Source organism: Diplotaxodon limnothrissa, linkage group LG23, assembly GCF_057381915.1.
Source record: "Diplotaxodon limnothrissa isolate DT_005_m linkage group LG23, D_limnothrissa_male_GT1.1, whole genome shotgun sequence".
Lineage (NCBI taxonomy): Eukaryota > Metazoa > Chordata > Actinopteri > Cichliformes > Cichlidae > Diplotaxodon > Diplotaxodon limnothrissa.
Genome location: NC_140617.1, coordinates 33,095,683 through 33,239,861, shown reverse-complemented (window position 1 = coordinate 33,239,861; position 144,179 = coordinate 33,095,683).

The window sequence follows — 144,179 nt, the reverse complement described above, 5'->3', positions numbered from 1 at the left end:
TAATCAAGTGACCTCTATACGCCGGAGCAAAAAAGCTTGAAGGCTATGTAGATGTGGGAGTTTCAGTCTCGTTCAATGTTGCACCAGGTAATTGATTGCAATCATTAGTGCTGCGTAGAGTGACCTTGCTTACGGGAAAGAATGGGGTTGGGGGGGTTGGGGTGACTTTGCAGGAAGACAGAAAAACAAAGGCAGCACACGAGTGATTTAATAGACTGTAATGTGTGTCTTCATTGTATTGGAGGTGTAAGAGATGAGCTCAGAGGGCAGACACATCTGAAGGTAAATAAATCATATTCCCAGCGCTGGGCTGACATCTTACACTCCTGCTGCCTGCTCCCATATTACAGATTTAATGACTGACAGAGGGAAAAACAGCAAGCAGCTTCTACCACTGGCTGCTTTCATGACTGCTGATTTAAGCAATGCTGTCAAAACATTTACTTCTTTACATCGTAGCATTATGATGTGGAAATACCATTTGAAAGCGAGGCATGACCTGTAAATATAGCTCAACGCGAATGAACAATGAAGTGGAAAACACACTTGCCACTCTGCATTGCTTAAACCAAGGCTGGTTTAAGCAGTACAGGCTGGTTTTGCATTATGGTGGTACTGCTTTTTAATATTTAATGATTTAATATTATTCCTGCTGAATGTGTGAATGTGTCTCCTGTTCATGTCATGATAGAAAAAGACATAGCAAGAAGGAGCAAGCCAGATGGATGAGTGAATAAGTATGAAGTGGATATTAAAACCACAGACTGTGTTTAAAAGATGAATGTAGTCATGGCGATGTCACTTGGTGGGTTTGGACAAGCTGCAGGTTTAGGGGTGCAATGAACAGATACGCATATCTGCTAATTGGTTAATGAGTTAATTAGTGCTTTCACTACCCAAAACAGAAGTAGGAATTTCTTGGATTTCTCAGAAAATTCCATCAAAAATGCTCCAAAAGACACCAAACGCACACAAACAAACCTATGCCCCTCAACCTCAGATCCAGACAGATTAGATAAAAATATTCCTCCGTTGTATATATTTTGCTACAGGAGCTGTAAACATGCTTCTAATGCTGTAAAGTCAGCATTTTAACATGGGAGTCTATAGGGATTGACTCACTTTTGGAGCCATCCTCAAGTGGCTGTGCTGTTCTGTTTGTGCAGTAAATTTCAGGGACTTGGGCAGACGTTATAATCGTGGCTTTAATCTGCAAATTTAAACGATCTCAAATGCACATACACATTTCTCTCACTGATGCTGAAATGGGCTGTCCACAGCACATAACTCAACACCTTATCTCACGCTCCTGCTGTTCACTATGTGATAAGCTCAACAGGAGGTTTATAATTGTCAGTCACAAAAAAAGAAAAGCTATCTTCTGTTTAATGTTTGATCCTCTTTTCCTCCAATCTTCTGCCAAGTCTAAAATCCATTATGTCAGCTTCAAACATTCAAAAGAGGAATTAATGTGGGAAGAATTTAACAGCAATGGCCAAATTGGTTTGCATCCCACCTAATATGAAAGAGACGCAATTAAAATGTCAGGGCTGGAAGACTCCCAGTGTGGCACCAGCTCCGCTTTTGTTTCCTGGATAATAAAGGAGTCAATGATTGTTGAGGAGCAGCACAACCAGACATATAGTCAGTATTACAGTCCACAGGCTGGACATTGTGGGCTTAGTGGAAAGCCTCTGAATGCAAAGTAGCTTAGTAGTGCCAGAGGAAATGGGATATCAATAGCGGCCAACAGATTTGGCCGCTGTTCAGAAGCCTGATGCTCCACTTCAGTGCTGACTTGAGCCCAAACTGTGCTGGGGCATATCAGTTTATAGACAAGCAGTGTTTGCAGAAAATTCTCAGCATTTGTTTTAAGGTACCTGGAGAATTAATGTCTGCCTCAGAGGACGTTCTAACACTTAGTTTCCCAAACTGCCTGAAATGTAGCAGATAATCTTTTGTGGTGCGCGGTGAACTCTGACTCCCACCCATCTTGGGGACTTATTTGCTAAAGTGACGTTTCTGCTGGATGACAAGGCGAGAAAAAACATGGAGTCTGGTTCCAAAACACAGCTGCATCTTAATCATGACAGTGTTGAGAAAAAAAATAGCTACTACAGTAGACAAGGTGAGTTGTTTTTTTTTATTTTATTATTATTATTTTGCAGTGCTGGGTATTGGAGGAGGCTTTTACTCCAAATAGATTCACTGTGCTCCCCACACCAGCCAGACCTGTGCTCTGAATGCTAAGCTCTCTCATAAATTGTAAATGACAACTTGATTCATGCAGGTAATACATTTTACTGTCCGACTGGGTGACATTGCGGTTATACATTATTGAAGATCTGGGACGATGCGGAGGGAGGACGTTGGAATTATGGTAATACCACTGAGGCATACTCAGCAACAAAAATTAAACATTACGACACCAGCTGGTGAGGACAAATGCTTGACTAGCAAGGACAAGGCTAGACACAGTGCTGCCCCCTTCCTGATTCTTTAGTGTTTTTGTTTTGGGGGTTTTTTGCATATTTTTCATACTTACATAGAGGAATTTTAAAATTAGCTTTTAAAACTCAGCTTTTAAATTTATGGAGGGGGAAAAAATCTATCAAAAAGGACCAGAGAGATGGTGACTGTGAATCTAGGGCCCTCTTGCTATAAGACCAAACCACTGGGCCATGCTGCTCGTGGACTGATGATCTCAAACATGTAAGCATGACATCAGAAAAGGGGCAAATACTTTTTCACCATGTATCACCATGCTGCAGGGGAGCAAAGGTGAAACTGGTGTAGGACTGACATTGGATAGTAAGATGGGAATAACCTTCAGAGATCTCCTGAAGATGACAGACTTTTATAGTATTGATGGAATATTTCAGCTGTAGTCACTAGAGAGCCCAGTGGCAAGGCCTTTATCCGGGTGCACATACTCTCTGCACTTCAGCAGTGGCCTGCCTCACATCTCTATACCCACAGTGCAAGCACAATTTTCCACCTACAGGCACCTGGCATCTGCAGTGAAGTGGAAGTGCCAGATTCAGGGGCAAGTTATATTTGAATCTTTGTTTATTGATGTGAAAGTGCCGCAGAGCTGTTGACCACACATCACACCACTGACACCATGTTCGATGAGCAATAAAGTGTATACTTTATCACCTAGAGCAACATAAGAAAGTATTAGTCGGTAAAAAAATACAATAAATAAGACAACTTCTGCAATGCCTTGGCAAGGTCAATGTAATTCATCAATCCAACAAATGAAGAGAAACCTCTGTGAAAGAAGGAATCGATACTACCGCAACAAGTAGTGGACGTAAAGACACACCTGGTATCATCATCCTCACATAGCCATTTCTTTGGCTGTCGTTTAAACACCTCTTCTTTCTATGCAATCTCCCTCCCCCTTTCATTCAAACAATGACCTTAAACCTGTGAGTGTCTACAAGCAGAAGCAGCAGTGGTGAGTCTCTGATGAACTTGTAAATTCTCTGCTATTGATCCAGTTCTGCAGGGTCTGTTGGAGTGATTGGCTATAATTTTATTTTCCCTCAGTTACATCCATCAGCCAGGCAATTAATCAGACTTAATATTATATAATATTGTTAATATAATATTGTGTAAGTACAGTATCTTGGAATGGAAACTTCTATTAAAAGCACCAAATCCATACTACTGTGTAAAATTATAAGATAACACAGCCTGACAGACATAAATGAGTACTTTTGCACCAACAAGATTCCCAAAGAGCTATTAGCCAAAAACTGGTATATGTCAACAGGCTGTGCAGTGTGCCCTAAAAAATACTTGAGGAACCAGGAGAATGGAAATCCAAAGGAGAAGCAGATCAAGAAAAAAATATATACACTAGAAGAACAATATCAGAACGCAAGCAAGAGTAATAGGAATACTTCCAGCAAAGACCTGACACAGCACTTGAGACATGGATTTGGCCTTTCTGTTGATTCATTCACTGTTTGCTAAAGCCTCATCAGAAATGGTCTCGATGGAAGGAAGCCGTTCTTCATGATGGGACACAGAGAATGGAATAAAAGGCAGCAGCATCCAAAGAAGAGCATCTTCTTTCTTTCAGGAAGCCTGTAGAATTATTCTGAAGAAGGAAAGAAAGCTAGCATTCAGCCTTAAGTTAAAATCAGAGCTTCCCAAAGTGTGGGGCCTGCCCCCCTAGGGGGGGCGCAGAGCCATTGCAGGGGGGTATGAAAGGGAAAAAAAATAAAAAATGCTTCGACGCTGCTAGCACGGGGCTCCCACACAAACGCAAAGCAGGAGATGAAGCATCACAGAATATGTTTCCAAACCAACTTCCTTCCAAGCCAAAGACTAGAAAATATGGTGAAGCATATCTTACCTTTGGTTTCACCTGCACAAGTGCCGAGGTAGGTCTGCCCTACATAATTGGTTTTCCCTTCCTCGGGAGCAGCGCTGGGCTCTCCAAATCACGGACAAACAGTTTTCCACATTCTTGATTTTTAGTTCACAAACACTTGTTGTAATGACTAACTACTCCTGACATTTTGGAGATGTTAGCTCTTTATACAGTAAAGTTACAGTGGGATACAAATAATATCAGGCTGATCCTGCCACGATTTGTTCCCCCGGTTCAAATCACGGACAAACATTATCCTACAGTTGTTTATGTTTTTGAACCCATTTTGCACAGAGAGGCATTTTTTGAAAAATGTATTAATAGCAATGTTGACTATTATTACACAGGAAAAAAACAACTACACGCAAAATAATTACACCGTGACACCTCTGCCTTTCCAAATGGAGGGACAGTAACTGCCATTCTGCAATGCATCTCATGTAAAAAATAACGTGGCACACAGCATGACGTGAAAAAAGGCATATACCTTTGACGTTGTGTGACGAGCTCTAGTCCTCGTCCACACGTAAACGCAAAAAAGGAGTTGTAAAAAATCTGTTTACGTGTGGACTAAAGGTCCAAACACATAGAAACACCTGCTTTTTTAAAAATACTCGTGTAGGTGTGGACATAGCGTAAAAGAGTTACGAGTTAGAGTACTTGTATTTGCTTAATTGTTTACTAAAAGTTTGAGGTGTGAAATAATCCCCAATGGAGCAAAATATGGGTGTGTGTGGTTGGAGGATGTGTTTGTGCGTGCGTTGGGGGGGGGGGGGGGGGGGGGGGGTCGCGAACATTTTCCTTGTAAAACAAAGGGGGGCCTAGCAAAAAAAGTTTGGGAACCACTGAGTTAAAATAAAGAAAAATAAATGTGGTCATACAAAATATTTATTTTCAAGCTCATTAGACTCTGTTTTTGTCTCATATATCATATTTGTGTAGGGCTGCCACAAACGATTATTTTGATAGTCGACTAGTCACCGATTATTTTTGCGATTAGTCGACTAATCAGATCATACATCCATTGTACGTAAAACATACAGCTTATTGCACCAGCATGCATCTGCTCTTATATAACTATCATTAGCTTATAGCTTTAAGTGTTTAAGGTATGTGCTAACTAAAAATAAAGACAAGATGATAGTTTATTAAATTTCTATGAAATTTGCAGATTGTTTCGGTGGAGTTTAATAAACTCAGCCGTCTGCTTCTTGCTATCTAAATTATAACAGGACACCGGAGTATATTTTCGAGCATCTCACACTTCTGATAATCAGTTGTCTGCTTGACGTTTATTCAGCTGTGTAAAAACTATAACTTTAATCTCAGCCAAACCGATTTACTCAGGAACAAAGAAAATACTGAAAAATAATATTTTTAAGTTATCTAAGTGACTTATATATCATGTTTAACCTGAGTAGCGAAAGACGGCGGTGGGTTTGAAAATGATTTGCCGGGAGTCCGGTGTTCTCACCGGCTCTAGTGAGCCTTGAACCCCGGCTAGCTAGAGCTGGTGGGTAACAGACGTCTCCGAAAATGTCGGAGCACTTTTGAAAATATGTGGTGTCTTGATAAACTGAGCAGATATTTGAGGTTTACACAGCTACAATCTTGTCTGAAAATATGTTAAACGTTTATTTTATGACCCAGAAAGAATAATAAGAGTAATATTAAAACTAGCTGCCGCCATTGTTGGAAACTGAGCAGGGCCGCACTTTGAATTCTGGGGTAGGTTGGGCCACAAAGTATACACCGGACCCATCCTTCAAATCTGGGGAAATGAAGGGCGCAGTCTTCGTCGTGACGCTGTAACGTAATCGGCCTTACAAATGCAGGCATAGGAGGATGCGGCCCCTGAATTTGGACACAGCTACGATACTGGACACTGCTACTGCTTCTTCGGGGTTTAACGGCAGCTGAAATCCTTGTACATGCAGTGCTGCCATCTTCTGTTTCAGTCCGTTATTACACTCTTAAATCCTACTACTTATTCCCACATCTTTTGGGATCTTACAAAGCTTCAAACGACGGTCGACTATTAAATTAGTCGTCGATGATTTTGATAGTCGACGTAATCGTGACTAGTTGACTAATCATGGCAGCCCTATATTTGGGCACATTTCAATAAATTGAGTTGCCATTTCAATATGGCAAAAGAAATTGGGGGCACTAAGACTTGTGCACAGTATTGCATTTATAACTGAAATCACCACTAAAATTACCATTGTACCATTGATCACATTTGTTCTACCATGCTCCTCTGACCACATGGCAGCTTTGAGTGCAAAAAGATCAAAGATTCGGTATATGAATTACATTACTCAGATGAAGCATTCACTCCAAAAATGAGCACCTATCAATTTAAAAAAGTGCCACTTGAGCACACGATGGGCAGTGCACATATTAATTTAAATAATATTCCATTGTGCACACAAATCGGCAATTTAGCACTTAGGTGATGAAATTACTTTGCTTTTAAGTTCACAATCTTTTCTGCTACATCTCTTCTACAATGAATGGTGATTAGAGGTAAGCATTAAATCAGCCAAAGTGAAGTGGAAGCATCCTTTAGCGCTTTTTTTGTTTTTCTATGAGCATATCTATGAGTATTTTCGATACTGACCAGATTTTCACTAAACTGAAACAAATGACAGGAAGGTCTGTGGACTGAGACATTTTTCTAGATGAGTTTTTAAGTGCTTTGCAGAGCAGGGAAAAATGTCTTTTCCTTTCAAATGAATTGAGGATCATAATTTAGTAAGTATTTCTTGATGGTGTAAAGGGTAGGAGAGGAAATATTTTGGTAACAAAGCCAATATGTCTTTGTATGAATGCATGTAGTTTCTTGTTCCTGCAGAGCTGCTGCAAACTTTCAATTAATCATGACCAGTGTAGGGACTAACGTTATTAAGTAACGCGTAACAGTAACTACGTTATTATTGTGGTAACGAGCACGGTAACTAGTTATTATGCCAAAATCAGGAACACGTTAATCGTTACTGGGATTTAGATTGGGTAATTTTTCGTTACTTCGCGTGTTGTGTTTGCTTACCTCGGAAATCGGAACACGGACCTGGGAATAATGTCACACTTGAGTAAACGGAGTTCTGGTTAGCCTCGTCAGAGAAGTCGGGATTCCAATACGGCAATGCCCGCGAAAAGGTTTGTTTTGCTAGCCCTCTACAAAAAGAAATTACTACTAAAGACATATGCAGCCATAGCTGGACTCTTTTTTTCCCGTTACAGTATAAAACAATGAAAGGTGGTGGATTGGCCAGATGCTGGCAGATGTGTAAAAATAACTCAATTGTTTGGTGGTGGCTATGGCGGCACTTCCACAGATTCAGTAACATTAGCAAGTGGTGGTTGAGGGAAAGGTGAGGCAGAAGGAGGAGAGACCCGAGGCGAGTATTTTGACAGATGCATGAAACTATATCTTTTTGGATATAAGTTGTAACGGCCGCCATTTTCTTTGTCAGTATTTATTACATGCCATGCTGAGGGAAAAAACTGTTCCGACATTTGAGTCTAAGGTTTTTTTTGAGTACCTGCCGGCTCTTTTTTGCATCTCATCCGTAGAGACAGCTCAGTAGGTAGAGTGTTCACCCCATGACTGGAAGGTCTGGGGTTAAATCCACTGAAGTTCTACCCTGAGGTACCCCTGAGCAAAGTATCGTCTCTACACACTGCTCCCCAGGTGCTGTGTTGGTGGCTGCCCACTGCTTCACTGAGTGAACCTTTATATAACCTTAAGCAGACCAGTGCTAATCAAATTTTATTTGTTTATTCATCAGGGAGAATTCATTCTATGGAACAGCTCCCTTGCTCCAATTTCTAGTTTAAATACTGGTAGCCTTCCTGTCTTCTACTTTCCAACTGGCAGGCTGAATGTCATTATTGTGACAGTCCTCAATAACCCTCACCCTCCTTTGAAAGCCTCCTGTCTCCCAACTGAATAGACTCCAACTCCACCTTGACTGTAATTTGTTCTTGACTGTAACTCTTTGTTTTCTGAGAGCTTGCAGCAGATCTGCAGAGTGTGTAGCAGGGGGAGAAATGGTTTTTGAACCACAGAGAAATGAAAGAAGCAGCCAGGCACCCATGGTTTATTGGAATACATATGCATCAAATAAAAAAATTAAATGGTTTTCGATCAATAACTAATTGTTATATTATTATTATTATATTCTATAATAAGAGTGTTTAATTAAACCAACCACACTAAATGTTGAATATAGACACATTACCACACTAAAACGTGCGTTTGCCTCAGTAGTGTGACTCTAACATTAAAAGTCCATTTGTTTACCAGAGGGACTTTATGGGCATCAAATACTACTGACACAAATCATCACACAGACAAAAAGACTCCAGTTTTTGGTCGAAAAGCTGCCATGTTTAATTTCATGCAGCTAATTAATGTCTAGGTGTCAGAATAACCACATTTCTTCTTCATATTAACTAACTTACCTATTTAAACATGTGGGAAACGCTAATGTGGACATAGATAAGAACATGAATGCAATGCTGCTGTCCACTGCTGTCTTTCACTGTGTTTCACCCAGCTGCAGAGTCACAGCCTCTATCAGGGGGGTTGAGAATTATCGGGAACACCATCTCAGACCTAGCAGACAAGTACAGCATGGAACAGACTGAACACATCCCATTATACAGCAGGGTGCAGACAACCGCACCTGCCTAGGTAACACTCCAGTGATGCCGGGGGAGAACACACACACACACACACACACACACACACACACACACACACACACACACACGCATACCCGTTTTTACTACCTGGTGGGACCACCTGACTGGGAGGGTGCTGGTGGGATCCACCTTTTCTACATGGTTTAGAAAATTGATTTTAATTGCTAAATTCATGTAAATTTTTTGTGAAGGGGAAAATCACTTGATATATTAAAAACACTCACATGAAAAAAATGACCTGAATTTTGCTATTTCTGTGGGGACCCTCCTATATTAAATGAGCAATTTTACTTTTTACCACAAATAATTAACATTTCCTACCATGTTAAACAGAACAGCTACAATACTACAGCAGCTATGGTGATAGTGTACCTCAAACACACTTAAATTTCTCAATCAAAACATTTTTTTTGTGTTTAAGCTCTTTATTTAAAACACAAGATATTTTGCATGGTAGCAAAATGTCATGCCATATATCCCATAACCTAATAAACAAAACAAAAACAAAAAACTGCAAATGGAACAGTGATTGTTTATTTCTAAACAAAAAAATCCCAAGTATTCCATTTATCCAAATGTTTTATAATGTAAAAACAGCAATTCACATTATTATTTTGTCTTGTACTGACCTTCCTACAATCCATAATGAAATGAAAAGTGCCATTGTGCACAAATATGTAAAGTACTCAATTTAGTTTACACTGGGCCAGCCGTGGTTAAACTAAATATGAGCTTCAACATGAAACATGAAAAAACAGCACTCTGAAATGTGCAACTATGTGTTTTAAACCAAAACCAAAAGTCTTTTAGCACTCTGGTGCCTCAGTGCTCCAATTCTGTTTGTGACATAGACCTTAACTGCTTTCCACGTCCTTTGTTCAAGTTCTTTTGGTGAAGTTTCAATACACGCAATCCACCTTACCAGGAACTTTGCCACCTTCTAGGAACCTTTTCTCTTTTTTTCTACAGCAAGAGTCTCTGCTGCAGACCAGCCTCTCTTCTGTGAAGCTCCTGAGAACAAACAAAAGTATTAATAGTAATAATTAATTTTAATTGAAGGGGCCTGTGAGGTGAAGTGATATTTCTGATGCTAGTGATTTCGAGAGCATAGTGGTGAAACTAGTGTGAGGGACAGACAAGAAAATAGGAAACCGAACAAGTAAAATACAACATGTGAACAAGTGAAATAAAAAGTAGCCCCCATTTATTTTTGCCATTTCAGGGGAGATATTGTACTGCATGTACATATCTCAAAACTGACAAACTTCCCTGTATGGCAGGGGTGTCAAACTCCAGTCCTCGAGGGCTAGTATCCTGCTTGTTTTTGAGATATCCCTGCCCTACCTGCTGCCGATTACCTGGATCAGGTGTGCTTTGCCAATAAGAAGCTACAAGGGCAGGTTAGTTGGAAAACAAGCAGGACAGCGGCCCTCGAGGCCTGGAGTTCGACACCTGTGCTGTATGGTGTTATACAAATGCTGTAATAACTCAAACATACTTCCAGAGCTAAATAAAAACCTGTACAGTACCATAACAATCTTTTAACTGTGTTCAACAAATTCATCAACTGAAGATAAAATTGTTTCAGGCAACAGGGAACAATGAAATAATTAAACCGTCGCCTGCAAAAGAATTTGGACAGTTAGGCCAAGTTCTTTGTTTTTGAGTCACATGAAGAGGTTTAATTTTCTTTGCTGTGGACTTTTGGTTTGACTTCAAAAGCTGAATATCAGACAGCAGATTTAAATAAAATGTAAATAAAATATCACCCTAGCTCTTGAGGTGTACATTTGTTGTAACAATACCTTTCAAAGGAGTATCACCCTCTGACTCGGTCCACCATGTTGTTGTGATCAAAGGGCCTGTTTAAACAAAACAAAACATTAAATTCAAATGCATAAATCTGGTCATTTCAGAAGTGAAGTGTTTATTAAGTGTGTCATAAATTAACAAGGAGATGGAGTCAGGCCTAATACCAAGATGGCGGCCCGTGCATCACACTAGGTACAGTGTCTCTTCACATTTTACAAGTTTGCTGTATTATTCCTGCTTATTTTGGGTCTGTTCTTGTAGAACAGCTTCGCTTTTACATATTACACCCGACTAGAGGTTTTGGATTTAGGATTACACAACTTCGACTGTTTTATCAGCAACCTTTGACTCATCCCGGAAATAAGAAGAACACCGATGCTTTTGCAGGCTGCTCGGCCAGCCGGAAGTGCTCGAAGACGGCACAGAGACTGTAAACAAAGGCAAGGGAAACACAGAGGGCTAACAGTTAATCTAAGGCTAACACCTGGTGAATAAAATGAATGAGTTATGACTGTGGATCACTAACAACAGGACACTAATGGATTGTAATGTCATGATAATAATGGAAACACAACTCTATCGAGCTAGTTGGACGCCACACTCTCCGGCGACTTCAGCTCAGCATTCAGTACAGTTATTCCCTCCAAACTCCATCATCAAGTCTGCAGATGATACTACGGTGATTGTCTCATCAGTGACAACGACGAGTCTGACTACAGGGAAGAAGTAAAGCACCTAGCTGTGTGCTGCTGACAATAACCTGCTTCTGAATACCAGCAAAACCAAAGAGCTCATTGTGGACTTCAGGAGGGAGAAAACAGACACCCATGTCCCCATCTACATAAATGGAACAGCTCTTGAACGGGCCTCCAGCTTCAAGCTCTTGGGGACCCACATCTGAGAATCTGTCCTGGTCAACTAACACCTCCAGCCTGGTCAAGAAGGCCCATCAGCGCCTCTTTTTGTTGAGGACACTGAAGAAGAATCACCTGTCTGCTGACATACTGCGTAACTTCCACCGCTGTGCGATAGAGAGCATCCTGACCAACTGTGTAACTGGTATAAGAATTGCGCTGTTGCTGACCGCAAGGTACTGCAGCGGGTAGTGAAAATGCATTACAGGAACTCCACCTCCTGCCACTGAGGATGTCCAAGAGAAGAGATGTCTATGTCAAGCACGCATCGTTCTCAGGGACTCCTCTCATCCTGCCAATAATAATAATAATAATAAATATCATAATGTTAGGCAATGATAAGAAAATGAAATATCGCGATAGAAAATGGGTAAAACGCGTTTTGTTGTTTTCATATGCATATGGCGGAAAAAGCATGGCGGCGACGGAGAATGAGAAGGGAGAAAGCGGATGGCTGAATGAATCAGATGAACCAGAATTGGTTTGTAAAAATGGTGCAATTTCAGTGGTGTGGAACTGGTTTGGCTTTCGTCCGTCAGATACACACCAGAGCACATTTTTTGGTAGAGCATGCAAATTGGCCGTCGTTATTACCGAACCAATTTTATGTCGTACATGGCGCTCAAAAATCTGTCAAAAATGTTTTAGTACGACTTTGCTAAGCTACAGAGTCGCACCGCTTGATGGATTGTCAGAGCATTACGGCTACCGTCGTCAGGAGCCTCGTAACACGTACTGTGCTTCAACATAATATTACCACATTTTGTGTATAACCTCTTTTTAAGTTTTGTGGTTACTATACATGGTTGTGCTGAGTATATGTCGGCCAATTTCCACTGGAAATTAGTGATGGGATTTCCGGCTCTTTTTAGAGATCCGGCTCTTTCGGTTTGGCTCACTAAAAAGAGCCGGCTCTTTCGGCTCCGAACCGGCTCTTCAGGTTGTTTTGTTGCTTTAATTAATTTATTATTAACAATAATATAAAATTATGCACAAAAGGAATTACTAACGTAAAAAAAAGGGGTTTTATTTGTATATGTTTATATATAAATATATGCGGTGGCCCCTAGAGACAAAACACGTACAAACTCCAAAACACATTTCTAGCATGAACGGAACTTCCAAAGCAGAGCTACTAGATCACTTAAATTACACAATTGAAAGCATATGTGTATTGTTTGTGTATTTATACACAGGCACTCATATATATTCAAATAATTTAAAAAAAAAGTTCATTTACCTGTTACTACCACACACCAAATCCGGTCGTTGGTACTTGCTGGCTTGTGTAGCCACTAGGTAACAAAAGCTCAACACTACGCCCAGCATCCTGGAGCACTTCTGTTGTCTTTTGTATGTGTTTTGAGTTTTTATGTGCTTCTGAGTTTTTTGTACGTGTTTTGGAGTTTTTACGTGTTTTGGAGTTTGTACGTGTTTTTACGTGTTTTGGAGTTTGTAATGTGCTTCAGAGTTCGTACGTGATTTGAAGTTTGTATGTGCTTTGTCTGTAGGGGCCACTGTAAATATACTTTTATTTTTTCACTCCACATAAAATGTAATAAATAAATCATATAATACAAAAATCAACTATTCACATTTCAACTTTTAACTATTTAAATTTTCAGCTTTTTCCTTTTACAAATTTAAAGTGAAAACAACACAAAACACTGCAAACCACAACACAATTAAATATAAATTATAATATGAAAACAAAAAGAAGATGCATATTCTCTGTCATATGGGCCTGCATGAATAAACTTTATGAATCCTTTATCATCTGCAACCGAAAATAGTTGTGGATGATTACTATACCTTTCTAATGTGACGTTGTTGTCCCTGGCTCTCTTTCTAGTTCATATGTTGATTAATGGTTTTCTTTCGTTTTTGATCTACTGCAGAATATTTTTATAAAATCCCAGGCCAGGAAAATCGCCTTCATGTTTTTCTGTGTTTTATCCTCATTTACTTTGACACAAAGGCATCTGATGTGATGCTCACACCTTTGATAAAGTCAAGTGTCAGCTTTCATGATCTGAATTATGATATTTCTGACTATCTGAGTCAAAATTTCCCCAATTCAAATCAAATTGAATCGAAAATAATTGACGCGGGACCTTGTGAATCGGAATCAAATCGATTCTAGAAATCAGTGACGATACCCAGCCCTACTGTTTTACCTCTATGGCCTCAAATTGTGGTCATAAAGTTTTTGTACCAGGATTTGTTTGTGCAAAAAGAATCTCTGTGTACGTAAAAAAGATTTGTGTGTGGACATAGCCAAAAAATCTCTGCACTCAAGTTTCAACTTACAAGTACGAATTTTGACCCTATTTTTCTTCCTTTCAGCTGATTGGTCAATGTCATGTCAATCACAAATGGAACTATCCAATCAGAGAACAGATTGGCTGTCGGAGGGAAGCTTTTTTGAACTGCAGGTCCTTGAAGGGTAATACAGTTGAAGCTGGAGGATCTTTATATAAATATCCCATAATACTCATAAGGTCCTTTAACTTTTGGTAGCTGTTGAAAGTATACAGTTGTGGTATACCAGTCTTCAGAAACACCATTATTACTTTAGTATTACTTTAACACAAAATTTAGGGTTGACCCAGGACCACTGCTATGAGTCACACTATGCAGCATAAAGGCAGTTTCACATCGGACGCAACATGCGCTGTGCTCACCGCTAACTAAGAGCGAAGGATCCAGAATTTGTTGCGCTGGCTGCTGAGCTCTGCTTGTATATTGTTTTTTAGCGACTGCTTTAGGTGTACTAAATGCGCCTGATCCTTGTCGTTTCAAAACATGTACCTCTCTGACTTTATCTCCTCTACGAGAGTTTATGTTGTATTATGTTCAAATGTTTAATAAAGACAATGCAGCTCTGCAGAAGGAAGAGCTGCAAACAGGGTCTGCAGCTGCATGAAAAACCCATGGTTCTGTCCATGTCACACGCCAGGCATGGAGAGCAGAAGCATCTATTTTGTTTCAATAAAATTGCTGAGATGACAGTAGGTTGACCAGACTCCATGTTTCTACACAAATATAATTTTACTGGGCCTCATGCACGTGACCGTGGTCTACAGGCGCGTGTCCACCGTGTAACATTAAAAAGCTATATGGATTTAAAACAAACATGAACTCATCAGAATAATTTAGAAGATAAACTGCCCAGAATCACTGCAATGGAATATGAAACATGCTAACAAGGTTAATGCGTGTTCGTATTCTGATCTTCAATCCCCCTTCACCACCTCCACCACTGCATACTTGAGCATTTCAATAAGACTTCAGGCTTTTAAAGTTAGTACAAATGTAATATAGGTCAAATTAAGCTACCATGAATAAACAACCAAACCAGTGTCATCCCTCAGTAAGCCTCCAGGCCACAGAGCTAATCAATATTAGCTAACCACACACCATGTATGAAAAATATTGCAGTTAAAAACTCATAAAAAGCTAAAATATATCTCTGAAACGTCTCTGCATCTATTGAGAGCAGTAATATTAAAGTTTTGAGAGGACTTACCTGGTTTCCATCATGTAATCAGTCTCTGCAGAAATTAAAATTGCTTTGCTCCATCCAACATGGCTCCTCGTGCTGAGTGTCTGTGGGGGAGGGGATAAACTGATAGGTAACGTGGGGACCGCAAAATTCAGGAAGTGTGTAACCTTTGCAAACAAGATTCTTTCCTCCTGCTGAGGCACACACTTTATGGGGGGATGGGCATGGTCATCATGGGGACCAGAAAAGTCTGGAAATGTCAGCTTACTCTCATCTGCACACATTTGTTTCATGTAGGCTTGCTTTTGTTACACTGTTGATTGTTTTTGTGTATTTTTCATATTTCTTGTTGATCAAAAATATATTATTAAAAAAAATCCAAATAAGGAAAATGGATCACTTATTTATAAAACAGCAGTTTAAGCACAGGCATATGTACTTCTTCAGCAATCACCGGGCTTTTTAGATGCTAATCTAAATAGTGACAGATTTCAGTCTGGGTTTAAACCACATCATAGTACTAAAACGGCTCTGCTGAGAGTTGTTAATGACCTTTTAATTGCAGATTTATGGAGCCCTGAGTTCTTGGTTTTACTGAATTTGTCTTCAGCCTTTGATGTGGTGGACCACAGCATTCTGCTAACAAGACTAGAATATTTAGTAGGCATTAAAAGAAGCGCCCCTGAATGGTTTAAATTGTACCTTTTGGATAGGTCCTTTTGTCATGGTCCTGGGTCCAAATGCGAGACTCAGACCCTAAATTTAAACTCAGAACGTCAGCTTTATTGCTGGAGAAAACAAAATGGGAACTGAACAAAGAATACTGGTGACAGAGAACAGAGACACACAGGAATAATCTGATGATACGGACACGGAGCAAGGGCAAACACAGGGCTAATATACACAGGTAGGAAGTAGGAAGTAATCAGGGAATGGAAGACAGGAGGGAGACACAGCTGGGAGAGATCAGGGCTAACGAGACAGAGGGAGCGAAGCTAGACACACTAACATAAGACACAGACCTTCACAACAAAACAGGAAACAAGAAACCACACTTTACTAAGACACGGATTAGACAGAGAGACGGACTTGACACTGAACAAAACCTACTAATATAATGATAAACACAGTATCACAAAGTAAACAGCATATAAATCCTAATCCCGAGAAATACCAAAAACATAAGAACTAATCCCTTAAAAAGAATAACCGAAACATAGCTTATAATAATAATCAATAAAGCACCAGAGAAAGAAGACAGTCCATCATTCAAAAATAAACCAAAACATAAGAACTCAAAATGCTGGGTCGAACCAACCCAGAACCATGACAGTACGTGTTTCCTGTTTTACTTTGAAGGTCCCTGTCTGATGTCAGTGCGTTCTGTTTACGTTTCCCCTGCCTCATCAGCTGTGATGTCTCCCAGGTGTGTTCCCCTCCTGTTTCCCATCCCCTGATTCCTGGTGTGTGTATTTATACTGTGTGTTACCTCGTCCTCGTTGCTGATTCGTCTGCGTTTTTCCCCTCCGTCGTTCAGAGTGGTTTTCGCCACATCTCCCTGCATCTTCTTTTGTGTCTCTAGGTTTCAGGTTTGTTTTCTATGCTTAGTTTTCCCAGTTTACTCGGTTCTGTTTTTCGCCACTCTCACCTTTTGTTGTATGAGCACGCTCCACCAATAAAGCTTCCTCACGTCAGGTGTGCCACATCTTGGGTCCTTAATATTTTCATACGGCTCACCTCGCGAACCGTGACACCTTTTCTGTTACGATGAGGAGCTACTCTTCTTCTGTTACCCCTTTTCGTTGTGGTGTGCCCCAGTAATCTGTTCTGTACAATTTTCTCATTGTACATGCTACCCTTGGTCTCTATATTTGAGAAATATAACGTTTCTTTTCATTTTTATGCTGGTGATATTGAAATCTATTTTTGTCTGACTGACAATACTTCACTACACTGCTTTCTTGATTGTATGAGGGAGGTCAAAGGCTGGTTATCGAGTAACTCCCTAACTAAAAAGATAACGGAAATTATTGTCTTTGTTAGCCACATGCCGCGGGGACAATTAGCTGATATATTTGGGCCCTTTGCTACCTCCCTCTCTGATACAGTATGTAACATAGGTGTTCTTTTGGACAGTTTCTTTAAACTTGTTAAACAAGTGTCCTCTGTAGTACAGTCTAGCTTTTACCAACTACGACAAATCTCTAAGGCTAAGCATTGCATACCGCAAATGGATCTTGAAAAACGTATCCATGCCTTTGTTACTTAAAGATTAGACTACCGCAACTCCCTTTACCTGGGCCTCCAATCTGCCCTTCTTCCTAAACTACAACTTGTCCAAAATGCAGCGGCACGCCTTTTAACTGGTACTAGAAATGGCTGACTTTAATGGCTGCCCATTAAATATTGGATTGATTTTAAGATTTTATTGCTTATATTCAAAATCATAAATAATATTGCGCCTTGCTATTTAACTGAACTTCTCAGCCTGTATACTTCTAGGAGAGCACTTCAATCATCGAGTCAAATGCTCTTGGCGCAACCTATGTCCTGGCTAAAAAAACAGAGGTGATCGTGCCTTTGACATTGCTGCACCTAATATCTGGAACAGTCTTCCAGCTGATATTCGCGTGTCGGAATCTATTCAGTCTTTTAAAACACGGTTGAAAACGTATTTATTTGATCTTGCATTTTCGGTTAGTGATTTATCGGATGTACACTTTGTACTTTTATTGCATCTGTATCTAATTTCAACCTATTGTCTTACTAGTTTTTTTTACACTAGGAGTGAAATATTTCTTTTAACATAGTATTCCCAGGTTAATTACTGCTTTGTTTTTTTTCGGGAAGTGTATACTCTGCTATCATACCCAATTAATTTTATTTCATATTTTACTATTTAGAAGCACTATGGTGTACCTCTGGTCTTTAATTGTGCTATATAAATAAAGTATTGATTGATTGATATAAAATTTTTTTTAAATGAAATACCCCACAGTCCACTTTTGAATGCAAGCTTGAGTTTCTCCCCCCTTACTTTTAAAGATATTACCTCTTTAACTTTATCTTTATAGTATTAACAAGCTAAAGACAGTAAACATATAAAGGAAAATTACTTCTAAGTAGGGCTGGGCGATATGGCCGAAAATCCATATTGCGGTATAATTCGAAGCATGAGCGGTAACCATATATATAGATATATTCTTTTCTTCTGTATAATGTATTTTTCACACTATAAAGCACACTTAAAATCCTTTAATTTTCTCAAAAATCAACAGTGTGCCTTATGTATGAATTCTGGTTGTGCTTACTGACCTCGAAACGATTTTATTTGGTACATAGTGCTCAAAAATCTGTCAAATTTTTTTTAATAACACTTATGTCTTGAAGAGGGTGATTTGGCGATGAAGTGACCCGATTTCTGACCCTCTACGCCTCTCCTGTGACTCACAGCATGACCGCAAAGTTAGTAGAAAAGGCAATACAAATGTATAGGGGATTTTGAAAGTACATTTTGGGGGGCCTAATCGCGTAGGAGTGGCGTATCAGAATGCAAACACTTAAGTCTTGAAGAGGGTGATTTGGCGATGAAGTGACCCGATTTCTGACCCTCTACGCCCCTCCTGTGACTCACAGCATGACCGCAAAGTTAGGAGAAAAGGCAATGCAATTGCATAGGGAAGTTTGAAAGTACATTTTGGGGGGCCTAATTGCGTAGGAGTGGCGTATCAGAATGCAAACACTTATGTCTTGAAGAGGGTGATTTGGCGATGAAGTGACCCGATTTCTGACCCTCTACGCCCCTCCTGTGACTCACAGCATGACCGCAAAGTTTGTGGAAAAGGCAATACAAATGTATAGGGGATTTTGAAAGTACATTTTGGGGGGCCTAATATGCGTAGGAGTGACGTATCAGAATGCAAACACTTAAGTCTTGAAGAGGGTGATTTGGCGATGAAGTGACCCGATTTCTGACCCTCTACGCCCCTCCTGTGACTCACAGCATGACCGCAAAGTTAGGAGAAAAGGCAATGCAATTGCATAGGGAAGTTTGAAAGTACATTTTGGGGGGCCTAATCGCGTAGGAGTGGCGTATCAGAATGCAAACACTTATGTCTTGAAGAGGGTGATTTGGCGATGAAGTGACCCGATTTCTGACCCTCTACGCCCCTCCTGTGACTCACAGCATGACCGCAAAGTTAGTGGAAAAGGCAATACAAATGTATAGGGGATTTTGAAAGTACATTTTGGGGGGCCTAATCGCGTACGAGTGACGTATCAGAATGCAAACACTTATGTCTTGAAGAGGGTGATTTGGCGATGAAGTGACCCGATTTCTGACCCTCTACGCCCCTCCTGTGACTCACAGCATGACCGCAAAGTTAGGAGAAAAGGCAATGCAATTGCATAGGGAAGTTTGAAAGTACATTTTGGGGGGCCTAATCGCGTAGGAGTGGCGTATCAGAATGCAAACACTTATGTCTTGAAGAGGGTGATTTGGCGATGAAGTGACCCGATTTCTGACCCTCTACGCCCCTCCTGTGACTCACAGCATGACCGCAAAGTTAGTGGAAAAGGCAATACAAATGTATAGGGGATTTTGAAAGTACATTTTGGGGGGCCTAATCGCGTACGAGTGACGTATCAGAATGCAAACACTTATGTCTTGAAGAGGGTGATTTGGCGATGAAGTGACCCGATTTCTGACCCTCTACGCCCCTCCTGTGACTCACAGCATGACCGCAAAGTTAGGAGAAAAGGCAATGCAATTGCATAGGGAAGTTTGAAAGTACATTTTGGGGGGCCTATTCGCGTAGGAGTGACATATCAGAATGCTCAACCCTTCAAAACTGCACCCAGATCATTAAGAAATGCTTTTGATGTAAATGCATTCATAAAATATAAAGTTATACTTAGTTTAAAAGTTTACACTTTGTCAGGAAAATGGCCCCACCGGTCCAATTTTACACACTTGCAATACCACATTTCAACAGTAGGGCGTCAAGTCGACACACACATTTACACACGTTGTCAGGAAAAGTCACTTCCAGGGGACCAATTTTACTTTTCAAAAAAAATCGCACTAGGCATATCAGGAGGCTGTTTTCTATCCATTGCAATGCTTGTGCCTGTGGGGACCGGCGCTCGGTCCCCACCGGAAAAATTGGACCCCACGAGGTGAGTGAAATCTCAGGTTGTGGATCCCACCAGGTAGTAAATACGAGAACACACACACACACACACACACACACACACACACAAGGCTGATAAATGCAGACAAATATACTAGTGGGGTTGTTTTTATCTTTTCTTTTTTTTTATTGAACTTGTGCCTATGCACAGATGCCTTCCTGTTTCTCTTCATGTAAAAAAAAGGCTATGGGCTTCATTTTTTTAAGCTCTTGTGCACACACTGGTGCCTACTCACACATCTCCACTGCAAGTTCAGCTGACAGAGCTCCTCTTTGTTGCTCTGTTGAACTTGAGGGGTGAGTGGAAGCCAGATGAAGGGTCCTGTGGTAATTACCTTGTCTCGCAGCCTGTCTACCACACGCACACACACACACACACACACATACACGGTTGCACACAAAAACGTCCGTGCCACTGCTGATGGCAGCACAGGCTGAGGACATGCAACTTCAGCACTCCTTCCGCTAAATAACACTACTCCTACTGAGGGGCACTAAGAACACCACGTGCACACACACGCGCACATACACGGGTACTCTCTCCAGAGATGAAGTCTAAATTATCTTCCAACAGTGTATAAATCCAACAGTTGCTTCGTAGAGACCGCTCTTAACCCTGCGACAGATCACTGACCTGTCCAGGGCGTACCCTGCCTCTTGCCCTGTGACTGCTGTGATAGGCCCGATGGAAAACACAGAGATTTTAGTACTATTCAATTCAATTCAATTTAATTTAATTTATATAGCACCAAATCACAACAACAGTTGCCTCAAGGCGCTTTGTATTATAAGGTAGACCCTACAATAATACATACAGAGAAAAAAACAAAAATCATATGAGCCCCTATGAGCAAGCACTTTGGCGACAGTGGGAAGGAAAAACTCCCTTTTAACAGGAAGAAACCTCCGGCAGAACCAGGCTCAGGGAGGGGCGGGGCTATCTGCTGTGACCGGTTGGGGTGAGAGAAGGAAGACAGGATAAAGACATGCTGTGGAAGAGAGCCAGAGATTAATAACAAGTATGATTCAGTGCAGAGAGGTCTGTTAACACATAGTGAGTGAAAAAGGTGACTGACGAAGAAATACTCAATGCATTATGGGAATCCCCCGGCAGCCTACGTCTATTGCAGCATAACTAAGTGAGGATTCAGCGTTACCTGGTCCAGCCCTAACTATATGCTTTAGCAAAAAGGCAAGTTTTAAACCTAATCTTAAAAGTAGAGATAGTGTCTGTCTTCTCAATCCAAACTGGAAGCTGGTTCCACATAAGGGGGGCCTGAAAAGTGAAGGCTCTGGCTCCCATTCTACTTTTAAATACAACAAGTAAGCCTGCAGTGTGAGAGCGAAGTGCTCTGATGGGGTGATATGGTACTATAAGGTCATTAAGACTACTTTGCTATATATATTAGTACAACAGAGAAGATAAATGATGTGGCATATCATCATAATATTTCATCATAATATATCATCGTATATAAGTAGAGAGAGAGCAAAATAGAGATAGTAATGCTCATTATATTACTGCTGATAGTGTGCAATTATAACAAACTTCCTTTCCTATCATGAGTAAAATAAAAAAAGATGATAAAGAAAATTATTGTTTTATTTTTCTTTCACACAGAGAAAAACATACATATTTTTCTATTTTGTCTGCATTCATATTCATTACATTCATTCTGTTAATCTCTGAGCTGTAACAGACGGGTATTTATGTAAAACGTTTAATAAAAATTTATACTGATATTACTAAACTATTAAATTGATACTATTAAAAGTCGTCACAGTTTTAAAAGGTTGGTGAGGATTAGAAGTGTCCTTAACTCCTGAATTGTGTTTGTTAGGAGACCAGTCTCATATTCCAAGAATTCATAATAATATTTTTACGGTTGTTATGGGTGGACTGGTAATTGCATCGAGGATTATCCTTTGGCACTGGAAGACCATAGTACGTCCTGAGCTGAAAGACTGGATCAGAGTAATGGCAGAGACTGCTTCCTATGAGTCCATGCTGAATAAACTTAAAAATGATGCAGAAGAAGAAGATAAACATTGGGACTACTCTTGGAGCTATCTGAAGCAAACAGGAAATCATGACCATAATATCATAATCTGAAGGATTATTAACTGTGACCACCGGTCCAAATGTTACTTTACTCTCAATTTAATTTGCTCGTTTCTGTGTTTCTTCTCTTGGAACCCACTGTTAGTTTCTCTTTCCTTTTCTTAGACTTTTATAGGGGGGGTGCACACCAGCAGTTTTCTTGTGTTTTTTGTGTATTTTTCCCCCCTCTTATACAGGTTTAAGTATATGTTTTCAAAAAACTTGCAAAATCAATAAAAACTTAAATGCCAAAATTGATACTGTAACATGTACATATAACAGACATAAAACAGAGTATCTGTACGCTACCTAATATTGGTATTTTAGACTGTTATTTGTACAAGGCATTTTGGTTAATTTCTTAGTGAGACAAGTTTACTAGTTAGATCAGTGGCTGTCTCCAAGTACACCTATAAACCCAACTCCACAAAATTTCTACTGCGTGTAAATTGCAAATAAAAACAGAAAGCAATGATTTGCAAATCTTATAAACCAATATTCAAATGTTTAAACTGACTCATTTTAAATGTAATGGCACCAACACAAAACCCTGTCCAACTCAAAAAAAAATCAAATAAAAATGGGCCAAGGCCACTATTTTCCACTTTACATTAACTAACTTTCCTGTTATTTGTCTATTAGATATTGTTACTTTTCAATAATCATGTGTGTAAGGAGTGTCCAAAGACATCCTTCTTTGCAGGAAATGACCAAACAGTCATTTAAAAGCTTCATTGGGAATAAGTACCAAACAAATCCAATTTCAAGGGTGGTGGGTGGGGTTTAAATGCTTCTTGATGCCCATGTTTACCTGTGTGTGCACAGTTTGATATTTAATTTTAATGTCATCATCCAGCACAATATGACAGTTTGTTCAGTGGGACCCCCGAGTAACTCACTTGAACCCAGCAAACCATCTTTGCGATGTGGTAGAACAGCAACCCAAAGAAGAACTTCAAAATGTTTTGGAAACCAAGAATGATAGGACTGTAAATACAGGTCCTATCACATGGTACATGGGCGATCGTGGCTCAAAGAGTTGACAGTTTGTCTTGTAACCGGAAGGTTGCCGGTTCGAGCCCCGGCTCGGACAGTCTTGGTCATTGTGTCCTTGGGCAAGACACTTCACCTACTGGTGATGGCCAGAGGGGCCGATGGCGCGATATGGCAGCCTCGCTTCTGTCAGTCTGCCCCAGGGCGGCTGTGGCTACAACTATAGCTTGCCTCCACCAGTGTATGAATGTAAGAGTGACTGAATAGTGGAATTGTAAATGCAATCCATTATTATTATTATTATTAGCATGGTGTTCCTGATAAAGAGCTTGGTAAAGAAAAATCCACTATGGAATAAAAAAACATTTAATATAAACTGCACTCACCTACAACTCAAAATGATTCACTTGAGCTTAAATATAATAATCCGCTTATATTGGCTGTGAAGGCCACAGCTGGAAAGGGCAGTCTAATTAATGTTGACACCTGCAACTACAAGCTGAAAATTAAATGTTAATTAAACATACAGGTATCTGACTACACTGTTGCAGTGCTTACATTAACTCTGCACCTACTAAGTACCTTGCTTCTGCTGGTTTACAATTATAAAGTCTATAAAGCTTCCAAGTTTAAAATATGAATATGACTTCCTGAAACTTTAATTGAGTGTCTTCTTAAATGTAGGTGATACCAACTGTTTTTTTTTTTTTTTTTGTATAGTGCATTGGATGTGTCAATTTGGTGCTTTCTTCCCCCTTATGCATGACACAAAACTGAACAGGCTTTTCCATAGTAATGTTGCTCAGACAACATTTGCAGGCTCACATTAAATATTTTACATTACCATAAAGGGGTGTTTTTTCCTTTTCCTTTTAATAGATTATATTACATTGAGTAAAGATAATAGTTTGCCTAGTTCACCAGTACCAGCCTAAAAGAATATTCTCATCTATATGTTTTCTGAAATAAAATGTTCTTTCTCCAAAAAATGTAGAAAAATTTGAGTAAAAGTTCAAAACACTGGACTTACTGTGGCCTACATAGTTAGTCTGTATGAATTCTTGTTTAAGTTAGTAAAATTTAGGTCAATTGTGCCATTGCTACAGGTCTGTGATGTACACTCAGATTCTGAATGATTAGAAACTTAATTTCTAAGATTACTCCTTACACACATATGTGGTATTTAGATTTTTTTGAACAGACTTGAAGACATGAAGTTAAAGAATTCAGTGTTGGTAGTAAATATATTTTTACTTATCGTGCCAAAAGAAGAAAACATAAGAGACCTTTAAACAGCCTTTTTCACAAACGAGCCCACTATGAAGCTAAAAGATACCATATTTTCCGCACTATAAGGCACACTTAAAATCCTTCAGTTTTCTCAAAAATAGACAGTGCACTTTATAATCTGGTGCGCCTTATGTATGAATTCTGGTTGTGCTTACTTATCTCGAACCAATTTTATGTGGTACACGATGCTCAAATCTGTCAAAAATGTTTTAGTACAACTTTGGTAAGTATGAAGCCGCACTGCTGGTTGGATTGCTACCGTAGTCAGAAGCCTCGCAGAGTAATCTGGCTCCAAAACTCCGTCCACTTCAGGTCCCAAAGTAATACGAACACTGTGGCATCACAGCCTTATAATCCAGTGTGCCTTATGGTCCGAAAAATATGCTAATGAACTCCAATTCGTTATAGTCAAAAATTATAAAACAGACTTCGTTTTTTATTCAATAGGATCCAAAACATGTTACTGAGCCCAAAAAACTCCAAAAAGATTTCATCCTCTTAACCCTTTAAAGCCGGTCAGAGCAGGCACGCTCTGTTTTGCATAACTATTTTTAAATACCTGTAGAACTGGAACCACGTAAGCTAGCGCAATAATTTTTTTTGCATATGAAACCGTAGGAGTTGTACTTACATCTTATGCCATCAGCTTGTCCTCGGTCACGGTTTCCTTCCACATATAGCTTTGCAAAAATTGCATGAAAAGCGCTTGCAGCAACAAAAACATAATATTCCAGAAACAGGCTTTGTCGATCCGATCAGCTGTTCGTAACACTTCCTACATTGGAATAGACGTCAGCGTGAACTATCGCATGTCTGCCATTAGTTGGATTGCATCGCGGAACAGCTCACTGCAGTTGTGAGTTCTCAGAATCGGCTGTTTGGGCAAAAGAATGAAAACACCAGCAAGTTTGATACCATCATCGGGAAGCTCGCGGTTCTCCAACAGGAGATTGAGAGACCAGTGTCGGAGTGTTAAAGAACAGCTTTGAAATTCTCATGAGTTGTCGCAAAGAAAAATTACCATCATAATCCGGCTACCCCTTCGGTGCCAGCTGTGGGTTCAAGGCCGGAGCTCAAGGCTGGAACAAAAACTCCCTAATAACGACTGTGTTGAGTCTGTTCCTTCCCATTCCATGCAAGGCCACCTGGGTTGGCTGGAAGACTGTTTACTTAGCCTGGCAGGGCGAAGGTCACTGTCTCAGCTGAACTATGGACACGCACACACATACATATACTGATACTGATAAGCACTCACTGATGCATCACCCTCCCTACCCCGGATCCAACGCTACCTCCAACGCTTACCTCCCCTCTGATGTGGACACCGGGTCAGTGGAGGCGCAGTCGAAAGATTGCAGCGGTCCCAGATCAGATGTACACACTGTAACTCTTTCCCATGTTTCCCATGTTCCTATGGTGTGTTGATATCTGTGCATTCCTGTATTATCCTTCTGTGTTACACATTTCGATGTTTTTTTCCTCGCTACCTAGCCTGACCTGTCTCCCCAATGTGATGTTTGTGTATTGTATGTACAGTCGGCAAGGTCTGTCATCTCGGTTGTGGGCAAAAGACCTGCAACTGACAAATAAAGGTTATCTCATCATCATCTCATTAGCTGCCCGAGACCGGAAGTGACGTCATTTTCACGTAAATGTAGTTTTTTTTTTCAACTTCAGGGCCTCATAAACCTATACTGGTGTTTTTAAAAGTTATCTTTGACTTTATGACTTTCTGTATCATTGCTGGCATGCTTAGAACTCAAATTACACTGCTGGAAATAGTTTATTTTGATGCACATGCTGTTTTTTTTTGCAAATTTCCATTACAATATTTATTTTCGTTTTTCCTGCAGTATATAAGAATTTATGTATTTCAAAAATAAAACTATGAAGACACTCAAAATAAAGATCCTGTGGTGGGAAACTATTTTGTGCAACTTCTTTGTATTTACAGTTTTGAGGGATAAGCCTCTTAAATTTCTCTAACTAGAAATATATGTTAAAAAAACAAAAACTATTTTTAATTTTTTTGTAGTTTATTGCACTTTTTTGCAATTTATGTAGTTACTATGCACTTAATGCATACATATTATTAAAATTTGGGTTATAATGGTTGTATTATTGTATAGCAACTTGAAATTCTCCCAAAAATGGCACTACAGCATGTAAAAATATAATATAAGGTCTGGCGGACTTGGTTCTATGGTAGGTCTTAAAGGGTTAAAAGGGACTTTTTTTCTCCCCATTGTCACCAAGTGCTTTCTTATACAGGGCATTATGGTTTGGCGTTCTTTCTAATATTGCAGGGTATTTACCATAAGGCAACTGTTATTGTGAATTGGTGCTCTATAAATAAAACTGAACTGAATTGAACAACAACAAAAAAACAGCAGGTGCTCGAACCACTATGATGTTGTGTGCCTCCCTCTGTGTGTGTATGCAGAAGGCACAATAACCTTTTGACCAGCTGCCCACAGCTGTCACAGGCTCTCCGAGGTGAGGCTGCCATCTCTAGCCAACAAGAGAGCTGGTGAGAGGCCATGCTGTTCAGTATGCACCCCAGTAAATAAATGATTTCACCTGTCACAGCTGCTAAATTCAGCTTCACAAGGGTGAAAGCATGTCTTTGAGTTAATTTTATTTATTTGGGCTTATGTGTATGTGTGTGTGTGTGTGAGAGAAAGAAGAGCATGATGAGCAACAGAAGGCAGAGTGTGGATACTTTTACTGGAGTTTGACATAAATCCTGACAGAAGTACACAGGCTACTTTCCATTGTTCTGTCAACCTGTCAGACACAATTTGGCTTTAAAAACCTCACATATATCAGCATACAGAGATGTGCACACTCACACTGTGCAGCCCTCTAAACTTCTAACCTCATAACGCATCGGTGCTGGCTGAAGGTGTATTCAGAAAATTATATTAACCTGTGCTTTTGTGTGTGTCAGAGCAGCCCGAAGGAAATGCTATGAGATCAGAGGGATTATGTACAGTGTTTTGAGTGTGAATGGCTGTGTGGAGCGTGTACTTATTTGTGGATTTATTTATTTATTTATTTTAACAATATGAATGAAGAGCCATGATGTTAAAATGAACCCAGTGACATTTTGGGGCAGTGAGCAGGGAGGGATGGATATAATTTTGAAAGCATCTGTGCACTTCTGAAAGAAAAAGGGACACTGATTGTAAATGATACCAGCAAGAGGCCTGCTGAAAGATTAGGTTCCTTTGTGAAGAGGTAAACAGGGTTAACTGGTATGGATACTGGCTCAATGTACCTCCAGCTGCGTGTCTGGATCTTTGAATGCCACTTTAATGAGAGCTTTTCAAACGCTTCCACCTCTGGGCCAGACTTTGACAGATTAGCCTTTGTTACACAGAGGGAGGGCAGTAAAGGTAAAGGGAGGACAGTGAAAAAGAAATCGGTAGAAGCCATAAAATATCTGCAGCGGCTTTAATGGGATTGTTGATCAATACCAGTGACTCATAGACTATTCTGCCACCCTCTGTGGCTTCAAGTTTCAAGCCTTGTAAATAAAACACCCATTAGATGACTTAACACCCCTTTAAAGAATTTCTCTAATTAGGATTAAGGAGACGTAAAGAGGCTACATTTAAAGTTAAGCATTTGGGAGAGTTAATGTAGTCTGTTGGAGGCTTTAGAGGTTTTCAATAGCCTCCACTAAAGCCTGGGTGGTGGGATCTTCTATGTTGTTAATATTTCCCAAAGTTTGAATAATTTAAATGAATAGAAGGCAGATTTCAGATTATATTGTGACCTGATGTCACAGCTGCAAATGATTAATATCTTAATCATTTACAAAATGAATTTACCCTGACAACGTATATTATAAGCAGCATCTCTAAAACAAATAAACTGTTATTTCAGACACAAAGTGCTCACAGCAAATTATACTGCTGGACACATTTTTCTGGGTTCTGGTGAATTTTTTATTAACAACTGGCGGAAATGTCTTTATTCATCTAAAAACATTAAACAAAATTAAGTTTAATGAAGCAAGCTCAAAGATTGCTGTCAAATATGTATTATCTTGCATTTTACATTTCTGAATTTAATATTAAACTTGTGTTAATGTCATGTCTGTGTGTAGGCAGGCAGGAAGAGAGGACCCAAAATGCAGGACTCACTGAGGCGAAAGTAACTCAAAACACACAGCTTTATTGCTGGTAAGAAGCAGAACAGAAAAACACTAACTAAACTGGAAGAACAGAATAACTAGGCAGGTAGGCTGGCTGGCAAACGGAACACACAGAGGAAGCGAGGGTGAACAGACGTTAACAACGCGACACCGAGTAGGGGAAGACACAGACACTAAATACAAGAGGTGAACGGAGCGAAGAGGAAACAGCTGGGAGACACGGCTGACGCTGATTACACTGACGAGACAGGGAGAGCACAACGCTGAACGCACTGACATAGGACACAGACCTACAAAATAAAACAGGAAGCACACGACAGACAGAGACACAGACTCGTAAACAGGCATAATGACGTCATGGACAGACAGAGGGACATATGGGCAGAGAAGACTAAGCACAGGCAACCTAAACCAAACATGAGGGCAAGATAACAAAACCTAAACCAGAAATCATCATCATCAACATCATCATCATCGGATAACTAAAGAATCAGAATATAATTAAAATCAAAACAGTATCACCAGAGAATAAGAACTAATCCATAATGCAAAAATAAACCAAAACATAAGAAACTCAAAATACTGGGTCGAACCGACCCAGGACCGTGACAATTAATATGCATACACATCATGTCCTCATTTGAGTCTTCACTTAGCTTCTTTAAATGTGCACGTACCACCTGTTCATGTCATGATGAATGAATTCATTCATTTACATTTATTTGCCAACCTGCAGATCTGCACCTCGACAACATGTCACACATTTTTTAATCAGCTTTTATCTCAAAGATGTTATTGGAAATCACATTTAACGGCAATAAGCTGAAGTAATCATTTTCAGCATGACTTTATCAAACATTCTCATTGCTGTAGAGGGAGTTTTGCCCACTTCTCTTTACAATGTGGAGTGGCTGTAGCTCAGGTGGTAGAGCAGGTCACCTACTAACCGGAAGGTTGGTTCGATACCAGTCTGCTCCAGTCTGTGTGCCAAATATCCCACATGTTGCTCTCCGATACATCCATCGGAGTATGAACGTGTGTGTGAATGTTAGGTAGCAAGCACTTATGTGAATGAACATTTCACACCTCAAACACCTCAAACAATTAACTAAATACAAGTAATCTGCAATAAATGACAGGTAGTAAGAAAGAAAATAAACTAACTCTTTTATGCTACGTCCACACCTACACGGGTATTTTTGAAAACGCAGCTGTTTCTATGTGTTTGGACCTTTCGTCCACATGTAAATGGCGTTTCGAATCACCGAAAACTGAGATTTTTTAAAACTCCTTTTTTGCGTTTAGGTGTGGACAATGAATACAGAGTTGGTCACGTAACGTCAGATATGCTTCACCATATTTTCTAGTCTTTGGCTTAGAATGAAGCTGGTTTAGAAACATATTCAGCAATGCTTCATCTCCTGCTTTGCATTTGTGTGGGAGCCCCGTCAAAAACCTGTCCATTATGCAAGCAGTGTCCAAGCGTTTTTTTTTTCCTTTTCGTACAGCGGGCCCCCCCCTTGCAATGGCTCTGCACCCCCCCCTAGGGTGCGGGCCCCACACTTTGGGAAGGTCTGAGTTAATTGAAGATTGTGGTCATTAATTTATGCATGGGTCTCTTAAGGTCCCACCACAGCGTTGGTGGAGGTACAACATTGGAACACAAACACCCATTTTTTGTGGGAACTTTGTTAACCTGAGCCTCCTCCGTTTTTAGAGAAGCAACTTCCTGCTGGCAACTCAACCAAACAAGCCTTCTAACTCTCCTGTCTTGAACTTGAACTGTAGAATCTGAGATACAGCTGGGTTTTTTTTCCCAAAGTCTCTGAGGATTGGTAAATGGACTGGTTCTTAGATAGCACTTTTTTTTCCCTCTGAGCACTCAAAGCACTTTATACAACTTGCCTTATTCACCCATTCATTTATGCTCTTTCTATGTAAGTGCTGTCTATTTATCTAACATTCACACACATTAATGTTAGAATGGGGGTTAGTATCCTGCAAGGATATTTAGCATGCAGACTGGAGGGATCGAACCACCAACCTTGCAATTAGCAGATGACCTGCTCTACTATCTGAGCTTCAGCCTCCCCCATTCATCAGGATGTGTTTGCTTCGCAGTGGTTACGCAGATTATGGTACTGCCTTAACAAACACCTGATTGTTCCACATGTGCAAATTGCCTAAAATTCTGGTTTTGTAGAGGTGGTAACATTTGCTGATGATCAGTTAATCAAGTGCATTTCATTAACAGCACCTGGCTGCTACTTATCTTATTGATTCCTATGGAAGTAGTTTTCATAGCAGAAATATTTACCAGGAATATAATTATCAAATGTCATCTCTGTAACACAGACAAATACCCATCCCTCTCTCTTCATTTATACACTAACTTAGCTCTATCTCAGGCTATTTTTTAAGGCTGTAAAGTTTAGACCAGTGTTTATTCAGTGTCATGAGCTGTGGTCTGTGACTGGAGTTTAGCTGCTCTTTTGCAAAGCTCTGACAGGTTGGGTGTTCAGAGGGCAGTGCAGGCCATGTGTCTGAAAATGCTCAATTTGTTTTTGGTGGATTCCAGTCAGTATGGTGAAAAAAGCAATGTGGACAATAGAACAGGATAACTGCTCTGATAGAACACTTTTTCTTCCTGAAAACACATTCTGTGCACTAGGGCTTCTCAAGAATCCTAATTTTTAAGCAGTTAAAAAGCAGTTTGTTGTGATAGTTTGACAATACATTTTTGTTAACAATTTAGTACATATATATTTCAGTTCAAATTAAAGTACTTTGGCCTAACTTTACATCACCTTAAACATATAAATGCAAAAACCTAAACATATGAAGTCATAAAATTGAATTTATGCATTTTCCTTCTAATTATTATTAAATAATCAATGCCTCTCATTTATGCAATATAGCTATGTGGTGGGGTGTGGTCTCTGGCTCAGCTGCAGGGAAAGGGTGGTGCAGCGGGTTGAGGGGCAGTGCCATGGGAAGGCTGGTGGACACAGCTGATGATGGTTATACAACTGTCCCTCCCCTTTTTCAGTAGCGTGCTGAGACCTGGTGAGGAGAGGAGGACAGAGACGGGGCTGCAGCTGTGCAACAAAGCTGGAGCTGTGCTGGCTGTGTATGTGAGGGCAGCTGAAAAGCTATCACTGTTAATAAACGTGCACCAGAAAATCTCTTTGTGTCCTTTGTGCCTTGACTGTGGTCACAGAGAAGTGTTATAAACTATTTCACTTTGTCCTACTCTTTGTTGTTGAAGGATTGTCTTTCTTCCCGTCTTCCTTCTCTCACCCCAACTGGTCGCAGCAGATGGCCCCGCCCCTCCCTGAGCCTGGTTCTGCCGGAGGTTTCTTCCTGTTAAAAGGGAGTTTTTCCTTCCCACTGTCGCCAGAGTGCTTGCTCATAAGGGGTCATATGATTGTTGAGTTTTTTCTCTGTATGTGTTATTGTAGGGTCTACCTTACAATATAAAGCGCCTTGAGGCGACTCTTGTTGTAATTTGGCGCTGTATAAATAAAATTGAATTGAATTGAATTGAATTGAACTGAATTGAAGGATAATATAGCTCTTTATTGTTTGGACAAACTCTGCGTGGTGAGGAGGATTTGAGAAATGTCACTGAAATAACTTATGGAGCAGGATTTTATATTTCCAGTGAACTCATAGTACATGGCATTCCTACCACTGTTATTCTAAAAATAACTTAAAATAAACATGATATGGTGTATTACAGTTACTTAAATAAAAATACTTTTTTTTTCCTGTTCTGTTCAGCTGTGTACCAATCAGAATTGTTGTTTGAAGGCAAAACGTCAAACAGATTTACTTTCACAAGTGGAGCATTACGGCATTACACCTGTGTGGACACTTGTGTGTACACATATGTGTCTAATAGTGGGTGTGGTGATCGTCCTGGGGGAGTGGAATGGGTAAGACCTGGGCCCCAGACATGCAGAGGCCTCCCAGAGCATGAGAGCGCCAGGAGGACCATCACAAGGAGAACCGCGGCCCCCATTCCTAGAAGAGCAAAGGGAAACCCATCCTGAACATCTCTTGACCTGTATAGTGCACTCTATGCAGGATTTTGTTTTTGTAGTAATTGTAGATTGGGGTTTCTAGTTATTTTAAAGGTTTTTAAACATATCTGGGAGCAGAAGTTGTGGTCAAAGCTGACTGACAGAAATCTACTGGAAATCCATCTGGGCCTGAAACCTTTTAATTGGGCATATTTTTTAGGGCTTCCTGGAGTTCAACTGATGTCAGCAGTAAATCCAGTGCTTGCTTGCTTGACTGTCTGATAATTTGAGAAGGGTTAAGTTATCAAAGAATTGATCAATTTTGTCTTTGGGTTTATCTGAGGTGAATATAAAGTATTGTAAGAGTCCCTGAAAGAGTTGTTTATTCTATCAGGATCATATACTGTATTTCCAGTTAAGACTTTAACAGAACATATAGTTGTTTTTTCTTTATTAATCTTTAACTGGTTAGGTAGAAATCTACCTGATTTGTTACTAGGTTCAAAAAGTCTTTGTACTACTAAGAATTGATTTCCTTTTATCAATAATTTCATGTAATTCTAGTTTTGCTTTTGCTCAACATTTGCTGATCCAGCGTGGTCATGTAGGCTTCTTCTAAGGATTTAATGGTTCCCTCTAATTCCTGAATCTCTGAGCAGATGCTGATGTTCCAGGCAGGTCATTTTCATTTTTAAGCAATAATGTTTTAAATCTCCAGTTTTTACTTGATAAAACTTGATAAAATAAGGAATGACCTCCTTATTTACTACAGTTAAAGCCACAGGAGCATGATCGCTGACAGCTATAGGCTGTATCTCAGTGTCTGAAATGTCACTCAACAGTGAGCTGCTGACTAGGAAATAATCCAGACGTGAGAAAGACTGATGGACATGTGAGAAGAAAGTATATTCCCTATGGTTAGGGTGAAGAAAACATCATGCGTCGCAAAGTCCAGTGTTTAACTATATTTGTGGATCGCTTATTGCACTGAGTTCCAGCTGTACTTCATTTAGTCCAAAGTTGAGGTTGCCCCCAAGAACAGGTGAGCAGTCTAGGTGTTCAGGCAGTGCAGTAAAAAGTGTTGAAGAATGAGGGGTCATCAACATTTGGGCCATATATACTGACAGTACATACGTGAGCGCTTCTGAATGAAGCCCTCTCGAATGGGCCTCTTTACTGGCCAAGAACAACTTCTTTCAAGAGAAGTCGCCTGGCAGACTCCCCCAGAACAACATTGCCACCCGGCAAAGACTTTGGCAACAACTCAATCAATAAGCGCTTGTCCATCTTTGACGACCTCGGATTTAGGTTTCTTGCATCAGCTGACCAAAACACTGGAATGTTTGACTGAAGCTTTGCGGCTTCCAATGTTAGGGTGCTGCCTTACTGTGCACATGAGGACAGAATTATGCAGATGCATTTTATTAGTTTTATAAAGGTGGTTTTGAACTGAGCAATCATGCACTAACCTAATTTCATCTCCCAGAGTTCCTATGAAATGGACTCAGACACACCAGGAAACCTCAGTTTGCAATCAAGACTTCTGCCGTTTCCATTACTCAACAGACCAAGTAAGTAGAGCAGTTTAACTGATTGTGTCACATCAACAAGGTTCTGAAGCAGTACAACACCTTTCTTTAATCGTTTGCGATTTAAAGGGCTAACACAAATGCCTCCATGCTCAATAATCAAAGCACCGCCTTTTGAGCTCATCATCTATGATAGCTGATTTTATTCCTGCATTTCATGAATTTATCTCCTGTGTAGCAGCAAAGCACACTGCAAGCACAATCTCCTGCAGGTTAAGCTGGAGTAACCAAGTAGGTTTTGTATTGATCGACCCTGAAACACTGTAAACACACCAAGTGCACTCAGCAACATTAAAACTCCAAAGAAGACCCGTAAAAAGTCGGCAACAATCAAAAAGAAAAACACAGAATTGGCTAGTTCTGTTTCATAAAAACTGCCACTGTCAGACCAAAACAGCTTATTTTCCTAGTTTTAGGGAACTACCACTAGTTTGCGTAAAATCATTTAAGAGCTTCACACAATTATAAGACATAAATCTTATTTAATTAAATGCAAACAAAAATTCTAGAATTTCTATCACTATGAAATTTGACAATAATGAATTTGCTTTGTATAAATATATAAATAAATATTCATTTTTCAATTTAATTCAATTTTATTTATATAGCGCCAAATCACAACAGCAGTCGCCTCAAGGCGCTTTATATTGTACAGTAGATCGTACAATATATATCAGATATCTACATGAGAACGCTGATGTTTTCAAAACTGTTCCGATTAAAGTAATAATGGTTAGAAAGTAAGTAAGATGTAAGAAAATCTTTCATTTTCTTCACTCCAAAATAATTGGATAATTATTATCCGCAAAACCTCGGTATCTGTCAGGATGCTTTAAAATAAATTACACAAATGATACTAAGTTAGTAAGAATGAAATTATTAAGCAAAACATACACTTCCTGATCCCACGGTGGATAGATCGTTTTTTTTTTATGCCAGATGCCCTTTCTTCCAACACTGTCGGGGATTTGTGCCATTAAAATACAACATCCATTATTAATGCAAGTTTATTAAAGAGACATTCCTCTAAAGTCACAAGTGCATATTTAATGGAAAATTAATGATATTTACAGATCAGAACATTAATTCACTGAAAAAGACTATAGATTAGATTGTGTCGATTTCGAAAATAAGCACACTGATGTGATATCATATTTCTTATTCGTATTTATTCTCATTGTCATTTCAGTGACTCCTTGTTTCTCAACCCTCCAGCTGATGGTTATAGATTTAGTGATTGTTTTAAAGAGGGACAGTCTCCCACATCACGAAGTGAAGCCACAGCACACAGTGAATTTTATTTCACTCTGTGCTGCATCTTTGTGTTGCAGTGTATCAGTGACGACAGGAAGTTATCCAGCAGCGGTCTTACTGTTTTTGATGGTTATTAGACAGCAGATCTATCTGTAAGATTACCTGCTGGATTGCTTGGCTTCTTCTGGGAAGGATCAATTTTTGGCTCCACCACCACTCCCATTCCACCCCACCACAAAACGATGGCTGTGCATGTGTGCGAATATGTGCAATTCGCCAACAAAAGTACAGTTTCAGGGAAGTGCATGCCTTCAATTTACTATCTCTCCTCAACTTGCTTTTCTCTCTTACTTTCCCTTCCCCTTTTTTTAGTCCTCTAGTATCTTCTCCCGTCTGTCCTTGACCACATGTAAAACAGCTTCCATCAAAGCAGGATCAGTCAGCTCCTTGTAGAAATCCCTAGGGTTTAGTCTCTACCGAAAACAACCTCTGGTTCATGGACATTCAGCTGCAGGGCAGCCTGACAGTTGAAACCAGGTCCTCTTCTCACAGTATTTCTCATTACCCCATTCCTTTGTGCAATAAGGTTGGCTCTTCAGATTTTGACCGACATGGGGAGTGATGTCTGCATGGTTCTCAGTTTCTTTATCAGACTCCTGCTCAGTCTCATGCTGGCTGTCTCACTGAATGAATGACAAAAACATCTCTGAAGCAGATGGCAACATGAGCCTGATTCAAGTCAATGATATCAGCTAAGAAGGCCTTACAAGAGTGAAGTCCTGAAATTGGACATTTTAGCCACTAAGGAAGTTCTCTCATCTGTCTACATTTATTGACATTTGAGCTTATACCTGCTGCTCTTTTCTTTTCCGTAGTTCTACTTTTCCATATAGTCAAACCTTCACCAGATTCACCAGATTATAAGGTTTGGTTATTAGGGTTTGGTTAAGATGAGTCCTTTCTGAAGCATTATCATCTATTTGAAACACCCAAATGGAAAAACTTACAGCAGTAAAGTCACAACATGAATTGAATACAGCAAAGTGAAAGAAAGAAGAAGGTGTACTTTATTGGTCCCCGTGGGGAAAATCGCTCTCTGCATTTAACCCATTCACTCAGTGAAGCAGTGGGCAGCAGTGTGTAGGGACGGTATCTTGCTCAGGGGTACCTCCGGGTAGCTGTTCAGGGGAATCGAACCCCCGACCTTCCGATCACGGGGCCACCACTCTACCTACTGAGCTATCCCTGTGAAACCTACCCTCTTAACACTGATCAAAATAAAACTGCTCAATGACAAAACAAAGAACCTCTAAATTTTTAAGGAGCTTTGACAGAAAGCTACTGGGCTTCTTTAAGTTTTGTGAAGAAGTTTCACCTCTTATCCAAGATGCTTCTTCAGTTCTAAGAGTGCCAGGTATTTAAACCCCAGTGGGATTGTTCCGTAAGAGTATTAATTATGCACGTAAACACATGAGCCAAGGTGTGAAAAAAGACCTGGATTAATATCGCCAGAGGTTTCGGGTAAAACCATTGTGACATCTTGAGTGGTCATGTGACATCATGTTGACATATTGAGGTCAAAATTGCAATGTAGGTGGCAGACGCCTGGTGTCGTAAGCCACCCCCTCTTTTTAAAAAATGGTGATTCACAGTGGACATAGATGGCCATTCGTGATATTTTATATACTAACTATGCTACATATAGACAACTTTTCATTTAGTTTGTCCATAGCAACTCATATCAACCTTACAAGCACACGTTGGTTGTTTAAAACAACTGGATGAGAACACTTGAAAGAGCTGTTTTTATACAGTTTTCAGCTTTATTAATGTGTAAGCAAGGACTCTTGTTGGCTTTTTGCAAATGCTTTGATTCCACCTACGTCATCTGTATCAGCAGTAGTTCACTTGGGTTTACTTTTTTCCCTCACATTGCCACATCTTTGCTGCCTTTTGTGCATTTGTGTAAGTCTTACCAAACAGGGCTAAATATAAGTGGTCAAATGTTCATATGATCAGAATCAGAATCAGAATACTTTATTGATCCCTGGGGGAAATTATTTTTTGTTACAGTGCTCCATTATAAACCAACATTAAGACAAGACAGACAATCCGCTAACTAAGAATAGTACAATATATACATATATATACATACATACATAAGTCACTCATAAATAAATAGCTGGAAAAGAAACATGTGTAGCTGTAGCATTAACCAGTGTGTTAAGTGGATGCGTTGTACAGGGAGATGGCCACAGGCAGGAAAGATTTCCTGTGTCGTTCAGTGGTGCTTTTCGGTAATCTCAGTCTCTCACTGAACGAGCTCCTGTGACTGACCAGCATGTCATGGAGTGGGTGGGAGGTGTTATCCAACATTGTCTTTATCTTGGACAGCATCCGCCTCTCCGACACCACCTTGAGGGAGTCCAGCTCCATCCCCACAACATTACTGGCCTTACGGATTAGTTTATTAAGTCTGTTGGCATCTGCGACCCTCAGCCTGCTCCCCCAGCATGCAACAGCATAGAGGATCGCACTGGCCACAACAGACTCATAGAAAATCCTCAGCATTTTCTGGCAGATGTTGAAGGACCTCAGTCGCCTCAAAAAATACAGACGACTCTGGCCCTTCCTGTGAAGTGCTGTGGTGTTTTTAGTCCAGTCCAGTTTATTGTCAATGTGTACTCCAAGGTATTTATAGTCCTCCACAATGTCAACACTGACCCCCTGGATTGAAACAGGGGTCAAGTGTTTCCTGGTCTTCCTGAAGTCCACGATCAGTTCCTTGGTCTTTGCCACGTTGAGCTGCAGATGATTCTGCTCACACCACGTGACAAAGGAGTTGACCACAGCCCGGTACTCTGTCTCATCATCCCTGCTGATGCATCCAACCACCGCAGAGTCATCAGAAAACTTCTGAAGATTGATTGATGATGTGCCCTGCTTTCAAATGAAAGGATTTTTCCTATTGCATATGTTTCAGGAACTCTTTTATGGTGTGTATTTCATGCATGTTCATTTCGCAATGAGTGCTATTTATCAAAGTAACACTTATTTTGACAAAGTAAACCATTTTAATCTACATTTCTTTCAAGGCTGCTTTCTGTGTATGTGTAACGTTGGTAGGGTCGGTGTATTCTCTGCAGGACTTTTATCTTATTCTGACAGAACAACACATGATGATGATGCCAAGAGTAACAAAGTTCACAAACGGCGAGCACAAAGGCTTGTTTACCCTTCCCTCCTGAGCTGACGGTCATACATCCTTTTAAATGAAGGTCCTTTTTCACCTTTCACTCAAAAAACAACAAACAATAACAACAAACTCTACACCCACTCAATGCTCTGAAAATGAGTAGTTTAGTGTGTAGTTGTTAGGATGTGTCAATTAAGTTGTAATTGACTGTGTTGTTACCCTCTCATTGATTTCTAAGTATACTTTTTCATTTGCTATGGTTGGATTGACTGTTGTGGCAATGGCTACAATACAGACAACAGAGTTGTTCACCGCCTCTCACTTCTAATACTGCTTTCTGTCTGTCCTTGAAAGGAGCATGTATAAAAGCTGCTGGAATATAACAGCAGAAGCATGGTAAACTAAATGGGTACAACCACAACCAGCCATTCTCTCAGATTGTTTTTTTTTTTGTGCTTGGCCTTTTTTTGCAATAAACTGTTGGGTGGGATTTGGGGAAGCAAACAAAATTACACATTAAAAAACAAAATCTCCCTGTCTCCCTCTGGTTTCATAGATATCTAGATATCACATTTTGCACATTCTTTTGCAAAACTAATTTGAAATCAGTATTGAAATTTGTACTGTACTGTACAAAAATCTCAAACTTTAGCCTAAGAGGATCACAATGATGTGACTAATGCCAGACTGCACTAGAGTACATACATACACACACAAACACGCACACACACACACATTTATCAGAGGTTTGAGTTAGGCGTACCCCCTGAATATTTCTGGCTGCAGGCTTTGGACAATGACTGGCAATAATGGTTATTATTATTCTGGATACTGTAGCTCCTGTGAAAAATAAGGTCTCTAATCAGAAGTACCTGACTCTGTGGTATAATTCTCAAATACGTACCCTAAAGCAGATGACTCGTAATCTGGAGAGGAAATGGCGTGTTACAAATTTAGAGGATCATCATTTAGCCTGGAGAAATAGTTTGCTGCTTTATAAGAAAGCCCTCCGCAAAGCCAGAACATCTTACTATTCATCACTGATTGAAGAAAATAAGAACAACCCCAGGTTTCTCTTCAGCACTGTAGCCAGGCTGACAAAAAGTCAGAGCTCTTTTGAGCCAACAATCCCTTTAACGTTAACTAGTAATGACTTCATGAACTTCTTCACAAATAAAATTTTTATCATTAGAGAAAAAATTACCAGTAATCATCCCACAGATGTAATATTATCTACAGCTACTCTTAGTACCATTGATGTTAAGTTAGACTCTTTTTCTCTAATTGATCTTTCTGAGTTAACTTCAATAATTACTTCCTCCAAACCATCAACGTGTCTTTTAGACCCCATTCCTACAAAACTGCTCAAAGAAGTCCTGCCATTAATTAATTCTTCGATCTTAAATATGATCAACCTATCTCTAATAATCGGCTATGTACCACAGGCCTTCAAGCTAGCTGAAGTTAAACCTTTACTCAAAAAGCCATCTCTAGACCCAGCAGTCTTAGCTAATTATAGGCCAATCTCCAACCTTCCTTTCATATCAAAAATCCTTGAAAGAGTAGTTGTCAAACAGCTAACAGATCATCTGCAGAGGAATGGTTTATTTGAAGAGTTTCAGTCAGGTTTCAGAGCTCATCACAGCACAGAAACAGCTTTAGTGAAGGTTACAAATGATCTTCTTATGGCCTCTGACAGTGGACTCATCTCTGTGCTTGTCCTGCTAGACCTTAGTGCAGCATTCGATACTGTCGACCATAATATCCTATTAGAGCGATTAGAACATGCTGTAGGTATTACAGGTACTGCACTCCAGTGGTTTGTATCATATCTATCTAATAGACTCCAATTTGTTCATGTAAATGGAGAGTCCTCTTCACACACTGAGGTTAATTATGGAGTTCCACAGGGTTCAGTGCTAGGACCAATTCTGTTTACATTATATAGGCAGTATCATTAGAAGACATAGCATACATTTTCACTGCTATGCAGATGACACCCAGCTCTATCTGTCCATGAAGCCAGATAACAGACACCAATTAGTTAAACTGCAGGAATGTCTTAAAGACATAAAGACCTGGATGGCCGCTAACTTTCTGCTTCTTAATTCAGATAAAACTGAGGTTATTGTACTCGGCCCTGAAAAGCCTAGAAATATGGTATCTAACCAGATTCTTACTCTGGATGGCATTACCTTGGCCTCCAGTAACGCTGTGAGGAACCTTGGAGTCATTTTTGACCAGGACATGTCCTTCAATGCACATATTAAACAAATATGTAAGACTGCGTTCTTCCATTTGCGCAACATCTCTAAAATTAGAAATATCCTGTCTCAGAGTGACGCTGAAAAACTAGTTCATGCATTTATTACTTCCAGGCTGGACTACTGTAATTCATTATTATCAGGATGTCCAAAAAACTCACTGAAAAGCCTTCAGCTAATCCAAAATGCTGCAGCAAGAGTACTGACAGGGACTAGAAAGAGAGAACATATTTCTCCTGTTTTGGCTTCCCTTCATTGGCTTCCTGTTAAATCCAGAATTGAATTCAAAATCCTGCTTCTCACATACAAGGTCTTAAATAATCAGGCCCCATCTTATCTTAATGACCTTGTAGTACCATATCACCCTATTAGAGCACTTCGCTCTCGCTCTGCAGGCCTACTTGTTGTTCCTAGAGTATTTAAAAGTAGAATGGGAGGCAGAGCCTTCAGTTTTCAGGCCCCTCTTCTGTGGAACCAGCTTCCAGTTTGGATTCAGGAGACAGACACTATCTCTACTTTCAAGATTAGGCTTAAAACTTTCCTTTTTGCTAAAGCATATAGTTAGGGCTGGACCAGGTGACCCTGAATCCTCCCTTAGTTATGCTGCAATAGACATAGGCTGCCGGGGGATTCCCATGATGCATTGAGTTTTTCCTTTCCAGTCACCTTTCTCGCTCACTATGTATTAACAGACCTCTCTGCATTGAATCATATCTGTTATTAACCTCTGTCTCTCTTCCACAGCATGTCTTTTATCCTGTCTTCCTTCTCTCACCCCAACCGGTCGCAGCAGATGGCCCCGCCCCTCCCTGAGCCTGGTTCTGCCGGAGGTTTCTTCCTGTTAAAAGGGAGTTTTTCCTTCCCACTCTTGCCAAAGTGCTTGCTCATAGGGGGTCATATGATTGTTGGGTTTTTCTCTGTATCTATGAAGCGCCTTGAGGCGACTTATGTTGTGATTTGGCGCTATATAAATAAAATTGAATTGAATTGAATTATTATTATTATTATTAGTTATTTTTGCCTTAACATGCAAAACGCGAACAGTTCTCTACTGCCAGGGGCACAGTGCATAATCGGAAATTATGGACTATGTAATACAACATACATTATAGCATAGAAAATGTTATATGGGATTATACAGACTCAGTATATACTGTACAAGTACATAGACAAACTAAATTAGCTGAGGCTGACATGAAAAAAGGTTATGAAATACGTTACAGTGCGACAAATTTTAGAGTAGACTGTTTCTCCGCACTGTACTCTGACAAGAATTACAGCAGTCAATACGCAATAATATGGAAATGTAATTTTTACCATTCAGTGACCAGGCCTGCATTGCAGCGTGCATTAAATCACCAATTAAAGCACCCATAGTCAGTTTTAAGAGCGTAGCGATCATCTTTCCATTGGTTTAATTAGGCTAATTAATTGCTATTTGAAACATTGCTCATTGTAATTACATTTAATCAAGGGGTGACCTATTAGATGGCGAGAATCATAATGGTTGTGAAGAAGACCTTTCTGCTGGTTACTTAAGCTTGACTGACTCTTGATGAAAAGAAGAGCTGGTATTTTAATTCATATTGTTGATGTAGTTAGACCAGACTAAAATAAAACAAACAAAGACCTACTTCTGAAAAAAAAATCAAAGGAATAGTTCATTATTGCAAAGGCACATTTTTGCAGTCTTTCACAGTCAAAATACGTCTGTGCAAAAATTCATTCACTGAAAATTGGACGTATATCAGAAAACATCAGCTTACATCAGTTTTCATTTATAATGCCCCATCTTTAGACCACTTGAATTACCTAAAACGGAGGGAAGTTCCTTCCATTTAAAGGGGTCATTACTATTTTGTGTTAGATAGTGGATGAACTAAGCTGCACCAAGGCCCAGTATAAGAAGTTGGGGTTAATTTGGTACTCTAATAGAGCCTAAGAAAAAATATGGAGTCGAAAACATAAATAAGATTCCTTTAAAAGATCACAGACCATCATTCTTCTGAGGGAATTTAACCACCCTCTCTGAACATTATGCACCTGATGAGACAGGCAAAACAAAACTGAACATGACGCACACAGGACAAATGACTATCAGAATAAAGCAGGAAACAAACAGAGGCCAGTCACAGGAAAACATGGAAAACACACAGACTCAGACTGACTGAATACAGGGAACGGGAGACAAGACTAGCAAGACAGAATGAGGACAGAGAAACAGAGAAACCAGACAGACAAAAAAAGAACAAAAACTAGACACACCAATGAAGTCGGTGTCAGAAATACACAAATCCATGATGTTGTAAATAAATGTTTTAAGTCATTTCTAATTTTTAATGACTAGTCTCATTTTTGTCCAGAGTGGATGCCCATGAAAACGTTTCCCAGTCCAGACTTCCAGTTTGATACAACACAATAACCAAATATCCCAACTGGGAAGTGTTAAACTTAAAACTTTCAAACAATCTCTTATTTTCATTAGGATGGAAATAATTACGACAAAGAATCTTTCAGACATCAGCCAAATCCACATTTTATACCCAATGATAGCAGACCTCCATATAACATGAGAGAGGAGATTGCTGTGATGAAAATCACTGCAAAATGGTATCTGCAAACCACAAAGTACAAGACCCAGAACCACTGGCTTCACCTGCAGTTGAAGTACTGCAGAGGAAATTTACAAAAAGCCATTCAAGAGCTTCAAGAACAGCTGGGAGAGGCTCGTAGGAGCAGACCCGAGTCTAACACTGAGGAGAACTTCACCCCTGAGGTGACTGAAGCTTCTGTTGAATACAGCAAGACAGCTAACACCACTGCAGAGCTGAGTCTGGAGACCTCAACACAAACAGCAGAAGCTCCACACACAGACTCCACAGAGCTGAAAACAACTAAGAAGCAGCATGAAGAGATCGAACAATTCTCAAAACTCAAAAACATCAGGAAGAGGAAGCTGCAAAACGCAAAGAACAAGAAGAGAGAATCCGCTGTGAGATCGCAGAGCTCAAAGCCAAACTCTGCGCCACTGAGGCCCTGCGTGAAAAAAGGATTTGAAGACACAGAACTTGAAACAAGAGCTGGAAAAGACCAAAGCTTCCTACCTGGAAATTGTAGAGAAGCAAAAATAGGAGAACGCAAACATCACAGAGAAACAGACGTAGAAAAGATCGTACTGCGGGAGACTTTGCAGTCTCTGCAAGAGACAAGGAAAAAACAAGAAACAGAGGCCAGCATTACTGAATTAGAAAATCCTCAGGACCAAAATAAGACAGGACAGGAGCCAATAGCAGAGAAACAAGCAAAAGTGGGGAAGCAAAGAAAAAGAAAAAACCCAAAAAGAAAATGAAGCGCATTGACAAAATGAAGTTTTTCCTCCCCACTGTCACCCAAGTGCTTGCACACAGCTTGTTTTTTTTCTTTTATTCAGTTCAGTTCAATTCATTCAAAAAAATTGGAATTGTGAAGATTGAATTTTGTCTGATTTAAAAAGTATTTAAAATGTCAAATTACCACAACGCAACAGCAGAAATAGTTTTTTGCTCTGTGGATAGTTTCCGCTATATCTGTGCTGTTGATGCCTTTGGGGGCATTTTTTATCAGTTAACCTGTTTTGGTTTTATCTCTACTAGCAAGCCCCCGGGCTCCACGCGGGAGACGGGGAACAAACAAACATATTTACACACCTGTAACCATGACATTCCTTATGAAACAGAAAACTGGACACGTGACAGCAGTGCGAGAACTTTTGTCACTCACATCACTCATACTTCAGTACAGGAAGATGTAGTTCACTGTCAGCTTTTACAGCCACGAGTGAAGGATCTGCTATCTGTTTAAAGTCAACACAGCTACAGTGCACATTTGTATCATCCCCTGTGTTGTGAATTTTATGAGCCATGTATCTGCTGATAAATATGAGAAAGCAGCTTGCAGTGATGTATCTTCCTACTGCCATGCGGGCACGACAAACAGACAAGAAAAAGATATATAACTGTAACAAGACACTGCATTTTTTAAATTATTTATATAAGAGCGTATAAGAAACATTTAGGATTAGATAATGCAAGATATAGATACCTCTGCATTTTACACAGTCACATAGAAGTGAAATCACAGTTCATTCTGATGAGTAAGTGAGAAGAGCAGCAGACACTCAATATCTCTCAGTACAACCAGTCCAATAGCTTCTCGTAAGGACAGGATCAGGTCTCACAGTGGAGGGAGCAACTGTGGATATAAATCCAGCACACACACTGTTTGAGAAATACACACATATATCCAAGGCTAAAGATTTTGGCAGGAATGGGAATGGCATGAATAAAGATTTTCTGTTGTGCATGCTGAGGAATTATTTGTAGTCTCTTGTTTAATTACAAAGCTTCTCATTCATATGTCTCTCTTTACACTGTATTCTCAATTTCCTAAATATCATCTGTTGTTTTTCATCTCCAATTCTCACTGTTTCTATAATACCCAGATGGTGTTATTATGTCATGATAGCAGGTGTTTCATTAAGACTTGTAGTGCTGATACTAAGGATTGAGAAATTTACAGACAGGGACATTTTGATGACCCGGGCTACGCATCGAATGGTACCTCTGAGACAACGCATGATGATGTCTTTTAATTCAGCCTCAATTGGTATCTGGACAGAGTCAGGTCATCACAATCACACACTCCAGCAATCAACATTTGTATACATGCAATAGTGTCGTAATGTATCGAAAGCCTACATTAGCCACACAGATATGGGAAATGTAGATACAATTACAGTGCCTTGTGACGTTGAATATCTGAACACAGTGTTACCCACCACCACTGCTGTAACTGATCACTATGGCCGTTCACAGAAACAACATCAATGTAGCTTTTTTTCTGCTTCAGGGTAGATTATGTTCAAGATCTAAGAAACCACTGATTACTGATCAAACACTTCTCTGGAAATTAGTGTTACAGTCTATCAAAGATCCCAGTTTGTGGATAGTAAGAGGGCATATAGCTGAGCATGAGTGACATCCATCCATCCATTCTCTTCTGGCTATCCCAGCTGTCGGTCGCAGCCGGTCGCCAGTCTGTCGCAGGGCGCATTTCTTTCATATAGTAATTCTACAACAGCAAAGCCATGTCCTTGCTGACCAGAGCCTCCTCAGTTCAAATTCTGTTTTCCTGTTCTTTAATCTCCTCCACTGTGAACAAGAGTTTTGCAGTCACAAGAATAACGCTACTGTCTTAACAATACAGCCAAAGAATTCATTAAATAAATGGATTAGTGTTATACTTTTTTAATACTACTTTTCAATATTTCAATACTTTTTAAATACTTTTTAAATTGTACAATTCATCCATGTAGTGGTGGGGATTTTTAAAACTTGGATTTGTACTGCTCATATATATACAAAAAAGTCCCACTCCCTGGAGGTGGCATGTGTGCTCCTTAAACTCAACCTCGATTAGAGGCCGTGGACTCTGAGGGTTCTGCACAATATCTTAACTGTTCCTAGGACTGCACTCTTGTTACACAGACCTCTGATGTTGTATTGTCTTATGTTCCTGCTCAGGTGGTTGATGTAATGTCTAAGAGGAGTTTCCATGTTGTGGTGAGAGAGGTAATTGCGGTTGGAAAGATCCGTCATGATTACAATTGTTATTCCTTTAGGAATAGAATAGAAGAATAGAATCAAACTTTATTAATGCCTTGGGGAGGTACCCTTAGGGAAATTATGATTAGAGCAAACACCAGTTCATGTTAAATCCAAAAAAAGACAAAAATAGGTACAGTAGATGTAGGTCATGTTTGGTGATGGTGCTGTTCATCTCTTCATTCCAGAGACTGGTTAGATGTCTGCCTTTGTGATGTTGACTGGTTCATGCTCTTCATCTCACTCTCCTAGATGTTTTTCCAGCTTTCCCCAGTTTCAGCTATCTCCTTCTGCTTTTATTCACTTGTAAACCATGGATGGTTCTTCAGAGAACACATTTATTGCCTTGGCTTCTGCCTCTCTGATATTTCTCTTTAGCCCAGTAGCCAGAGCTCTGAGTCTTTGCTTAGCAGTTTCTTGAGCCTCAGTTATGGACATCTCGTTGTACCTCTTTTCCTGTTTCTTATGACGTATTTCTGCACCTGAGTTAGCCTCCAGCATTCTTCCCCATGGGGGTTTTCCTCTGTTGCAGTAGCATATACGAGCTCATTGGTTTCAGTGAGTGAAACTGGCAGTGGGGATATTGCATAGGGCAGTATTCACATCTGCAAGCGTCTCCTCAAATGCTCTTGGTTGGGTGGCTCCTGTCAGCTGGACCACAATTTTCATCCTTAGTCTAGATGCTGGGCATCATGCAGTTCTGGCCTAGCCCGGGAACCCTTAACGGATACATAGAAAAAAAAAATAGGACTTACCGAGTTGATAAAGAACGTTGTGCCACCACTCAGTGTGATTGCTCTTATTAAGTATAGTGAAGACAGATAACAGGACACAGGGTAAGTTGATGTTGCTTCATAGTACAGGCTCCATGGTACAGGATGTGGTTCACCTGTGAAATATTCAAATATCAATTAGGAAAAAGACTGACACAGATCACCCAGTGGTGCTTAAGACCTCTGCATGTCACATTGATGAAAACTGCATAATTTTGTTTCTCTGTGGTTCCCAGTTTCTCAGAGCTGTCTAAGTAATGTTTTAACTGAAAATGTTCACTGCTGTTATTTCCAGTGTTTGCGTTTGATGTTATTAATCGGCATTAAAGCATTGTTCAGTTCATTATGTATCTTTACATTTACTGTTACCTGTTTTTCAGGATTTTCCACTCTTAACTAAAGATGAAATGTTTATGTTAAACAAATCTATGTGATTTGTACAAAGCAGCGTGGGAGAGAAAATGCGATGTTTGCTGTTTAATGTCATATGTATGTTGTATTATTTTACTGTTGGTCAAGGCAGCAACAGCTAAGCCTCAGATACAGACCTTTAAGTCTTAAAGCCAAAAAGCCAAAAAACACGAGCAAAAATAAGTTTATGTTTACAAAGAATAACAGGACTAAAGACAATTTAACGAGAGCGCCTTATTTTCACTACAACAGTCAATAAAATGTCTCTCTTAGTTTAAAAACTTGCCCAAGCTCAAACTCATGGCTGCGCCTTTTAAACCCGCTCTTAATTAGGTAGAAGTTGCCTAGCAACACAGCAGAAATTGTGAATGTGATAAGAAAAAATGTATGATGTTTAAAAGATCAAAACAAGCCATATGTTTAAAGGAAGAACTCATAATGCTTCAGTTCAGGGAAAGTCAGAACCGAGACATTAGTAAGATTTCAATGTCATCTTTCCATTTTATCTGACTCAAGCAGGATAGCATAAAAACTTTCAAGCTGAATTTTATTAAACTTGTTGGTAACGTGTAAAATTAGAGGTCCTAAGTGAAACATCAGATGAAGGATCTCTTAAATCTCTTGAACCCCCCCCTCCCCCCCCCCCCCCCCCCAAAAAAATATGCTATTAGTCAATCAAGTCTTAAAAATGATTAAACTAAACTAATATTGATAATACCACCTAATTTCATGAAATTTGGAGGAGCTACTGCTGCTATTAGACTGGCAGGGGCAGTGTGAAACATGCTGCTTCCCCAGTTTGTTAGTGATTCAGACATCGGCCACTTTATGTGTGAGATTTGACCCTACAATGAATGGAACCTAATGCAGGTTAGTCAGTTGACTATTTTTTGATAGTTACCTTAATATTTGGGTAATTATGGTCTATGGGGACACACCCACCACTTTTTAATCATATCACATAATTATCAAAATATAGTTTATAAACTGTGAGTCTGTGTTTGGATCCCATTTTAATATCTTAGAGGCTTCCTCTCCTTCACCGTTTGCAGTTTTTCCCTCTTATGTTTTCACTGTTTAGGACATTTTCCAAAACAGTCATATCTTTTAGTGAGGTGAGCAACTGAAGGGGCAAAGACATGAGATTGTTCTATTAAAATAGTCATATTCAGTTCATATTTTAATAGGGAAATGAAAAAGAGTGCATGTTAAAAGGGGCTGAAATGGCATTCAGTTTATTGGCCTTTGGCAAATTATTATTACATTTAAAATTCTTTATTTAAAAATGAAATCTCATTGAGATGGGGATTGCTTTGTGAACAGAAAACATACAATCTGAGACTAGACAGACATAAAACAAAACACAAATACATACTGCAGGTATATTGCAAATATAACCTTTAAAATATTCTGATTAAAAAAGAGAGAATGTAGTTTCTATTTTTCATTCAGTTCATTTTATTTGTATAAAGCAGTTTTTTTTTTAACCTAGTTTGGCTAAGTTCAGCGTTATTAAGAGGTGCAACTTGTGCTAAAATGTCCTGTGACCTGACATTGTAAGTACTATATTTAAATGTACCAAGGGAGAAGAGGAAATTGGGCATTCTTTGAAGTAAAACTTTATAAATAAGAATTGTGCACGTTTTTGTTTGATAAGACAAAAAAGATCAAACCTTTTCGTCTAGGATCAAATGGTGAGTGAGAAGTATTTGGACAAGAAAAACATAGTAGTTTACCAGATGTTTTCAGGTCTCGAAAGCTATTAATTCATATGAAATAAAACATGAAGGCAGAGTTTTACTGATGGCTAAGGTCAGATTTTTTCTCTGTTCTGTACTGTAGGTTTAAGGACAGAGAAATAAAGGGTCAAATTCTTAAAACTTCTACCTAACTGATAGGTCAACTAAAATAGACAGAAGAAGACATCTCTCACATAGAGGCCAGAATTTCCATCACTGTGCCCTGATTTCACTGTTCCATCAAGTTTTCAATATAAATGGAGACTGGCTTAAGCTCGCCTGCCGTGTCAGATGGTGCACACAGGGACAACAGGACGAGATGTAGACTGTGATTAACACTTCTGATATCCACCATCATTTCTCAGTTCAGATGGCTTTTTTCTTCTATCCTTCTTGGCCTTTAGATGTAAGATAAGATGAAACTTTAATGATCGCCCTGGAACGGGGTCAATGGAGCCACAAACAGTAACAAGACAGAGCGAAGAAATAGAATACAAAGGCGAGAGCAGGCCATATAAATACATGAAGACAGCGAGTATGAAATAAACTAGAAAAAAATACTCATATAGGCGATAAATGGGTGGAAGTACACAAAATGTAAACAGCATTACTATAATGTATTGAACAAAATTACGTATACAAACATGAAAATGTAGTTCGTTTAAAAACAACAGTAATAAAGCAGTCACTGAAATGACAGCTCTACAAATGTTGTTCTTTAAAATGTCTATAGGGATGATTTAGTTTGAAGTATTCATGAGCTGACAGAGTTTTCCTCAGAACTGCAGGCAGGATGTATCATTGACTGCTAACTCCTCTATTTTTCATCAAAGACTCATCACCAAAGGTTGAACTGGAGACCTCTAGGTATGATATTCGAAAGGAAAAAACACACAAAAAAACAACTCTAGCTGCCGTCTGGGATGGCTTGCATGTTACACCTTCACACAGGCACTTAAACATGAATGTGAAGGCAACAATCAAAACAAACTGAAAAGGTTTTCACACTGTGAAGCGAGGAGAGGCTGGTGGAGAGGGTAAGGCATGTATAGTAACTTACAGTATTCGACTAATATAAATATACGTATATGCTATGTGAAAAAGGCAGTGAATGCTGGTGTTGTGAAAACAGCGGGAAGTTAGTTATTGTTGTTTGGACCGACAATTTACCTCACTGTAGAACTGCCCTTGAAAACCATTAGGGTATTTGACATAAAAAGTTTTACTGATGGTATAAGGTCAAACAGAAAGAGAGTAGTGACACCTCGTGACACCTCGTAAAAAACATTTTTAGATACTTTTCATGGGGGAAAATAAGCAAAAATGGCCACAATCACAGAACTTGAAAAAGTTGATATCTTGGCTGCCATGTGTAAAAGTTCTTCATCATTTTATATTAACTAAAAGGATACCCTTGCTTTGCCTGTGAATTGTTTGTGATTGAGCAATGAGCTTATTTTCTGCCTTGATCTGTAACAAATCAGTGAAAAAAGCTGAGGAGTCATTTATTTCCCCACAGGAGTACTCACCAGGACCCAAATTCAGGTCAAACTGAGTACTGTGTTCAGCGGCACTGGCTAATCACCACATTAGAGCATCTGATTTGCTTTTCAGTGTTTTTGCAAAATGCAAAGCTGAGCTCAAAGTACCACAAAATGACAGACATGGAATAGCTGTTTCTCACTGTGGCAAAACCACTGGAATCCTTAAATGGAGTTTAAAGATCGTTCTGACCTTTGAACTCTTGAAAATGCTTTTCCCCTCAAGCAGGAGCACGCTGCGTGACTGCTGTTAAGAGTTCATAATGTACAGAAGCTGCTGGGATAAAATCTAATTTGGACATTTGTCCCAGACTCTGCACTGCAGCTGCATAATGAATCCAATAAACACAATACACAACTGCCAGGCACTGATGTTAATGGGAACTCCAGAAGTGCTCTAGAAAAGGTGGAGGTCTAGCAGTGTACATTCAGTGGGACTTGTGGTGTAATTGCATTGTACAGTAGATGTTAATGCAGCCGGTCAGTGTAGTTAGGCTGATGGCAGCTAGAGGGCGAGACCGGTGTGTTTCTGTAGAGAATGTTATGTTATGTGGGGCAGAGCAAGAACAAGAAAATAAAGTGTGGTTATGAATCGTACAGTGGACCCGCGTATAATTGAATAACACGACATGGTGTCAGAAGTCCTGTACTGATCCATATAACCTCGACTGAACGAACCTGTGTCTGGCGGAGCTCGACACAGGTTTGGAGTGGTCCAAATGGATACGGAGGTTCGAGAGATTCCGTCTCGCCAGTAATTTGAACGTCAGCTCGGAGGAAAACCAAGTCAACACGTTGATTTACTGCATGGGAGATGAGGCGGACGATGTGCTTCGCGGTCTGAGTTTAACAGCGGAGCAAAGGACAACGTACGAGGGGGTACGTGATGGTTTCCAGGCTTTTTTCATTGTGAAGAAAAATGTGATCTATGAGCGCGCCAAATTCAATATGCGCCGACAGGGAGACAATGAGACAGTGGATGCTTTTGTGACAGCACTGTATGCGCTAGCAGAACATTGCAACTATGGAGTGCTACACGATGAGCTGATACGTGATAGGCTCGTTGTCGGTCTCACGGACAAACGACTGTCAGAACACATGCAGCTTGACCCAGATTTGACTTTGCAGAGGGCTATCAACATGGCGAGGCAAAGTGAAGAGGTAAAGCGACAACAATCCTCCTTGCGAGGTGACTCTAGAGGTGAGGCTAGCGATGCTAAGTCAGTAGATAGAGTGCATAAAATCAGTCGTAAGCCTGTTAGAACCAAACTGCTCCAGACTGATAGTCGTCAAGCTAAAACACGTGGATTCCGAGAAGACGGCAGAAAAGGGCCAACCTGTCAGAAATGTGGTGGCGCTCCATCCCATTCAAAGCAGGATTGTCCAGCGAATGAAGTGAAATGCCATGCATGTGGAAAAAAAGGACATTACAGGCGTGTATGCAGGGCACCAAAAACAGTGCATGAGGTTGAAGAGGATGAACATGGTTTGTTCCTGGGCAGTGTTAAGTGTGAGGGTGAGCCGTGGACTGTCGACTTAAGCATAAACAACAAAAACGTGTCATTTAAAATTGATACAGGAGCCGATGTGACAGTCCTACCCCTTAAGGTGTTTAAGGAGCTCTACAGACACAACCACCTCCCCAGTCTCCACAAATCAACCAAGGCTCTGCTGGGTCCCGGGAGGAGTCGCTTGGATGTCGTTGGTGTCAGTGAGCTTGCACTGAGGAAGGGAGACAAAGAAATACTTGAGGATGTCTTTGTCATCAGACACCTGCACACTGCTTTGCTGGGGAGACCTGCTATTAGCAAGCTGGAGCTTGTGGCTCGTCTGGAGAGCATAACTATAGAGACGCTTAAAAAGTGCTACCCAAAGCTGTGCAGTGGTCTCGGTGAAGTACGTCAGCCGTACGACATCAAACTGAAACCTGGAGCTCAACCTTTTTCCTTGAAGACGCCACGGAGAATCCCGTTGCCTCTGATGGACAAAGTTAAGCAGGAGCTGGCCCGTATGGAAGAACTAGGGGTGATCAGCAGGATTGAGGAGCCAACTGATTGGTGCTCAGGCATGGTGGTGGTACCGAAGAAGACAGAAGATGTACGCATATGTGTCGACCTTACACACCTCAATGAGTCTGTGTGTCGAGAGAAGTACATACTGCCATCGGTGGAGGAAACATTGGGCAGATTGGCTGGTGCCAGCATATTCAGCAAGCTGGACGCTAACATGGGGTTTTGGCAGATACCTCTGACGGAAAACTCAGCCAAATACACCACTTTCATCACACCGTTTGGGCGCTATTACTTCAAGAGACTGCCCTTCGGGATTGCTTCAGCACCGGAGCATTTCCAGAACAGGATGGTCACAGAGGTCACAGATGGTATGGAAGGGGTGGTTTGCCACATGGACGACGTGCTGGTCTGGGGCAGAACGCAGGAGGAGCATGACTCTCGCCTACACGCTGTGCTGGGCAGGATCCAAAAAGCTGGCATCACCCTGAACATTAACAAGTGCGACATCGCGAAACAGCAGGTGACGTTTTTAGGGCATGTTCTCTCAGCCAGCGGTATCAGCCCTGACCCAAGCAAGACCCAGGCTGTGAGGGAGATGAAGGAGCCACAAAGTGTGAGTGAGTTAAGGAGCTTTCTGGGAATGGTTAACCAGCTTGGAAAGTTTATCCCACAGCTCGCAGAGAAGGACAAACCTCTAAGAGACTTACTGTCTAAGAAAAACTGCTGGAGATGGGACATTGACCAGGCTAGAGCATTTCAGAACCTGAAAGATGCGCTCACATCACCGCCAGTGTTGGCCATGTATGACCCAAGCCGTGACTGCAAGGTGTCAGTGGACGCATCATCGTATGGCTTAGGGGGTGTGCTGCTTCAAAGATGGGACGAGGAGTGGAGACCCGTTGCCTACGCGTCACGCTCCCTCACTGCAACAGAACAGAGATACGCTCAGGTTGAAAAGGAGGCTTTAGGTCTGACCTGGGCTTGTGAGCGGTTCCGCAACTTTCTTATTGGCAAACACTTTCAAATGGAGACAGACCATAAGCCGCTGCTAAGTCTGCTGGGGGCACAAACTCTGGATGCGCTCCCTCCCAGAATTCAACGCTTTAGGATGCGCCTCATGCGATATTCCTACTCGATTTCGCATGTACCAGGCAAACACCTGTGGACAGCTGACACGCTCTCACGATCTCCAGTGAAAGCAAAAGAAACACTTCAAGACAAGGAGTTGTTGGAGAGCACAAATATTTACGTGGACATGTTGATGGACAATCTGCCAGCTAGCAACAATTTCTTGGAGCAGCTGAGAGAAGAGCTGAAGAGGGACAGCGTATGTGCTCGCGTGATGCAGCTGTGTGAGGAAGGATGGCCCACACATTTCAACAGCGAACCAGCGCTAAGACTGTACTGGGCAGAACGGGCGTTCCTCACCGCACATGATGGTCTGCTAATCAAAGGGGACAGGTTGGTTATACCTGCAACTATGAGAAATGATGTGCTCACCAGACTGCACGAAGGTCACCAGGGTCACGACAGTCGGTTTGGTGGCCAGGGCTAAGCCAGCAGATAAATGAGCTTGTCCTTAACTGTCGGACATGTTGCCAAGTGAGAGAAAACCACACAGAACCGCTGATGCCATCACAGTATCCGGGGCGGCCGTGGCAAAAGCTAGGAGCCGATCTGTTTATGCTGAGAGGGAAAACCTACCTTCTTGTCGTGGATTATGCCTCAAGATTTGTTGAGATTGCCCCTCTCACACCTTCAAGATCAGAGGACGCGATCCTTCATCTCAAAGGGATTTTTGCACGACATGGGATCCCCGAGCAGCTGGTAACAGATAATGGGCCACAGTTTTCAGGGGCAGCTTTTGAGACATTTGCAAAAGTGTATGGCTTCTGTCACATTACAAGCAGCCCGAAATATCCCCAAAGCAATGGCGAAGCCGAACGAGCAGTTAAGACTGTCAAGAATCTATTGCGGAAAGCTGTTGATCCACACTTGGCTCTGCTCGCTTACAGAGCCACCCCACTGCAGAATGGCTATAGTCCAGCCCAACTCTTGATGGGGAGACGGCTTCGCACCACAGTACCAATACTGCCATCTCTGCTAGACGCCGCACTTCCTGATAGTGTGGCTGTCACCCGGAGGGAAAAGGAGAGGAGGACTAAAGAGGCACAGTCATATAACCTTCGTCATCGCGCACGCAGCCTCGACAGGCTCACTCCAGGCCAAGAAGTGTGGATAACAGACCAGAGAGCCAGCGGCACCGTTATTGGCAGCCACTCCACACCACGATCATATCTCGTGGAGGGACCTCGTGGGACAATTAGGCGGAATCGTCGGCATCTTGTTCCCATGAAACACTCTCCAGACCAAACTGAGAGCAATAATGGGGAGCCAGAATCTGCAGAAGCCGGGGAGCAGTGCTCCACGGACATGCCAGAGACAGTTTCTCCAGAGCTTCCATCTACACCCAGAACCAGATCCGGAAGAGTGGTTGTGAGACCAACCAGATTGGACTTATAACGGATAAGATGGAAAGGACTGTTTTATACAAGAATACCCCTCTTTCGTAGTATTGTTTGCACAATATGGGTAAAAGTGTAAAAGCTAAAAGGTTGTCATTTTCAAATATGCATGTTCAGAAGTTGGGAAATGCAGGGGGTGTGACAAGTTAGCATGTAAGAATTTGTGTTACTTAACGGGTTAATTAGAGTTAAGATTTTCATTATATAGTATTCCTTACAGGTAAGCGCAGGACCAGACCTTCCAGCCACGGAGGCAGAATAACCCTCTAAGGTCTGGTGAGTCAATGGTAGTCTACCCATTGATTCTAGAAAGGGGAGATGTGGTGTAATTGCATTGTACAGTAGATGTTAATGCAGCCGGTCAGTGTAGTTAGGCTGATGGCAGCTAGAGGGCGAGACCGGTGTGTTTCTGTAGAGAATGTTATGTTATGTGGGGCAGAGCAAGAACAAGAAAATAAAGTGTGGTTATGAATCGTACAGTGGACCCGCGTATAATTGAATAACACGACAGGACTTAATGTCTACTGACCAAACTGAGCATCTGAAAAGTTGCTGCTTTTGGTGTGACACGTCACTGACTTTGTGCAGATACAGAACAAGGCTATTATACAAACTGAGAGAGCTTGATGATTTGTGTTTGTCATAACCAACAATTTTCCCTGAATTCAACTTTGATCAGCTGTACAGCAACAAAGATGAATCACAGATTTATTAAGTTTCACAAGCAGATTGATGCAAATTGTGTCTTATTTTTATTCATGTATTTAAATCAGAGTTGGAATCACTGCGGGTGCCAATAATTCCAAACATCCTCTGGTTCTGCCTTCTAAATATGAGGATTCAATACTTTGTTTCTTTTCTTTTTTGTTTCTTTTTGACATTTAAAAAAATGTTTTCTGATATTTCATTAATTACAAATAATTACTAATTATTCTTAAGTAAGAATTATCATTGTCGTAACCCTGTTCTAAATAGTTGTGCTAACATATCTGAAATTCAGCACCCATGAGTCTTTCTGATGGTACACATCACTGCCGTGCAATATGGAGTGCTATTATATAGTACTGTGGAAAGATTTTGAGCCATCCCTCATCTTTTTTATATTTTGCTTCCAAAGAACCAGAATCTCTTGTATTTTTTTATTGGTCTTGAGCTAGCATTTCTCAGGATTTCTGAAGGTCCTTTAAAGTTTTTCTTTGTCTTTTGCTGATTTTCACTCATTTTCAGTCCAGTCCTTGTACCTGATCAACATTACTTAAGGTGTGTGAGATTATCTTGACAAAGAACAGAATAAAAGGCAGCCAGAGTCCAAAGAAGAGCTTTGGATTGTCCATCAAGAAACCTGGAGAACTACTGCTAAAAGCTAAAGGCTTAAGAGAGTGCAGACTGTGTTGAAGAATAAAGGTAGTCATGTCAAATATTGACTTTAAAGCTCTGGACTGACTTTGCACAGCACTCTGTGTCCTAAATTATAATGTGGTTTTTAATTGTGTGTTTTTCTTTTTGTAAATTGTGGCTTGCAAATGACTTGCTATTTGCAAGTCATTTGCAAGAATTATTGCATCAAAGGTGTTCATTACTTACCCTTAGATAACTTATGCAACATGCATAAGGGTCTTAAAAACAAATAAACACTGTAAATATACTGTAATAAACTTTGTATATTTAAAAAAAACAAAAAGGAATACTTGATTCAAATTACACATTTCTCATTAAAAAAAAACTTTGCAAAAGTGAACCATGTCCATTTTAAAAGTATAAGACTGATTTTGGCCTGTTAATGTTATGGTGATCTGTTATTCTTTACATGCATAAAACAATCCGGGCCTCCCTCTGGACCCCCCAGAATCAGCTGTTTTGTACAATACCTTTACTATACTTTATGAAGCTTTGTGAAATTTTACCGTCCATACTATAATGTTAAGGTTTAATCTCTGGCTCATTCAGAGAGCCTAACTCTGGATATTAAAGTGACCCTGGGCAAGATACTAAACCACACGCATCCATTGGTCAGTGAATGTGCATACATTAGATAAATAAAAATGCTTGTAGTTAAAGGACTTTGAGTGACTAGACAGACTAGAAAAGTGATATTTCACATGGTAGTCAGTGTTTACCTTTGAGCCCCACTCCTTACTCCTAGTTTAGTGTATATCCTGTGATGGGTCCTGAGGCCCTAAAGTGCTGTTTATTTTCAGGTCTTCACATTCAATTCACTTAAACCTGAACTGTAGTTGCAGTGGGAAAAATAAAAATAATAAAAAGTAGCAGATCAGTCCTGTGTGAATCTCTCTTTGATTCAAGAGTTGTGGAGTTTGAGTAAGAAAACATTAAAGAAAAAACAAGCAAGCTGATAAAGACTGATTTTTTGTGCATTTGCAAAAAGAATCTATATGTCTTGAAAATGCATTTCTTTTAAAATGCATATATGTACTTTAACACCCTCGTATTGTAGATAACAAGTACACACAATTTTTGCAGGGAAATGTGTGCAGACATAAATATGTTCGCCTTATCACCGACTGCAGGCAGAGGAGTCTTCGCACAGTGACAAAGTGCACAATGCCTGCATTGCGTTGCCCATTCTTCCTATCACCATTGTCATCTGAACGTTATTTATAGATAGAGGTGGCATACATTCAAGATAACATGTCCAGCGGTGTGAAGTCATTCATTCATAAAAGATATCAGCTATTGTTAATCAAAGTAAAGTACCGTGTTCACTCTGTTCTATTTCTTCAAGCACTTTTTCCTGATTCCAAAGGACATGCAAGAATAGCATTCATTGAACAGGAGCCATGTGCATATGTCTTCCTTTTTAATCCAAATATGTTTATAATAAAGCAGCTTAGCACACAAGAGCACTCAAGTATGCAAACGTGAGCGCACACCTGCCTGCACAGAGGCCACAGAAAGAGCTGGAACCGAATATTTCCACTGCTAAAAAAAGGAACGGATGATGATGATGATGATGCGGCCGCACTGGTAATTATGGTTTCTAATGTGGGACCAATTATCAACAACCATAAAGCTTTACTGCTGCCAGCGTGCAATTAGATTTAATTAGATGTTGGAAATTTGACTGTCAGAAAGAAGACCTAAAGAATAAGTGCTTTTCTCCCAAATGTTGTCTGTTCTTTGAAATGTTAAACTTATGCTGATTGATCAGTGAAATAGTCCAAGCAATAAAGCCGGAAGTTTAATGTCATACAAGTACAAATTTAGGCATACGGTATATTTTTGTGGGGTTTTGAGACCAAAGTGTAAAGGCTAATTTGGATGTGAGTGCCACAGGATATTATATCAATAAACATGTGTATGGCTTTACTTTCTCCAGCCATTGATTCTTATGATATTTTCTTCATTTCACAAAAACCTGACTTTAAAAAAAAAAAAGGTCAAACATGGTGAAATGAGAACATAACTTTATTAGGAACACCTGGCTCATTAAATGATAACCCAAATCTGCTCTATGGCTAGAGATGAGATTACTGTGTAGGCCATCCTAGTACAGAGACAAGTGCAACAATCATTTTTATGATTTGAGCTTTATCCTGTTGGAAGCAGCCATCAGAAGATGGGTACACTGTGATCATACAAGCTGTGGAATTTAATGCTCGATTTAATGCTGTTATGTAATATTCTGACCCTACCATCTGAATGTCCCAACATAAATCAAGACTCATTACACTGAACGATGTTTTTACAATGTTTTGTTGCCCAATGTTTGTGAGCTGGTCCAAATTGTAGACTTGGGGTCCGTTCTTCGTACCTCGCTTACTACATCCAAGATCAAATGACACATCCAAGATCAAAGCATCGCGCTAACTTTGAGCTCGCTATTCCGGTTCTCCGAACACACCTGTTCTTGACGATTAGTATACCTGGATGAAGTAATGTGAGATCACTGGGTGGCTTAAAAGGGGCTACGCATCGATAGTAGAAACATTGATCGGCAAACCTTTGATTGGTCGGCGAAAATGTCGAAGGAGCGCGCTCGGTATTTTTCGGCAGCAGAGCAAGAACTCTTGAGTGAGGGATTTCAGGAGTTTCAGAGTTTAATTAAAACGCAAGGAGAGAGGGCTGGCAGAAAGTTGCTGACAAATTAAACTCGTAAGTAATTTAATAATAATAATAATAATAGATTGGATTTATATAGCGCTTTTCAAGGCACCCAAAGCGCTTTACAATACCACTCTTCATTCACTCTCACATTCATACACTGGTGGAAGCAGCTACGGTTGTAGCCACAGCTGCCCTGGGGCAGACTGACAGAAGCCAGCCTGCCATATCGCGCCATCGGCCCCTCTGGCCAACACCAGTAGGCGGTAGGGTAAATTTATTATATTACACTATATTATATTATATTATATTATATTACATTATATCCTCTTTCACATTAGAGCCACGACAGGACCCACTAGAACATGGGAACAAGTGAAAGTGCAATATAAGAATATTCTACAGAATGGTAATATTTATCACTTATATTGCTTTTAGTCTCTTGGAAAAGAACCCCTGAAATAATCTGTTTGTTTGTTTATAACAGCAACCAAGAAAAGGGCAGCGCAAAAAAAGACAGGTGGTGGTCCTGCACCCCCTCGTCAACAAGTTGGTTAAGTAAATAATACCCTCACCGGAAAATCGATATCTCTCAATGAGCACACTGTCGCGCTGAGCTAAAGGATCCTGTCTGTCCCGCAATATACGCTGAGTTCTGAAAACTCTCCTTATCAATCTTGCACCTTCCGCAATGGGTTGGTCGCGTATACGGACAGGATATGACTGCGACAGACTTCCCAAATCCACCTTCGCTTTTATAGCCGTGGTCTCTCATCTTGATTACACGAAGTAATTTACAATTACTACTCTAAAATATGAATTACATCTGTAATAATCAAATACATGTAATAGAATGATTAATAGTACATTTCCCTTTTTTTAGGAAATGACCTGTATGTATCTGTATGGAATCAATGAAAGGTTCAAGTACTGCATTAACTTTAGTTACATTGATAATATTTATTTATGGTAAAACAGTGGTAAAATATCGCTGTTGCTTTCGTATAAATGAAGCGGACATACCTGAGTGGCCGCGATCTAATCCTGTTTACATAAAGTAAGCCTGCTCCCGAGCAGGTTTACGCTTACGGATCTGTTGCTATGACAGCAAGTCCCGGATGAGCTTTGGAGAACCGAACGATCCAAGATCACGCGAAATCGTCAACAATCAAATCCAGCTAACTTACTTAGCGAGGTAGGAAGAACGGACCCCAGGTTTCCTGTTCTTAGCTGACTTGGTTGGCACTCCTGTGGTCTTCTGCTACAGGAGCCCATCTCCTTAAAGGTTTGTGTTGGGAATTTAGAGATGTTCTCTGCATGCCATGGTTATAATGAGTAGTTCTTTGAGTTACTGTTGCCTTTGTATGGGTTTTAAGCAGTCTGGCTATTCTCCCAGGAAAAATCACAGTAGATCAGCAGTTTATGAAATACTCAGATCAGCCCATCTGGCACCCACAAAGATACCACATTCCAAGTCACTTAAATCATCTTTCTGCTCAGTTCTGATGTTTAGTTTGAGACTTACCAGGTTGTTTTGACCATATCCACATGTGCTGAGTTGCTGCCATGTGATTTGGTATTTGTGTTAACGAGGGAAGTATGGTAGGTACTGGGGTTTGGTTAATTGGTGATTCTAAATTGGCCACAGGTGTGAATGTGAGTGCAAATGGTTGTCTGTCTCTATATGTTAGACAGACTGGCAACCTGTCCTGTCCTGGTCCTGAGCCATGTGAGACATGAGGTCAGAGCTCACTTTTGACTGTCCACTTAGTGAGAGCTGTGAATTCTGCTTTATTGCTGCTACTGCAGCAGTGATGAAGTGGGACGTAAAGCAGTTAAACTCTCTGCAGTCACTCAATACCACTCATATTTCTACAAGGATTTCTTCATATTCATACAACTAAGTACATTACAGAGTCTTTAATAGTCAGAAACGTTATGTTGGCTTGAAATACAATATCTCCCTCTTCTGTTACTGCAGCTTGAGGTGGTTCCACAGAAAAGGAGTCTGAAAGATGAAGGTTCTGCCTTCAGTAAGCCTGTAGTCTGAGAGCAAAGTGCTCTGTTGAGGTGGTACTATGAGGTCTTTAAGATACAATGGGGCGTGATTAATCAAGACCTTGTATGTGAGGAAAAGGATTTTAAATTCAAGTTTGAATTTAACAGAGAGTCAATGAAGAAAAGTCAACATGCCTTCTCTTTCTAGTCCCTGTCGGTAATCTTGCTGCAGGATTCTGGATCAACTAAAGGCTTTTCAGGTGTTTATAACAACTGGCTGATAATGAATTACTGTAGTCCAGCCTAGAAGTGGTGCTTTGAGCTTTCTTTAAAGTTCTTCATTTTTCTTCTTTTCATAATTCTAAATACAGTCTAAAAATCTGAAACAGGAATGCGAAGGCTAGTTATTGTGGAAAAGAGAGTCAATTATAGATAATACAGTTATTTTAACTGTATGAATTCTTCCTATGGCAAATATTGGTAGATTTATTTATTCAATGCTGAAAGTCTTCAGGTTACTCTATAGTTTTGAGAAGTCGACTGAAATTAAGATTGATTGACTCTAGGAGACGAGGACAAGGATATCTCATATTGCCAGCATGCAGAGAACAGAAGAGAAAAGGATGATGACACACAGGAAGAACAATGAACTTTAACCAATTAATAGTGCAATCTGAGGTGGTGGTAAACGTGTTTATAAGGTTGGTGGCTGCAGGCAGAGACTACAATAGATCCTGGCTGCAGGTAGAGTAATAAATCATCTGCATCTTATAGTTTATGATTTGGGATTGGATTCAAACAATGTTTATGTTTTGACAGATAGCTGCAATAAGTGGTTCACTGAATATGGCAAATAAAGACAGACAGACTGAGCATCCTGATACAGTAGATTATCATATCAGATCGTATTAAACCGCTTCCAAATGACTTTTACAAAATCACATAGAGCAGAAGGTAAATAAAAAAAAATATGAAAAAAAGGATGCTGCATCATTATTTTAGCCCTTAAGCGGAAGCAATAGTAACTGATTTGTTGTTTATTATGTCAGTCACCTGATTTGGAAAAAAATGTGTGTGATTGTGTTTGTGTGTGTGTTTGTGTGGGTGCTTTTACATATTTAAAGATATATAAATTCATAATTGTCCATATGAATTAGGTTCTCTTAACTCCTTGTCTGATGAGGAATATTATCAGCAGTGTTATTCCACTTTCAGTTGTCAGTGTGCAAACTTCCAAGAAGCATGACTCCAAATGTTCCAGGATTAGTTAATGTTGCAGTCGATGTCACTGAGGATGTGCTTTTTGTTAGCTGTCACCTTGGTTTCTGTACAGGTCTTGTCAAATCTTGTGATCACAGACATCAAAGTTCCAAGTTCTGAGAGATCTAATTTCTTTGCCACAATTTCACCATCTACATCTTGACTGTTTGTAACTTAGTTCATTCTGATTTAAAAGTTTACATATTTTTATCTTAAGAAACCCTTTTTACTGAACAGTATGAACCTGTAAGTACAATTTAAATGCAAGTGAACAGAGACAAACTGCTGGTCACAAACAAATGTGATTGGCGTCACTTTGTTTGGCATGCTGCCTTACTTTGTCAATATTTACTGCTCACAGTTTGATCTTAGCTCCTATTCTAAGTTCGCCTTTCCCTTAATGAGATTTGTTCTGCTGATTCTCCGTCTGCTTCAGCTGACAATAACCAGGAGCCATGCAAAGGCAAGCCAGTCGGGCTTGGATCTGAACTGAGACACCATAATGAGCCCAATTTCACAGCCTCCACCACAGGAGAGCCTAATGCCTAATGTCAGTAACCCACTGTGTAGTAATCACTGTGCACGTCACTCTCTAATGCTACTTCCTCAAACATACACACAAACACAGATATGGAGACACGTACACTCGTATGCAGACAAACAACAGTGTTGTCTGAAAAGAAAAATGTTTCATTATGCTCTTTTACCCCAGATACACTAATGGCCAATTATTTCTGATATTTTCCAGCAGTAAAGCTAGCTAGTGTTTAAACCGCAAATACCCAGCAGACTTTGTCCTGCGAACTATGTTGCTTCATGATAGCTTTGTGTAGAAGAAGAATGCTCGGGCAGCTAGTGAGAGATGGGGTTCATCCACAATCAGCACAGCTTCTCTGCAGCACTGACATTTGTAGGATCTAATAAAGTATATAGCTGTATTTCTCTTTCCATTTAAATAGGAGTTGGCTTTCATCCTGGTTCTTAGCTGGTAGCTCTTCAATATCTCCAGCACATTGTTTCCCACTGAAATTTATTGTAGCACTGAAAATGCCTAGGAAACTAGCTGGACACCACAGCACTAAAACTCTTCACTAAATCTAATACCAGTGAAATTGCTTCAGGTTGACTGCAGGTCAACTTCAGAGCAGAAAGATCTTTGCCTGGTGCTCAGACACATGCGTTTTTCACACTGAAACTAGAATCTACCCAAATTTAAAAGTAAGTGGACCAAACGTCATGACCTCTGTATCGCAGAAATATGATGACTACAACCCGGTTCGATTATTAAGGATTTTATTTTATTTTTTACAAGTTGGATTTGTTTACTTAACACATGAGCTCAGACTCATCAAAGCCACAGACCTGTGCAGTGATCATTGTCAGGTTGAATGTGTGATGTCATGAGTTATAGAAACTGATGGATCAATAAAAGTGTAAAAAGAAAAAAAAGAGAAGGACACAAGTTTTTGTCATTTTCTTATTCCTATTTATAACAATACATTAAAATTTCAACCCAACAATATCAATATTCATGTCTCTTAAAACTGTCATCCTTCCTGTAATCACCGAGTTTGATTTTTACATTGAGCATCAGAAACTTCAGCTAAATGGTTGGGCACAGCTTATGCACCACGCCACCACAGTCTTAACTGTTTTAACCTACTTCCTGAGGCAAGAGGAAGTAGAGAAGCATCACTTGCCAGCCACAGACAGTGAATCTAAAGCTTGTATACTCAAAAATACACATTTATCGGCCATAATAGGCTTAATCAACAAATAAAATGTTAAAGATGTTCAACTGTGTGGAAAAATTCAATGATTTATGATGAGAAGACATTGTTCCATGTAAACTGTCATGGTCAAGGATGGAGCAGAAAGAGAAGAGGACAAAGTGAATCCTATGGACTAGAACACACAGAAAGGCAATGGTGCATTTAAATGTAAACACATTTGCCAAACAAGTGAATGATGCTTTGTTTATTTCTGGGAGGAGACAGAAATCCCTTTGCGGTTTCATCCACCATATCAAACACAGTAGACGGACTGCTTCTAATGTGGCAGTTTTCTACTCTATGTCAGCACTCAAAGCACTTTATACACAGCAAATTCAAAAGTGTTAAATGTTTTGGTGTTAATAGTCTTCTTGCAAAAGTAGAGTTAATTTTACTCTAAGCAGAGTCACATTCTTTTAATGTAACTCTGAGGTGTAAAATGATAGTAGTTAAAATCGAGTGTTAAAAATGAGTGTTTCTCTGTCAAATCTGGAGGTGTTACAATGGAAACATTAACTCTTGACCTCTTAACTCTGAACTCCTAGAGGGGCTATGACACCAATAGAGTGAATTCACAGACTCCGCCCCCAGCACGGCTCCAATCGAAGCTGAAGTGAAGCCGTTTCAGAACATTTTGCTCTACATATTTGAGTTGTTTGCCATGCTTGGTAAGTCATTTTTTCAAAGATTGTTTCAATTATTTCTATTAACTTTTACTTCTGTGGCTCTTTGGAGTTGAGACAAAGCTGTGTGAAAGGCATTAGCCATGTTGCTCGCTGATAGCATAATAGTCTGTTTTAGCTAGCTGAAAGGTATTGTTTGCGGGCAAATATCACAGCCTTGAAAAAAGCTTGCATGTGAATTTTCAGTCAAACTTTTGGTCAAATACACCTAAAACAATGTGTAGAATGTGAAATGTTGGTATAATGGTGCTACTTGAAGCCTGAAAACGATCGCCCATAAAAAAAAACAAAAAACGAGCAAACAGCAGTAGCTGACGTCCTGACTCGATTCTACGTTAGCATAGATCCCTCCAGAGTTTTGTGCACACGGTTTAGGTAAAAATTAAAAAGGTTGAGGTTTTACATTTAGTTCAGTATTACCTGTTGCCTGTGTCCTTGTCTTTTGGGAAAATACTTTACACAAGTAATGGCTCAAAGAGGATTCCTTTTTTTTTACTGTGCTGCAATTGTTTACTGGCTTATTTGTGCCATTAATTAGTATCAACAAATTTTTATTCAATCTCCGCACAGGATATGCTTGTGAAGATGGAATATGGGGGAGAGCAGAAGTGCGTTGAAGTTCCACAAAGGGATGAATGAAGGACATGCATATTGTATTGAAGAAATAAGTGTTGAGAATGCTGTTATTTGCATTTACCATGTCAGACCTTTTGATAAACAAAATTCTAATGAAAGTGAGAACATGTACACTGTTACATCTTTCAGAAAATGTTTTGAAATTGTGGTGCACAGTTCAGAATAAATGTTTTTCAAAAACCATTGCGTCTTTTTAGTAAATGTTTATTTCCAAAAGAAATTTCTAGAAGTTCAGAACAGTAAAATTCCCGCTTTTTAGAATGAATTAGAAGATAACTCTTACGTAGTTAAACTAAAATACTCTTTGAGAGTTAATATATAAACTCTTAACACCAAGTGTTAAATTATCAACTCCAGACAGATTTGGTGTTTAACACTAAATCAGAGTTAACGTACCAACTCTCCAAAAAGAGTTAAATTAACACTCTCTGGTGTGGACCCATATAGACACTTTAATAGTGTTGAAATCAAATCCGACAGTGTTAATTTGGACATGCTGGATTTGCTGTGTACAACGCTCCTCATCCACACATTCATACAGGTATTTTTTTTTCTGTGCTCAAGTGCTTCTATCTGCTATTTGCATACATTCCCACTCTAATAAAAGCATCGGCAAGCAACTTAGTATCTTTCCCAAGGATATTAGTATGGCATGGATACTAGAGCAACCAGGGATCAAACAACCTGCTCTGGTGATCTTTTCTGAGTAATGGGGCAGCTGAAAGTAGCTACCACTCAAAAGTAGAGGATATCTGTCTCCTGAAGTAAACTGGGAGTTGCTTCTACGTCAGAAGAGCATGATAGTTGAAGGCTCTGCCTCCCAATCTAGTTTTGGAAGCTGTAGTGAACCGCAGTGTAGGAAAGTGCTCTACCGGGAATACATGACAGACCCGTTTAATCAGAATATATATATATGTTATAAATAATTACACAAAGAAGAACTAACTGACCAAGTTTTTGACAAACTTGACCACAAAAGTATGTCTCTCCCCAAGTTTAACACATTACACAAAACACTGAAATGATTCTTGGCTCATGTTCTGCTCATTAGCTGCCAAAGAGCTGCACAGAATGTTTGACTTGTCTTTGAACATGCTGCTGTGTTGCAGGTTGGACTAACATTGACATACTGATATCAAAGAGAATACGTGAGAAGCTGAGAGGTACAGCACGTCACACTGAGGTGACAAAGCCTCAAACAAGCACAATGCACAGACAAATCAAAGAGCTGTGTGTGTGTGTGTGTGTGTGTGTGTGTGTGTGTGTGTGTGTGTGTGTGTGTGTGTGTGTGCTGGAGAGCCAAAGTTAAAGGAATGGAAAGAGAGTCTGTGAAGGATTTCTGACATTTGTATATGCTGTTATTTCCGGCTGCCAGTGTTCAGCAGGTTAAGTTTGAATTCTTGTGATTCTGGTATTGCTTTGCCTCAAAAGTTTTGGCGCTTATACTTAAATGAGAAATGTCAGTAGCACCCCTGTGTGCTGTCAAACTTTAAAACAAGCACGAAATGCACAAATAACAGTTTCCACTTTAACAGAATAACAGTAAATTGTACTTGTAGCTCAACACAATTTCCACATCCTCCTGTTTTTCAAACAGCAGGGAGCAGTACAGAGTGAACGGGATTCTGAGGACACACGATGGATTGTAATTATAATATCCCTGATGCTGGTGTCCTGACACAAAATGACAATAGAGAACCAGTTAAAATGTTTCCAGATGCAGCAGCAGTCGCTGACTCCTTGGAGACGTGCGATAAGCATGAGTGCTAAACAAAACTTGTATTTTAAACTGTCAATTGAATCATAAAGGAAACAAGATTGTAGAAGAATTGGGCGATAGAAGAAGGAAATATCACATGAAGAAGCTATGAAGTAAAGCGAAACAACAACTGGATTTGTTTCTGCCGGTGTCACAAGGGACTGAGAGCAGAGGGAGAAGAAAAACACAAGTCTGTGACCTCAGACAATAAAAAATTTGTTTTGTAAACCAAAAAGTCCCCTGCGACTCCCCACTGAGGGGCTTTGTGATCTCGTGTTGCAGAGCAGCAGCATCTTTATTCCCTGCGTGCATGTCAGTGTTGCCTGTTTACCTGTGCATAAAGAGAGAAAACAAAACCGAGCATCACTAAGAGTGATGACTGAGCTCATTTTGTGATTCACCGTATTACTCAAACAAAAGGCATTAACACACAGATTTGTCTTTGCTTTGTCTGTGTAATTTCAACATGTGGGTATTTGCATACATGATGTAGAATTCAAGAATTCATCTCTGGTACAGACCCAAGTACATTTTCACTGCTGACATGAAACTCATGCGAATGCACATAGAACAAGTGAGAGGTGGTTTGTAGGTGTGGGTGTGTGGGTGTTGCATTGTTAAGCATCCAACTGTTCCTATCAGTGTACCAGTGTATGTGACAGTGTGTCTCACCAATTAGTGAGCCACTATTGAACTTCAACAAACTTGAGTTCTTTTTCAGGTTGAAACAATTTGCACTACCGATGGATTCTACATTTTTTCGTCTATCTTAGAAATTAGCAGAATATTTTAAGCTTGTGAGCATGACCTAGAGTTCTTGTTCCAGCACTTGACTAACAAGGCCAAACCCCATGCTTTGGGCGTTTAGAAGTTAAAAAAAAAAAAGACAAGACACAAAAACTTCAAATATTAGCACTGCTTTAGCTAATATTATGAGCTATCTACTATGCAGATGATACTCAAATTTATCCATTAGGAGAGAAATCACACAAACTGACTGTAAAATATTAAAAACTGTTGTATATATCTGTCAAACCACTTAACAAATATCACATTTCTCTCATAAGTTTGAGACAAGACTACAAATCCCACTAGGGTTGTCACAATATTAAAATTTCAAGCTTGATACTCATACCCAGGAAAACAATATTTGACACCATTTTCTATAAGGACAAAGCAATTGTAAACACAAAAATTAGAAAGATTAGAAAAAGACAAACAACAACTGCAAAGAAGGACTCATCCAGGCTGGAAAAATGAATCAGGGAGGCTGGCTCTGTGGTCGGCATGAAGCTGGACATTCTGGTGACAGTGGCAGAGAAAAGGACACTAAAGAAACTGCTGGACATTATGGACAATGCTGGGCATCCTCTGCACACAGTCGTAAATAATCAGAGGAGCCTATTCAGCAATGGGTTGCTTCTCCCAAAGTCAAGAACCAACAGACTTAAAAACTCATTTGTCCCACACGCCATCACACTATTTAACTCCTCATTGGAGGGGAGAGGGAGGGGAAACAGGAGGACAAAGGAGGGCGGGAACAACTGAGCTGTAGTGCTTTTTTTCACTGTGCAATATTTGCAGTATTTTTTCCTTATATTCGACTGTGCAATAATCACTGTGAAATAGACTCACTCAAATGTGCAATGCACTGGTATTCCTTTTTATCCCTATTATATATTCTGTATTTATACATGTGTATTTGTGTATATATGCTATATTTATGCTAATATCCTTACTCTCATTCCCCTTTATTGTATCTGTAACATGCAACTTCTGTCGGTGCTGTGCTACTGGAAACTGAATTTCCCTGAGGAACCCAAATGAGGGATTAATAGATTAACAAGTTTCATCTAATCTAACCTAACAACATCAGTGACACCACTATTTTCAAGATGGCTGAAAATAATATATATGAATATACCTGTTATGTGTATAAATGATAAATGAAATATATTTTTAATTTATAAAGAAAATATTTGGAAATTTGATCAAAATTAGTAATTGGTGTGTTTGTGTTGCACATCAGCTTTTTTACTCTGAGCACCCAATTATTTATTTGGCTCATTCACCCATTCTTACAACTTTTTAATGGTTTTTCTACGCAAGCGCACACACATTCATACTCTGATGGATATGGTACAGTGAACGGGCTTATTGTATAACACGAATTCTGGTTTGTGCTAAATGTTTATGCATTTATATGGTGATAGTTCTATTTGCTTTCAACCAGGCAGTCAGAAAATCACTGACTCTTTGTTTTCTTTTTTTAGCAACTTCGCCTTTCTTATTTTTTCAATATAATTTTGTCTTTTGATTTCAACCATATATCTCTGGCTGCTATCAGTAAAACTGGTAATTTAAAAGGGGTACTAACTTTGAGGAAGGATTTTGATTTTGACTGTTTCAGCCAATTAATGCTACTGGAAAACCGATCCAATGCAGTCGTAAAGTTCTGACAGCCTGGGGTAAACAGAAATACCTAGCTATTTAAGATATTTAATGTTGTGAGTGTGAAGTGGGAGGGTAGGGTGCTGAGCTGTAGAGTCCCATGCATCATCACAAAGTATGGTTGCTTTATTCCAGCTGATTGTCCCATTTGAGATTTTGAAGAATTTGTTGATTGCACTGAAAATTCCTGAAATGAGTTTTGTGGGTATTTTAGATACAATATTAAATTGTCTGCACAGAAACTGATTTTGTGTTGTGAATCATCATCTAGTGTTACTTTATTAGTTTTTATTTTGTCACATTCCTGCACTGAGTTAAAAAATCCTTGTCTGGTTCTCTGCAGAGTAATCTATGATGTGACCAAGTTTGTGGTTATTGCGGCCCTGTTATTAAATAACAAATATTTAAAGATTTTCTTTGGTAGTGCAAAAAGTCACGGTGTAGTGTTGTGCTTGTGGTAACCTATCGACATATTTTTGTCACTGTAGACTGTCTAGCTACTGACAGACTTTCTCAAACAATCCTTAAGTGAAACAGAACAGTTTTTAGACACAAATAATTGTAATATCCTGTTAAATTAACATCATCTATTATTATATCCCAGATGGGCAGGACTGATTATGTTTGCTGCATAGCTCCAACATTAATATTATTGTTTTATTGTTAGGCATAAGCACTAATGCCTTACTTAATGATAACTTAACAGATGGCTGATGTGGCTATCAGGCAAAGGTGCTTTCTCTTGCTCCCTCTGCACAGAGGTTACCACAGCTGATGTTTGATTTAGGAAAGACTTTATGCCAGCTGCTCTTCCTCATATAACTCTTCCAGTTTCCAGGCTTGGCACTAGTACTAGGAGTAGACTATTTTGTGACACCTTCAGGTTCCCTTAATTAGTCATCAGGTAAACATTTATAACCTTAATATTTCAATGTTATTGAAACATGAGTTTTATTGACCTTTTGAAATTCCTCCTAAAGCATTGTTCAGTGTTGTGAACTCTAGTAGTACGTATCCATACTGGTGGTGGAGTACACCAGAAAGAAGTATGCCATTTTTTTTCATTTTTACCAATAAAAATATATTAATTCATAAAGTTTTGTTACTGAATGTGTAACAAGAAAAGAACAGGTTCTTTTTCTACTTAAAGAAATACAATGGTCAAACCCATGCTGTCCAGAAGAGAGAATTAATCAAAGTAAATATTTGCCACCACCTACTTGTTATAAATTCATAGATGGTTATAAATTTAGATGGATACTCATCTAATACACTGAATGTTGTGACAGACAACAGAAAGTTTTTCCTTGGAGGAAGTTTCATTAATTTTCAAATCCTCATCATTGCCTATCTCGTTAAAGGCTTACATGACCCCACGTGTAGAGCACTGTACGTTACACATCCACGAAGTGTGTCCTGCAGAGCCAGCGTTAAATTACACAGGCAGTGAAAGGCAGGTCATTACGCTGTATGGCAGATCGTTTTCCGTTCTACTCAGCGAGCCTTGTTTTACTCCTCCTCTCATTTCATGCACAATAACTCGCTTAGATGGAATGCCTACAGCAGGAATGATACAACGCATGAACTATTACTGAATATTTTATGGCAACTCCATATTAAATTTTTAATTACATTTTAAATGGGATGATATTTAGAGATTTTTTTGTAACCACTTACATCAGAAGATTCTATGATCAGTAATTTGAATTCATTCTAGTTATTTTTGTTCAAATATCATAATCAAAAGCCTTTGGGCAGGTTTGTTGACACAGATGTAAACATGTTTACACTGCTTAAGGCTGTTTGAATTCAAAGATGTGTTAAAGAATTTTTAGTGTTCTGCTGTGGAAACATAACTGAGTTGGTGTTAATCATCCTTATGTATTTAATGGCTTGTCTTAGCCAGGCTTGATATGTTCATGGCTCCAAAATGAAATGTTTTTTCCCCCTGCTTTGTCTGTCTTCTATCACACCTTTTATAGTTATTCTGCAAACATTCCATGTCCAGACCAGTACAGGCAGTATCTGCAGGCCTCCTAGACAGCTGCTGCCCAGACCTGGATCACATATGCACAGCCGAGGTTTAGCTCACCATCTATTCGTCTTCCCTCTCTGCCGTGTATATTTCATAAGTGTTATCGGGGTCAACATGGCATTAAGTCGGCCTGGAATGAAGCGGACTCTTGTTTGAAACCGATTTATTTTCTCATGAAATGGTGTGTCATTACAATTTCTTCATCAAAGTGCAAAAAGAAGGGCAGAGGAGCGAATCGGAGGATGTGCAAAGTGGAAGAGGGAGTAAATGAATTGTTTTATTATCATGTCTGGCCATTTTACATGACTTATTAATCAGCGCTAATCAAAGCCATTCAGATATAGAAACACGCTGGCTTCTACCATCAAAACATGCAGACCTCATGTAGACATAAACTGCGTACACATAATGTCTCAGGAGATATTCTGTAATGGAAGTGAAATATGCACATGCAGCCTCATAAGAAAATAAATAAATATATTGCAATCTTCCGTACTTACATCTAAATATGGAACTTGACGTCTTTTAGCACATGCAAATCATAATGGACTTTTAAACAGAAAGATTTCTTCTGCTCCTGCTGCATTTACCCCTGGCATACTGTATGTGTGTTTTGAGCATTGCTGTTATCAATGACGCACCACTGGCCCACTATCCCAACAACGCCTACATCTACTGTACAGCACTTCTACAGTGTGTCCAAACTTTTGACTGTTACTGTTTGTCTGTGAATATGTTCTGCACGTTATATTATTGTCTCATGCAGGTTATGCAACAATGTATAATAGCATCTCAGTTAACACAACAGAATATCTAAACCAACACAGTTCCTCATGCAGCTCTACTTGGAGCATTTATCATAACCGCTGTAGCACTTGCAATCCTTTTTTAGCACAGACTACAGCACTGACCTTATATTTTGACTGGAAAACAATATCACAATGAAGAGTACAGCATCTTTTTGTTGTATCCCTTCAAAGAATCATGAATTAATTCCAAAATAGCACATAGTTGTATAACTTCTATGAAAAAACTGAGATGAGATCCTGAGGCCTAGCTCGAGTATTTCTAAAAAAGAAAATGTATAGTTGTGGAATGACAGCTGAAAACAAGAAAACAAGCTCTGTATGGAAGCCTCAAGCCAATACGTTACACCCTTGGACGATAAAAAGGGTTTCTACATCATTACTTAACAAGTGGATAGAGGCATTATGGACTGCATGATATGATATGGAGGTGGGCACTTGGAAGCTGAAGGTCAAACACGCATGCATTGATCACCCTCAGGAAAAAATGTGAGGCTTGTCTTTATTTCCTGGCAAAGCCAGACCTGGTGAGTCATTCCTTTAATATCATGAATTGAACTCTGAGCGATATGAAACAGCAATCTAAGTCAAAACCAAAAAAAGAGGGAAAGAAAAAGAAGAGGAAAAGAAGAGAGACAGAAATACAGTGAAACTACAGCACTCTCCTCTGTGCTTTAATACTGAGGTTTGTCCTTGAGCTTGCTGTCAGCGGAGGGTCCCATGGCAACGTTCCACAGGAAACACAAAGCTCATAAACCCACATGAAGCATCCTTTAGCAATACGTTAGAAGAATGACTGTATTACAGCAAGAAGAATTGAAAAGTGTTGGACATGTCCTCAAATTGACTATGTACTGTTACTGTACTCCACACACCCACCTGCTGCAAGTAATCATGCCAGCACACACCGCAAGCCACCCACATATACCACCTTTAACAAGTCAGTCTCTCTGATCTCTCTAATCTCTGGATGTGCATTCAACATCACTCTTTCTCCTGGTTTATATTTATATCGGGGCTGAATGGCAGAGTATTCAACATAACACAAAAGTTTGTACGACAAAAAGTTTTGAGGCTGCTTGTTGTTTCACTATCACCAGAATCGGCCCAGCTGCTGCTTTTGGATGCAGCCCAAAACAAATGTGGGGATTTAGTTGTTTTCGCTGCCCTAATAGTTAGCCACGCACATCCTTTGAAATAATATAAATATGTAAAAAAGGTCTTGGAGGTTGACGATTGTAGCAAATCTCACTTCAAATATGCATAAATTACCAACATTAGCACCGTGGTGCTGAGTGTTGTATTGTTTTTCAAATTATATTGGTGTGTGTGTGTGTGTGTGTGTGTGTGTGTGTGTGTGTGTGTGTGTGTGTGTGTGTGTGTGTGTGTGTGTGTGTGTGTGCGCATGTATGCATGTGCAAAAGCTGCTAAACTGGAAACGCTCCTAAAGGAAAATCTGCCAGCATGTACAAGGCCACTCTCCTTTGTGTACCCTGTCAGGTGGAAACAGTGCTCTTCTAAAATGTCAACTTTTCACAAAGGCAGAATTTTCTCCAGCCTTGAGCACCGTGTAATTTTCACTCAGCCTGTGGGTTCTGAAACATGTTTAAAAAGACTAAGATTATATAAACTCTAACAGTACCAAGCAGCCTTTTAGTTAAGGTTATTTTCTAAGGATTCTTTAGCTTGTCGGGATAGGTTAATTGGATAATCCAAATTGCCACTAGGTGTGAATGTGCGAGTGAATGTGAGTGTGAATGGTTGTCTGTCCTTGTGTGTTAGTCCTGCGACAGACTGGCGACCTGTCCAGGGTGTACCCCGCCTCTCGCACTATGACAGCTGGAATTGGCTCCAGCGCCCCCCGCGACCCTGAAAAGGATAAGCGGAAGCAGATGGATGGATTCTTTAAATATAAAAACATAAAGCTAAATGTGCCTTGGTCTGTTTCATTCATTGGTTTAACTATGGACATAATCGGTATAAACAACTAAGATTACAACATAAATATTCTTTTATGCCTCTGCCTATTATGCCTACCACATGCTGCTCAGGCAAGGTGAATGAGTACCCCAAGGTGAGAAAAACTCTGCATCACCATCCTTCCTCCTCCTCTACAGAGTGGCTCTTCTTATTTCTCTCTGGGCTCTCAGTCCTTCCTGGCAGCTTGGGCTCCAGAGTCCCTTTTGTCATTTCCACTTCAATTGCAGCCACTTTCGCAAGGGAGCCCTGACTGCACTGCACATTTTCAGGTGCCCTGTGAATGACAAAACTTCTCTTCCTGGTGAGAGCATATATGCTAACTTTACAGAGTGATCAAACAGTCCAGCACCTTAATAATCTCTTGCTCCCTGTTTGAATCCGCCACTATCCTCCCGGACAAGCTGTGAGGAATGAGATTGGGGTCCGAGCCAAGCTGTTTGGCTGTGTAATTCCTCTCATAATGCCCTTCACTGGAAAACCAGGGGTTCATAAACAAACACTGGAGCGAGTGGCAGTGTGGCATCACAGACAGCTGGGAGGCAGCAGTGAGGCGGGCAGGTTATAAATTGGTCATGCCTAGGAAATGGGTCGGGGTTATAAGCACTGATGACTGAGAGTGTCACACAGTGCCATGATGTCACTGCTGCAAGTACTTATTATGCCAAAGGTGTAGTAGGTGGAGAAGAAGAGAAGAGGAAAAATAAATGGCAGAGCTGCCTACAGGTTATGTTGACTGCTGGCCCTTGTGATGATAGGAAGGCCCCGTGGGAAGACGGGGCACCTAGAAACAGCTTCCTACTGCAAATGCACTCTTTGTAAGTGTGTGTGTGTACATGTTTAGAGATCTTTGTGAGGACAGAAACTTGGCATGCCACTATACTTGTGGGGACCAAATGCCCATGCCCATGAGTTTGAAGGCATTTTTGAGGCTCAAAATGTGGTTTTATTGCCAGGGTTACAATTAGGTTATAGTTAGGCATTAATTTCTGATAGTTAGGGTTAGGGTAAGTGGCTAGGGAAAGCATTATGTCAATTAGATGTCCTCACTATGATATGAAAACGTGTGTGTGTGTGAGTGTGTGTGTGCATAACTGAATGCGTCTGCCAGGACGTGTTTGTGCCAGTGCTGGTCCGTCAGCTGCACAGCTGCAGGTGTTTCTTTTCCTGTAGCGGTGAGCTCAGCAGCATATTTCAGGTGCATATTTGCAAGTGGCTACAAGGTCAGTGTGGGCCTCATTGCTCAGTGTCAAAATGGAGGACAGGAAAAGGAGGTAGGTGGGAGTGAGAAGGTGGGAGGAGGAGCCATCATTGTCTCTGTGGGTGGCTGAGTGGGTGGGGAAGAGGGAGCTCCAGGGACTTGAGCCCTTGCTGAGTCCTTGAACTCATGTCTTCTGTGGCCACTCACACGCAGAAATAAACGCTTTTCTAAAATACAACTCCACAGAGTCCACTTCTGTTTATAAATCCTAAGTATTTAGCCTAATACATATTATGTATAATTACATTACCTTATCTAATATTATTTTCATTCAGTGATGTGGGTATAACAGTAATAACACACTACACCCCATATTGTCCTTTTGGACATTACATTTGTGTCTTTTGACAATGGCCAGATGAATAAACCATAATAATAAACACATCACAGCTACAGATTAACAGAAAACGATGCTGTGTGACACTCTGCACTTAATATATTTAATTTTACTTGGAATAAAACCGCTTCCAAAAACAGCAGCGGAAAAGCCCGCTATATCCACAATCAGCCTGTTAAAAGGATGCGCAAATCAAGTGCATATTAAATTAACTCCATCCCTGTATGAGACTGAAAGTGTTGGAATCGTTTATGTGATCGCTCCACTGATGCAAAGTTGTGATAGACCCAAGTCATCAATGTTGTGCTGTTTGCATTTTTCCAGATATCAAATTTTAAATGCTGCAATAACCCTTTATTTCTATTGGTATAATGTTACTGGGCATCTGTAACGAGATCATAAATATAATCTCTGCATCATCTAGTCTGTAGCTCTGTATTAAATCATTGCTACTTAAACAAAGCACTCTTTTGTACTGCTTTGTTTAAGTAGCTGAGTGCACCAATGATGTGCACATTCACAAAGTTGAATTGGAGCTTGTTTCTGAGGCCTGATCAAGGAGAAATGCAAATTGGTCAGTAATAACTGACCAGAAGATCATACAGTGCATGTTTAAATGATAAAGTCATCTATCTTTGAAGTCTCATCTCTATCTGTTTACATCTAAATTAGTCAGACAGTAGAGAAAGAGGAAATAAGAGTAGGTCTCACCGTTTTCTACACCTTCTCTTTAACTCTTGTTGTGTCACCCCTGACTCTCATCTCCACCCACACCACCCTAGCTGTGCTCTCTTCTTCAGCTCTTATGTACACTGTTGCTCTGTATGGTTGACCCCAGACATTTAAATGTATGTACCTTCACATTACACCTCTCTCCCTCTCACTGACTTTCATTCCTCTTCTCGCCAGTGCGTACCTCCACTCCTGTAAGTTCTGCTCCATAAGCTCCCTGCTCTCACTACAGACCATAAGGTCATCTGTGAACATCACAGTCCACATAGACTCCTGTCTGACCTCATCGGTTAAACTTTCTATCACCACTGTATACAAGAAGGAGCTCTGAGCTAATTGCTGATGTAATCCCACTGCCAGCTTGGATCCATCTGTCACTCCTACCACACATCTCACCACTGTCTTCATACATGTCCTGAACCACCCTCACGTACTTCTCTACCACTCCGGACGTACCACAGATCCACACTTTGTACCCAATCACATGCTGCATCCACAAAGCCACATTCTGACTCCTACAGACTCTATATTTCTGTGTCAACACTCTCAATACAAACATTGCATCTGTAGTGCTCTTTCTCAACATGAAACCATACTGCTACTCACTAATCAGCCTGTTATCTCAGCCAAGCTTCAACAACCAGAATTATATAATTTAGCTAATCAACTCAAATATATTGCATTTCTTTCAGAATAGTCTCTCATTTTTCTGGTAATTTCAATGAAATAAAGAGAGACAAAATCTGGACAAAATATTACATGAAAGTAAAACATTTTGATTTGCATGTCATCAACTGAAATAAGTATTTGATACACAAGGAAAACGTGACTTAGTTCTTGGTGGAGAAACCATTGTTGGCAAGCACAAGCGGGAAGACATTTGTTCTAGTTTGTCACCAGGTTTGCACACACCTCAGGAGGGATTTTGGTCCACTCTTCTTCCATAAACTCTGTAAATCCCCGAGGTTTCTTAGCTGCTACTTGGCAACTCGAAGCTTCAATTCCCTCCACAGGAGAATTGAGGTCTGGAGACTGGGTAGGCCACTCCAGGGACATTTAGCCATTCCCTTGTTTCCATCCACGACCCATCTTAAGTGTTCTAGCTGAGGGAAGAAAAGTTCTCATGCAAGAAGTTATGGTACATAGCCCTGTCCTTGGCCCTACAATACAGTGTGCACTTAGCAGAAAACAGGCCCAAAGCATGTCTCAATGCGTGACTGCAGTCCAAGGCAGGGGGAGACAGTCGTATTCTGTCAAACTGGTATTTACATTTTCATCTTTTAATTGGAGAAATGTCATACTACATCATTTGTATTATCCATTTATAAAGATAGATTTTGTACTTTTACAAATAACTAACAGACTGTTTCAATTTAACTACTATTTGACTTTTTGCACTGAAATGGATCATTTGAATTTTCAGTGTAGTCTGCAAGTTTCCTTCTTCCTTTTTCTATTTGCTGATTGAATTTAAATTAGTCCAAGAAAAGTGTCACTTCAACTGAAAGTGAGCACGCAGTCTACTGCAGCCCACCACTGTGCCACAGCAGTTCCCCTTTAAACTGAAATTAGACCTAGAATTACTTTTACATAACATACCACCGACACAAAGTACTTAGTATGCTATGCAACCCACTTTGAACCACCAGAGACGGCTACAAAGCCTGCACTCCCACGGATTGGAGTAGAGAGTAAGCGTGTGTGGCAGAGTGCTTACGTCCAGAGAAATAGTTTTGGGCACAACTTTGAAAGTTCAAGTTGTCTTTTTCACTTCAGTGGAAGCAGCAAAACAAAATTGTTCCGAAATGTAAAAGTGTATGTCAACAATGTTTGCCGAGACACTTCAGTGAAACTGAAACTAACAGATGGACACAGTGGGAAAAGTGTGGACAAGAAGATGAACACACTCAATCTAGAGTATACTTGTACTTTTTCCTTTTCTTATTTTAACTAAATTTCACAGAACTTTTTAGTGCCCTATTCTGCTGCTTCCATTTACTTCCTCTCATTTAATTCATCTCACAATACAGGTGGAAAAAATGAAAAATGACCAAGTTCATAAAGGTAGACGTGATATATGGGCATCGAAAGGTCTGCCTTTTGAACCTCGCTTTAATGTTATGCGGCATCAAGACACTATTGTGCCAAAGTCCATTCCTCCACACTGGAGGAATGGCAACATAGCACATAAAAGCCCCCTTATGAAGTGTGCTGTCAGCGCACGGAGGGAGGGCCTATTTGTCTACACAGAGTTTAGCTTTATCAAAGTCATGCATGGTTAAGTGTATGCAATCGCTCATTGAATACACAAAAGACTTAAGGATTTGGGTAAGGAGAAAGCATCGCTGCCCGCGCTCGGCAGCTCATTTCTAACATCAAACATCTCTGTTCAAAGAATGGTGTGTGCGTGCGTGTGTGTGTGTGTGTGTAAAACACCTCCAGGAAATGGAAAGTGTAGCAAGTGTAAGAGAGAGGCAGGGGGTAAATGGTCAAAAGCAGGGTGAGCAAAAGAGATTTACCATAGAAAAGGAGTGAAGAGTGAAAAATGCATTGGCTATACAAGGAAGGTAGCAGCGCCTCTTGGTCTCTTTGGAAAACATTTTCATTTTCAAGTGCTTTCATCTTGATACCTTGCCATCAACAGTCAACCTCAAACACCAGGTTCTCCTCCAGTAAACCACTCACAGGCTTTTTTTAAAGTCTTCAACAGGCTTACAGACAAAGCCTTTAAAATATTTTAAACCAATGAATGAAACAGTCATAAAAAAAAATTAAAAAACAAAGTGCTGTAGAAACCAATGTTTCTTGGACTAAAAATCAGCATTTATGCTAGACTTACCAAACATAAATGCCTCTTTACAACCGATTTAAAACTCTAGGCTAGTAGCCACTTTTTTAAAAATTAAGTACTATAAGAAACTTCATCAACTTTATAAAGCTGTAGCTTCAGAGAAAACTGGAAGGACACCCACCAGTTGGATGCCTGTCAATAAGACCATCCCACTCACCATCGACTGGCACCAACAAGGGAGTTTTGTTACTATATTATACAGTTACATGAACATCTGAACACCTGCCAGTTCACAGCAAACTGTCCTTTATCACATTTCCCACTACAGTAAGTGTCTCTCTTACACACAGACACAGACTCAGAATACCAGCAAATTTAATGCTGCTAGTAATTAGCTGCTTTAGCACTCACAGTCTCTATAGTTAGGGCTTTCTATGACTTTTCCAGGTTTGTCACTATAAAAACCTTGTTAGTATTTATTTATTTATTTATTGTCATTGTCAAGAACAATGAAATTGCGTTTGGGGCTTCCATACAACCCAAAAAAAAGAAGAAAATAATAAATACCCCTTAAAACCCAAGTGTACATATTTAACCCAGTGTGACTCCAATGCAATAAGACAATCCTTAGCAATAATGTTCGTAGAAATTCAGACAAAGACCTGAGAAACGTTGCAATTAAGTCAGTGTTTTTTTTTTATCATAGTAGAAGAAGAGTGATTCATTTCTTTGATCCTAACTTTAGCAGAATTTTAGCTAAAATTGATGCCAAGCTTGCTAGCTTAAACTTTTACCAGCAGCAATACTGTTTACTATAAGTTTTTGATTTTTTTTAAAGAATACTGCAATAATTATTCAAATATTAGGAGAGCAGCACTTTGTTTCTGGGACTTTTCCTTGAAAGGTTTAATTAATAGGACCTCTTTATCACCTCCACTTACCCAGTGAACTGTATGAATTGGGCGTGCTTGACGAGTTGTCAGAAAGTTAAAACAATTTGTTAAAGAGGTGTGTGGGAGGGAGGCGGAGCAGAAAAAGAAGCATTGTGACACCTTTAAGCCTCTGTGGACGAGGGTAAAAATAAACACCTGCTTTTGTGCCTGCTAAAGTGAGAGCAGAACTGCAACGCTCTGGCAAAGCAGAAGCAGTTAAAGCAGCTCGGCCTTGTGACTGACTGTTTACGGTCTGCTCACAAGGACGTGTCGGACAAAAACTTTAAATTAGCAGCAAACTGAAACAAAACTCGGGGGTGGGGTGTCAGTCAACTGATTTAAAAAGAAAAACAGCTTGCGACCTTCACTTAAGATGAAACTGTAATTTGTCAAGAAATTTTCTGACTGGCACTGAAGGCGTGCATTATCACATGTTGAAAAACCAAAATGATCCACATAAAATGAACTGCTCTTCATAGCACTAAGCCAGGTTCAGCCAGCACTGCTGGTACAATTTCTTCTCCTCTTACAGATATTAACCCTGCAAACTAGAGGTGACCATAGTTGGACTGCCAGGGGAAATCGTAAGGTGCATCCAGCCTTTAGACATAGCCATGGCTTTGTGGTAAAAGGTTAAACGCTGGAGTTATAGGGCCTGGAAGCTGAGGTACACACCGCCATCACAGAGCTGGGGTAAGTGCAGACTCATAGATCGATCTCATTGATATTTCTAAGGCCTGCTTTAGATCTGTTTAACCGGCTCAGAGTGAGATAAGTGTAGATCAACAAAGTGTTCAAAGCAGCCTGAAGGAAAGCAAAGCCACGTCAGTATGCACACAACTGTAGCCAGAGAAAGGAAAATACAATCTTCTTCTTTATATACAAGTAGCATACGATAATTAATAGGAATGTGGAACAAAAAAAAATTTATCCTTCAGTCTTGTTCTCTGTGCTGGATCTAAGGTGTCTAAAGAGCGCTTACTGAAATGAAGAACTGTATTATTTATTTTTCCGCACTGACACGAGCCACATATTAGTTTCCCCCCAGCTGACATAAATTTATGACACAGTCCAACAATGTCAGTGCTGTAATTTGATTGGTGCAGCATCTGTGTAGGTGGCCAGTAAAAATAGTTTGTAATATCATTTCAATTTCAACACCCACACAGGCTATTATTTTCGAGCTTGGAGGCCACAGCTTTGTCTCAGCTGTGATTTTCACATTCACTGCTTTACTCCCTGAGTCCCACTGGACCCATGAATCAGGGCTAGTGTTAGCTTGGTTTCCTACATTTTATTTAAAAAAAAAAAAAAAGATGAACAGAGCAATAATCCACAAGTGGCCTATATCATGAAATATAATAAAGGCAATAATTAGAAGGAATCTCTAATACTGCTGGCAGGGCTTTTATCCTCCAAGTGGAAGCTTTTCAGGTTTATTTAAGCTCACTTTTAGGCACACCCTATTAGTACTAGGCTGTAGCGCTTTTTGCATTCAGAACTGACACACATTCAACAAGATATTAGAAACTTTCTTGAGATTTTAGTCCATATTGACATGCTAGCATCACACAGCTGCTCCAGACTTGTCAGCTGCACATCTCCTACTCCACCAAATCCCAAAGGTGCTCTACTAGATTGAGATGTTTGTTTAAGAAACCAGTTTGAGTTGATTTTAACTTCTTAAACAGCCATCACAACACACTTTCAGTACATTGCAGTCATAGTTTGATGAACATGGTCATTGCATTACTCTGTGCTACTGAAATTTAAACCATTGTACCACCAGCAGCAGCCTGAGGCATTAATACAAGGGAGGATAGAGCAATCCTTTCTTGGTGTTTATGCCAAATTCTGATCATACAATCTGAATGTTGCAGGAGAAATCAAAATTCATCAGCCCATCCAAACATGCTTCATCCATACTATAGTAATACTCAGACCAGCCAGTCAAATGTCAATCACTTCAATTCCCTTTCATCCACATTTCGCTCAGTTTGCACTTCAGGATGTCATCTTTACCATGCCTAAATGCACTGAATTGCTGCCGTCTGCCGATTGGCTGATAAGATTTTTGTAATCCATAAGCAACTAAACAGGTAGATCTGACAGAATTAGAATAAAAAGATTTACGATGGGGCCAGTTTTTATTTCATTATGCTGTTAAGAAAATGTGTCCTACTTTTACTATTTTGTTATGTTTGTGAGCTTCATCTAAACATGTTAAATTGTTGTACTTTCAGTGCTTTGACCTACTATTTCCTTATGTTAACTCAGTCTGCCTTGGAGTCTGCATTTGGGGCCTAATTCATAGTATGTGATAATAAAAAATTGCACAAAAAAGCAAATTAGTGCTTAAACATGTTCAAATAGTGGGAATAAAATATTACAAAGTGGCTACAATGAAATACATTCATTGATCTAAATGAAAAAGTTTAATGGTGAACAATCCTGAAATAGCGCTGATAGTAATGTGGTTAGTTTCATGGTTAATTTACGAAGTTGAGCTTTTTTTCTAAACGCAGGTGCAGCCACTTCATTTCAATATAAGGGCCCAATCTGCCAAGAGCTGCGCAATTTAGAGCAAGGTCGCAAAGTTAGAGATCATATTCAGCTGCGGGTAATTTACTAACCGAATAGGTGCAGCTTGTTAATTGTAATCAGAAAAGCATATAAATACAGGTCATACATGGTCATACATACTGTCTGACCAAACTGTCTGGCACACAGAGTTGCTATAATGGAAACAGGCGTTAGTAACTGACAGGCTCTAATGCAGGACTATAAACCGTGCAACAATATTGTTACATTGTGTTCCATAGCATTTTTGTATTAAGACAACTTACATCACCTCAAAGGATAAAACAAGCCAGAAATGCCTGATTTGCAAAAGATTATACTTATACTTCACTACTGGTGGTGTTAACTGACTGTTTAAGAAAAAACTGAATTAGCAGATTGTGTGTGTGTGTGTGTATTATCAAAGAATTTGTGTAGGGCTAACACTCATGCGTTAGATTACAGCTCACTAGATGGTGAAAACCATGTGTGCTGTTCATAGTCCTGCAATGGTACCAGTTTGTTTAATTTAGAAATGTTTAATTGAAATGTTATTAAGAACATTTTTTTAAGGATTGAATGTATTGTGAATGCATTCCTCTGAACAAAAAAACAAACAACCTATCAAACCAGTTCAAAAATAACTGGGCCGCTATTAATTGACATTCATTCAAGACCCAATTATTTTTAAGATCAGGTCCGAAGTCAATATCTTCATTCCTCTGTCATTCAGCCTTTTCACTTTGAACCCCAGTACACAGCCTAAGAGCCAATACCATAAACTGAAGAGCAGCAAAATTTTTGTTGCTGCTAGTATGACTTCTTTTGGTTGGAGGTTCAAGGTCATCTCTAAATTCGTTGAGCAAATTTAGAATTAGGTGGCTTGGTAATCTGTACGTTTTTATCACATCTTCATCTGACACTCCAAAAACGTCAGCATGAGTGGATTGTAGCACACTCTCTTGAATCTCTGCAATAGCTCCTCCAAGCAATAACTGCCATCATATCAAGTGCAAATAATAAAACAAAATTATAAAGCATTCAATAAATAAATAAATAAATAAAGCATTACATATTGGCACAAATAGCGATAAATTACATATAATCACTTTGCATACTTGATTTAAATCCAGTCCTCTCTATTTTCTGCACATAAAGAAAGGAACTCCCAGAAACGCATATGCAAGAGTCACAAAAGTCACATTTTAGTTCCACATGCTGGTCAGATCAGGGTTTTCAGGGAATGATCTAAATGTGTTGCACAAGAACACAACTTTAAAGGGGAAATCAGACAAATTATTGTTATTATTTTTTTTACTTTATGATGACTTTACCATCCCATCTTGTATTACTTCGACTCCATGACTCTCACCTGACAGGTCACACATATGATTTGAAATTTTACATGTCAGCTGAGACACCAGGAGCAGGTAAGGTAGTGCAATGATTCACGTGTCAGCAAAAACAAACAAGAGGGTCTTGAATAATTCACTGTTTCCTACACAGGACTTACCTGAACACCCCCACCCCCCTCCACACACACACAGACACACACACACAGTCTCACACATGGCCAATTTTAAACCGTCAGATGAATTCACGCACCTCTGGCTTGTTTTCTCACAGCCATGAGGCGTTATTGTTCCAATCAGGAGCCTCTTTCTGCTCTCCATTTGAAACCCCACTACACTTTCATTTAATCTGACAAGTATAATCTTCTGAGATTGCCCTTTCCCACTGTGATGTTTAGAAAGCTTATAAAAGACTCACTTCATTGATCTGAAGACACTTTAAGAGGCTTTATTGTGGTTCCCACGCCACAATCACAACTAGACCTTTTGGAACAGAATAGTGCCAAACAACACACGTCAGTAGACAAGTCAACCTTTCAATAAAAACGTAATCGTTTTATTGATGCAAAGTCCACCTATCTATGTGTGTTACACATAGATAGGTGGACAGCAAGCCGTTTAAGTACAACTCATTTTGATGCAACCACAAAAATCTGCTATGTGCTATAAAATCCAATCTGTAATTGGACAATTTACTATTCACACTGACATTCAATTCATTAATTACAGTCTGTACACTCTATGTCACATGGGACTTCCCCTCTACTTTGGCCAGGCCTGCTGTATGCATTGCCTCTGTCTATCTGTGGTTGTGTTTAAAGAGTCCATTCATTCACTCACTCATCATTTTATAGTGTTTGCTACATAGTAATCTAACTAGGAAACAAGCACCCACACCTGCTGATACACTTCTTCTTACTTTTCTTTTTCTTTCAGCTGCTGCTTTAGAGCTTACCACACCAGATCATTTGCCTACATCTAACTCTATCCCTCCATGAACCTTATCTGTGGTCTTCCTCTTTTTCTCCTGCCTAGTAGATACATATTTAGCATCCTTTAATTACTGCTTAGCTTAGCTCTTTAGCTGTCTCTCTCATGCACTTATCTAGTCTTGTCCATCCTGGCCACTGGCAAACAGAAATTTTAGCATCTTCAGCGGTGCTAGCTCTTGTCTTTTTGTTTCCAACCCACCATTTCCAACCCACACATCACAGCAGGTCTCATTACCATATTGTTAACCTTCCCTTTCACTGTATTATTTATCTTTCTGTCACAGATTACCCCTGATACTTGTCTTCACCCACTCCAACTTCACCGCATTCTCTTCTTCACCTCTCTTTTCATTGTCGCTATCGCTACACCTTGAATCTTCACTTTCCAACTGTCTTCCTCTTATTCATACACATGTATTCTGTCTTCCTTCTACTGATTTTCATTGCTCTTCTCTCCAGAGCATACCTCCACCCCTCCAGGCTCTCCTCCATTTGCTCATTACAGATCACAGTGTCATCTGTGAACATCACAGTCCACCGATAATCCTGGCTGACGTCATCTGTCAACCAACACCACTGTGCACGAGAATGGGCTCAGAGCTGATCCCTGATGTGATCTCACCTAGGGCTGCTCAATTAATCAAATTTTAATCACGATTACGATCTGGGCTTTCAACGATCTTTAAAAATGACTGAGCCGATTATTAGCACCTCCCTCATGCTTTACTCTCGTGCTGCTCCGTGTGGCAAATCCAGCGCACCTCTCTGCGTTTCGAACACGTGTCACAAGAGGACCCGAGGGAAGCTCGGAAACCTAAGCAGAAGTTATTTGGAGAGGAGAGTGACTGCTGTTGGTTGAAAAGAGGTAAAAAAAAACAAACTTCAGTGGTGTGGAAACATTATGGGTTCGCGGAGTCAGACGTGGATCAAGTAGACATAGTGTGTAAACGTTGCTACAGCGTCGTAGCTGCACCACAGAGCAACACTGCAAAGTTCACTAAACATAGATGTTTACATTTTTCATTTATTTCTTATATTGCAAACATTTGCACTGTTATCAGTATTTGCACACTATTTTATATTATTTTTTAAAGTCATTATTCAATACATTGTTATTGTTAACCCTTTAAAGCCGGTCGCTCCGTTTTGTGTAACTATTTTTAAATCCCTGTAGAACCTGAACCATGTAAGCTAGCGCAATAATTTTTTTTGCATATGAAACCGGAGGAGTTGTACTTACATCTTATGCCATCAGCTTGTCCTCGGTTACGGTTTCCTTCCACATAAAGCTTTGCAAAAATTGCATAAAAAGCGCTTGCAGGAACAAAAACATAATATTTCAGAAACACGCTTTGCCGATCCGATCAGCTGTTCGTAACACTTCCCACATTGAAACAGACGTCACCGCTAACTATCGCATGTCCGCCATTTCCTGCCCGAAACCGGAAGTGACGTCATTTTCGCGGAAAATGTAGTTTTTTACTTGTAGGCCTTAAAAGCCTATACTGGTGTTTTTATAAGTCATGTTTGACTTTTCTGAATAGTTTCTGGGATGCTTAGAACTCGAATTGCACTGCTGGAAATAGTTTATTTTGATGCACCTGCTGTTTTCTTTGCAAATTTGCATCATAGGATTGTTTTTTGTTTTTCCTGCAGTATATAAAAATTGCTGTATCTCCAAAATAAAACTATGAAGACACTCAAAATAAATTTCCTGTTGTTGTAAACTATTTTTTGCAACTTTTTTGTATTTAAAGTTTTGAGGGATAAACCTCTTAAATTTCTCCAAGTAGAAATATATGTAAAAAAAACAACAAAAACGATTTTCAATTTTTTTGTAGTTTATTGCACTTTTTTGTAATTAATGTAATTACTATGGACTTAATACATACATATTATTAAAATATGGGCTATAACAGTTGTATTGATGTATAGCAACTTGAAATGCTCCCACAAATGGCACTACAGCATGTAAAAAAATAATATAAGCTCTGGCGGACTTGGTTCTATGGTAGGTCTTAAAGGGTTAAATAAATATCGTCAAATAATCGAGATCTCAATTTCAGTGAAAATAATCGTGATTATAATTTTTGCCATAATCGAGCAGCCCTAATCTCACCTTCACCTTGAATCCATCTCTCGCTCCGATTACACACCTCAACATGATTTCCCCGTCCTCATACATACCCTGTACCACCCTCACATACTTCTCTGCCACTCCTAACTTCCTCATACACTAGAAACGTTCTTCTCTTGGTACTCGCTCATGCTTTCTCCAGATCCACAAAGACACAGTGCAACCTTTCCTGACCTTCTCCATACATCTCTATCAGCACTCTCAAAGCAAACATTTGTAGTGCTGTCTTTCAGCCGAAGCTATACTGCTAGTCACTGATTGTCACCTCTTTTCTTAACCTTGCTTCAAAAACTATTTCCGATAGTAAATAACAGCACAGTGTCCCCTAACTGTGTTGTTCTCTAGTAAGTTTGACTAGTGTGATACTAATTGTGATTTAATGTCACCCTGTCAAAGAAGTGCTTGGGGCTTGTGTGTCTTGAAAAAGAATGTGCACGGTGTGAGTGGCTACTACTATTATACTGTATCCAGAATTTATTTACATAGGGGTAGAATTTCAACACACCCAGTTTTCTTCCATTTCTCTGCTAAATGGATTTGATCACTGAAATTTAAAATCTAGGTATTTAATTACTAGGCACCATGGTGCGACATACACACACACACACGTGCACACACACCCTTTCTTACTCATCAGCCCTCCACCTGCCACTAAGCTGAAAATAGATTTTCCTCTAAGGGCAGCGAGTTCAAGTTTACATTCCTAATGACCAACAATAATTTAACTGATTGACGACTGATTGTGAAAATCATCTAATGACTAGCAACCTCTGCACTTGATAATGCCATGCGCTGCTTCACGACTTTATTAAGCATACCGATCTCACTGCACGGTTAAATAATTCACTGCCATTGGCCAGGTGCAGGCTGATATTTCAGTGTGGTTGGCTGACATGATACTGTGCGTGACAAACTGTGCCCTGCGTTCACACTTAATTCAGGGGACGACTGCTCTGCATAAGGACAGCTTGGAAAGATGTATGAGCTGGGGACTTAATGTATTCATAGCGAAAAGGATGGAGAAATTGGTCTTGAGATGTGATAAAGCGCCTGCTGAGGTGTCTTTGATAAATTATGATGAAGCTATGCAAATAGTGCCTGGAGCAGCTGGATCTTCGGCATGTACTGTTCAATTAGCCTGTCACTGAGGTGGTAGTGTAGCACTTGGACTGGATGAGCAATGAATCCATTTATTACTGAAATTCATGATAACTTGATATCGAACATTATGATTAAATTAGAAATACTATTTAGGAGATCGGTACAAACCTAAATAAGAGATTAAACCCTTGTTAACACTTTGTGCATGTGACCTTCATTAACACATCAACTACATACATACATGCTCTGGTCTTTGAATCTTTTACAGAGAACTGCTTCGCTAACGCTGCTAATGTGTATGAGATATAGGTCCCAAGAGCTTTCTTATCTAAACAAATTCAGTTTAGATAAGAGAGTTATGGACTAGTGCTCTAAAGTAGACTTAATTTTACTTAATTTTGCTGTTCAGATTCATACCAAATCCACTGTAACTCCCACAGTCCTAATCTGCAAAAAAGGGAAGAAGCTCAAAGAGCCCTCTCAGATATAGTCTCTTCCACCCCATGGCCCATCATCACATTCAGTCCCTTTCACTAAATATTTCACAACGAGCCCGTGCATTCAGATTTTACATTCCTGATATACAGTCTGCTGCCCAAAAAAACTCTCTCCAGCCCTCTGAAGTATGAGATTAGAGCAGCTTTGAAGGCCATTTTTTTTCCTTGTAGCCATAAAAACAAGGCACTGAAAAAAAAATATATCCAACATCCACCGCAGCCAGATGTGTTTCTCTAATCTCCTGTATTTCAATTAGGTTACTACTACTGAGTAGAGTTTCTTCTTGGAGCTGTCCTCACTGATGGGTTTAGAAAATGACATTTCAGTGTAATTAGAGCTTGGAATATCATAATGCAGCAAGAAACAAAATGTGTCCAGCTGAAAAACTGCTACAATTAAACGTGCCGTAACGTAAAAATAATCTTCAAGGATGAAAATTGTAAAATATAGGCTGGTTAGAAATACGACTAATTTATTAATTTGGTGGTGATTAGATGAGTAGGAGTAAGCAGCAGCCATTGAATTGCATCAACGTCTAAAAACAGAACGGTGAGGGGAAATGAAAGCCAGCCATTTCTTTCTTTTACTCAGTGTGAGAGTTGACCTTTTCACACAGTCCCTGCCTGCGGCGCTAAGGGAAGTGCACATATGCAGGGGATTTGAACTTTAGCTTCCATGGAGCATCTGGCATATGTATGCTAACTGTTTAAAGTCTCTGCAGGATATTGCAGACAGTAGCATAGTGTGAAGAAAAACATACAGGATGACGGCTGATAGCGATGTCTTATTTAAACAAAATTTTGCCAAATGGCCACAAGCGCGTTGTGGAATTTGTAGCAACTGTGGCAGGGGTTAATAGTGAAATCTCACATCCTGAAATTCACTTTGGCATGAGCCTACTGAGCCTGTGAAAACAGCTGTATAATGTCTCCTTTGGCTCTGGAGGACCTTTTTAAACTCAGCTGGTATTAGATTTATGTCGGTTAGAAATATGTAGGGAGTTTTTTAGGCTGCATTACAGACTAAGGGGAGGGACTTCTTTAAAAGACGTGGCTGTATATTTAATGCGCTACAGAATTGCATTATGGGAAAGGATCCATGGTAAAAGAGTACGTTTATTTTGAATTCCACTCCATCAATCATAACTTTTTTTTTTTCATTTCATGTGCTTCTTTGGCGACCTGAGAGTGCTCCGTTGTAGTGCCCTGACATTTCCAAATGTGCGTGACCCAATAAAAACGTCTAAACATATTATGTAAAAAGATTTTGTCTTTTGTAAGCTGTAACGAAAAAAAAGAAAGAAAGAAAAGCGAAGCACACAAAAATATGTGCCTGTCTCACCATCATTGGTAACATCACTGCACAGCAAAACTGTCACAGCTAAATAAAATAAAATAAATAAAATAAAATGTTAGACTTCATTTAAACTACTCTGAACCAATGCAAACTCTAATTATCAAAAATGAGACCCGGGGTGATCTCAGCACTGTCAGACCAAACCCAGCATAGTTGATGCAAAAACCTGTGGTCAACCCTACAGTACCTGAGCTGAGTACAAATTCCAATAGGCCTCTTGAGTCCAGATGAAGTGAGTAGTTAAAATGATTTTCCACATTTTGAAGGCTCTATAGACCTTTCATTGTTAGCTCTATAGTTCTAGAAGTCAGCACAGCAGCTTTCTAAAATCTGGCTTTTATTGAACTATTTTATCAATAACTCTGAAGAAAGCCGGGAAGACGGCCATGAAACACACTGGTTTTATTTGATCTAATATTTTAATTTGTGCCCATTTTCATTGAAATGAAGTTGAATTTAGTTAAAAGTTGAAATAGCAACTGCCTTTGATATAAAAGCCCCAGTGGACTTGAAAAACTGAAGCAATCACTTGAATCCTATGTCAGCAACCTGTCTGTTCTGTTTTACAGTACGCAGTCTTGTCAGACTGACTGTTAATTAAAAGAAGGGCTGTACTGTTGCTGAGATAGAAGAAGGAAGTACATGGGTGCTAAATAGAAAAGTTCCACAACAAAATGGCGACGAGGATGGGATGGTCCGTGTGATCGCTGAACAACGGTTCCGTGGACGGGCTGATCACCCCTGAGGAAAAAGGTACCTTTGTCCTACCAGCTGTTGAAGCAAAGGAAATGGAGGAGTCACAGAGCCGTGTGTTTCAGTTACCACCGAGATCATCGATTTTGAGGGGACTGCTGCAGATGGGTGAGTTGTAGCTAACTTTGTATACAGTTATGAGGAGTTTTTTTGTCTGGCCGAGCGGTGAAATGCTTGCTGCTCCGGAGTTCGAGTCTCTGGAGGGAAAATCCTGGGGTTCGAGTCCCCAGGCTTGTGTTCGGTTCCTGTGTTGTGCAAAAGAAAAGCAGTCGTCTGCCAGAGTAATTGCAAAAACACCAGCCCATCACAGGGAACGGTGGTTCAAGTCCACCGTTGATAATCACGTCTGCACAATACAGTGTGTGGAGTGACGGTATTTTAGCACTTTTCTGCCGGTAAGGGAAGAAGGCCATTGCAGGGGACGCTCTGAATGTAAATATGGGATCTAGATCCAGTAGCAGCGCTCCACCGGGCGGCCAGAGACAAAACTCAATGTGTGACTGTATGGTAAGAATTGAGTAAATGTGTGGTGTGTAAGATTGCAGAGAATGGTTGTGTGGGAAAAGTTGATGTGTGTGTAAAAACAGTGAGAAATGGGGCTACAAAATGTTGAAAATGGGGAACAAAAACAAAAAAAAAAGAGAGGAGTGTAGAAATGTGTGTAAAAGTTGTTTCCAACTAGAGGGAGAAGGTGGTACTGCAGGCCACCAGCTCCTCTAGGGTGGACACACGAAAAATTTCTTTTTAGCAGAATTGTTGATAAAAATAAGCAATAAAAATAGGAAGAGGGTTTGGTGTTTTTCAACGTAGAACAACTAAAATCTCTCTGGGATTTTAAGAAAGGGGAGATCAGAACCAGAGAGGGGAGATGTGTTGTTTCAAGTAGGGAGACGAATGATCAAAATGTCTCAGTGTGTCACTTGCAGGTGAAGAGCAGACCCGGATCAATTTTCCACGCGCAGCAGTCGGAAGCAAATTATAGGTTAACATGATTAGAAACACTCAAGCCAAGTTTTGGCTGAATTATTTTACAGCTTAACTTCCATGTGTTTGTCACCCTGAGAACACAAGCTCCAAGAATCTCTCCCTGAAGACAAGAAATGCAGTTCCAGACCAATGAGATGGATCTCAAGAGCTCACAGCAGCATCCTGAGCAGTGAAGAAAAGGTCCAGCAGCAGCAGCTGTGCAAGACAGCGACAGCAAGGAGAAAAATGGCATCATCATGACTGGATGGATGGATGTGCATTTCCAACGAGCTGCACCTTCACTGTGTGTGAATGGACCTTTGAAAAGACTGCTTGAGTTGGACATTTGCCACTTTCGGCACAAAAATGGCAAGATGAGAGTGTTAAAGACACAGGACAAAGCTGAAAGACAACTGACTCTCACTGGACTGCTGCAAGGGGGGGAGATGAGATGACACCACAGTGGAAGGAGCAGGGGAGGACATGGAGGAAGGCTGTTTTAGTGTGGGAATGAAATTTGGGTTTAGGAAACTGGGAGTAAAAACGACTGCCTTGCATGGAGAATTGAAAAGTGTCTGGAGCACCGCAAAGAGGAGAGGTACACAAAAATTACACAAACAGAAAAATGCATTAATCCTACTAACACAAACACACATGCAATGAAGCTCATGAAGATCAAACAGTATTTTAAGCATGCATTTCTGTTACCATCATCTTGTCCGGTTCACTTAGTGGGTTAAGAAGTGATACATAGACTAGTGAACTAGTATTATTTTTGGGGAGGGATGATTGAATCATTGCAGGGGTGAACAGAATGCTGCAGGAGGGTCAGATGAGTGGAGACTAATAGATTATTGAGTTTCTGGTTTCTGATGTGTGAGGGAGGTCTTATCATGACACACAGCTGGGAACATGGGGGAAAACAAACACTCATTATCTAATAGAATATTGCTGTTGTGTGAGGTGTGACTGGTGGATGAAAGTTTTGGAGATTTACTGATGCATTTTCCTTTGGTACCACTTTGAACCTGCCAGTTTTGATCTATTATTCTAAAAGAGTATGCTTAGACAACTTCTAAAAAGAGGCCTTCATATTTTTTGATTTTAACAGTGCACTGAGATTTTTTGCTTGGCAATTTTCTCTTTTTCAAGCAGGCCTGCAAAATCGGAATCGAAAGCACTACACAACATGTTGACCAATCGCAAGTGAGGTTCTCCAAAATTAAAATGGGCTCGGGAGAAAGCCACTTATTTGGGACAATCAGAAAACAAGTCCCTGTCAAAAAGGATTCAGCGAGGTAATCCAGTCTAAATTGTTTTTTCTTTTTTTGAAATGACGTCATTGCTGGCAGTAGAAACTTATTGCATCACGAGAGGTTCTACTGTCAGCAAATAAAAAATGGGGACTGACTGTTGACTGACTGGACACCAGTATGCAAGATTGCACCTCCACCTAGACAGTGACAAAAGGGTGGATGTATGTATGTTTCTTTTTACAGGAGCAGAAAGGTGACAGCAACAGGTTGCATGAGCTTTTGGGCCGTGCTGATTTAACCTTTTAATTGCCACTTTCTGTGTCTGTGAATTTACCAGCGGTGTGTTATTCATGACCTTGTATTGTTTACAGTGCAGAGGTCACTGTGAGAAAGTGTGCATACAGATGCGCAGCGTTAACATCTACATCACTTTTTCCACAGCAAAGGGTTAATCGTGGGATCTAATCACATGATTTACAGCAGGACACACCACTGGCTAATGTTTTTTCTTACAACAGGGCCTGGAGTGAAACTACTCCAGGGGAGAAGCCCTGGGAATTTTTAACAGACAATGCACAACTTCATTGTGCATGTCCAATTGTGATAAGCTGACAGAGGGCAAAAGAGGGTTTTCCGGGGAAGTTTTCATTTTAAAATTGCAGAGACCGCGACATGAGAGATATGGAAGGATTGACTGAGGCGCAGATGCAGACCATGACCATGAGAGAAGGCTTCAAGAGGACCATTGAGAAGCAGGAACCATCTGTAGGACAGCAGACAAACGACAGTGGGCTGCACCACTGGGCTTCCAAAGGATTGTCACGAGGAGATTTTGAACAGCAAAATCTTAAATAAAATTAAAGAGTTTCGCCGTTGAAGTTGAGGAAGACAACTAAGGTGTACGACGTGCTCTGCCTTAAATCTACAGCCGCGTTGGAACAGAAATCGAGGAATGGAGAGAGCGTGCCAAGCTCCAAAGGTGACAGCGCAGAGGGAGATCAGCGTTGGAATTAAACGGCACAGACACCAGGAGCCATGACCGTGACTGGAATGACCACCTAATGCTGCTTCACTTTGCCATGCAAAGTACTTTGACACTCTGGAGAAGACCTTTCCTCTGTATCATTGTTGCTGCCATTTGCATGTGAGAGCTTAGATTGTGGGGAAGATTAAAGATGAACAAAGGGTGGTGGGAAAACAGTGAAGTGAGGATACACAGTGTGAAACTCCTTTAAGTGTACAATAATGTTGATGTGATATACAGAATGTCAGGAAAGAAATTCTGGTTTTAATGTGATATAAGAATCAAAGGGTGGGATTGTATAGGAATTTCTTTCATTTATGTATTAATCACATTATTTTTGTATAATGCCTTGGTGCCACTGGATTTTAACATGTCTGATACCCATACTGAAGACAAATGGTGGGGGTGTAGTAAGGAAGTTTGGGGAAGCAGACCAGAGTCTTTTGTCTCTTCGAGGACTCTGGGAAGTAGCAAGGGAGTGTGAACCTTAAGGTGTGAAACAGCTGTGTACTGCCTTTTGTTCCTGGAGAAGGTATTTAACTGAGAGCCATGCTAGGCTCAGGGAGACTCTGCTGACCGTCTGTCCCGCGGACATGCAGGGGCTCCATCAAGCTTGGTTGTCTGTTGTCTTTGTGTGTTTGGATTAAAGAATGTTAGCTACTGCTCACTGCTCGTCTGCAGGCTTTATTTAGACTTAAATAGACTTAAATAATTCTGGCTGTATATTTGACAACAGTTATTTTATTTGGTCAAAGGTAGCCTTGATTTCACCCAGTGTAAATAACAGTATAGACTAGTTCACCACAATTATGGCTGAAGATGGGGAAAAGCTCCCCATTTCACATAGCTCCAAACTGTAGGAAAGTGAACTTCAGATAAACCTCATATTGTCTCTAAAGTGACGCCATTTACTAGCATCTATATTTCTTCCCAGTCTTTTCTTTTTGTTACTGCACTCTCTCTCTCTGAAGAAGCTTTCAATCTCAAACCTATTTTTCTTTTAAAAAGACACAAGGCGGAAACAGTGATGGCAAGAGGGCAGCACACTGATTTTGCAAGGAAGCCACATTAAAAGTAATTTCATCACTTACTAAAATCCTTATGTTATGACTAATTACACCATAACCATTTAAACTTAATGAAAATTATTAGACAAAGTGTCATGGTTATGATGGCTAATAACAAAATGAACATTGAAGGAAGTATCATCTCTTTAAGATGTTTCTAACTCAACTGCCTCCATTCATTTAGCACTACTCCTTACATCTGTTGAGTACTTAACAGATGGGAACATATATTTCCCATCACTTCAGTGCACTCAGAAGCATTCTGCTTTTCTTATTACAAGACTTTCCTCATTCTTTCACTTAGTGCACAGCCCAGTAGTAAGAACTCAAAGCAAGAGCCTTGATCCAGACCTTTGTATTGTCACCAGACAGATTGCAAAATAAAGGTATAGAACAAACCTGATGTTCAGATGTGCCATGAGATGACATTCACGCATTATTACTGCAGTAGTAGTATTGTAAATGTGAATACAGTACAGTTAAAAATTACAGTTACAAACTGTGGGCTTAGATGCGTTTTTCCAATATACTCCACCTTACTACCTTTCATAGGGAAATTAAGTTTAATCCACTAAATTTACTGTGCATTTAGAGGAGAATAATTCTGAAACCAATCAATAAATATTAATATTTTTTTTTCTAAAAACAAAAGAAAAAAAAAACACATCTATTTTGGCCTTCTCCAAAAATTGGGTTTAGGATAGTGTTATCACCTAGGATGACTGAGATCTCATCAAATCAAATTACTTTTCAGGATTTAAACCTGCTCCTCGAAATTTGGCTTTGATAGCAGGCCCCTCTCTTGGAGGGGTGCCTGTATGAGTCTGTGATGTGTTTAAAGAAGGGCAAATAAATCCATTATTATAATTTGCTAGAACTATATTGCTGTAGATTCAATGACTTCAATGGACGTTTGGATTTTGGATTTTGGATGTGACAATGGTAAAATATTTATATAGCAAAAGATTTGTGCGACACAACATGAATAAAACAAGTAAATATCACCCTTTATACCTTTGAGAGAAGCTACCAGATGTAGTCAGTTATAATTAAGTTAAGAAGCCTTGGCTTCTTAACTTAAGTTAAAGGACATTGTAGAAGGGTGTAGCATATATCTGAGCTGTTTGAAGTCTTTTTACCCTGCATGTGTTAGAGAAAATCCTAAATAAATTCAAACTTGTGTACAAAATTCTTTTTTTTAATTCATTAAAGATGTATGCTATTTGATCATTGAAAAATAACAGTTCAAAGAAATCAAAGAAAAAGCCCAAAATCACTGTGTAATTCATGCACTTGATGAGTAGAAAGTAACGTAAACTTCTACCTACAAATAGTAACAAAATACATTTGCACTTGTTTTGTAACATTTTGACATTTTGTACTTTTATCCATATATGCATCATTATAATATGCAGTGCATTAATATTTCTGGCCCCACAGTACAGGGAGACAAGAATGTCTTGAGAAAGAAATTGATATACTGGGAGGCACCACACACCGTGTTTTCTCTTCAATTATTAATTTAGTCATTCTCTTTGAAGACAAAGAGAACACAAGAGACTTAAATGCATGCAGGGGTGATAAAGCCTCTGCTTCATCAAACAGCAAGATTGGCCCGGTGAACCTCAGAAGCAACAATAGGTTTTATTCAAGACTTCAATTCTCAACTCCCTTTGGCTTTCTTCCAGCCAAAAGCTCTGAAATACACCACCACTGTGTCTGCCTATTATGGAAACCCTTTTAAAACCAGAAACAGGCTACACCCATGAGTGAGCAGCAATTTGACAAACGGACAGGAAGCTGAGGTCAGTGTAGCACACCATACCTGCCACAGCTGGCTCTCATCCAATGTAATTTGTGCCCCGTCTCTTCATAACATCCCTGTAAAAATGAAAACACAAAAAAGAGAGAGAAAGCGGCAGGTCAGACGATGTAATGAGACTTGAAGAAATAAAGTATACAGGAGAGGACAATGGCAGATTATATCGCATGGAGTATGAGTGGCTTTCAGACTTAAGTCTTAACATTTTAAATAATGTGTTTTATTGAGGCTGAAACATCACCGGGAATCTCTAAAAAGAATCTCTTTAACTTGAATAAATGAATTTTCATTTACTTAAAAGCTGAACCCATTCTGTCAGAAAATAAAACAAAGAATCAGCTTGCACTTCTCTAAACTGTGCACACACAAACGCTTTCCTTCATGTAAAGTCTCAGCTGAACTCAAATAGATCTTGACGTGAGTTTTAAGTGTAATCAGCCAATGCTTGATCAGTATGCTGCAGCCACCGGCACTATCTCCCCTAACTGTGGCAACAAACAGGAGGAGAAAGTGGAGGGATTTATCGGCATATGCTCTTTCATGAGAACTTATCATTCAAGACCCACTCACGCCCGGAAAAGGTCAAATGAAATTCTCTCCTATCAAATTAAGGTTTTCAATTGATTAATAAGCCTCAGTGGCAGATGCTGAGCCTGCACATGGTAAATTTCACAACACTTTCATGTTTTCTTTTACCCGGTGTGCAGCACCAAGTAATACAAGCCTAATTTGAAAATTATGTGAAAAGGAAATATTTCAGTCACAGGACATCAATATGACCTGCTTGGATGTCCTCCTGTTGTGTCTGAAATCACTCCTTCACCACATTCATCACTCCCATTTTAGTAGGCAGGTACTACATGGTGAAAATAAACCATGTATGTTGTATACTCATGACTCAGTGCAGGACTGACAGCTGTAAAATGCGTTGATGGCAATATTCTACCCAGCATGTGCTTTTGGGACTTAACAAGCTAATGGATGACATCACAGTTTCTATGTCCACCTTTTATCGTGTCAATATTTACATCCATAGAATTGTCAACATTTCCCAATGAAGCAGCCCAGGAACATAAGGTGATGTCCTCAAATGTATTTATTTGTTGTTATTAAAACAGCATGCCAAAATCAAACTTCAAATCAAATTAAAATCCCTTCAGGTTCAGTTTTAGTTAATTATCAACTCATGATTTCAGCTCTCTGGTGGTCTCTGAGATATTTCCATCTTTTACTACAGAACTACACAGCTAGTAACTCTAAAATGAAAATAATAAATCTCTAACAACAGTATTTACCTTTAAGAGAATAGTACATACATGGACTTTGTTATTTGCCCTGATATTGTATTCATTACATACATTCATTTTCCATCAGGCCATCAGACTGCTGAACACTTCATAGACACCTCACCTTCACTTACCAGAACTTCAACACTATGCACTCCATACTGTATATAAATGCCACTTGTTTTGCACATTTCCAACTGCCAACCTCTGTATATTTTATTTTATTGTTTATTCCATTTAATTTTTAAAAAATATAGATAGATAGATTGATAGATAGATAGACACACACACACACACACACACACACACACACACACACACGTAGATATACATATTTAGTATACACATTCAGTAATGCGCATACACTCTTATATTGTACATATATTATTCATATAATTCTCAGATTTACCCATTCTTATATTTTGCTTGTTCTTATGTTATTGTATTTTTGCACACCTCTGTTGCTCGTGGAGCTTGCACACAAGAATTTCACTTGTATGTACCAGTGTACCTGCACATGTGATGCGACAATAAAAGTGATTTGATTTTGATTTCATGTCACCTAAAATGTAAACCTGTTTGTCCATCACCTGTTCAGCTCTGATGATTCAGTAAGGACATCTCCTGGTTTCATCTTCATGTTTCCCTCTCACCACATATCCAAACCGATACCATGACCAGCAGCTTTACAGCTGTGGCTCCAGCAAACATCAGCTGATACTAGAAAGTAATATTAAATAAATTCTAACAACAGCTTATCAAGCTTAAACGTGCTGCTGTTGTTTAGCGCAACATCCGCTGGTTTCCTCTTTCTGGTGCAAAATGGGCGATAAACAAACGAGACAAAAGCCGATCAGCCGATCATTGATCAGTTTCCCGACTGAAGTAGCAACAGGAGAGGGAGAGAATGAGAGAAGAAGAGGCAGCTGACAGCGTGAAGACGCAGAATAACTCCAGCTTTGTATCTTTTTCCATTCTAGCTGAAGTCCGGGATAAACTGTGCTCCTTTTCGGCTCAAAACGCGTAATATTTTCTCTGAATACGGGACGATTAGGCTTTCTACGGGACGGTTGGCAACTCTACTAACTAACCTTATGAATAAAGTTCACTATCAGTAACATCATAGCACCCACCCAGCTGTATAGAAATTCTGTCATGCTAGCTAGTACGCAGTACGAGTTATTGTAACTGACTGTAAAAAGTCAGCACAACGAAAATAAACTCCACCTAAACTTGGTTTATATCTGACCCAGATAGACTGCAGGTCATAACTTCTTACCTGAAGTTCAGGTCACCTGACAAGCGGCCGCCTCGGATCTCTCCTTCTCCTGCCTCCCCTTTCCCTCATCCACCTGCTGGCCTCTGTGGAAGCTCCGGCATAGCCACCACCAAACAACTGAGTTATCTGGCCAATCCACCACCTTTCATTGTTTATACCGTTACAAAAGAAACCAAACAAACAAAAAAAACCATCGGCCCATAAAAACGAAAAATCACCATCAGTTAACCCTTCAGTTAACCCTGGGGTGCCCAGGGTTGCCGACCCCTGCACTAGAGAGCACGACGGAGTTACTGTCACACTGCTGTCAAGGTTATAGGAGAGAGGAAGCGCCACGTCAAAGTCAGGATGGAGGCCTGTCACTACCACTGCTAACAGGCAGGAAGCAGTAGAAGTAATTGGGAAGAACTTCCTGCCCTCAAACCTGAGTGGGTTGTCTCAGCCGTCGTGTTGAGTCAGTCACTCGATAGGAGCTTAGATACACCGAGCTGTCAGTTCAGCTCTGAAGTAATCACATACCTCCATTAACAAGCCACTTATGCACCAAAAACCATCTCTCACAGTGTGAACAAACACGCACGTAACATGCTTGCAGTAGTTCCAGTGGGTCAGCTGATTAGCAGTCACCTTGTACCTTTCAATAATAATAATGCACTTATTATCGCCTTTTATATATGCTCTACTGGTGGAGCTGTGCCTTACTATGGAAGCTATTTCACACTTCTTTCTAATACATTTGCCTCATTGTGAAATCATTCTTCTGCTTTCCATTAACATAATTTTTCTGATGCCTGGGAAGAAAAAAAAAACGGGCCATTTGCAATGCATTACCACCCCCCGTCACTGTGCTAATCAGCATAATATGAATTATTGCTATCATTACAGTGGGTGGCTGAGAAATAACAGTGGGTCTTAATTATTCAACAACGAGGAATAATAAAGGGAAAGCAAATGCACCTTTAGTTTGTGCTGCCAACAACCATTTCAGTTTGTATCTCTCTCCCCCTTTGGGAGAACAACTCAGCTGTGGTTTTCTGTTGTAGGAATCATTTCTAAGGTCATCTGACTGATGAGAATGCCCCGACCCTACCTGAATATACTCTGCGTGTTGTTTGTGTTGAGCAAAGAAATTGTCAGAATAAGGGCCCAATGAAAATGTCCTCTGAAATAGGATTTTCGTGTTAGATTTTTTGTTGTGTAATCATGATTGTTTCTGTGGCCAATAAAACACCATCTTCTGCTTCCCTATTAACCAGCTGACCAATCATACCCTTTTCTCCACTCTGTAGAGTCCACTGTGGACTTTACTTCATCATCGTGGAATACAGCTGGCCATAGTGCTTGTTCAGCTCTGAAGAGCTGCTGTAAGTTAAGAGCTACTCTAACTAGAACTGTTGCTATGCTAAGTTAACAGAGACTGCAAAGCAGAACAAGAACCACTAGCTGGAGTCAGTGACAGTCTAGTTGAGGGTTCCTGGCATAACTTCACTTACTTCCAAGGATAGAGGAAGGATGAGTTGAAATGTCTACAAGCAACAGTTGTATTTAAAGAAAAAAGCTTTGGTATATTGCAGTAAGAAAGATGAAATATATGGTTACGTAGTTCCAAGCCGACTGTTGTCTGAGGCAGTAGTGTTAAATAAATGTATAAGGAGAGTGAAGAAAAAATATGCAGTGCATCATGGGGAGCCTTAGCCTATAGCAGGACAACAAAAGTTTGATTTATACTTGTGTTGAAAATCTATGTTGTAACCTACGACGTAAGCAGAGACCCCTCCAGTGGTGCAGGTCATGTTACATGGATGGGTTAAAAGGAGTTTTCTGGTGACGTCAAAAAAATATCCCACTGAAGCATACTTCAGGCATAAGAAATAGTTCTGGGTCACCCAATTCACCTCTAACTACAACCTTTGTCAAAAAGGAAAACTTCACTCCTAATCTTAAAAGTGGAGCGTCAGTGTCTGTCTCCAAACTAGGACATGACCTCCCATTCTACTTTTAGAAATTCTAGGAACCAAAAGTTAGCTATCGGGATAGATGATACTCAAGGGTCTTTAAGAGATTTAAGAGAAACATTCACTAACATAGCACCAATATTTAAGTTTTAACCAAGTTGCAACTTGGGCTGAAAAATGAAGACAATGGGAAGACAAAGTTACACTAACTAAAACCTAACTTCAGGCTGGCTCCAAAACCCATGAAAGGGCATCAAAGTCAGCTAAATGCCCAGCCAAATAGCATTAAAAAGTGTGTTATGTTCCCTATTCACGGGATTGTGCAGCTTGACAACCATGCCTGCTGTCATTCACTAAAACTGTTATCCAAATGTAGTCACTTCTAACTCGTAAATCAATTAATAAAAAAAGAAATGGCTGTGGTCAAAATAGTGACTATATCTGTTTTTCATAGGCTGTGGTTTCTAAGTAAAGTACTATACTGATCATGCCAGACTACTAGACTGTTTCCACTTGTGCTACAATTCATGTATTCTTTAACTTTCTCTGTCATTTAGAATTAGCTCTTTGCACATTTTTAGGGTAAAATATGTCAAGCAAATATGCATGTGAAAATATGCACTATGGTGAAGTCAACAGTAATTAGCCTCAAAAGTGACAAGGACATATATGAAAAGCAGTGCCTAGCACTGTTGAATGCCCAACTGTTTAAAAACCAAGGAAGAAAGAAACAACAGAGGAATTAATGCCAATTAAAACCTGCTGTATTCAGCACCACATTTCCTGTTAGCTTTAATAAGCCCTGGGTCACTGCTTTTGATTGTTTTCCAATGATCTAAGCTCAGATTATTCCTGTAAGGGTGTTTCAATTGGTCTTTCCAACTCTCATCCCCGCTCTGGAAGACATGTAATATATATTTTAAACATAAATTATATCTGGATATCATAAGTTGAGGTTGCCAAAGTCAAACTCATTATGGTTGACTTTTCTTGAGATAAAAGCTTTAGCTGAATCCACAAATCCGCCAGTACTTCAGGGTTTCTCTGACCTTTCAGAATGAACTGCCAATCAAATTTCAGTTTGTCTTAATGGAGACATGGTGATTACAACAGACATGATTCACAGCTATAAACTGCTGCCCTTCAAAAGGAAATTAAGTAACAAAAAGAGTGAAATGGCTTCAGTGAGATGATTCCCACAAAATACAGAAAAACAGAGTAATGTTTTCATTAGGGAATCAGTTTCTCTCTGCTAATGATCTAATGGCCAGTAGACACATCTGTAATCACTATCATTTGTCTTCTCATCCTATTGACAATCCTAATTAATAATTGGTGCTGCTAGCCATGAAACAGGTGCTTATAATACAGAGAGCCTGTGTATGGTCTGACAAGTTGAAAGCATTAAGATCCTAAAAAAACACAGAGAGTAAAATTATGCAAACAGTCCACTGAAAGACATCACAATCTGGTCAATTATCATGAAAAAACCCCTGAACTCAAGGGATGAACCAATATCATGTCTACACATAAGAGACAACTTAGCAAAGAACCAACTTGAAATTGTATCTTCATGCACGTTGTTACTAGCAGCATTATTTGGCGCCATTTCTTAGTTAAATCTATAAAAATACAATTGTTCAAGCACAAATGGACTTTAATGGAAGGAGTTATATTTGATATTTTTTGTCACAGAGGTTCTGCTCAACCCTTACTGCTTACTACTGTTACCTGTGCCAAGAGACAGGAAATTCAAGGTACACTTTAGTCCTCTGCTCAATGAATTCATTCTGAAATTGAAAGTCTGACACATATCCAGATCATATATAGTTTTGTGTCAAACTAAAGCTCTATCCTTCACATAAGCACCTGTCAGCTAGAGCAGGGCGATATGACCAAAAATATTTACCACGATATACATTTGAAAATTTGCGATAACGATATAATTGACGATATAATTGACACTAGACAAAATGCTTTACAACTCCACAACTTTATTAGTGCAAAAAACCCCATCAATGTATTTTCACTTAAACAAGCAGCTGTTTTTTATGTGCATTAAAGTTATATAAAAATGTAACAGTGCAAATTCCTTGCTGACAGTTTAACCGAAAGGCATTTCCAGTGGAAATTGGCCGACATATCCTCAGCATAACCATGTATAATATCCACAAAACTTAAAAAGAGCTTATACACACACAATACGGTAATATTATGTTGAAGCACAGTACGTATCACTCCGCGAGGCTCCTGCCTACGATAGCCGTAATGCTCCGACATTCCATCAAGCGGTGCGGGTTCGTAGCTTAGCAAAGTCGTACTAAAACATTTGACAGATTTTCGAGCGCCGTGTACCACAGAAAATCGTTTCGAGGTCACTAAACACAACCAGAATTCAAACATAAGGCACACGGGACTATAAGGGGCACTGTCGATTTTCAGAAAAATCAAAGGATTGATTTTAAGTGTGCCGTATTTTCCAAACAACACGGTAATAACGACGGCCCGCTAGCATGCTCTACCAAAAATAGTGCTTTGTTGTGTATGTGACAGACGAAAGCTAAATCAGTTCCACACCACTGAAGTTGCAGCATTTTTACAAACCAATTCTGGTTCATCCGCACATGGCGTCGGCACTGCACATGCGCGTTTTAACTATATTCTATTGCGATATTTCATTTTCCTATCGTGGCCCAAAATTACACCGGTATTACCGTGAACGGTATGATATTGCCCAGCCCTACTGTCAGCTTTACATAAATGTCTCCTTTCTTAGCTATGATCATATCAGACTTCTGAGAGTGACTAGACGGCATGTGGACTGAATCGCTGCAAGTATTCTTAGTCCCGGCCAAACAACCGAAACTACAGGCGTAAAAGACTTTAAAATAGGTGTCATGACAACCAGACAGGTCCGCACACAAAAGAAAAAAAATAAACAAAACACAAGAGAAGTAGAAAAACTAAAATCTCACAGAAGATAACAAAGGTGTTTCTGGGGACACATTAATATGACAGACCAGCTGCAGAAGGATTCCACGGCAACAAGCTTACAGTAAAAGAAGAGGGTTCGTCAGTGTTGTGAGAGAGAAATAGGTACAAAGTTAGATGTGTGCTTATCACTTCAACAGCTGTTCCGTTAGGTAACTGTCTCTCTTTTGTGATTCATTTTTAGCTTTCGCAGCATTTTTTTCTGCTTCCTTTGTGTTATTCAGCTTTTGCTTTTGCAGGGTTTTTCTAATTTCTGGTATTTACTTAAGTTGCACTCATTTTACCCCTCAAGGCCACCATACAACAGTGTCATTAAGGTATTAACATCCATAATTATGCAACTGTTTGCTGTGTATAATTTCATGGTTACATAGATTCCACGCACTTGCATTTGTAGTTTAAGTAATTTGACAAAGAGACAAAACCCAGTAAAGAAAGGCACGCGCATTTTGTTATTAATAATAATTATATATATATATATATATATATATATATATATATATATATATGTATTCATTTTGTAGTCTTGTAGTGTCATATGGTAAATGGTAAATGGACTGATTCTTATATAGCGCTTTTCTATTTTCCCGGAGTACTCAAAGCGCTCTATACAACATGCCGCATTCACACGCATTCATACTCCGATGAACGCATCGGAGTATATGACACCACAAGACTACAAAATTAATACACAATCTTAAAAGATTATTTAACCTATTCACAGCTCTTTAATGTTTGAGTATTATATTTAAAAATATTTTATGATGTATTACACAACAGATCAATGATTACTGTAATGTTGTTTCTGCAGTTATGCTTCAACACTTAATCAAAACCTTTTCCACAGTGAATACTGAAAAATTGAAATATCTCTCAGATAAATACCACACATCAGGACACAGTTGTGACTGGACCTGATAAGAGTTCTGTCGGGTTTCGCAAAGGCAAATCGTGTGGAGTGAGTGAGGAGTGGACCCAAATGCAGGCAAACGGAGACCAGAATGGATAATAAAAGAAGGCGAGCCTTTATTTTGCCTGGTACACAACTACAAACAGGCAGAACAGGGAAAACTAACCAAAACCTATACTGGGAAAAACTAAGCATGAAATAGCACGGACCTGAAACTAGACAAGTAGGCAGACTGACGAAGAGTAAAGGACAACACGCACTATAAATACTAGGGGTGCAACGATACTCGTATCAATATTGGGGTGGCTGTAGCTCAGGCGGTAGAGCAGGTCATCTCCTGATTGGAAGGTTGGTGGTTCGATTCCTGGCTTCCCCTAGACTGCATGCCAAATATCCTTGGGCAAGATATTAACCCCAAATTGCTCTCTGATGCATCCATCGGAGTATGTGTGTGTGACGATGCTGTCTGTGTTGAGAGCTCAGTGGATCTGCGTTCGACTACTCCACCTAGGCTGCACTGTCGAGTGCAGATCCACTGAGCGCAGGGCAAGCTAGCAAGACAGAAGCTAAGCTCGTTGCAACATGGCAAATTGAACCTCCCCCACCCTCATTCAGATCTGACCTTTGGAACTATTTTGGTCTTCATGTGAAGTATGACCCTGAAGGTAAGCGCATCATGGACAAAAGTAAAACAGTATGTCAGATGTGCTACGCAATGCTCAATTACATGGTGGGAACTACTGCGTTAGCACAGTTTGCTCGTTAACGTGTTGACGCCGTCCAGCCCCACGTACTGGGCGTTCCGCGGAAGCTCGTTAACGGAGATTTGCCGTGTTGTGGCGTTAACGTCATTTCAGATTAACGCTGACAGCACTAGTGGGAACACAATGAATATGACTGCACATTTACGCCGACATCATCCTAGTGCAAAGACAAGTGGAAGCAGACAAAAACAACAAGCACGCATGCTACAAACTTTACCCGAGTCATTTAGACAGCTGTTAGCACATGATTCTCCTTATGGGGACCTGATATGTTTAATATGCTGCTGAGAGTATACCCCAGAAGAAGCGTGTAGTATAGCTTTTATTTTTTTGTATCGAAAAAATATCGAACCGTGACACCAAAGTATCAAACCGAACCGAACCATGAATTTTGTGTATCGTTGCACCCCTAATAAATACATAGCAGGTAATGAGGGGGAAACGCACAACAGGAGGGAGACAAGTCTGGGAAAACTCTGACATAACGAGACACAGGAAGTAAAGCAGATTATACTGACAAAGGACCAAGACTATCAAAGTAAAACAGGAAACACTCAGGCTGAACTCAAGACACATAAGCTAAACACAATGACTTTTCCCAAGAACACAGAGGAGGCACAGAAACAGAACAGGAACCCCAAACCCAGGAACTATAAATATAACACAAACAGAAAACCACAACTCACAGAAAAAAACTTAAACCAAAAACACAACACGCTAGGTCGCAGACGCAGGACCATGACAAGTTCATTCAGGCAATCAAACTGGCGACAGAGTTCCTGATGAATTTGATAACAAGTGTCTGTTAGAATCCACCTTCATTATGACTGTGGCTGTTACTTTAAGAGCTTCATACGATGAATGATTAGAAATGCTTGTGACTTTCCGTTTTAATGGAAATGACATGGATCTAATTGGAAATGGCCTAGATCTTAATTACTCTAATTATGCTCTTGGAGCAGACAACACATAGTATACTTGTTTTAATCCCAGTATTTTTAATATAACTATATGCTTAATTGGTTGACCTTTTTAAAGCTCATGGAATTGTCAAAGCTGTAATTAAGAGTCCCATTAGAATCTGAGATCCCGTCAATTAAGTCCTTGAACACAAAGATTTAGGTCTCTCTAGAAACCCTCAGCAGCCATCAAATGTCAGCTAATGACAGTCAAAAGCAAACGTTCAAAACAAAGTTTGAGAAACGGTCCGAGCAAAATAAATGAAAAATGTGAAGTTATGGAACAGAGTTACACAACAGAGAACACAGGTGAAGACATGCTCAACATCCATCTACAGTATTCATAAAACACTTTGTGCTCACATCTTATAGATGGTTTTACCAGTGGATGTTAGAGATGGCCCTCTTTAGTCTGCCTATTTTTCAAAACTGTTGATGCATAGGAAATCAAGACAATTTCACATTTGTCAGCCTGACTCTATTCCTCCTCCTCCTCCCTCTGCCTTCAGTGTTGCAGTGCAGACAAGCTGCACTTGGGAGACAGAAATGGGTCATTTCGCCCCAGATCGCCTTTGTAACCTCTCAGTTCATAATGACCATGTTTAATGAGTGAGGCACTCTCCAAGGCATTCTTGAACATGGAAAATGGAAGTATGCCAGCTTCCCTGTTACAACGCTACATTAGTTGCCTTTCAGCAGGAACCACAAGTTAGCAAGTTACCCCAATCCCACTGTGCAATGGGTTGAGTGTTCTTCTGGTTTTATTGAGGGGCCAGCCTGTCAATTTGAAGCCTGGGTACTGCTGCGAGATGCACAAGTTTTATCTAAACACCATTAGTGGAGCACACTGCATCTGACACATGACTGTGCAGACAAGGTATGAATCCCACATCAAACTAATCAGTATAAATTATAATAATTCTAGTATTGTGCAATTAGCTGCTCCCTCAAGTTTCAGCAAACCCCTAAAAATCTATTAATAAATAAATTACACAAACTAGTGAAAGGAAAAGTAAAGAGATGGCACACCTTCAATTCATATTAATTGCTGTACACACGTACACTCAGCAGCAGCTGCAAGTATTGCTGTCAGTAATGGGGACATATCATGCTTAATCCCAGATTCATTTTTATTCTTGAACTGTACTACAGCCTTCTAGTTCACCTTGAAATGAGCCATATTAGCTCCATTGCCTCTCCCTTAAAGCCAAATATCTTCTGACTGGCTGCTTTACAAACACAAGGTTGATGAGGGGCAGCCAGTCAGAAGGTTTACCAGGACAGCAGGTGGATTGGGCTTTTGTGCTTACAGCCAATACTCTGTATCTGGGATGACCATGTCAGGGATATCCCCTCTTTTTCAGAACCAACAACAGAGAAGAAAAAGAAAAAGGGCTCAGAGGGATTACTTGCAGATACACTGACCTGAAACCTTAACCACATTTAATGTGAATGTCCACAATTTAAGAGTGTATATGTGACAAAAGGAAAGCCATAAAACATCTCCTTCAAATGCAAACTTCAAAGCTACCTTTGTTTAGACTGCTATTTTATCTCTTCGTCTTTTCAATCTAGATTTGTGGATATTTATATAAAAATTAAAACTCATTACCTGGTGGTCACTCAGCTGTAAAACACTTTGAATTGCACAGACATGTAGAATTCTGCTACATAACTCAAGTTTGACACACTAACTGATATAACTGTAAAAAGCTGACTACGTTCTATTATCAAACTATTCTATAGAACATAATCCATAGGTTTTCAGCCTAGGCTTTATTGAACTGCACATGCATAAATATAAATATATATAGGGCTTTGGAGTTGACGTCACGCCGCAATGCATTGTGGGAGCGCGGCGCCATTTTCGGGGTCTACGATCCAAACAAACTCACTGTTGGAACGGCGACGACGACAAGAAACATGTTTAAAAGCAGCTCAAAAGAAAACGGACGGTATAGAGACCGATTGCGTCCAGAGGCGAAGCAGCGGTATTTGAAAAAAAATAGAGTGCATCGCAAATCTGGACCCATATGACATACGGCAGTGGAGTAAAGACCCAGACGACTTACCGCCACTGTCCTACCCCGATATCTTCACCTATCTTGTTTGTGGAGTAAGCGCTTACACTGCGAACCAGTTTCGTAATTACAAGTCACTGGAGGCGCACATCCAATTTACAAATGGCTGGGTGCAAGATTTGGCTATTTTCAAGCCGCCAAACTCTTGAGTACGTCGTCAAAGTAAGTCAGCTGGAGTGCATCGAGTGAAATAGCCATTTTCCACCCCCCACCATAATTAATGTTATACATTTATCAGTAAACTGCTAAAATATCGTTATCATATTATGTGCCCATAATTGTAAAGTAGATGCAAATTAACACATTGATAATCGGGCAAATTATTAACGCCAATTTGTGTCCTCCCTGTCTCCTCCTGCGAATCTTTACATAGCACATATGTCTGCAAAGTCACTCCATTTGATGTTTGATCGCAATTTCTATAACTTCCGAGACCACCAACGATAATATTATTCAGCTATAAAGTGTGATAAGAACATATTTAGAACTTACCGGAATGAAAATGTCTTGAGCACACCAGCTGATATCTGGAGACGTAACAGAACTTGATATCAGCTCCTCTCTGCTATCCAGGCTAGACGCCTTCGTTTGGTAATATCCGATACATGAGCTCCTTCATGTTGCTTCCAGGTTGGGAAAGCATAAAAAGACAATCCAAACTTATTCCCGTGCCGGTCGTAAGATCGAACATTGCAGCCGAGCACACAGCAAGTACGAACCATGGCTATGCTTTCGCTCCTTACTTAGACCCCCAAAATGGCGGATCAGGCCAAAATCCTTTCCACGCCCACCCCCGTGACATCACGGTCCAAAGCCCTATAGCCTTCAGGAAGGGTGTATAGAATGTAAATTATATAATATTATGCTGACAGAAGTATAGAGAGACTGAGCCACAGATGGGAGTACTTGGTGCTCTCCAGGTTTATTACAGCTCTATGGCGTCTCGGCCCCCCACTCCCCCCTTCACACCTCTTTGCCCCTGTCAAAGTAAAGAAGAGACAACCCCTTGATGAGCGCACCTTTGATCTCTCTGACGCACCTCTGCTCCTCCTCCTTTCATTCTCCAATCACCCTCCTCCTCCTTTCTGCTGGGGAGCTGTCAGAGTTCTGAAGCCTTGGTCCGCACTCTGCTGTCTTATCCGGCCAGTCTCTGGCCTCTTTTATCCTCACGCTCCAATGCTTCACAAAGGGCTCGAGTCCAAGAAGGACCAAAGTCTTTTCTCAGCCAAGCAGCCACCACCTCCCTCCACTCAGCCCTGCAGTTAATCGTAGTGGGCTTTTTCTTTCAGTCAGTGCAGCTTTTAGCTGGCATTAAGGGCTCATTCCTCACTGCTAACAGTTAGCTGTTGCAATCACTCTACTGAAGCACCAGCAGTGTAGTATCTAAGTGTGAAGAACAGTGATCCTGCTGTATTAAACATCCAGCTCTGTAAAGGCACTCTCATTTTCTGTTTATTTATTAAAACGGTCAGGGCCAGAGGGCAGCGTTTCAATCACAGCTTGGCCCATGATTTAATCTTGTTATTTACACTACGTCCTCCAAGTTCCTTGTTTATCATCGCTCCGCAGATCTCGAAGCAGAATTTCACTTCAGAAGAATGGCTGGACTCAGAGCTTCCGTTGAGGAATTTGCATGTGACATCTCTGCAGCCCAGCATTTGTTATCTTCCCATGAAGAGATCCATTGACTGGGCCATGCTTTAACAAAGCAATGAGGCGAGGCCTGCTTCACTCCCTTGTGCTATTATATATTCAATTAAATTCATAGTCTCCTCGCAAGTAATGGTGATGAATATGCAGCGTGTTAATTTCTTTGTGTCACAGTCTCAGATGAAGGAGACATTGGGAGTTGACAAAGCATGCAAGTTGATTGGATCCCTCGTAGCTGCAGGGCAAACTGGTGGAGGTTAATGCTTTACAAGGACAAAGAGTTCTAAATGAGATGTTGCTCAGTGCCAGCGCAATTGGCACGATAAGAAACGACACAAATGAAGAAACGACTAATTCCAAGAAGGACGCTCAACGCTTTGTTAGGCCTCCACAATTTGCAGTTTCAAAGGCAAACGGAAGGTTCAGTATGTACAAGAAGGCCTGCATAAGATCAAAAGATGATCAGGACATCTCTTTCTGTTAACAATCCCGAGAAAAACAGTAAAGGTTCTGGATAGACTCTTTTGGTTTGTTGCCTCTAGTCCCACATTTTCACCTGCCTGATGGCATGATGACCTCGAGCCAAGACAAAGAAATGTTAGGCAAGTTCCAGTAATCACAGTTTTGGGTTCATATCTGAATGAAACCTTCACTAACAAGTATCTTTTATCTTAAAGTCAGTATTTTCACACTAAAGCATACATGAGGCTAATAATAGAAAAAGCAAAGGTGACATGGTGGTGCAGAGCTTCACAGCCCAAGTGTTTCACTTGCACTCACTAAAAATAGAAGAATGCAGACTGTGAAATTCATTAAAGGGCAGGTGTGCAAACAAAATGTAATCTAAAACACAGCTTCGATAACACAACAGTGAAGAAACTGCTGCTACCGTGGAGGTACAGTCGCCTCTGCACTCTGTGTACCATACGTACAGCCCTGTAACTGAAACACTGAACCCAGCTGTACTGTAATCGCAATCAAATCATTTGCAGGTAAAAAGCCAATAATTCTTGTATCAAACCAGGTTTGCAAAAGTTTAAAAGAGAGAACAAACAATCTTTTCACCTGCTCCCATCCATCAACAATTTGTGTCACAAACAGTCCAAAGTGATTATATAATTACATAAATGCTGTTTAAATGTCTTATCTGGCACAGTGACACAGACTGCCAAAGTAATCATTTGATGTAATGACTAACAGCCTGGACTTAACACTAACATTAGAGAAAGGATAAGATAAGATAACCTTTATTAGTCCCACACGTGGGACTAATAAAGGTTATCTTATCTTATAACTAAAGTTTATTAAGAGAGACGCAATCACACATTTGGTATAGTAAGAGCTCTGCGTGTTTTGGCAGATGCCACCAAATGACTTGAAATTCTAACATTCCAAATATTTACAGGTACAGAGCCAGATGTTATAGTGTATACCTTACCGTTACTGTCAGAGAAGTGCAGATACATTCAGAACGAGAAGGGCTTTTTCATTTTAGATGACATCCAATTGCATAAACTATATCGGCCTGCAAGCCATCAAGACCTTGAGGTTTCAAAGCAGCCCCACACCATGATGCTCCCGCCACCATGTTTCATAGAAGGAATGAGATTTTGGTGTGTAGTGTTTTATTTTGGGGGTTTTGTCATCCTTTTGTTAATTTTTTTTGTCTGAGTTTGGTCAAACTGTGTGTTTACAGTGCTTAACAAATTTATTAGATCATCCATATACTACTCTGACATATGGATGATAATTATGATAACTATTTTTAATGGGTAATCCATGTTTAGGATTTTTGGTAGCGTGACAAGAAATTGAGCTGAAATGTCTTCAGAAACAAAATAACATAACATAAAATAACACAACATAACATCTATTTCATAATTATTTGATGTGAAGTTACCAACAAAAACTATGTGGAAAATTCCAGAGTGACCATCCTGCTATGAGGGATCATGGCAGTCATGAAGAAAGATTTAAGAATTGATATTATATTATCACTTGTCGGAAATCGCTCATATGACACCTCAATATAAACTTTTAAAATCCATGTTCCAGAAAACTGAGATGCTATACCCCTAAACCAAACGCCTGATAAATGTATGTCTGGTTTTCCACAGTCATTTGCACTTAATGTGAAGATGCAGAGATATTATTGAATTCACATAGCACAAGCATCATGATTTCACAGGTCTCCTATTTGTTAATAAATAGAAAATCTTTTCTAAAATCTGACAGTTACAAAATGGTAATTTAATCCTGAATGTAATTTGTAAGCAATGCTGAAACAGGCGGCTGACCATGACTCACACCTTACCAAACAAAAGGAGCCAACCAGTGGTTGCCTTAGGAACCCTCTGAGCGGTGAGAACAGTTTGCACTTTACACTCCACATGAAAAGGATTTATTCACTCGTACTCCAAAGTTACCACTTGTCTTGCTGCAAAGCCATTACGAGTTCAGAGGAATCAATGGCTTCAAATGAGTGTAAAAACTAAAATTGTGAGCAACTAACATACTCAGGCGAGCCTAAATTGCTTTTCCCCACACTCGCGATAGCTCAAGCTTTGACCTGACAATAAATGAGAGTCTGCTTTAAATGCTGTGGCATTAGTGTGGTTGTAATACACTGAGGAGAAGCCTGTATATCGCCTTGGCTTAAGTAGTAGTAATTTGCTCAAAGAAACTGAACGAACACTTGCTAGAAATCACACTGATACCTGAGGAGGCACTTTGTCTGCGGCAATAGTAAAAGAAATGACCGAAGCGCGCTGATTAAATGTACAGATGATGGAAAACAAGGTTCAGCCACTGTAGTCATGTCAGAAGTGATGTGGTTATAGTAATCAAGCACCTCAGTGGAGAGTTTTACATGAGTTTACTTAGCATTACAAGAGATAATAATATAGATAATAAATCACTGAAGATGGCTTAAATACATTGTTTTTGTCTGAGGGCATCATCATTTCACACTTGTTCTGTCCTTCAGTATGAGGCTACTGGCTCAAATAAGGGCAGATTTTATAACTTAATGCTGTTTGTGCTTGGATCTTTTTATACGCCTTCTACACAAATTGCTGCCTTAAAACCTGAAAAATGAGTACAGATAAATATTTTGGGCTGTGAGTGAAAAAGCAAGAGGAAAAAGGGAAAAGGGATATGGGATCCTCTCTTATGGAGCGAGACAATAAAACAGCGTTTCTTCTCAAACATCCATCCCCTTCTTTCAAGAAAACTTTGACTCCCAAATATAACCAGTTTATCTTCCACGTTTCCCATTCCGCTGCTTCCCTCCCTCTTCCTCTCACAAAAGCCACTGTGAAAATCGATGATAGTGACAGAGCGTAGGTGGCAGAGTCTGCCAGAGCAATGTCATCCTGAGTCGCTGATGTCACCTCTACTGTACACTGCACCGGGAGCGCTGCCAAAGTGCGACTTTTTACCGCTGATTCAGCCGGCGCTCAGCCTGGCAACCATGGTGATGTGCATCGTGGGATGCCTGTAAGTGTCATTAACTGGCACAGATGAGTGTTGGTCGTGGCAGGGTACTGTCACATGCTTTTGCCATCACACAGCTGCAACTGGTGCAGGGCTCAAAGGAAAGACGGCAGGTAGGAGGGAGACAAAGAAAAGCATAAGAAACGGAAAGGGAAGAGACAGTATGACAAAAAAAAAAGGAAGGACAGAGAGACGAGCATAGATTTGAAAGGTTGTATAAGAGCATGAGTAAAACTCATGAGAGACAGCGAGTAAGAACGCACAACACGAAGTGAGAAAGTGAGAGGCAGAGTGGGAAGCAGAATAAAGACAAGCGAGTGAAGTCGGGCTGACTCATTCCCCACGGTTCATTTGAAAATGCTCTTTTGCCTTCTGTTCTCTGTCTACCAAGTCCTAATAACACCACATTGAAAAAGGCCTTAACAGATACAACAGATTCATAAAGAACTACCTCTTTATAGTAAAGGCATTTTCTGAATCTGAAGCAGTGTTGAGAACAATGACAGCAGACTCGTGGCGTTAGCTTGGAAATACATAAAGCTACCAATCGTATCATACGGCGTTAAACACCACAATGCCCAACTTTGCTGTTACAGGATTAGGAAGGATCCAAGATCAACAGGATTATGGCTGTCTCAGCTCCCATGTGAAGAAAAAAAAACAAGACACAAAGACACACACAAAACAATAAAAAAAAAAAACAGTTATTCTGAGCAGCAGTAATCTCTACTTGGAAGCAGGAAAAAAGCCGCCAATTGAACAACATTAAGAAAAAACATGATGGAGGAGGAAGTTTTTTTTCCAAATAGAAAAATCACTGACAATAACTGCACCACCTATCTTCCCTTTCCACATCTAGAGACAAGGAGAAACAGGCCTCAATATTTGCAGAGAGCCCTGTCTTTCAATGATAATTGGCTACTTTTGGTGCACCTACTATCAAATCCACTTTCAGCTGCTTTCAGCCCATTGCATCCATGAAGGGTGAGGTCTTATTAAACCTGCAGCTTTCAGGTAAATCACAGAGGAGAGAGCACACTGCAAAAAGCTCTATTTGTTCCCCACTTGCAAACTGACGCAATTGTTGTTTACATGCTGGTTATTGTTCAGCTGCTTATCATTGTTATTAATACTTCCTTTTTCTGCTTCTACACACACAATGTATCCACGTGGACAGTATATGTAAGCCTCCCCAAGCACCGACAGGAAAACAAAACCACTCTTGCCCAGGTGTGTTTTTTTGTTTTCGAATATTTGATGTCTGTGTGAGCACTGCTCCCATCAGCCCCTCACTCTCAACAGCACCAGATGGATCCTCTGGAAATAGCCGGGGAGAAAATTAAGAACAACAGCTGTCAAATCAGCAAGCGAAATGAGCAGGGAAAAAGAAGACGGTATGAGAAGAGGAGGGTGGGGGTGGGGAGTCGTACCTCACCCAGGTAAAGCCGGACTGACAATCAATGAAAGGCTTATTAGGAAACTTCACGGGAGTCTTGAAGTGATTATCCTGAAGCTGTCAGCTGCAAACAGCATGTCAAAATGCCACCCAGGCATTTCTCCCATCTCCAGGTGGTTGGTGTACCTCTGTAAGGAAAACTGAGCGTGTGTGCATGAGACTGACAAGGTAGTGGAGCAGGTGAGGTGGTGGCTGGTACAGTACAGACAGAAGGCAAAAATACACACCTGAACACACACCAAACATTATCTCTTTAATAAATAATTTATCTTAAGCAAAGCAGGCATGTGGGAAAACCCAAGCGCACTCAAGTGTCAATGTTTTCCCTCTCCCTCTCTCATTTGTCTCTCTTGATGCGTGCAGAGCAGCTAATAACGGGTGTGAGTGAATGAAAGTGTGTCATTCTGTCTGCCCATCTCTCCCTCATCTGCTGCCACTCTGATGTTTAATAATTACAAATCACCTACAATGTTTTTCTTTCAATACACATCCTCGAGGGGAGACACCTTTCTAACTCAAAAGCTATTTTCACAGGGTGTATGGTCAGCTGTCCTATTGATTGGATGAACAGGAAGAGGGAGCAAAGTGAGGAAACTATCCCTGAATTACTGAAGTAAAGTTCTTACTTTAGTCCCTGTGTGCAATTTAATACCTGGTTTCACTGCTATAGCAGCTGAAAGCCAAAGGAAACCAGTGTGTATAATGAGGCCTAAGTGCATGAATTTCCATTTGACATTCTTGTCGGTATGTCTCAGCTATACCATACTAATAAAGCATCAGGATACGCAGAAGAACAATAAAAAGGAAACAAGCTCAAAAACTAAAAATCACTGCTTTTTAAGAGTTGGGGTTGCTGGCATTGGCAGCTATAGGATTTCAGAATATCGTAAGAGTGCCACAAAAACAAAAACGTGTGAACTCAAACCAGTGCATAATCTTTTCAAATAATTGGACTGTTTTTCAAGTGTTTCCCACACAAACTCATTCTTGTACTGTTTGAGTTGCTGGGTATGCGTGTGTCTCTATGTACTGTATATCTGCACGCACACCAGCACTTTCTTTAAAACACTTATATAATTATACAGTATACATTATAAACCCAGTTACATAAATGTTAGTGTGCTAGTGTGTGTACAATAAAAATTAAAAACAATATTAATTGATTTGCAGATTTCATAAACCCATATTTTAATCCCAGTAGAATATGGCAAACATACCAAATGTTTGAAGGGAGACATTTTTTCTTCCATTAAATTTTTAGCTCATCTAAAACAGGTTGGGACCAGGGCAACAACATCCATCTTACAGACACAGTTTAATGAAAGTAGAGGGTATTTCAATGTTTCTCACCCTAAACTTTTAACGTCTCATTATCTACAATACATAATGGTAAATGGCCTGCATTTGTATAGCGCTTTTCTAGTCCTTAAGGACCCCAAAGCGCTTTACACTACATTCAGTCATTCACCCATTGGTGATGGCAGCTACATTGTAGCCACAGCTGCCCTGGGGCACACTGACAGAGGCGAGGCTGCCGGACACTGACGCCACCGGGCCCTCTGACCACCACCAGTAGGCAAGCATGGGGTTAGTATCTTGCCCAAGGATATTTGGCATGCAGCCAGGAGGCAGCCTGGGATCGAACCACCAACCTTCTGATTAGTGGCTGACCTGCTCTGCCACCTGAGCTACAGCCACCCCCATAATTTCTTGATAATACATAATATTATCAAGAAATCCAAAGAATCTGGAGAAATCTCTGGGTGCAAAGGACAAAGCTATACTGGATGTCTGTGATCTTCAGGCCTTCAGGAGCCACTGCATTAAGAACAGGTATTATTCTGTCATGGAAAAGCACTTCCAGAAATGGACATAGCTTATATACAGTTTTTCTACTCTATCTGAGCACTCAAACTTTATGTAACTTGCCTCATTTACCCATTCATACAGGCACTTTTTCTATACAAGGACTTTCTAACATCCACACACACATTCATCTATTGGAAAGCAATTTGAAAATTGTTCTGTGGCCATATCGAATCAAAATGTTACATTTTTTTATGGAAAACAACTAAACCTCTGCATTTACTACAGCAGAAGACTTAAGAGTCTGAGCTGACCTGTCTGTAGTCCGTAACTTTCACCAACTGGAAACCAAATATGAACACATGAAAGCCTGATTGGATGTAGATCATTGTCAATCAATCTCCTCCGTTCCATGCCTCCTGTACAGTACAGAATGCGTTCAGCTTTTTATGACCTCCTTAAAGGGGGTCCTGCAAGGAGGTCATAAATACAAGCAGCACAAATTAGTTTCCTTCAAAAAGTGGCAGGACTCTTAGAGATGGGGTGAGGAGCTTAGTCATTCGAGAGGTGGTTCAGGCATCTGAACAGAATAGTTACTGGGCGTCTCATAGGTGATTCTGTGATTCCAGGCATGTTCTATCGGGAGGAAGCCCCAGGGCAGACCCAGGACTTGCTGGAGAGATTATACATCCCACCACTAGAAGACCTGAAGAAGGTGGCTGGGGTGACAGAAGTCTGGGCTTCTCTGGTCAGACCCGAATCCACATAAGCACCAGCAATGGTGGATGGATGGACTGATGGGTGTTTTGAAGGCAAAACCTTCCATAGGTCATGTAAAGGCCATGGTATAGATGTCGAGGTAAAAATTTATATCATTATAAAAATTAACAAATGTAGTAATACACTGTGATCAATGGCTGGGAGATGAGAGCCTGGACAGCCAACTCTCATTGGCCAATCAGTGAGTGAGTTTAAAATACTTCTATTAATGTTTGCATTTATAATTTTCTATATTGTTTAATATTCTTATTTTTAATTTTGTTCTAAAAGTTATTTTGCCTTCGTTTAAAAGGAATGGCTCAGGAGATATAGGAGGGGGGTTTGCGGGATGGTGTCTAGTGCTTTTCAATTTTCAAAATAAATGAGAAAATGTTTTTTCACACACTTGTTTTGTTTTGTTGCTGCACTGAAAAACTGTGATCTGAAAAATGAGGCACATAGAAAACCATCAATTTAGTGTACCGTTACTCTGGTATTGCTCTAAAGGGAAAGCATGGATTCTGAAAATTATCTGCAAATGCACAGGCCATATTAAAGGTTTTTCACACGCAGGACATTGAGTACTCTGAGATTTTATTTCCTGTTTGCATTTGTTGTGGACTTTGACTTCAAAGAGCACCTTTGTGCACTCAGTGTGACTTCTTCAATTACTTTTTCAAAATTACTTTTACTTACCGAGTGCAAAGGGGCACTCTGGGTTTCTTCTTTTTTGGCTCGGCAAATTACCTCTCAAGGACAAAACAGAAGCACAATTCCAGCTGTGCTGCACTTTTCAGAAATGACACCTGGAAAGGACTTTTTCTCCTCCAAGCACCACAAACAGCAGGTTTTTCTGTGGGTTATTACACTTGACGGTGATGTGAGCTCAACTCGAGTGCTGACAGGACAAAGTAAGTGACAAGACAGGCAAAAGTGAAAATCAGGTGTTTCTTTACAGAGCAAGTTTAAGGTCTGTTGAGCACCAGCACTTTAGGTTTCTAATTAAGGACGGAAACAATGAGGCAGCTGACAAGATGGAGACAGCTTACGAGTTAAGCATTGTTTTACACTGTTTTACATAAGCCTGAAATCAGCTGTTGATAGGAAAGTACTCAGAGCAGAGGCCTGCTGCTGATATTTTTGTCATTTATCTATTTTTTATCTGCAGTTTTAGAGTTTTTGTTTTTGTTTCGACAGGCATTAATGCAAATTTGAAAGGCTGTTTACTTATGCATTTATAAGATGTTTTTTTATTCATTTATACAGCCCTTTCATGCATACATATGCTTCATTTGGTGGCAGCATAACAATTTCTTACACAGAAAATATAGTGTTATCCTGAGGAAATTCTCCTGGATGCTCTCTGTCACCTTTATTATCCTTCCTTATATACTCATGAGCCGCAAATGATTTCTCATTTTGATGGAGTGACAGCTTCTCTTTTCTTTTTTCACTCTCCACTTTTATTGATGGGATAGCTTGACTTGACAACACTGATTAGATTCTGGCAGACTGGAAAAATACCTCAATTACAACTCTGCTAATTTCAGAAATAAGTGATGTAATGATTTAAACATGTCAGGGAAGAACATTACAGAGCCAATGTTGTCAATATGCAAAACTTTATTGTGTGTGCATTCTGTAATAAGCTGGAGAGCATATATTTCCACTAAAACTGTGTGGATGATGAATGACAAGAGAAGAGCGATTGTGAAAAAAATATCAGGCAAAGCGATTGTTCAGGCCAGACAGAGTGATATGTGTGTGTCTGCGTGTGTGTATGAGGTGGTTTTGCATGCAGGGTTGCACTACAGCTGAGGAGACTGATTAGCAGCAACATCTTGTGCCAAGCTATTTCTTAGCTGTAATGATTTCACACAGCTATCTGTATTCATTTATGCACAGAGTGACTGAGAATGACGAGCGGTGTGCAAAACGAAATATATTTTCCTACATATGGTCTCTATTTCTCTATATTGTCTCCTCAATATTCAGCTCTCACTAATGCTATCTTCTGTTTTTCAAGTCTTCACTCGCTTCACAGTTGCAGTTCAACATTCTAAGATAAGAAAAAATGTTTCTGAATTTTCTTTTTGTCTTTCTTTTTGTGTTTGTATTCTAGACTAAAAGGAGTACAATGCTGGTTTTTTTTAGGTTTTTAAAGCCAGCATGTGTCCACCTACTGTGGAGGAACAGTCTGACTGGGAATAATAACTAAACGACTCGGAGAGGGTGCAAAACATCTGAGTGAAAGCAAACTGCTGGGCATTGCACATTATCATCGGGCTCTCCGCCATCACTCCCCTCTCTGTTCATCCATGTGCCTTATTTTCCAGGCTGATTTGGAAAAGGGAGAAACATATGAATTCATATCTCGATATTCTTTAGCTGGATGGCGATATACAATATATATCTTGATATTTTTTTAAAGCCATAAAGTAAGAACAAAAGGAGAGTTCTTAGTCAAAGCTGTGTCCCAGATCTCACACGGGCACTTTTATTAACATACAGCGTAGATGTACATGAAGAAATTACTCAGAAATAAATTATCAGCATTTATTAAATAATAATGCTCCATGAATAAAATAAAACAATGTTGTTTTTGTGCATAACAAAAAGCTCACAATTGTGCAGTCAAAATGTAAACTAAAAGACGCTGAGCATAATAACAAAGACAGACAGATTTCGCAGCTGCTCTGTTCCCAAGTTCTACTGCGTGAAAATCTGCTTCGTAACCATGTCTCTTAACAGGTGCCATTTGTGGTCCTTATACACACACAGTACGGTAATATTACGTTAAAGAAAGTACGTATCACTCCGCGAGGCTCCTGACTACGGTAGCCGTAATGCTCCGATAATCAATCAAGCGGTGCAGCTTCGTAGCTTACCAAAGTCGTACTAAAACATTTTTGACAGATTGCTGAGCGCCGTGTACCACATAAAATCGGTTCGCAGTCAGTAAGCACAACAAGAATTCATAAGGCGCACTGTCGATTTTTGAGAAGATGAAAGGATTTCAGGCAGCCACGCACGGGCTGTTAACTTGTTAACGGAGACTTGCCGTGTTAATTCAGTTATGGCGGTAACGTCATTTTAACGAGAGTAATGCTATCAGCACTAAAATAGCAATCTCCAAATGTTTTCTTTTTACCAACCAGCTCCTCTTTGATAGCTGCCGTGTCCGTCTTGTCGTTGCCTGCAGGTGAAGCGATGGGGGAGTTGTGTTAACTGAAGGAGAGAGGCGAGGCAGAGTAACGTTGCTTAGAGACAAAAGTGGACAAAAGAGAGGCAAACTTGTGGCTCCACAAGGATAATTATAACGTAGCATATACTATATCAATATAAACAATACTGTCACATCTCATATCTTGTATAAAAATATATCGATATAATTAAAAACTCGATATATCGCCCAGTCCTAATATGAATATGTCTGAACATTTGTTCACAACTACAGTTTCTTTTTTAACACCTAATAGCAGACAGCAGTGAGGCACGACTGATAGATAGGCAACATGTAATTGCAGCTTTTTTAGAAATACATCCCTACTTTTCTACCAAAAGTAGGGATGGGTATTGATAAGATTTTCACGATTCTGATTCCATTTTCGATTCTGTTTAACGATTCGATTCTTTATCGATTCTCTTATCGATTCTTTTAAAAAAGGAGAACACTAAGGTCGATTAGATTAAAACTTTGTTTGGGTGCAAGCCTTTTACCACAAACTTAGTCACTGCTTGGTGACATTCGTCTATCCTGGCCTGAAAGGAGACGCTACCGGTAGACTGCAGCGAGAACTGCCAGCATCTGAGCCAGCCAGACTCTGTCTCTCTCATCATGGTTATCTAAATGCACAGAAATGGCAGGTTTTGTAATAAGGCAGATCGCGCTAACATAATATGCACTGTTAGTTGATTATTTACCTGCCGCATTAACGGGAGAGGACGTGCAAACGTTAATGCTGCTGCTGGGTTGAGATTCACGAGTCCAGAGCGGAATTAAAAACACGACATTCATTTAAGGTCATCGCGTGTTTTGTGAGCAAATGCTTTTGCATATTCGTAGTGTTTCCTCCCTTAAATGAAATATCTACTTTGCAAGTATTGCAAGTTGCCCTGTTGCCATCCGTTCACGTAAAGTATAATCAAACTTTTGAGCATTTGAGCCGCCATGTTTCCTGCCAGGTAAATGACGCTCCGCAACGTGGTGATGTCATTCGGGGCGACTGGAATTGATAAGGGAATTGTTTGCGAAAATGGCAAACAATTCCATGAATTGAAACAGTGGGAACCGGTTCTCAACAAGAACCGGGTTTCGATACCCATCCCTAGCCAAAAGGTATAATGCTAAAGTAAGCATGATACTGTTATACCAAAGCTATCATACTTTTGTGTGAACAGAAAGATGCAGTTGTTCTGGCTGAATGCAGACCATTAAGAACTGCCTTTTCTCCATGTTTTCCTTCCTTAAATATGGCTTCCTGACAGCCACCCTTCCATTGAGACCATTCCTGATGAGGCTTTGGTGAACTGAAGGGCCAGATGCTCTCTCAGATACCGTGTCGGGTCTTTTCTGGATTTTCTCCTTTGTTTTTTACTGCCTTGACTTTCAGACACTCTTCATCTGCTGTAGATATTTTTAGCCATGGCACTTATTTTGTAGGCGACGCTTGTCCAGTTTCATCACACTATGCCGAGATATGCAAAGTTCTTTGGGAATTATGCTTCTTTTGCAAAAATACCAGTGAAGCTGTTTTTATTTTTATCTTTATCGTGTTTCTTGTAGATTTGGCTAAAAAAAATTAGATCAAATTACATATTTTTGTAACAGGCAGCTAGCAACAAAGTGCCTGAAGGCACAAATTTGATTGTTGTCTGATTTGTTGAGATACAAACCTCTTTTATCCCTTGCGTTTGGTCAGTGTTAAGTGGTTCAAACAACAAAAGGACATTCCTCTGAAGGTGCTCAGGTGCAAGGTCTGGACTAAACAAGAAAAAACTTTGAACACCATTAAGCAAGCCTGGAGAATTTTTGCTCAAGACCACTTAAAAAATGACAAGAATGGAAGCAGAATATGAGGTTTGACTCAGGACTGTGTACCTGGCACTGTTTACCTATCTACTTTTTTCATTTGAAATATACAACTATATATAGGGAGACTGAAGAAGTCACTTGGGATGAGTGACAAAATGTTTCTTCCACTGAAAACGCTACCCCCTGATGAACACAATCAACCTTTTTGGGATTTCCTTACCTGGATGATTGAGCATGCATCAAACAACTATACATAGAGCTAGTTTTTCAGGGAGGGTGATGTGCTGATTGTGTTGGCAACATATCACACCTATCTGCATTAAAAGGATGATTGTTTATAAATAATGTGCCTCACCTATATTAGTGAAGCTAACTGAAAACAAAAAGGGGAGGAAAATTTGCATATGTTCAGTTAGTAAAGTAGCACTTCTAATTTACAAAAACATGAACTTAGTGGCTCATAATTTGCTTGGCTTTGAAACTTGAGAAGAAAATGTTCTAATGCTGGACTTGATCCTCCACAGTAATCACCCTGCATCTGTGAGAACATTCCCAGAGGTCAGACATTCATTAGCAAGAAAAAAACAGAACACAGCTTGTAACCTTTCTGTCAAGATGAAAAAACACACTGTTCATTTCATACTCACATCAAGTTGAACATGGTATCAAAATGGGAGAAAACTGCAATGTATTTCCTATTTTTCCTCAGTCTGAAACTATAACACATTCAACAAAATAAGCCTACTGATGTGAAATGATGTACAAATTAGTCCAAATACTAATTCACTGTACACCCATTCAATATAGTTACGATTACATATCCATGTAATTGAAAAAACAGACAGGGCAACATCTGCCACAAATAAAAACACAATATCTTTTTGTAAAAAACGACAACAACAAAAAACACACATAAAAAAACTTGCCACTATATCCTGTTCTGACCAGCAAGTTTTCCTGAATCCCTACCATGGAGGTAGACAGTATTAAGGCAGAATGACCATTATGGACACAACAGGCACATTACAAGGAGACATGATCTTGAAGTTTCCTTTCACTGAAGGCTAATTTATGCTCATTAAATTGTGAAACTGTGAATGCTACTTTCTGAAATCACAATGTTGCTATAAATTCTCTATGTGCAGCACTTTGAGGCTTCTTTTGTGACTTCTCTTCTCACACATCCAATGAGATAAGAGCATTTCAGAACTACTGGTGATTTTTGGAGTGCCAAACAGACCACAAAAATAAAACTCTACAAAGACAATCAAGGGGACCTTTTCCACTCTGAGCTGAATGCTGTAGAGCTGTTGTACCTATACTGTGGTGAATTTGCCGACACATCCACTCATAGGAAGTTTGGGAACTGTAACTGAATGTTTTAGTCTTGTGAAAGATGTTTCTCACTGTAAAATTATAATTGTTTTTGTTTGGTAATGATCGTCTGTTCTTCCCCACCACCTGGGAAGCAACAATTGCTTCTCAAACATCACTACTGATGTCTTTCCTCCTGGGCATTGTCTTCACGCACACATGAATGCTTCAGATCCGCAAACTGCCAAAACGTCTGGTATTATAGGGACGGTCACACTTGCTGACGATTAGTTAATCAGGTGTATTTGATTAGCAGCACCTGGCTGCCACTCTCCCTCTTAAGCCCAGGAAGGGTGTACTTAATTTTTCAATTTTTCAAACATTTTTTTACATGACTGTATACCTTCAAAATTTTAAATATGACTTATTTTTGGAGTGATGCTCAATAAGGTGGGGCCACAGATGCAGGGAGAGTGTGGGGGCATTGCTGCATCAGTTAGACAGTGTAGCGAGAAAGAGGAGATGCCACTGAAATGACTCTAATGAAGGAAATGGGGCAAATCAATTTATATTGTAATAAAAAAATGGTCTTATCCTCTTTTTGATTTAAAAATATATTGATGCACGTTAAAAAGTCAATATACCACCAGGCCATACTTGATGTGATGTGGAAATTTGGAAATGGTAAGAATGTGGACACTGACATTGAATCAATCAATTTAAGAAAAACAAATCAATACCAATAACAGGGCCTTGAACAAACTATTATTTTTACAATTGATTCAGGTACAGAATATTCTTTCCAATTAATTATAAAATGTCTAGAAAAGGAAAAAACCTAAATTTCCCATAGCCATGCTGACATCCTAGAACAGAATAGGCTTCTATTCTATTAAATGTTTCAATCCATACTTCATTTTACCCTATTTTTTCCCTCTGGCTTTCTTTGTAAAGTGTAATCTCCACAGAGAGCTGCTGAAATTACACAAACCTCCTGCTGTTCATGTGTTGCAAACTCTTTAATGGCTCTGGGTTTCAATACAAGATTTCTGTTTTCATCCACCCCTCTGGAGAAAGTGGGGGGAAATCAATACAACTCCATCAAGTTGTACATAAAAACATTGTTCTTTTCCTTTTGCACAGTCAAAATAAACTGTTCCTATCTACTAAATTCTTTACTATTAGTTAGCCTGTCAAGCAATTCTCTCCTCAGTTACTGTGCAATGTTGACAGACAGCTAGTTCTGGGTAGAGACACCAGATGGACATATCGACTGAAATGCGTGTATCTTGCTCACATGTTGTTTTTTAGTGTGAACTGTTGCAAAGAAAATCCCCAAATATCCATGTGATCCCAGTAACGACCCGAGACACTCAGTGTGCTGGTGACCGTCTTTTTCTTTACAAAATGTGTGTTTCTCAGTATCAATCCCTTGTCCTGACAGCTTTCCAGCTCTCTCCACCTTTCCTGCTTTCCTCCAGGTCCTGGGGAAATAGGGAAATCGTACTTACTGAATTGCTCCCAGCTGCCATGCCAGCCTCCCTGGCATTGCCCCTCGAGCTCGCTGCACCACACCACACACCTCCATCACCCAACGGAGGGCCGGGGAGCCATCTGGATCCAGCAATGGCTGTTGTTTTCTCCACCTGTGGGCGCACCTACCTCCCAAGTGGTACCCCAAATACTGTACCTCCCTCCATCCAACCGCACACTTCTTCGGGTTGACCGGGAGCCCCGCCTGCACCAGGGAACACCAGGACCATGGTCGCCACCCAGGTGTTACTATCCATGATGATGTAGGCAGCAGGATATGAGGTGTGGATGCCTTAGTGCACCTGGTCCATGAGGCGCTGTGGCCAGGGCTATATTGGTACAAACTGTCGGGAGTGGAGAAGGCCGTTTTTTTTCTTGGACTCTGTAGACAAGGGAATCTGCCACTAGCCCTTGGTTAAATCCAGTGTCATAAAAAAGCTAGCAGTGCCTAACCGATCCAAGAGCTCGTCGACGTGGGGCAGGGGGTAGAACACATCTGCAAAATGCTTTTGCAATGCAGCAACATCCACTCTCTGTTCCTGTGTAAGATGGCCATCACAAAGGAAGGAGGTGGGAATCCTGGAATTTGGCACTGCCGACCCCAGTATTTTAATAACTGTACAGTAGTCTGTTTTTGGTAACTATAAATACGTAAAAAAAATGTATGTTTCTGTTCTGTGTCCTGTGTACTGTTTGTATATGTGTTTTTCTTGCTTGCTGCTGTTACAACCAAATTTCCCCTTGTGGGACAATTAAAGGATTATTCTATTCTATTCTAACTTATCTCTCTCCTTAACCATGCTCACCAGATAAGTAGTTTCAGCCTCTCTCAAAGCTTTGAGGAGGTTGAGGTGATATATTTGTGTGGCTCCTGCCCTGTCCAACCGTACCCCTTTATAATCAACGTCCCCCACTCACTGTGTGGCCACAAAGGGTCCTTGCCACTTGGCAAGTAACTTTAAGGAAGAAAAAAGTAGTAATACAACCACTTTGCCCCCAGTGAAAACTGCTCCTCTGTTGTACAGGCGCGTGACAACCTTTCCAAAGTGTGTAGCTTTGCTCTCGGGTCCAGAACATACTGATTTTCATTTTTAGCTGGGCTTGGACCTTCCTCCTAGTTTTCTTTAATTAGGTCCAACACTCCCTACAGCTTTCTGCCAAATGGTAACTCAAAGGGAGAAAATGCTTTGGAGGCCTGGGGTAATTCATGCACTGCAAACAACAGAGGGTCTAACTTGCAATCTTACAGATTTAATCCCCAATAATTCATACAGGTGGTGATGATCGACCCAGAAGGTTGCCGCCCTCGGGGCAGACTGAAGAAACGGTGGATAGACAAAATTAAGGAGGACATTAAGACTGTCAACACATCACCTGAGGATGCCTTGGACAGAACCAAATGGAGACACCTTTGCCGAAGAGCGGACCCTGCACCGGCGGGAACAACGCCAGGATGAAGAAGATTTCATACAGCTCTTTCAGTGTGGGAGACACAAATGATGTGCCCTGGTCGGTCAGAATCTTTTTGGGGATGCAAACTCGGGAGATGACCTGAAACACCACCTGCGCTACACTCTTTGCAGAAATGGTGTGCAGCGGCACTCCTTCTGGAGGTGGCATTGCATAATCCACCAGAACTAATACAAAGTGGCCCAATGAGGTCCATGCCAATGCGCTCAAATGGGACCAGCAGCTGGACCGGCTGTGTGGTGGTCTGACATGATAAACGGGACACTCAACGTCCTTGTGACTGTGTTTTTATTTACAAAATGTGTCTTTGTTTTATACAGCAAAAATCTACAGTGAAGCTACAAAATTTACATTCAAATATGCAGACAAACTTAGTCTGACAGGATGTTTAGGCAGCTTTTGCTGAAGGCTAACAGCAGCCGTCCCACTTTCTATCGCAGTGATACCTGCAGCAACTAGGGGTGAGACATGGGGTGTACAAGACCATATTTTAAGGCTTTCGTCACATTGTTTTTCACATTTAAAGTGAAAGTGAATACAATTTGAATAAAACTGTTATTTTTTAAAATGTAAATATAAAAGTCTTTACTGCCAATAAAAATTAACAGGGGCGAGTAAAACTCTGAGTTACTGACTGGGGCTGAATTATTATAAACATTTATTATAGACATGTAGACCATAATAACATCTTGTTTTCAGCAGCATAAACACACATGAAGTCTACCTCATCTAGAAGACAGAAAACTGCAATTAAAGGGTTCAGGGGTTTTTTTTGACAGATTCTGTCAATTATTAAAACACTGCAATTTCTAAAGTGGAAACCAATGAGCAGTTTATTTTGAAAGACCTGTGTTTTTTCTCTTTTGAATATTTATACTTGCTCATTAATAAAATTTCTGTTCAGATTACTAAATTAAAAGATGGAATAATTGATTGCATACTTGATTACTATCGATGGTTGATAATTGCAGACCTAGATCAATCTGTATTTATGAATATGATATGTACCACAGTTTGCTGTAAGTAGCCCATTATATATCATAGACCTTTACTTGATCCATCTGTCTTAACTAGTTATAGACCAATCTCCAACCTTGCTTTTCCCATAAATTTTTAAAAGAGTAGTTTCAGTCAGGATTTAGAGTGCACCATAGTACTGAAACAACACTAGGTTACTTCATACGACCTTCATACGACCTACGACAGTGGACTCGTTTCTATGCTTGTGCACCTCAATGCAGCATTTGATCATACTGATCACAAAATTTAGACCAACACCAGAACACACCACATCTATCAAAGGAGTCATGCTGAAATGGTTTGAATCTTATCTGATAGACTCCGACATGCTCATGTAATGGAGTGAATTAATATTATTACACAAATAAAAAAACAGAGATAGATACAGGGAGTGCAGAATTATTAGGCAAATGAGTATTTTGTCCACATCATCCTCTTCATGCATGTTGTCTTACTCCAAGCTGTATAGGCTCGAAAGCCTACTACCAATTAAGCATATTAGGTGATGTGCATCTCTGTAATGAGAAGGGGTGTGGTCTAATGACATCAACACCCTATATCAGGTGTGTATAATTATTAGGCAACTTCCTTTCCTTTGGCAAAATGGGTCAAAAGAAGGACTTGACAGGCTCAGAAAAGTCAAAAATAGTGAGATATCTTGCAGAGGGATGCAGCAGTCTCAAAATTGCAAAGCTTCTGAAGCGTGATCATCGAACAATCAAGTGTTTCATTCAAAATAGTCAACAGGGTCGCAAGAAGCGTGTGGAAAAACCAAGGCGCAAAATAACTGCCCATGAACTGAGAAAAGTCAAGCGTGCAGCTGCCAAGATGCCACTTGCCACCAGTTTGGCCATATTTCAGAGCTGCAACATCACTGGAGTGCCCAAAAGCACAAGGTGTGCAATACTCAGAGACATGGCCAAGGTAAGAAAGGCTGAAAGACGACCACCACTGAACAAGACACACAAGCTGAAACGTCAAGACTGGGCCAAGAAATATCTCAAGACTGGTTTTTCTAAGGTTTTATGGACTGATGAAATGAGAGTGAGTCTTGATGGGCCAGATGGATGGGCCCGTGGGTGGATTGGTAAAGGGCAGAGAGCTCCAGTCCGACTCAGACGCCAGCAAGGTGGAGGTGGAGTACTGGTTTGGGCTGATATCATCAAAGATGAGCTTGTGGGGCCTTTTCGGGTTGAGGATGGAGTCAAGCTCAACTCCCAGTCCTACTGCCAGTTTCTGGAAGACACCTTCTTCAAGCAGTGGTACAGGAAGAAGTCTGCATCCTTCAAGAAAAACATGATTTTCATGCAGGACAATGCTCCATCACACGCGTCCAAGTACTCCACAGCGTGGCTGGCAGGAAAGGGTACATAAGATGAAAAACTAATGACATGGCCTCCTTGTTCACCTGATCTGAACCCCATTGAGAACCTGTGGTCCATCATCAAATGTGAGATTTACAAGGAGGGAAAACAGTACACCTCTCTGAACAGTGTCTGGGAGGCTGTGGTTGCTGCTGCACGCAATGTTGATGGTGAACAGATCAAAACACTGACAGAATCCATGGATGGCAGGCTTTTGAGTGTCCTTGCAAAGAAAGGTGACTATATTGGTCGCTGATTTGTTTTTGTTTTGTTTTTGTTTTTGTTTTTGTTTTTGAATGTCAGAAATGTATATTTGTGAATGTGGAGATGTTACTGTACAGGGACAGGGTGGAACAACAGTTTGACAACCCTCGGAGTATGTGGCAGGGACTAAACACGATCACAGACTTTAGAGGGAAAACCAGCACACCGCAGACCACGGCCTCTCTGTGTGAGGATCTAAACGTATTCTACGCTAGATTCGACACAGCGAACACCATGAGACCGGACAGTGTGCGCACCACGGATGACGTCAGTGCGCACACTGTGTCTGAGGAGGATGTGCGGAAGTGCTTCAGGAAGGTGAACGCACGCAAAGCTACTGGTCCGGACGGGATTCCCGGCCGCGTCCTCAGGTCATGCGCGGCTCAGCTGGCTGGAGTGTTCACACACATCTTCAACCTTTCCCTCTCTCTGTCTGTAGTCCCAGCCTGCTTCAAAATGGCCACCATCGTCCCTGTACCCAAATCCTCCACCATCTCCTCATTGAACGACTGGCGACCTGTAGCCCTGACCCCCATCGTAAGCAAATGCTTCGAGAAGCTGGTCAGGGACTTCATCTGCTCTGCACTACCCGACTCACTGGACCCTCTACAGTTTGCATACCGCCACAACAGGTCCACTGATGATGCCATAGCCTTGACACTACACACTGCCCTGTCACACCTGGAGAAGAGAGACACCTATGTGAGAATGCTGTTTGTAGATTACAGCTCAGCATTCAATACCATCGTTCCCTCGAAGCTGGACAGGAAACTGCAGGATCTAGGACTGAGCAGCTCCCTCTGCAGCTGGATCCTTAGCTTCCTGTCTGACAGACGCCAGGTGGTCAGACTGGGCAGCATCACCTCATCCCCCATCACACTGAACACTGGTGCTCCACAGGGGTGTGTACTGAGCCCTCTCCTGTACTCACTCTACACCTACGACTGCACAGCCACTAACAGCTCCAACATCATTGTGAAGTTTGCGGACGACACTACAGTGGTGGGTCTTATCACCAACGGTGATGAGACGGCTTACAGGGAGGAGGTCAGCGCCCTGACCCACTGGTGTCAAGACAACCATCTCATCCTCAACGTCGCAAAGACAAAGGAGTTGATAGTGGACTTCCGGAGGTGCAGAGAAGTACACACCCCCATCACCATCAACGGCGCTGCTGTGGAGAGAGTGAGCAGCTTCCGGTTCCTTGGCGTACACCTGGCTGAGGATCTTACGTGGTCAGTACACACAAACAAAACAGTGAAGAAGGCGCAGCAGCGCCTCTTCTTTCTCAGGAGACTGAAAAGATTCGGCATGAGCCCCCGCATCCTCAGGACCTTCTATCGCTGTGCCATTGAGAGCATCCTCACTGGATGCATCACCACCTGGTATGGCAACAGCACCGCCTACAACTGCAAAGCTCTCCAGCGAGTAGTGCGGTGCTCTGAACGGATAATTGGAGGTGAGCTTCCCTCCCTCCAAGACATCTACAGGAAGCGGTGCCTGAGGAAAGCGGGGAGGATCATCAAGGACTCCAGTTACCCCAGCCATAAACTGTTCAGACTGCTTCCATCAGGAAGGAGGTTCTGCAGCATCCGGTCCCGTACCAGCAGACTGAGAGACAGCTTTTTCCATCAGGCCATCAGACTGCTGAACACGTCATAGACACCTCAGCTTCACTACTGGAACTTCAACATTATGCACTCCATACTGTACAGTAATGCCACTTGTTTTGCACATATTCAACTCTGTATATTTTATATATTTTATTATTATTATTATTATTATTATTATTTTATTTTATTTTTTTACTATTTAATTTGTAAAAATGTGTATACACACACACACACACACACACACACACACACACACACACACACGTAGGAAAATATTTAGTATACACATCCAGAAATGCATACACTATTATATATTGTACATATATTTATTAGTTTCAGGTTGGCCATTCTTGTATTTTGCTCGTTTGTGTTGTTGTGTTTGCACATCTCTGTTGCTTGTGGGGCTCGCACACAAGAATTTCACTCGCATGTGCTGTGCCAGTGTGCCTGCACATGTGATGTGACAATAAAAAGTGATTTGATTTGATTTGATTTGATTTATATTGGTTTCACTGGTAAAAATAAATAATTGGAATGGGTATATATTTGTTTTTTGTTAGGTTGCCTAATAATTATGCACAGTAATAGTCACCTGCACACACAGATATCCCCCTAAAATAGCTAAAACTAAAAACAAATTAAAAACTACTTCCACAAACATTCAGCTTTGATATTAATGAGTTTTTTGGGTTCATTGAGAACATGGTTGTTGTTCAATAATAAAATTATTCCTCAAAAATACAACTTGCCTAATAATTCTGCACTCCCTGTAGATAGATAGATAGATAGATAGATAGATAGATAGATAGATAGATAGATAGATAGATAGACAGATAGATAGATAGATAGATAGATAGATAGATAAAAAGAAAGCACTGCATATATTTCCATTGCTATGCTGATGATACCTGCTTTATTTATCCACAATGCCAAATTCAGACAAAAAGAGTTTATTGTACTGTACTGATAAGGCATTATTCAAGTACCAGTGTGAGGATTCTCAGAACTTGTTTTATTTACCAAGATATGTCCTTCAACATGCAAATTAAAGAAGCACTTTTATGTGTTTTGTTGTGATATGCCACAATGTGAAATGTCTTCTATGAAAAAGGCTGATTGAAACGTGATTTTTGCCTAGAAGCATAGTAGATGGCAGCAATAATCACACACATCACAATTCCGCACTACCATGAATGAATGTCAAGAGTTACAGAGTATGAATACTTCTAACCAAATATCAAATCTTAAAACAGTTTAAAAATGTATTTGTTTGTTGTTTTTATACTGTATTAAAAACAACTTCATTCTACTTTGCAGGGAAAAGACATTAAAAGCCATTTTCCCTCTGTTTCAGATTAGGCTGATGTGATTTATAGGCATGACTCTGCCTCTACTCTTACACCCATGGGCACTGTCTATCATTCTGCCCCGGGATTCATTACTGGTAATCTACAGAGTGCTCATCACTGCATCCTATATGAAACAGTTGGGTGGTATTTTTGTATGAGAAACATGATCTGAATACGTTATTTTTAATCTTCAAGTTCTTTAATGGGAAACAGTCATTGTAAAACACTTACATGCTAGACCTGTACTCTGCACATATCATAGTCGATACTAATGACAGGCTTTCACTGCAAATTTCTCAAATCTGCATTAAGCTTTTAGTTTTTATACTCCAAACACCTGAAACTCTCTATAATGTACCCTAGAAATTAATTCTGTAGTCACAATGTTTCTAACAATGTTGCTGATTTAGTTGCAACTATTAGATTTATATTGCATCTTGATCTCATTCGTCAAGTAGCTGCTATGAATTTAACTAAAGTCAACTAAATTAAATTCATAAAAATAAGGTAAACCAGCTAAAGACAGGTAAAGACAGACACTTCATATAATTCTAAGACACTTCACAACGTTCACATTAAGAGGCTCATACAAACTGACAAAAACTGACAAAAACTGACAAAAAAATGACTTTTTGAGTTTTTAGCAAAAAAAATCATTTTTTTTTAATTAATGTGCTGTAATCAAAGGATTATGATATTTTTTTTTATCTCTAAAAACTGTGCAGTCTTTAAACCATAATAAAATAGAAGGCATTGTTAAGTTACATAAGTGTTGTTAAGTTCGATGTCTGGATGTATAAACAGTATATTTATACATATATATGTGTATAAATATACTGTATATATGACATTAGGTGACTTATTTATTAGGAGCTGGGATGCACCAGTTTATTGTCATCTTATCATTGGTTACTGGACTCAATGACAGTCATAGGCATATAAGATGACTCCACTTACAGTGATGTCAGTGTAGCTTTATTTTACTCTGGCTAACTTTGTTGGCTATTTGAGGTGCTACATAGGTTTAGGCTGGTTGGCTGGACATGGCTCAAATGAAAAACAGCACAAAAAGAGCCTGACTGTTCTGTAAGTGCATCAAATATTGTTACAACAGGGTGATAATTTACATGAAGTGAGTGGAACATTAAACTAGTACCTTCAAAATAATCTAAAAGAGCTTATCAGAAATTAAAATCAATAATGACCTTAGTCATGCAAAGGATGGCCAGTACTGAGGCAGAATTCTACAATCCTCCCAATAAATAAACAGTTAAATATGAGAGAGGCAGTAAATGTTGTCCTCATGCTAACAAAAGGCTTATGCTACATAATGAAGGCTGGGATCCACATAACTGTGGTTTATTGATAACTTTCTGTTATTGATGAGCATCAAGTTGTTTGCCGGCGTCGCTGTAATTGTAACTCCCAGGCTTTGCCACTGTTTTGTCAATGTGAAAATGTGATGTTTAGAACACAATGGCTAAATGATAAACTGCTTGTTTTGTGCACGCCCAGAGGGAGGTATGAAAAACTACTCTGTTAACAGTCCCTGAATTTGTAGTCAAAACTGAATCCTTAACATGGTGCCTTCAGATTCTGCATCCAAACAGAACTACAAACAGCTCATGGGCCATTAAAGTGAACAGCCACTCCCTGGCACCCTGGCATCTTTTGATTTATTACTGGGCTAAGTTCTTCATCGTATGGAGAAGCCGACATGCTGATGTATCCCTGGAGACACATTGCAATAAAATGAACTGCCATTGTTTTCTTGCAGAACTGTACAAATTGCCTCATCAAAGCCACAACATGGGTCCTCCACCTCTAGCCATTAATCAGTGGGAGAGACGTAGACGCCACAAAATGCCTTTGCATTTTCCTGAGATGAGCATCAGGCTGACAAGTGTTGTTGTTTCCATGTTTCACTACCTGCAAGTCAAATACAAAAGCTCTGAGTTCAGTGCCTCTTATGAGACACGGCATTGTTCGAAATGACATTCTACAATGGAAATCTTGCCATCACCTTCACCCTAAATATGGGCATCCATAAATGAATGACATCACTTTGGGAATAATTTAGAGGCACTGCGGGCTGAATTCTAATGACCATGTTAACCTTTGCTAACAAAGTTCCCTTGACATTCACTTTTCAAAGAGGAGTAAGAAGAAGAGAGTCATTTGTAATTTCCAATTACTCGTAACTGTTCTTTTAATAATTTTCCACTCTTGTCTTCACAGTTTTTTATTTCTAATTAGGACAAGAATTGTAAGGAGGTTCAATTTTATTAAATTTCCAAATATGGATTTAATACCATTAAGATGTGCGGTGTGACGCCCTATTTTTTGCAAGTTACTGGTTTAAGAGCATTTCAAGCAAAAACTGTATTAGGTATTCACTGGGCCTATTCAGCTGTTCTTCAAAGATTGTTCTCAAATGTCTGTGCACAGCTGTGGCAGACCTGTGACATGCAAGCCTCACCTGGCAGACTTTGCAATGCTACCCTTGCGAGATGGGCTTTATGGTCAAATACACCCCCTAGTAACAACCCAAACATCCTCCAGTTTATTTATTAATTTAGTTAGTTATTTGTGTCATTTTAATTGTATTTAACCTCCTAAGACCCGAACTCTTTCATGGCATGCATTTTTAATTTCTCTTTGCTATTTGGGCTGATTGGGACTCGATGGATGTAAAAACAAAGAATTACCTGATTTTTATTTTTTACCTGATTTTTGTTTTTGACAAAAATGAGATCCACATTTAAGGACTTTCTTTTTAAATTTTGATAGAACAGTGGCAGTATAATGTCCTCTTAAGTGGATATCAGGCCCTTGTAGAGCAAAATTTAGTATTTTGGTCTAGACGACCCAAAAACTCTGTAAAAATATTTTTTCTTCTACTCGAGCAGCTTTAGTGTTGAAACAGTTTCAAAGAAATCTTCAAGATGGCGCCGAGTATGGCAGCCTCGTCGCGAGCTCCCCCAAGCAACAGCTTTTTTCTGTGTTTAATTTTACTTTTCCTTCATTTTTTCGCGAGTAGCACGTCTCCTTGTGTACGACCGACAAGCCTTACTGGACATAAAATACGGTCTTTCTTATAACTTTCCGGAGTTCAAGTTTTGCAACACGGACGCTCCATTTGCAGACCCCCCATTCATCTCACCTGAGACGCCTTTGTTCTCTGTCCCTGGAGGCCGCAAACGCCGACGCAGAGGGAGAAGATCTGGCGTTCTGGTTCGACTGAGACGGCGCACTAACAGATCACCGTTACCCAGTTTATTACTGGCTAATGTGCAGTCTCTGGAGAACAAGCTGTGCGAGCTTCGGGCACGGATCTCATTCCAGCGAGAGATGCGGGACTGCTGCATGATCTGCCTCACAGAAACCTGGCTATTGGACAAGGTACCGGACTCCGCAACACAACTACCGGGGTTCTCTGTGTACCGCGCGGACAGGTCACAGGATCTTACTGGGAAAAGCAGAGGCGGTGGTGTATGTTTCATGATCAACGACAGCTGGTGTGATTATGCGAACGTGCACCCGGTCAAATCCTTCTGCTCACCGGACCTGGAGTACCTGATGATTAAGTGCCAGCCATTCTGGCTACCGAGGGAATTTACAGCAGTGATTATTACGGCTGTTTACATTCCCCCACAAGCCGACACTAACCGAGCACTCAGGGAACTGTACAGCGCGATCAGCAGTGAGGAAACCGCACACCCAGAGGCAGCGTTTATCACGACCGGGGACTTTAATAAGGGAAACCTGAAGAAAGTCTCACCAAAACTCCACCAACACATCCACTTTAACACTCGTGGAGACCGGCTACTTGACCACTGCTACACCTCTTTCTGGGATGCGTACAAAGCCCTCCCCCACGCCCCATTCGGCCAATCAGATCACCGCTCCATCCTGCTCCTGCCCGCCTACAGGCAGAAGCTGAAACAGGAAGCTCCAACCCGGAGGGCGGTGCACTGTTGGATGGACCAATCGGAGTGTGCGCTGCGGGACTGTTTTGATCACGCGGACTGGGAAATGTTTCACGTGGCTGCTAGGGACATTGATGAGTACACAGACTCAGTCTGCGGATTTATCAGGAAATGCGTGGAAGATGTCGTCCCATCCAGAACAGTTAAATCCTTCCCAAATCAAAAACCCTGGATTAACGGAGATGTTCGCGCGGCACGGAGCACCGCCTTTGCCTCCGCGAACACATCGGACTACAAACACGCACATTACCAACTCCGGAAGACGATCAAAGCAGCCAAACGTGAGTACAGGGACAGGGTGGAGCAACAGTTTGACAACCCTCGGAGTATGTGGCAGGGACTAAACACGATCGCAGACTTTAGAGGGAAAACCAGCACACCGCAGACCACGGCCTCTCTGTGTGAGGATCTAAACGTATTCTACGCTAGATTTGACACAGCGAACACCATGAGACCGGACAGTGTGCGCACCGCGGATGACGTCAGTGCGCACACTGTGTCTGAGGAGGATGTGCGGAAGTGCTTCAGGAAGGTGAACGCACGCAAAGCTACTGGTCCGGACGGGATTCCCGGCCGCGTCCTCAAGTCATGCGCGGCTCAGCTGGCTGGAGTGTTCACGCACATCTTCAACCTTTCCCTCTCTCTGTCTGTAGTCCCAGCCTGCTTCAAAATGGCCACCGTCGTCCCTGTACCCAAATCCTCCACCATCTCCTCATTGAACGACTGGCGACCTGTAGCCCTGACCCCCATCGTGAGCAAATGCTTCGAGAAGCTGGTCAGGGACTTCATCCGCTCTGCACTACCCGACTCACTGGACCCTCTACAGTTTGCATACCGCCACAACAGGTCCACTGATGATGCCATAGCCCTGACACTACACACTGCCCTGTCACACCTGGAGAAGAGAGACACGTATGTGAGAATGCTGTTTGTGGATTACAGCTCAGCATTCAATACCATCGTTCCCTCGAAGCTGGACAGGAAACTGCAGGATCTAGGACTGAGCAGCTCCCTCTGCAGCTGGATCCTTAGCTTCCTGTCTGACAGACGCCAGGTGGTCAGACTGGGCAGCATCACCTCATCCCCCATCACACTGAACACTGGTGCTCCACAGGGGTGTGTACTGAGCCCTCTCCTATACTCACTCTACACTTACGACTGCACAGCCACTAACAACTCCAACATCATTGTGAAGTTTGCGGACGACACTACAGTGGTGGGTCTTATCACCAATGGTGATGAGACGGCCTACAGGGAGGAGGTCAGCGCCCTGACCCACTGGTGTCAAGACAACCATCTCACCCTCAACGTCGCAAAGACAAAGGAGTTGATAGTGGACTTCCGCAGGTGCAGAGAAGTACACACCCCCATCACCATCAACGGCGCTGCTGTGGAGAGAGTGGGCAGCTTCCGGTTCCTTGGTGTACATCTGGCTGAGGATCTTACGTGGTCAGTACACACAAACAAAACAGTGAAGAAGGCGCAGCAGCGCCTCTTCTTTCTCAGGAGACTGAAAAGATTCGGCATGAGCCCCCGCATCCTCAGGACCTTCTATCACTGTGCCATTGAGAGCATCCTCACTGGATGCATCACCACCTGGTATGGCAACAGCACCGCCTACAACTGCAAAGCTCTCCAGCGAGTAGTGCGGTGCTCTGAACGGATAATTGGAGGTGAGCTTCCCTCCCTCCAAGACATCTACAGGAAGCGGTGCCTGAGGAAAGCGGGGAGGATCATCAAGGACTCCAGTCACCCCAGCCATAAACTGTTCAGACTACTTCAGCAGACTGAGAGACAGCTTTTTCCATCAGGCCATCAGACTGCTGAACACGTCATAGACACCTCAGCTTCACTACTGGAACTTCAACATTATGCACTCCATACTGTACAGTAATGCCACTGTTTTGCACATCTCAACTCTGTATATTTTTATATATTTTATTTTATTGTTTACTCTATTTAATTTGTAAAATATGTGTACACACACACACACACACACACACACACACACACACGTAGAAAAATATTTAGTATACACATCCAGAAATGCATATACTATTATATATTGTACATATATTTAGTTTCAGATGTAGCCATTCTTGTATTTTGCTTGTTTACGTTATTGTATTTTGAACAAATCTGTTGCTTGTGAAGCTCGCACACAAGAATTTCACTCACATGTGCTGTACCAATGTACCTGCACATGTGATGTGACAATGAAAGTGATTTGATTTGATTTGAAGAGTTATTATCTATTAGAAAATTCGTATTTTTGACAACACTGGACAATCTGTACATGCTACAGAAATTTACATTAGTTAAATTCAAGTTTGTATTTCCACTGCAACGGAGAAGCTTTATTCCAAGCATACTCTGTATGAAAAGCCTGTGACACAACAGGATTTGAACTCAACTGCTCTTATAAAACAGAGAAAAACAAACAAGCTATTCCTCTGAGCCCGAGCCAGCATGGCCACTTAACCTGAACCCGCAACATTCAGACAGGCAACAAATGAAGCTTTCTGTATGACTGGGTTTTCACAAACTCCCATTTTGCTGCATAAACTCACCTCGATCAGACTAAAATCTCATGCTGACTTCATGAAGACGTGACGTGTCTCAGCAGGTGGATCCATGCTAACTGTTTTTCTTATTAGGAGCAATGGAATATCATACATAAGTGCTTGTCAGAGAAAACCAAATGGTTTAACCTTTAAACGCTGATACTATTGCACATTCAGCTCAACAAATTCCAAATGATCTCTACCAATATAATGCAGCAAGTGTTTCACTTTTATTGCAACCATGTACTGAAATGCTTCCTATGTTTGTTGTGATGCCAGTTTGTGACGCTACTAACTACTGTTCACTGTTAAACCAGATAACCAGTCAGATCAACCATAATGTAACAGTAGGCCTTGACCGCTTTACAGTTTGATGTAACAAAGACATTACACAGTTGTGCCTGTTATTTCCATTAAATTATGGAGTAGTGTTTAGATGATAACTAAAAATTGATTAACGGAAAATTTAGGAGTATTTGGGATTTTTAAAAAAACTATTATCTGGCATTTTGTAGACCATTAATTAAGTAGAAAACCAAGCAGAGAACCAACAGACCAGTGATTCCCAAAGTGTGGGCCAATGCCCCCTGGTGGGCAGCAAAGGCTCTGCAGGTGGGCTGCAGTAATAACAGAAATTCAGTTTGAAATTAGTCAGAAATATGTACAGTTGCATATTTATATATTTAAATAAATGTGGGTAGTTTATGATGTTAGTCATTGCACTAAATTTACTGCTCTTTTATTCATACTCGTCTCCCTGTAGCAGTGGGTCAAACATATGACTGGGTAGCATTAGCAATTTATAGCCAACACCCTTTGTTTGATTTTTTTGAATACTGTGGGGTAGCATAACGTAAGCAGCGAGGAAAGTGATAGGAAGACAGCATCAGCAGACTGTTCAAAGTTTCTTTTATATGTCCTTTATTTTCTGGTGTCGCCATTCAACAATTCTTTCACTCAAACATAAGAACCCACCTGCTTTAAACAGAATTCCACCCACAGCTGAACCTCATTAATCCCTACCACTGAGAAAACAGGTTAGACCAAATAAAACAGGAATAAAATTCAGACAAAGAAACAGGAATATACCTGTTTCACATATGGGACTTGCACAAAGGAACACACAATGGTAAATATAACCAAACTACATAAAAAAATGAAAGATTCAAATCAACTAATGATTAAGTGACATTTGGCTTTAAGAACATTTGCACAGATGTAGTGAATGTAACAGACCTGGGATAGTATGTAGAGCCAAGGTTACATTTGCAGTGTCTACATTAAAGCATTATGATTGACTATAAGATAACACAAGACAAATTAACAATATATGGAAGTGACAAATGGTAAATGAATTCAATCCACTTTGTCACAAATACAAATTTCACGTCAATATATGACTTTCCGTTGTATTTTTATTACAGTGAAGATTTAAGATTGGGTGGCCCACGTGAAATTTTCTGGTTTTTAAGTGGTCAGTAGCCTGCTTGGCTTTGGCAATGGATACTAATATGTACAAACTCCAGCAGATTCAACAACTATACCTCTCAGTTACAGCCGCTCAGTTCGTCTAACCACACAGTCTTCATTTTGAACTGAAGAAACTGAAGAAATTTTATTTCTAAATCCTCAAGTGCTGTTTTGATGAATTTAAAGAGAGCGCAACTGAGTCGAAATGTATTTTCAACCTGAGTTCCTCCAAACTAAACCCACCAAGACTTTTTCTGTGAACCTCAGACTTTAAGTCCTGACTGCCAATCCAGCAGCAATCCCCCTCAGACAGCTTTTCACATAAAAAGAGCAATTTCCCCCTCGATTTACTAAATATAACTGTGATGTCACACAGCATGTATCGGAAGATTCACGTCCAGGCTTGACTGCCATTCATTTCTCATAATTACTGTGTCACACTTGTTGCCCACAAGCGCAGCTCGTCATCCACCGGGGCTGTTGTCGGCTCACCTCTATCAGCCAAAAGGCCTGGGAAATCAGCCAGGCACTGAGAGAATAATGGCTTCTGCACGCCAGTGTCTCACACCTGACTAAACAGAGGAAAACGCAAATGGGTAGGGCATTGCTCTTGTGTGATTACAACAGATGGTGACCTACTGCCTCCCAAAACTTGTACGGAGATGGTGGGTAGGCACTGCATCACAGTACAAAAGGCTGTGAGGAGTTCATAAGATGTTTGTTTATTTTGCTTTTACTGCTATGAGTCACCTGTCTGCCTATGAAATGTTTTCTTTCAGCCTTATTTGTGAACTCAGGTGTTTTTTTTTTCTTTTTTTATCAGTTTGATCAAAATGTCAACCTCCTCCAAAAATGTCACTTCAAAGATTACCTCAAATAACATCCCTCAAAGAAAGCAATTCTCACACCAAGGGGTTAGAAACCAACGTAACAATGCCGGTCAATGGAAACCAATATGGTGGCAAACATTAGATGCAGCTGCACTAAGCTGCGGCTTTTCTGCTGCTTCTGAAAGTTACAGTGTAGAGTATTACACAGGCACACACTGGAGATTATGCTGCTAATCTTTTCTGACAACCACACTGTCATTGATTATTAAGAGCCCAATCTATAATCCAAAAGCATAAAGAGAGGACGGCTCAGCAGAGAAAAGCTTCTGTAAGCATTCATTCATTATTGGGAGCTGTGATAAGCACAGCAAGCACAGCTCATAGCAAACTTGTGATGTATACATTAGGGCTGTTAGCTCAATCAGATTTTATCTTTGATTTCAGTTTTTTGCCTTTAATAAAGACAAATACAGAACAGTAAAAGAATTACTGAGCTGAATTCATTGTCACAATGATGCTCTTATTTTGTCTTGTTACAACTCTAGTTTCTCCTTTTTC